This window comes from Schistocerca piceifrons, chromosome X, assembly GCF_021461385.2.
Source record: "Schistocerca piceifrons isolate TAMUIC-IGC-003096 chromosome X, iqSchPice1.1, whole genome shotgun sequence".
Classification (NCBI taxonomy): domain Eukaryota; kingdom Metazoa; phylum Arthropoda; class Insecta; order Orthoptera; family Acrididae; genus Schistocerca; species Schistocerca piceifrons.
In genome coordinates, this window is record NC_060149.1 from 348,231,105 (window position 1) to 348,375,283 (window position 144,179).

At 42.3% G+C, this 144,179-nt stretch overlaps 1 protein-coding gene across 1 annotated transcript; it reads left to right on the forward strand.

Annotated features, from left to right (window-relative positions):
- Window positions 1-8,330: 8,330 nt before the first annotated feature.
- Window positions 8,331-82,967, forward strand: LOC124722345 (putative uncharacterized protein DDB_G0291608). Its single transcript, XM_047247518.1, has 5 exons — window positions 8,331-9,459; window positions 45,883-45,993; window positions 60,787-61,038; window positions 82,667-82,729; window positions 82,899-82,967. The coding sequence occupies exons 1-5, from the start codon at window positions 8,539-8,541 to the stop codon at window positions 82,965-82,967; spliced, it is 1,416 nt and encodes a 471-aa protein (XP_047103474.1). The 5' UTR covers window positions 8,331-8,538.
- Window positions 82,968-144,179: the final 61,212 nt, after the last annotated feature.

The following is a 144,179-nucleotide window of genomic DNA, read 5'->3' on the forward strand; positions in this document are numbered from 1 at the left end:
GCTTCCTGCAAGCTGAAGTTACTGTCCTGCAAGCTGACTGCAGTGCGCCGTGACCATTTTCTAGACTGCAGTCATTGGAGTTCTGATAATTAAATTTCTGAATGAATTGGTAATTCTGTGTTGTTATTTATTTTTGTCCACACACTCAGCAATGACTATGATTTTCTTAAGGATGATCATTGCGAGGTTATGGAGAAAAATTGTTGAGCTTTAAATTAAATATGACGGTTATCATTCTCTCTTCCCTGGGGTGATAAATTGAGCTTCCCTATCCTGTGAGCATTAGTAATTGAAATAACGAAATAAAATTGCCACTGATGCTATTGCCCAGTAAGACAATTAATCACTATGCATTATCCAGGGGAAAATTTCCTGAAATGACGACCTGTAACTATAATGTTTCAATTTTCACTAATAAAACTTCGTTGTCTTCAAAATGTTCACATAAGCTTAAAGAATGGTGAAACCAGCTACATCAATAAGTGGGTAAAAGCGACTTGAGCAACCAATATGATGGCAAATAAGCTCGCTAAAACTGCTAGGAAACATTAACTATGTTCACCGCTAATCATTAAAGGAGAATAAATCACAGACAAACTCATACCTAATTAGAGTCAAACCAAAAAACAACACTAAATTCTAAGTAGTAAGGGTCATCAGAGACCCTCACAGGAAGTCTAACTTCATTCTTCAGAAACAGAGTCCAAAACGCAAACTATACAATTTCAGATGGTCACGCACACCTGGAATTATCACTTAGCCTGAGCTAGATGTTGCTTCAACTAGCTCACACATAACACTCTCCAACCAGCATGGGACCTATTCCGTGAGGTTATATTGGACTCTGTCCACAACATTATGACCCTCGCTCTTATCAGCCATGGTCCATCCACTTCACGAAATTTCTGTATCTGTTACATAACAGTGTGCGATTTGCAGGGGGGATGGGGGGATTCCCCCCTCTGCATCAGACCATCCCCTCCTCTGGTTTTAGTTTATGCATCCCAACCTGAGATGTTTATTTCCCATGTACTGGAGTAAAACCTTACATACAATTTAAATTTGTGGAGCCGAACACTGAAAGTTTTTAATACAGTCTTACTATTAATATGTTCGCTTATTAATTTTGAAAAAGTGTTACGTAGTAGGTAAGCATTTCAAAACATTTAGAACTAAATGACAAGACGATGCACGCCTCATTTCCGTAGCATGCCATAATGTTGCAAGACGTCGCCCCAGCGTAAACGAGGCTTTCTAAGCCAGGTCTGTATTTTATGGTGGATGTGATGTGTTGCGTACGAAACTAAAACCTGCAATCAGATCCAAATGTCGTGGAAAACTGTGAAGAGGTGTCATCCTGCAGCAAGATAACGCTCGCCCACATTCTGCCAAACGGACAACCGACGCAATAAAGGAGTTGAGATTCGAGGTGCTGGAACATCCACCATGCAGTCCAGACCTGGCTCCAAGCGATTGAATGTTTGGACCCTTAACGGAAGCACTACAGGGAACAAGATTTGAAAGTGATGAAGACGTCATTGCTGCAGTGCAAAATTGGTTACAGATGCAACCGATGAACGTATTTTCTGATGAAATAAAAAAACTCGTAAAACGTCGGGAAAACTGCATTGAAGTCCAGGGATGTTAGGTAGAAAAATAACGCACGTTTCAGCTTTCTATCATCAGAATAAGTACAGCTTTTCACAAATGTGCCTTTACTTTTTGAATTCCTCTCGTATACCTGTATGTAGATGATTTTGTAAATAAGCTTCACCTATAATGTACTTTTAAAGATATAACAAGGGATGGCTTTTCTGATAGTGCATACATGTGAATAGTGAGTTTCGGCATTAACATCTATTTATAAATAACTGTTTAACCATGGGTAACGCCACGGTCAAAGCTAGTAACATATATAATTGTACTAACCCCCTAAGACATCCCCCCCCCCCCCCTGGTAAAAGCACAAAATCGCACACTGTTACATAGTGAGGTTTGCAGTTTCACCAGCCTCACTTACATGATTTCATCTTTTGATACAGAGTACTTATAGATGATTTGACTGTGCCATTAACTGCACATTGAAATTCTAACCTAAAATGAAATATTATATTAAGTTGTACATAATTAAAGTTTAATAATTGTAAACCTTGTTGCAATGCTCAAATAGAGATCTTTCACTTTGTGTTATTAAATTTTATTACGGCTAATAATTTGGCACCACTTCCTTAAGGAATTTTGCTGCTCTTTTCGTTGCACTTCTCAAAATTTACATATCTTTAACAGTTCATTAGTTATGGACGAAACTAGCAAAATTATAAATGAACAAAAGAAACATACAATAAAAATTATAAATCTTAAGCACTAATGATTTTAGATTGTGTGTTATCACCTGTGCCAATACATACAGTCTTGGTGGGTGGGTATTTATTTTGCAGTACATTTTATATCAATTTTCAGTTAAAGTCCAATTAAAAGTGTTTAACTTGTGAATTAACTATACTATAAATCGTGTAAATGCATCAGTCCCAGCACTTTGCCAGAATTTACAAACTGATTTTCCAATCTTCACTGTACATTAATTAGTAAAGAAATTATTATAGTTTTGATGACTGGCACTTACAAGAAAACTTCTCGATTCTGTATCTTTTTATATATGATTACTACAAATAATGAAACTTCCTGGCAGATTAAAACTATGTGATGGACCGAGACTCGAACTCGGGACGTTTGCCTTTTGCGGGCAAGTACTCTACCAACTGAGCTACCCAAGCACGACTCACACCCCGTCCCCACAGCTTTACTTCTGCCAGTACCCCGTCTCCTACCTTTCAAACTTTACAGAAGCTTTCCCGCGAACCTTGCAGAACTAGCACTCCTGAAAGAAAGGTTATTGCGGAGACATGGCTTAGCCACAGTTTTAATCTGCCAGGAAGTTTCATATCAGTGCACACTCCGCTGCAGAGTGAAAATCTCATTCTGATTACAAATAATATCTGCACATTGGCAGAACTGTGGTGCTTCCCTATTTCATATGACGTTTCGTCCTTCATTGTGTAGTTAACCATTTGCTTTGTATGATCGTAAATGCAAACAACAGTTTGATATGATTGCGCACTCAATGGCTTACCTGATGTCACATCTGTATATTTCCAACTTTGAAAGAAATACTATACCGAGTCTGACGAAAAGTGTTCAGTGAGGAAATTGGGCCAACACATGTTAGCAGATAGATCCTACTCCAGTGCAGCAACCAACACACACATAAAACACACACACACACACACACACACACACACACACACACACACACACACACATACATACACACACACACACACACACATACACATACACAAAAGCCCAGCCCATACCATGGCCAACCTTTATGACATGGTGCGTGAGCCATTCAATGGTCAATCACCACTAAACCCTCTCTTTCACACATAAACACATTCTGTTGTGTCACAGTACCTCTGCTTGCATTATCTGCATCTACTGGAAAAGACATTTATAATCACTGCAGTATATAGTCCCCTCTGGGAAGTTTCCAATTATTCTTACCAAAATATGCATCTTTATTATGCCATCTTACAGACAAAATAATAAAAAAGATAGTCCATGAAGATTTTAATATTAATTTTCCGAAACATTTGGACCAAAGAAGCGACTTGTGAATGTTATGTAACACTTATTATCTGAGTTCTGATGTTAATTTTCGCGCAAGAAGTACACAGGAAAGCAGTTCATTAACAGACAACATATTTTTAGGTAAATACTTAATCAATGATATAAATGTTTATCCAGTAGTGGATGGTCTCTGATTTTGATTCGCCAACAGCCATACAATGAACTATACACATGCACAACAATTAAGAGTGATTAATGAACAGATGAAAAAATTTTAAGGTTTATCACGGAAGAAAGCTAAGAGTAATTAATGAATAGGCAATATACATTTTCAGCTTCACCTTATGGGAAGGTGACTGGGTGAGTGTGTGTGTGATGTGACACATATTATTTCAAAATTTAGAGCACTGGTACATGAATTTTTATCGCTTTCTAACAGTTGTTTTCCTAAGGAAAACAAAAAAAATTCTCTTACAAAACTAAAAAATAGTTTTGTGTAAGAAAATAATTTTATATGAAATAGTTAGGAGGACTTGGAAGCACGACTGAACATATTACAAGAACACTGCACGGTGTCCTAAGGAAAGTGACAAAAAATTTAAAAACCACTATCTAATGTCTGAAATCAATAATTCAGATAATAAAATTGAATTCAAATGGATAATAGATCAAAAAATGGGAATATCACAAGCAGACTACTACAATCTTGTCCTTCACATATATACAACATATACAGTTTTACATGTAATGCATCACTATCACTGGGAATATTTCCAGACAGATTGAAATATAATAATGTCAGGCACCTTTACAAAAAAGGTAGTGAAACAGACAATAACAGTTACTAACCAGCCTCACTATTTACCTCCTTCTTGAAGATTCCCAAGAAAAATATATAGGCAAGAACCATAACACATATCTCTCAAAATAAGATAGTTAGTCTCAGTTTTGAATTTAAAAAGGGTATCTGCAGAATATCCTATTTTTCAAATTATGAATCAAATTTTACAAAATTTAAACGACATAAATATTACCAACTGGGTTTTGCACAAATTTTCAAAAGTATGAAGCAGTTTTCTCCTATAGAAGCACAAATATTACGAAATCAGAGATGTTACTGGTAAGGTAGCTGGTTTTGATTTTATGTATCTGCTTCAAAGAATGCAGAGTGTTATATTATGAAAATCAATGAGTTTAGACAACAAAGCAGCGTATTTGGAAAGGTGAGAAGTCACTGCAAGTATTGCATATGGATCACCACTACCGTAATACATCTAAAAAGCAGAGATTTTCTCTTTGCTGATGATGTAAGTATTAGAATAAAGCATAATGGATAAACTTTATCACTTGAAAATGTAAATAACATTTTCTAGAAACTCAGTTGCAGATTCCCTGAAAAATGGACTGTCACTAAACTTAGATATATGGAATTCTTCACTGCACAAGGGCTGTCTACTACATTAGAATGCTAAGGCACTGGATTCGTATTACGGAGGAAGGCATTTCAAATATCCATAAAACCATCTGTAATAAGGTTTTTGTGGTTTCTGCAAGTAGCTAAAGCCCAAAGCTGAGTTGGTTCCTGTGAAAGGGCATGCCCGATTTCCTTCCCCAATTCATACTTGTACTCCTTCTCCATGGTCCTCGATGGTGACAGGATGTTAAAACCTGGGCTTTTTTTGCATTACAAATAATGCATGAGGATAAATCAATAAATGAAACAGAATATTCAAAATTCGCGAGCACTGATAAGAATCTGAACTGAAAGTCTCATATAACAAATCTTAAACACTTAAGTTTTGTACATTTTGCGTTACAAATTGTATTAGATTGTTTGGATGAAATCTTCAAGAAACTGTCTTCCTTTTGCTATCTTAATTCAGTAATGTCATATGGCATCATATTGTGAGATAGAACCTCCTGTAGATACCCCTGTAAACTGTTGGTTGACTGACAACAGCTCCAAAGTACATTTATTTCCTTGTAAAGTCTTTTGGTAACAATCACAGTTTGAAAACAATAGTAACATTCATGAACATAATTCTAGATCGAGAAATTATTTACACTGTCACGCAGCCTTAGCCTGTCACAGCAAGACAGTGAGGTATTCAGCCATCAAAATCTTTGACCAGTTACTCCGTGATGTACAGAATCTAAATTGATGGTAAAATTAATTTCAAACATAAACTGACAATAGATTTGCCTGACAACTCCATCTACTCTATACAGGAATTTGTATTGTATTGAATTTTATTGATCTAAATAATCATAATATCGCGCGATTTGCACATATAATATTTAGCAAGTAATTTTTATAAATAAGTTGTACAATTTTATTGTTACTGTTTTAATTGCTTCATGAAAGTTTGTTCATCATTACAAGAAGATAATAGGCATCATATTGTACTTTCACTTGTTCATACTTGAAGGAAACATGCACTATAATCAGGCTTAAGTGATCAGTTAGTAAGAAATTTCTTAACATTTATTAACTTTTTTTTAAAAAGTCATATACTGCGTGAAAGTGTTGCCCCTAAAGTTTAAAAAAATATGTATGTGAAAACTCTCGGTATTTCATTTTTTTAAATCTCAGTTGGTAAGTTACTATACATTTCTATCCCAACATGTAGGACACTTTTTTGGAAACAAGTTTTTCTGCACTGAATCCTATGTAGGTCAGACTGCTGTGTTCTGTCATAGCTGTGAATCTGTTCATTTAATATTAATTGGCTGTCTTCGCTTGACAGGCAGGTTTTAACAAATGATATAAAACTATAAATGTAAACAGATGGCAGTGTCATAATGTCAAGTTTCTACATGATTCATTACATCTCAGATTGCATATTACACTCATTGCCTTTTTTTGCATTTTAAAGCTATCTCTGCTGCAGGGTGAGTTCCCCCAGAATATGATACCATACTGTGGTATGGAGTGAAAGTAAGAATAATATACTTGTGTAAGGACAAATTTGGTGAATAATTTGCTGAGTGCCCTTAGAATATAGCACACAGTTGACAGCTTGTTTGGGATATGACTGACATGAATATTCCATTTAAGATTTTCCTTAAGGCATGTACCAAGAAACGTAACGGAGAGTTCTTGGTTGTTTAGGGGCAGGTCGGAGAATTCTCGTTTTTGAGATGGATGAGATTCAGAGGGCGCAAGATTGTACATAGTTATGCATAAATCTCTGTACGCATGTAAAAAAAGTAGTTGAAGACAATAATGTAAATAATCAAAGTGTTGCCATATTTCTCACTGAGAGGCTGCAGACCTACGACATTGTAAATACTGATTCGTTCTACAACATAGTGGGAGGTCGCAGTTATGTACCACGTTACAAATCATAATGTTTCAGAACCAAGAACAAGTGAGTGGCAATTTAATATATATTATATATTCCTACTTTCGTTTGGAAGTATTTTCTTATTCCTTAGATATTGCAGACTTCGCACAGGGAAGTGCAACAATCTACCAAAATTTTTGTAGTTCTTTCTTCCATTCGACTTCATTTTATATCTCTGCCTTAATTACCCGTAAATATCGCTGCTAGCGTCTAGCGTTAACAACCAGTTCCCCTTTGTGCGTAGCTAGATGAGCTAGTTATGAAGTTAATTTCAATACCCTTGACATTGGCCCAATCCGATGAATATCTTTTATGGGAATATATATGGTTCTTCTTTTTTCTTGTATTTACAACTCGAGTTGAAAAGATTCCAGTATCGCCGCTTGTAATATTTCCCATTGTAGAATGGAACAGTCTGTTGGGCATAAAAACAAAATTTATGTTCTTTAGAAGCAAGAAAGATCTCAAACCATTCATGCTCATTATTAGCTCAGTAATTTGCGAGTAATCTCATTGCGACGTACTCGGTAGCTACCGGAAGCAAAGCTTTACGTGCTGTAATTTTTGTGTAAATAACGACATTGTTATTTAATCTGGCACATACAACTAGGAGGCGAAGAATTAACATTGGCTCTTAACATGTTCGAGCTGAGATAGGCTTACTCATGTTTTTCTGCCACCCCCACTTTCTTTGCGGGTCTTTACACTGGATTACGATACTGCAGATAAACTACCAAGCTCCAAGAAAAGAAATGTTTACATAACATTAGTTCAGAATTTATGAAATACGTACATTAGATGAGGGCTTGATCTTCCTTCTTATTAGTATTACTTACACCGCAACGATAACTTTGGAGTAGTTATTAATTTTTTATCTATCGAATATAATCACTACACATCATATGTCAACATTTTTTGATATTCATGTTGCATGCAATTCACACGGAAATTCGTTTGGAACTGAACTGATTTCTCGATTGTGATAACATTTTAAAGCAGGAGAACTTCAGTTGTAAGTTTAGCATTTTCATGATGCTCAAACAACCACAATTATTTTGCTGGAAGCTATTGCCAATCGAAGTATACAACAAACTGACTTCAAGCTCGCGTGTGCTCGTTGTAATTTCAAAAAGTAGTCCCCACATATACTACCATCATATTAGAACCGATAACATTAAAAGACTCACAAAAGGTTTGAGAGTAATCATTTACTATCAAATAGGAACATGATAATATTTTAATCCTTGCACAGCAACGAAAACGTCTTGTAATTTTTGTTGTTATTGTTGCGGAGGGATATATACACGTTTTTCTCATAACCTCCTTTCGCGCTATTGCAGTGGATATGCGAAATAATGGTGAACGATATACGCGTTCTGATTTATATACGGCTATTTGCAGTGAAACGTAAACAATTCTTGAAGCTACATTGCCTAACGTAGGAATGGAACGACTTTGGTTCAGTTTGGATTGGCTTTCAACCAGTTTCGGGATAACGTAAGCGGTAGCTGTATGTGTTTGCAGTGGCGGGGTGTTGGCAGCAAGGAAGGTTTTGCCTAACATGGCTGCAACGCAAGCTGGAAGCCAACAAAATGAAGTAAAACGTGAGCAAGTGCAAAATGATCAACCTCCAGATTTAAGTAACAGTGTGCTCCAAAATGGTACAGAGAAGAATGGTGGACGCGGAATAACTGGAACTGATAGCTTAGTGAGTACGAAAACAAAAGCATCCGGTCAAAACAGTCTCACCGTTGAGATGAGTCAATATCGACAGGAGTCAGGTACAGGACCTCATATTCACAACAGTTCTGGTAATGGTGAACAAAATTCAGGCGTATCGTCTGTAGATAATAACAAAGTTAATACTGACAGTAAGTCTTTCCCATCGAGTGCAGAACAGTGTGTGATTAGTGATCCGACGTATGGCAAAGGTTCAGACAACAACAGCCAGAATTTGCAGAGTTTTGGTTTAGGTTTTAGTGCAAGAGGTAATTACCACCCTGAACAGCATGGTGCAAGTAATACGGTGCAAAACAGTAGTGATACTAGTAGTTTACAACAAAACCCATTTAGTCAGTTTAACACTCAAATAAGGCAAAGTTATCAAGGTTCCAAGCTAATGCAGACTGGACTAATGCATCCGTCAAGACCTGCAAGTGTTGGACCCATAATGACTGGACACAGTGGCAGTTATCAGCAACAACAGCAGCATCAACAGAGGTACCAGTCAGGACAAGGCATATCTCAGCCTACTGGACCAACACCTACTTTAAATCAGCTGCTGCAGTCGTCTAACCCAGTGCATCGGTATCAGAACAGTTTTGGCGATTATCGAATGTCAAAATCAAATGAACACGGAGCTGTCAACGTGCCATACAATCAGCCAGCAACACCAGCCTCTTCATGGTCTCCTAGTCGGCCAGCAGCGTCGTACAGCCCACACCCTCAGCAGTCAGCAACTCCCATACCTCCAGTGATAACTGTAAGTTCTTTTAATTCTTTGCTGGTGTTTGAACAACTTTTTTATTTTTTAAATCATTTGTTTTGTTTATCTGCCCTTTCACCAAGCATGCAGCAGTGTGTAAAAAATTTCCCTACTTTTACTGTTTCCAAGTGAATATTTATGTTCCATCTTATAGTAAAAGTAATATTCTAAACATTTAGACTTTTTAAGCTGACAATAACTTTTCTGCTGAAAGTTAAACTGTTTTAATGGATTCAAAACAATGTTGTTGACATTGTTTTGTTTGTTTTGTTAGAAGGTTTTGTTTTGATTTCAGAAATCATAAAACACATAAGATGTTACTTATGTATTTACTTAAATATCACGTCTTCCTGTTAGCTATTGAGAGTTCTGTTATAAATAATGTTATTCAGTTTACAGTGTGGTGTCAGCATTATTTGAGTTCATACTCTTGAAGACAGTAGTGATGAGAAGAGAGGTCAGCTTCAGTTCCCTAATACAAATTATAAGAGTGAAATTTTGAAGAATTTGCACAGTGGTATTTATTTCCCAAGGGTCAGAAACTGTCAGTATGAAAAATGTTAACATAAAAAATTACATACTGGTATCAGTTGTGCTGATTTTCAGCCTTTAACTGTATATTCATCCAGTGTACCATTCATGTTTCTCTGAAACTGAGTAATAAAATACCAATTGGTTCGTTACCAGTGATCTTGAAACAGTAATGTAATGATGTTGTGTTTACACACTTTCCCATCTAGATTTGAAGTTACTTATTTACAACATTCATTGTTAATGGTGGGTGTATTCAGTGTTGCACACAATGGGCAGCTGCTACTTTTTGTTTTCTTCATGTAACAGAGTAGCTTATACAGACTTAGCTGCATTACTTCCAGGATGCAGAGGCAAATTTGTTTATATTGGAGGTGAAAAATATGCAGATTGCTCTTATACTGTGTAATTATGTCATTTGGGTGTATTTATTTCCTTTACCATCTTTCTCCCTCTTGTTTATGATATACACTACAATAGTTCAGATATTTGTTTAGTTGACACAACCCCGTTTGCTGTTAGCATGGTGTTCTTGTACAATCACATTTTCTGTCAATAGGGAATTTGGTTACTGATCCTAGTTTCATCATCGTGTTTCCTAATATAATTATTTTGTGTGTGAGTAATTGCATATACAGTAAATTTCCGTAGTTACTCTGGGTAGGTGATATTAAATTCAGCTTTCCCATAATATGATATTAAAAAGTGAAGTGTGCATTTAATGTAAACAAAGGTCATGAATTCATTTGTATACAGACTACTTTTTGTGTGTTTTCATGCATATCACAAAAAGTGTTCCCAGATTATTTTAAATTATTATGAATATTTCTTACAATAATTTATTTATCCACTGGACTTTTAACATTTCCATAACATTAGGTCATAACACATGGATTACACACATTGGCACAGTACCAAAACACCAACGACATACATACTAATGAGAATTGTGCATTCACACAGCTTGTTGTCAGTTTTATTTCTTTGTTGAAATGAGTCTATGTAGTTTAGTAATGATATTGCAAACATAATCCTTAAACTTCTGGAAGTATACATTGCCGCTATGCAGTAGATATTTATTCAACAAAATTTAACATTTAATAACAAAACAATGAATTTTTGAGTAAATTGCCATCTAGGGACTAAATTATCACTTCCTCTACATGTACAGAGAATGAAAGTTCATACAGAGAGCTGTCTAATAATAAATATAAATTTCATTTGTTGCCGCAGATATGAATCGTGTTTTTTCCGAAATGATTGTCTTCGAAGAAAATTAATATATCACATCTAATCATAACAACAAGGTTTCTCCCTGCCTTCCCCCCACCTCCCTCAATTGTTTGTGGTCCTTTTCGGTACAAAATGTTCCTTCATCAGAAATGATCAACTACTGTTAATAATTTCAACTGCATTAAATTGCGTGACCTTCCTGATCAATATAATGATAAGAAAATAAGTAATTTCTGTTTATTTCATCACAGCTGAGTAAAATGTTAGCAGGACTGATGTGTGAGTAGCCTGAACGGTGACTGACTGGCTATGAGGTGGCGGAATGGTATTATGCACTTCAGTTAATCCTTTGTGTTTATAACTGTCTGTTCTGTTGGTCCAGTAGGCTGGACAGTTAGTTTTTTTAATCACAGCAAATCAATATTTGTGATGTTATAACTTTCAAGTACAAGTGCTATTGGGAACTTGAAAAAATGACATCACAAATATTCCAAAAGTGGAATACGTTAAATGGACCACTTATCTCGCCTCTCCTTAAGGTTTGTTTACTGAGCCATCATGACTTATTTGGAAAGGGGAAACATCTTTATTCCTTATTTTACGTTTTTGTTTTAAATACTGAATGTAATCACACTTCGGTGTTACATAGCGTATTTTACTGCATGAAAATCAGGACAGTGAGACATGAAAAAAAAAATTTAACTTGAAAATCTGTACAACACCTTGTTATATAATTACAATCAGATGTTCTTGTTGTGACAAAATTTGTGTTTACTATTTTGACTTATAAGGAGGCTTTGAGCATCAACTGTAAGTTATGTTTACTGACACATTACTCATTTCACAGATAGTTACAGGACGCTTAATATTGACTTACATATGTCATTCAGAGCCCTACATGTTAGATGTCAGCAATAGTTGTAGATAAGTGTACTTTCAATTCTTTTCCTATAATTTCCTCCTCCTCAAACACAAAGTTAGTGTAGGTATACTTGTATGGGGATCTTGCATTTAGGTTCTTAAAACAGCTTCTTGTCACTTACTGCCAGTTGTTTTATAATTATAATTTTTAGACTACAGAAAGCAACATTAAACATGTTTGAGAGATTTGTGAAGGTGTGAGTGCCATTTGTAATTGAGGCTATTTATAAAGAAGTGGTCCATTACATGAACAGTTGTTATGTTCAGGATATCTGTCACAAAACTAGTTCTCCACGCAGTGAATGATAGGTGACCATCCACATAAGCTAATGCAATTTGACTACATTGAGTGCAACTGCAGTGACAAATTATTAATCAATGTCATTCAAATACCACCTTATTTGACCATTCAAAACAACTGAAGCTGGGATAACCACTGAAATGTGTAGTGGGGAAAGGAGAGCCAGATTCTAAATCACTGGATAGATTCTGAGAATGTATGGATTCTGTATGATGTAAGATAGGGGACCAAGAAGCATGTGTAACCTGTCTTCTAGACTTCTCATAGTCGTGGAAACCATGTTATTTTCATACAACTACAGAAACTGCAAAAATAAAATAAATAAATAATTTTAAAAAGTAGACTTTTCATTTTTATGAGACTTTTATTGACAAGAGAGCTTTCCAGAGGTAGTCAGTGAATTCCAGGAGTGGTTCAACATTATATGGAGGGCTGGTTTTAAAATATCCCTCCGCCACATGGTGTAAGCTGGTTTGCGGAGTATAAATGTAAAACGGAAAGTGCCATCACACTTCAATCTAAGGATACATTATTCAAGCACAATGGCCACAGCAGTAAAATTACGAGTACAGAGTGAAGTAGACTGGTAGTACATTTTACTACACAAAAACTCTGAATAAGTTAAAATGGAAGGACATATAACAAGAAGAAAAATTGAATAGTCCGATACCACACCATTTGCTTTGATCCTGACATCATTGGTAACTCATTGAAGTACAATATGCATAAAATGTACATCATTATAAGAACTATAGCTATTCGCATGACATTACCTATGATGGCTTGTCTGACTCGCAACCAAACTGTCATGTTTCAGCTTAACCTAGACTTTGGCTTACACTACAAATCATTAAGTCAGTTCAGCTAAGGTTTTGTATTAATATGTGTTGGCTTAGATGACTCACTACCAAACTGCCACCCTCCAACTTAAACTATACCTCTAACAAACAAACATATCAGAAAAATAATAAACAAGCAAGATAAATATTGCCACTGTTCTGTTGTATCTCTGTTTACGTATGCCATCGCACATAACATCATTTCATCATGGTTTAAACAAACATGAGGTTTTGCCAGGTTCAACCCATCCCTAAAAATGATATAAGCTGTCATCCTCCACACATCATATGGTGGCTTGTTGGCTACGAATTAGGTCTTATTCCTACAAAAGTGTTCACATACCATTTTTGAACTGATGGAATATTTTTTTTTTCAATTATTGTTAATGAAAATTCAGAAAAGATAGTCATGTTTATTTTGTTGTGTTCAATTGCGTGCTGCCACTATGTTTTTCACATCACTGTCGCAAATTTTAATTGCAGAAAAGAAATAGTGAGTTACGCACTGAGGTGACAAGTCATGGGACGTTGATATGCACATATACAGATGGCGGTAGTATAGTGCACATGAGGTATAAAAAGGCACTGCTTTGGCAGAGCTGTCATTAGTACTCAAGTGTTTCATGTGAAAAAGTTTCTGCTGTGATTGTGGTCGCACAACAGGAGTTAATAGACTTTGAACGTAGAGTAGTAGTTGCAGCTAGATTTATGGGGCATTTCATTTCGGGAATTATAAGGCAATTCGGAAATACGGAAGCATCCGATCCTGCCCGTCTGCTTTGACCCATGACGTCACAAATATGGCGGAAACGACGATAAACCACGATTCCAATATGGCGCATATAAAGTCGTTATGTACACATTATGAGGACAAAAATACGTCAAAAAACAAACACACACACGTTCCACAAAATATATATAGCTCAACAGCAGCTCCCGATCTCATAAATTGGGATCAAACACTTCCTTTGACCTATATAGCTCAACAGTAGCTCCCGATCCCATAAATTAGGACCTAAAATTTCCCTTGACCTATATAGCTCAAAAACATCTCCCGATACCAGTACCAACATTCACAGCCACACATTGGGATCGAACACTTCCCCTGACCTGTTATCCTTATGACATCTCCACATACAGCCGTCCCTGGTTCGAGACGCTGGAACTTTAAGTAAGCCTCATTTCTTCACGACATACTGAACACTTCACGACTTCATCCAAAAACCCGAATAGTTGAAGAAATTTTATTAGAGACAACGCACTGTCCCCCATAGTAGCTGAAAACCGAAAACTGTTGACCCTGTCAGTCATATCCATATCTACCAAAGACATAAAAAAAAAAAAAATTACCAAAATTGACACACGACGCCACACTTGCAAACTAAACCAAAAACATCACCTAACACACCACCAGAGAGCACCACCGATCGCATCAAAACGACACCTACAAACATGCCACTCTCACAAACTAAACTCCGTGCTGTCGTGACGTCACACACCACAACAGCCTTACGTCACGGGTGTGATTGGATACTTCAGTCGACCCGGCAATTCAATATTCCAAGATCCACAGTGTCAGGAGTGTGTGAAGAATACCAAATTTCACTCATTTTCTTTCACCGCAGAAAATGCAGTGGCCAGTGGCCTTCTCATAACAACCAAGAACAGCAGTGTTTGTGTAGAGTTGTCAGTGCTAAAAGCCAAGCAACACTGCAAGAAAGAGCCACAGAAATCAGTGTGGGCTGTACGACAAACATATCCATTTGGACGGTGTGGTGAAATTTGGCAATAATGGGCTAGGGCAGAAGACACTAAAGTGAGTGCCTTTGCTAACAGCATGATATCCCGTGGAGCGCCTCTCCTGGGCTGATGACCATGTCAGTTCTACCCTAGACGACTGGAAAACCGTGGCCTAGTAGATGAGTCTCAATTGCTGTTGGTAAGAGCTAACATTACAATTTGAGTATGACACTGACTCTACAAAACCATGGATCCAGGTTGTCAACAAGGCACTTTGCAAGCTGGTTGTGGCTCTGTAATGGTTTGGGCTGTGTTTAAGTGGAATGGACTGGGTCCTCGTTATGCTCAGCTACTTGGAGATCATTTGCAGCCACTCATGGATTTCATGTTCTCAAACAACGATGACAATGTGTCATGTCACCGAGCCACAACTGTTTGCTATTGGTTTAAAGAACATTCTGGATAATTCGAGCAAATGATTTGGCCATCCCGATCACACGGCACAAATCCCGTCAAAATTCCTAGGTCATAATTGAGAGATCAGTTCGTGCACAAAATTCTGCACCGACAGCACGTCTGCGATTGCAGATGGCCATAGGGGCAGCGTGGCTCTATATTTCTGCAGTGGACTACTAATGTCTTGTTGAGTCCATGGCGCTTCAAGTTTCTGCTCTATGACATTATGAGGTACCCCACAACTTTTATCTCCTCAGTATATTTAAAATTCACATTCTGAGAATAGAATTTTCTGTGTGTTCTAGTGTATAATAGAATTTGACTTAGAGGTGGAGTAACTTGATACCAATTTTGTGCTGTGTCTTGTCTTGTTTTTCCCTCTCAAAGGAAGAACTGTTTTCGATTATGCCATTAATTTGTCCATCACTTCATTGAAATCCAGTGGCAGAAGGTTGTAATTGTAGAAGTTTAAACTGAAAATTAGCATAACAGTTCAATGGTAGCATGAAAAGGGTTTTATTTGTGTTTACAAAACCACCATGTTTTAGTTAATGTAACACTTCTCTAATATGAAACACCAACTACTTGTCACTTTACAAACTTTTACTAAGCATATGTTGTGAATTATTATTCATGTTCAAGTAATTTTTAATAAGGTGAGATTAGGTTTAGCAATGGCCATGTGAATTCCAAATGTTGGAAAGAGAAAGATGGCTATGGTCATTTAAAATACAGTACTGATGTGTATGTCATATTTTTAGACTTTTAGATTGTAGATGATGTCAGTAGGAATGAAAGACAAAATACACAAGGCAGGTGTGTTGTCATTGCATTTTCTAAGGGGACACCTAAACCCTGTGCAACTTTTAAGAGTGGTGGTGTCAAAAGTCTGTCGTGGGTACATCAGTTACAGTAAAAAAGGTACTGCTAGGTTCAGCTGCCATCGTAAATGATATTTACATTACTGGGACTGTTAGCTAGGACTGTGACAGTCAATGGAAGAGCAGTGAATCATAGCCAATTAGATTTGGAGAACAACAACACATGTGTATCAACACTACCTGGAAAGTCTCTCGCTGTGGACTACAGAAGTTACCCACCCACATGAGTAACTCTGCCAACCACATGTCACAAAAATTAGTGTCAGTATAGAAATACTGCTATTAGAATTTGGCACAGCAGGTACAATGGAATCTGCCCCCTAATGTGTTGGAGCTTATGTTGATGTGATTAAAATAGCCTTCAGCTCTTGATGTTTAGCTATTAGATGAGGAGGAGAGAGTCTGAGAAATCAGCTTCCCCTTCTGTGTCATCAATGGCAGAGCTGTTGTGTGCCCTGTTGCCATGCCATCGGTAAACATTATAATGTTTTGTTGAGTGTGAGTTGCATCGATATAGTGCAGACACCACGTGCTGTCGGCAATATCATTCTACACTTGCTCTTTGGTTAGCAATTGGAAGTTACTTCATCACACTATAATAGTAGAGGAAATGTGAATTGAAAAATTCATGAATTGATTTAACCCTTGAGCTAGATAGATACACACCTGAGGGAAACAAAATCTTCGTATCAGAGGTGTTTACGTGTTATCAGTTGGGGAGCATTCTACAGATATATTCTTCACTGACCAAAAATACAGTATCTCACTACGCCTGCGGAGTCTCAGATTGCTTCAAGAGGATTTTTACCCATGCTTTAGGTCAACTGTCCTTGAAAAATAAGTGAGCGTGTATGGGATAATATGAACTGGGATTTATGTGGCTTTACCCCTGCTATGTCCCAGTTTTCATAAGTTGCCTGGAGTGTGGTTATTATGCATAGTATACCCACAAACATATTTTTTTTTTTAATCCTCTGGTTCTCTTTACCACGCCAAGTCATCTTTGTCATGAGGGTAGCATACTTCCTGTTGTACATGTAGCATTTTGATGCACTACTCATGTGAGTTACAACATGAATGCTTCCACTGCTGTTTTTTGCCAGTTATATTGAATTAACTCCATGTAATAAAATTTATGTTAAACAAGATACTAAGTAATAAATTCATCACTCTTAAGGGTTATTTCAGCAATTTAAGTAATACAGCTAGTGAATGGTCTATCAGTGGTAGTCACATATGTTACTCTGAAAGTTTGTTTAGTTCTTATGGATTGATAACACATTTGATCTTTCTCATGGGAATGTTGTGCCGCTCCTTTGTATATTATTGAATACCGTACAGTATCTGTACATTAGTTTGTGGTGAGGTGCAACCCACAACTAGTTTTAGGAATTATAACAGTAGTATTATTTCCTGTGCCTGAAAATTCCTAATGGTAAAGCTACCCGTGCAATACTACGTGGGATGGCAACTCCACTATGCAGTATGGTGCATGTAGCAATTGTACCACATAGGAAACTGCTCTCATGTATCATTAGACTGAAAACTGGCTGACGGTGGTGTTGATTGATAATCCAGATCTTCTGAATGTAGTGCCTCTCACGAAAAATACCAATGAAACTTCATGACTACACCAATGTCATCTGAGTGTGTGTGGGGTAAATGTGTAATCTGGGTATCCTGTTAGCGAGTTTTTGTTCAATTTGTTTCTCAACCCATTGTTAAGCCTTTATTGATGCTAGTTGTCCACCTTACTATTGTATGTTGTTTTGATATTAATTTGCAGTCAGCAGCAAGAATAACAGAACAAAATTTCGGGTTTCTTTTAAGCTCTCCCTTATGTAAAACACAATGTATTTCTTTTTTATTTGCCCAGACATGTTTCAGTACCAATGTTCTGTACAGTGACATTAGTACTGCTTCAGTTTCAAGGATGATGAGAAGACTAAATTTAAGGATGTTGTTGTTATTGTCCCAGAATATGTCTTAACTGTTTCAGGTAAATAGAGAGATCTCACAGAGAACAGCCAGCTTATGCTTGATACCTCTCCTGTCACTTTGCTTGTTGCTACTCCAATGAAGTTCTGTCATACTTTCACCTCTTCCTTCCAGCTCACATTTCACTTCACCCTAATGCAAGTTTTTCCAAGCAGCTTCACATACATGCAGGCCATGAGATGCTCATGTTCTTGAAGAATTATAGAGCTTAATATTCAAGGGTAATGCCAAGTTGGAGTGAGGAAACATTGGTTTCATAATTTTAAGAAGTTGTCACTCTAGGGAGCTGAAAAATAGTGCACACTAAGTCTGACCAAAAAGTGTTTTGCATAGTGGACTGTTATTTCAGTGAAGCACATTGAAGTACCTTGCTCAGACATCCATATGCAGGTATCTGTTTATCACTCAAGTCAAATGCTGGGTGCTGGGGTGGTTCCATCAGTAAGGACACAGGTGATTCAGTGCCCTCTAGACCACTGCTTTGACTCGAGTTATTACTGTGACAGTGAAGTATTAAAACCTGATATTAAAATAAAGGAATAGTAACTAGACTATGTCACACTATGAAGATGCTGTTTTTTGAAAATCCAATGTTTCATTACTGTGGTGTATAAATTAGCACAATACAGAAGGAATGGTGTGCTCTCACCCCAATAAACCAGTTGCTATATGTCTGATGGAAAATTTAGCCAGTAAAGTAGTGTTTCCACCATCAAACGATAATTTAGATCTCTTTAATTCATCCTAAAACATACAACACAACAGATGGTTGTGCACCCCCCCCCCACCTCCTCCCCCCTCCCTCCCCACACACGAGACAGAGAGAGATATGCCAATTTCTTATGAGATTAAAATACTTAGGTCATAAGCACAATTTCTCTGTCAGGAATGTTTCAATTGGTTACTAGCTTCCTCGTGGTTTTAAAGGCTAATAGTCCAGCATACAGACCACTTGACTATGTTGAACATCTTGCACTGACTACACTTGATGGATGACAAATTGCGTTTGGTAATGCTTTCATAATTATTGTAGCTGTAACTTCAGGGTGGGTTCTCAAACTACCACATATGAAAGTTTTTTACTGGTGCATTCATCTGTCATTTTTGCATGAGCATTTACAATTAAGTGAGTCACTCAGAGACACAAAGAACAAAGCGTTTGTCACTGCTGCGACCAGTAATAAACAGCCTGCAGACTTTCCACTGAAAATGAGAATAATAATGAATCAACATGCAATGGTAGACATTTGAATTACACGGGATTTACTTCAAACAGTGTTAGTGCCAATATCAGCTAATGTATGTTCGCCTTTGTATTAAGTGGCAGCTTTACGTGAATGATTATGTGATTAAATCCATAAAATCCACGTAATTTTGCAGTGAGACTGAGTGTTTAACAGATTGTGTCTACGATAACATCAGATATGCAGATAATCCCTTGAAGAAGTGAACAATATTTGATAGCCTGGGATTTACTATACCACATAATAACATTTAATTGTTTAGGTAGTTTGACTGTTTCCCATAGCACACTGTGTGCTGCCTCGTGGGTTGAGGGGTATTGCTCATTTCATCACCACACAGACTGCATTTACAGGGTAACAGTTGTGTGGCTGGTGGCAAGTATTTGGGCACTGCCCCTGAACATATTTCACTGTGAGCAAGCTTGTCAGTTCAGGTGGTTGCCTGTCACTAATAATATTTTCCAGGTTAGCTCCTGACGAAAGACTGCCATGTCAGCTGTTAAGTAAAAGAATCGTATCATATCATTTGTGGTAACAGTTAAGTGACAGTAAAAACACATTATTAGAATTTGCACAGCTCTCCTCTTTTTCAGAAGACATGAGATTGTGGTATGTTAGTGTCTTTCACCAGACAGGCATGAATGTGGTATGCCCATTGTGCTTTATTGCAAAGTGCAGTGGAAACGAAAGGGAGATTAACTTTATTTTAGCTTCTTGCTGCTTAGTGAGCACCCACAATTTTCTGTCGCTGTCGAGTTAGTGGAGTGGAGATCCATCCAAACAGTAAAAGTGGAGGCATTCAGCACTCTCAAAAGAACCACGATGTAGTAGCGTCGGTAGTCTGTAATTTAGAGTGGACACACGGTGAAGTTGCACGAATAAATATTGCAGAGTCATCAGAAGTTTCTGGGAGTTGTGGAAGATTCTAGGGAGCATCGTAAGATCAAGAATTTATAGGACAAGATGGAAGACAGGTGACCGCGGAAATGATCTGGGGAAATGTTGAAGGAAACTGGAAGAAAGGGTTGCGGACAGTAAGGCAAGCTCCAGGCCGCGCCGCAGTTGCTCTTTTTTTTAATGTCATTTTGCCGATTCAGCGAATGCCACATGAGACACCACCACAGGGTTAATGGTCGTCTTTGGCGTTTTCAGTCAAATGCACACAGTGTCCTCTGCAGTGGACTGCATGCATTTTTAGCCTCAGAACTGATTGAAAATGTCAAAAAACAGCTGTCCACTGCAGTGGACACGGCGCACCACTATGTTAATGAGAACGGATTGCAGGTTCGTCTCAAATCTACAGTTACCGAAGACCGTAGTTGAGACGACGAAATCTCAAATGGTCTGCGTCCTTCTTGTTCAGACTGGGTTCATCACTACAAAAATACCACCTTTGATTGTGGTCTGAAGTAAACCTAAAATGGGACAGTTTTGTTTGCAACTGTGAGACTGCATCAATGAGTATGTAGAATTCATTTTTGTTGGTGTCATGACAGAGTGCGCTGACCTTGTAGCCGGAAAGAGTGCGATTCAAATACCCACCCGGACATCTTTAATTATCCTGCGGTTTCCCTGTCGCTTGGTCCGAATGCTGGGATATTTCCTTAAAGCCACGGCTGGTTTCCTTCATCTCTTCTCTGTTCACAGTCAGTGCTTTGTGTCGTCTGACGTCGACGGGGCGTTGAACCCTAGGCACCGTCCTTTCGAAGGAGCTGGAGACTTTTATGCGGAAATGACTGTACGATTTTGTTCTGTTTCAGTTTTAGAAGCCGCTAAACAAGATTACATTGTAAAAAATGTGACGCATTTACTCCTAGTGCACAGACGCTGTGACCGTTAGCATCGACGCTCGTAACAGTATGTGCGTTCCGTCGATAGCTTCGCGAACGCGCAGCTCGATTCGGGGCAGCCACAGCTGTTACTGCAGCACTCTCTCATTTTCGCTCCTCTCTTACGGAGATGCAGGTTCATTTTCGTACGCTACGCATGAAACGTCACCGTAGTGGCGCTGTTACTTGTGGCTCGCTCCCACATTTCTGCGTCTTGGGAGAATGTACATCAATTCCGAATATCTCTTACGGTAACATTGTGAATCTTGAGTAAATGTTTAATCCTATGGTGAAATGCCGTAAATGAAGCACGAGTCTGTGTGTGCAGAGGGTTTCATCTTCAAATCTCAACGAAACTACTTTCCATCATTTTTTCCCTATGGTGGAAAAACTGATTGGATGAAAACTGTCGTATATAAATGGCACAAATCTGCTTGGCCGTTATTGCCTAAATAAATATTGTCTATAAAACTGGCTGCTTGCAACTATGTTCTTTTCACTGCATACACAAGCATATAATTCCACCAAACTTAGCCCGTTGAATACCATAATATTATGTACTTTCTAACAGAGCTGCTGAAGTTCCGTGCGATTGACTCAAGAAGTATTTGAAGCCGGTTAATATGAGGATGTGTGACTGCGCCGCGTCACACTACGACTGAAAGAACCGAGCGAGGTGGCGCAGTGGTGATTGATTTTGCACTCGGATGCCAGCCCTAAAGTTCCACGTGGACCATAGAGATTTAGGGTTTCCCGCAGTTTCCATAAAACGTTTAAAGTAATGCCGGGACGCTTCGTTTGAAAAGAACACGACCGATTTGATTCCCAGATCCGTAACGTCATCGTCAACGGGACGTTAAGCCCCAACCTTCCTTTCTTTCTTCCAACTAAACGAATTTGTGTTTTGGTAGAGAGAGAGAGAGAGAGAGAGAGAGAGAGCACGAGCACGAAGATGATGATACGCGCTAACACTGGCCCGGATCCCATGTTAAGCTGTAGTTTCTCTGACAACTCGGGTGACCCGTTCGTACGTCTAAGGTAAAGGAATTCCAACTCTAATAGGAGGATCATATCGTGTAAGCAGTTTGGCGTGGATGGCTGGTTTACATGAGAGGCGGTGAAATATGCTGAAATTGATTTCAGCCGCCATTGGTTTACTCGTGTTATGCATGCTGGCAGCTCTTCTCTAGAAACAGTCATCGCTGGTTTAGTCGCAATAACGCCGTCTTTCACTAGCACAGGTGGAACAGGAACCTCTTACCTGGTGATGTTTCCCCGATTTCTTGTCACAACGCATGGGGTTTAACGCTTTATTAAGCGCACTTCTTTCACACACGTATATTTGCGAATATTCGTTACGTACGTTGGAGTATATTTTCGACAGGATGTTATTGTGAAAAATGCACCTCAAGCCGACAAGCGTTACGTGGGGCTGTAAAATATATCTTTTGTTTACCTTATGAAATTTTGGCCATAATAGATGTTTTTGAAATTTTGGGTTGGGTTTAGTCCGTAATCTTTATGAGGAACGGAGTGAAATGGGTATAGATTCAGGCCTTTTGTTTCAGTGGACAGCAGTTACCGGTTGCCGTAACCTAAAAAGAAGTGCTGTAAATGTGCAATGCTCGTTAGTGGTGCAAGGTGTGCCTTACACGTTACTTAAAAGTGCTGTTCTCAACCGCCACAGTATAATATTAAATACACAGATGCAAGCCCCATATTACAATGAATTAACGTAAGTAGCTTTAATCTCATTCATACTCTGTTGGACAGCCAAACCATTAACTTAGACTTTTCCTTACTTCATAATTTTGAAAAAAAAAATCTTTGGTCCCGTCCTACGAAATAGGTTACCATTTATTCGTCGCCAAAATCGTGTACTGATGGAAAAACTACCGCGTTAGTGAAGTCTCGTGAGATATATCAGGAATGTTACCTCAGAATATACTGTGCTACAAGGTACAGCACGAGGACTTATTGTGTTTTTGCTTTTATTGTCGACTGTAAACTCTTTAATGATGGAGTGATTGTAATCTGTATTCGTGGCTTTTTAGACAGTTTTTATTTTTATTGATCCATTACGTAGTTCCACTGCAACTACAGGCTTCTGTGGCAGACTTCCGCACCCTGCCCCATATTCCCAGATCCTTTAAGGGGGTAGGACGTCAAACTGGCCGACTTGGAGCAGGAGAGGCACCACACTACATTTTAATTTCCACTGTTTAAACTTTTACAAATAAATTCATAAAACTTTGTCAGCATGACCAGGAAGAATTCAGGATTCACACTAATAACAGTGGAAGTTCAAAACCATAACAAAATAAACTTTTTACATGTGATATTTCATTATTTTTTCGCTTACTATTGGATGCATTTCTTCATAAGTAAAGGGATTCGTCGATGAATTTTGCACAGCATACAAGCCATACGTACAGGTGTATGAAACTATAGAATTTACTTAATTTATGAATTAATTAATGAGCTGTTACGTTTTAAACTTCATGTTTAGAAAAAATCCAAATTTTATTGTTAATTATCTCCATTTTGACCACAGTTTTTAATAGATTTGGAAAACTCTAGAGTTTCATATACCCGTAAGTTTGGTTTGTATGCTGTGCAAAATTCATCAAAGAATTTCCCTTACTTATGAAGAAAAGTGTACCTATAGCAACAAATGAAGCCAATAGTAACTGAAAAAATGATGAAATTCCGCATGTAAAATTTTTTTTGTTATTTTTATGAACTTCCACCGCTGCGAGTGTGAATCCTGGATCCTTCCTGTTCATGCTGACAGTTTTATGAATTTATCTATAAAACTATAGACAGTGGAAATTAAAATGTTCTGTGGTGTCTCTCCTGCTCCAAGTCGGCCCTTTTGACGTCCTACACCCCTTAAGGATACCGATGTAATCTCCGTTATGCTAAAACTTTCTCCAATGAATACCGCGGTGAAACTAGTGTAAGACCAACACACATTTACGTTCTTCGAATCAGAATTACTTCAGCCGTCCACCTGTTGCTATCTGCTTGAACAAGACATAGCGTAGGGGGTTATGCCCTTTACCTTACATGGCTTACAATTTTCCTTTTTTTCCGAGATAATACTTTTTCTTTTATTGCAGTAAGAACGTTCGTTATTACGTAGTCAGGCAAACTGGACTTCTTTATATAGTAACAATTCATTCAGTGACAACAGGGAAAAGGTAGGTGAGAGGTAACCCATTTAAATTCCTTAGACGTTTTGATACTGCTTTCATTAGAATATTTATTTAGAGTGGTTTTGCAAGCACAAACAACGTCAACTACGTATACCATTAGTGACATATAAGGCATACGGTGGGTGCCATTCCAGTTCTGACGGTGCGAAAAATAACAAAATTCTGCCCAAAGTAATGAACGAAGCAATTCCATGGAATTTTTATTTGTTATACATCTCAATATATGTGATTAGTTGCTGCCATATCAATATAATCTGGATCAAAATATAGTTTTCATTTTGTTCCAGTGACATCCCTTGCGATAGGAGATAGAATTTTTCTCTTCATTGTAAGGACGACACCTTCTTAGTCTTGCCGCTTCCGAACTTGGGCGAGAAAGTCTCAAGTGATAGCCAGTATGCACATTTTTTTTAAAGTGCATTTTTTTCACATGTAAACAACGGAAAGGAAATCCATAGCACATACTGCGTCATCGCAAAACCGTTGACTGTTGCTTCAGAGATCTAGCCCGTTTCCGGCCCAACAATCCCATTTCACATTCCCCAAGTAACTCAAACATTTGGCGATGGCGATTCCTTGTAAAATTCTATCTACTTCAAATGGTTTGCCTTAGTCCGCTTTGTGTCGCACACGCTACAGCTACTACGACATTTACGGAAGTCCTGGCTCGGAGTCATGCCGATTTGGGAAAGGCGCCAGAAAGTCTCGAGTAGACGCAGTGTATTGCTTCCGTCTGAAGCGATCTCATAAGCTGGTGGCGAGCGCCGCGAGTTATGTACGTGTTGCGTAAGAGAACGCGAGTCAGCTGCAGCTAGCTGGGGGACGTAGCGCGCTTTTTTTTTGCCCGGGCCCAGTGTGCGCGCAGAGCGTCGCGCGCGCCGTCATTTCGCCGAATACGGCTGACCTTCACGCTCTGTCCAAGTTACGTTCTGGGTCTAGCTCGCGCGTTTATCGTTCTGGAAATCCATGCCGTTATTCTCGGAATCCTGTATTTGGAGGGCTTGTTTAAGAATGACGCGGAAAAATAGCTTTTCATTGTTCTTTGGTTAGGATGTCAATGGTGAACAGTTTCCTATGCCATTGATAAATTATATGAGGCTGTGCAGAAGAAAAGATATACTGTCAAAACAGTCATTTTCTTGCGACCATAAAGCTAATGTGTTTGTTCCTTCGCGTAGGGGGCTAAGAAAAAGTAGTCACCCTTGTTCCATTTGGTGAACTCACGCGCGCACATGGGCAAAAACTGAATGGAAATCTCCACACACTTCACTCAAATTTATTGTACTTTGTGTTTGTAAATGTTACAGCTCAGAATTATAAAATTAAATACACAATAATTTTTTATCCTAAAATCGATGTAGCAGGGTAAGGAGGCGGGTGCGTCACCTAACTGCTAGCTATTCTGGTCCCAACGCAGCCAGAATCGTGAATATTCGCCGGGTAAGTCCATTCGCTTGCAAGGGGAGGCCGGCAGTCCCACCGTTCACTCATAATCATTCGTACGGCGGTGCAAGCCGTACCATTAAATTTCGCAGGACTACGAGAAAACTTTGTTTTGTATAATTTGCTTTCAGTTCATTTTCGGATTACAACAACGCTCTTAAATGCGGAAAGTTTACAGGAAACGTTCGAGTGAGTAGCTAGCTACCCGTGTGCACCACCAGATGTCTCCGCTAGTATCGACCGAGGAACTGTGGCGGTGTTCTCACGTAGAATACTCGCTTTTCTCGTGTCAGCTACTTTTTGTGACATTCGAATATAGTAAACCAGTAGGCAGTTGGATTAGTGAAAAATACTTTTGTCTTTTAGTCAGTCGCACACCGAACTCTATCTTTTTTTTTTCATGCATTCGAAATACATCTTGAATTCGAAATAAATTCACAGCGAAGTTGAAAGCCCACCCATTTCATTTCTCGGTAGATTTTTTCCGAAAGCGAATATAATCAGTTTATGTCTGATGCATTACGCAATAAAGACCTGCTACGTATATGGAAGCATTGTTTCTCGATGAGATTATTATTTTTAATCTGTAAGGCACCGCAGGGACTGTTAAATGATTTAATTTAGTCTTATGCCTATAATAAACTTTACGGGTAACTTACTGAAAAATTCGGTCTTGAAGTGTCACTCACTATTGAAACGAACGCTGAAGTTGCTTTTAGGGTAGTCTTTGAGCTATATTCGTAGAACTGTATGTGGCTGTTATGTGTGAATAATTTAGCAGAAAAAGATTTCGCTACAAGTGACTCAATTAAACCAGCTTTGATCTTTCTGCCATCCTTCCTAATTTCCCTGCCGGGTACAGCATTATCAATTATTGTTCAAATGGTTCAAATGGCTCTGAGCACTATGGGACTTACCATCTATGGTCATCAGTCCCCTAGAACTTAGAACTACTTAAACCTAACTAACCTAAGGACAGCACACAACACCCAGTCATCACGAGGCAGAGAAAATCCCTGACCCCGCCGGGAATCGAACCCGGGCGCGGGAAGCGAGAACGCTACCGCACGACCACGAGCTGCAGACAATTATTGTTATTATTATTATTATTATTATTATTATTGTTATTGTGAGGAGACATACCGTTCGTAGCCGGTCAGCACAAAAAGTTTCGAGAGTAGTTACAACACACAGAACATTCGTGTAACGATGTTAATGTGTCAAAAAACTCCTTTTTGGGAAGTTATTCAACTCGCGCGTCACATTGGCATGATTGTCGATTATGTCGTCTAATTGTTGACCCGTCATGTGAATTTTTGCAGTTTGTTGGTTTGTGGTAGTTTCGTATTGATGACACCAAGTCTCGTCACCCGTGATGATATTATTCCAGGAAAGAATTGTCCGCGTTTTGCATTTCAATCAAGTCTCGGCTGGCGACCAGGCGCCTTTTTGTTCGAGAGTCAAGGTTTGCGGGACAAAATTTGCACCTACTTTTCTGTTCTTCAAAACGCTTTCGAGAATATTTTTAATACTGGATGTACAGATGACTCCAGTGCAGTTCGTAACACCAATGTTGACACAGTACGGCCGCACCTTCACTACTTAACACTGGCAGCTCACAGCAGACTGGTCGAATGCACATCTGTTGTTTACAGTTTCTAGTTAAAGCTGCCGCCGTATTTACTGCGCCGACATCGCTTATATGCCAGGAGTAAAATTCGTTTCGAATATTTCGGGACAGACGGTCTACTTGGAGGTATACTATTGTTTCGTTTGTGTGTGCTAAAACTGCCATTTGTTGGTCGTAGGAGTACCTTTCGTATTGCGATGATAAGCTAAATACTTGTTAGGGATCAGCTAGCTTGTTAACGACAGCTTCATTTTGTTAGGATGCCGGTTCACCAAACGGCACAACCTAGAGAGGAACTAAAGATTTCTCCGGATCACTACTTTGATGGATGTTGAATTTCTGTGCTCTGTCTCTGCCCGTGAATGGGAGCAATGATTTGCGAATGCATATGTTGAAACCACTTGCTCTTAAATTATAGCACGAATTAACTTTATTGACCACAGTTAGTTTACTGAATTACTACCCTGAGCAAACGCACAAGTTAATGCTGACTGGATTTACACTGTGTTGTTGTTTTACATTTTTCTTCGTACTACAAATCACTGTGATCGTAACTAAGAGCATGTGGATCGAATCCCATCCCACACAACGTTCCTTATTCTGACCTTAGTAGAAAATGAAGGTGTAATACTGTGTGATGAAACGCCATCACTGTTGACATTGTTAATGGATGAGTACTTCATACACTACTTCATAATTAGTCATTTCTGTAAATAAAATTATAATGAAATTGTAGCGTTAGAGCAAAATTGACTCCTGTTTTTACTTATTAATTACATGCATCTATGTTCCAATGAAACATCCACTTAAACGTGTCCGAGTCAGCATCAACATATTTTATAACTGGATAGTAACTGAAATGAGGCTTTCTTTAGCCAGTAGTATACTGAAATGGTTTACTGCGTCGTTATTATTTACAACGTATTTATCTGCTACGACTTTGAGGCAACTACGGTAAGTTACGGCAAAGATCTGAATTCTGCCCCTAGGCGGGCCAATCGGGCCCGACTGACCGCCGTGTCATCCTCTGCCAATGGCGTCATTGGAATGGAGGGCGTATGGTCAGCTCACCGCTCTCCCGATCGCTGTTAAGTTTCTTGACCTTGGAGTCTCCACTACTCGGTCAAGCAGCTCCTCAGTCCCCATCACGAGGCTGAGTGCACCCGTTCCAGTCTTCGCACCTAGGCAAAATCCCTTGCAATACCTGGAATCGAACCGGATCCTCCACATGGTAGTTAGCCGCGCTAATTACTCAGCTACGGAGGCAGACCGACTAGGATTAGAGCTGTATGTTATTAATAATATTTTGATATTATTATATATTTATAGTAATGGGTATGTACACCTGCAAAGAAGGTTGACTGTACAGATGGGTTTCACCTACACTGCCGGGACTCACGAACCAGTTGATGCTCGCCTTCCATTACCTTCACCATACTGAAAACATCTCATAGTCATTTTTGAAGAAAGTGTGATTATAAAATTTAAGGAGTATTTTATCCTATTACACCTTTCTTGAAACACTGTCAACGCATTTAATATAATTCCAGCAACTCCGCAGAAAATCGGGAAACCGAGTCGTCAAGACATCGAGACAACACTAACACACGCATCTTATTCACTTGTATCCCCCGAAACATGAAATATCGACGAGACGGGAACTTTGTACATGGAAGCGTACTTGGGTTCCTGAAATAACTTGCAGCTGATGAGCACTTGCGTGTGGGCACCACGGCGCTGATTGTTCCGCAGATTTTTTTTTTTTTCATTTAACACACTACTGTCTTTTTGCAGTTCCAGGACGAAAGAACCTACTCCGGCTCTAGTCTTCTATGCAAGGTTTTCGACCTGAGAACTATTTAAATGGAACTGTTCAGTTCATTCCAACATGGGGGGGGGGGGGGCGGGTGGGAGGGGGGGTCATACAGATGTTCGTCATAGTGAAGGGGCGGGGCGTAATTTACTTTCTCTCTTTTCGGCTCGGCTCCTTCTATCGTGGAAAAAGAAATAACGGATATAATCTTCACACCCGTGCATTAATAGTTATGCAGCCCCTGATTTACTGTAAACAAAAGATGGGTAATTTCGTAAGGGAAGACAGTGATTAATATCCTGCGGTCCCTGTAATGGGACCGGAGTCGCCTTTCTACTGGGTTGGTGTTGTTAACTGTTTCAGACAGCGGGACGTTATGCTTCAAGTGTCCTCAATATCTACACTATCGTAGAAAGACTGCGCGAAATGTTGTTTTGAGATATGCGACAGCGGGTAAGCATGTTTGCGTATTATCTCCGCGGCAGCGATAAGCCGAGTGACGAGAAGTGCACGTTTTGATGACGCCGCTTGCGTTATACTCGCGTTACGTAACCGCCGTACTTGTAGTGACCGCTTCATTCGGAAGTCTGTCGACGTCATTCAGGCGGCGCGTCAATTCTGGTTACATGCAGATACGAGCAAAACAGACATACGAAGAAGCGAGTTTCCGGAAGTTAGACGAAGAGAATAATCGGCTAAAGCTGCACGGCTGACATGCTATTGTCAAGTTGTTTTGCATAGTCACCATTGTCAGTGATTGGGTTCCTCATTTAACGAGTAATCCTTTGTTGAGTTGTGACGTCTGTAGGTAGGTAGATGCCTAAGTTATTAATTCTTAGCTGTTACCAGATAGTGCACAAGGGCATCGCATTCTTCAGTAGATTCCTTGCAGGAATCTTAATCTTTCAAACCACAGAGCGGGGCGTCAACATAAGCTTCTTCGCTCATCACACAAATATCGTTAAGCTGTCTGAAGTGTCAATGCTGAAAAGTCCTATAGGCTATAATAAAGAAATAACATGAGACTAATTTTGTCTCAGCTATTTCTTCAATGGCACAGGACAAACTAAAATATCTGTAATTTTACTTCCATCTGCACGCATAATGCGTCTCAACATTCTCTTGTTATAAATGTACCTCTCTCTCTCTCTCTCTCTCTCTCTCTCTCTCTCTCTCTCTCTCTCTCTCTCTCTCTCTCATTTGCAGCTCACTGTATACATTGATCCAATATTATTTTTATGAAGACGTTTCATTTCAGCTAGCTTCGATGTTGCATTTGGAATAATACATCATCTGCGTTAGTTTTATCTCGTGAATCAACGATTGGGTACGATTTTAGCCCATTCCCCCACCTGACCCCAGAACCGTTAGAATGCGGGCGAGGAGTTGCTGGATATAGTTATACACTACTGTTGACGAATTATGAGCAATACCGCACACTGTGCAAGAAACTAGTTCCACACGCTCCTACTTCTAGGTTGTTAACCCCAATCTTATCAATTCCTATAAAATGGTGTGCGCAAAATTCGTAATGTTTTAACGCAGACGTTTTGAAAACTTGCTCAGAGTTGATGGACATCAGTTCTAGGCATTCGCATACTCCTAGCGGATCTTTATCTCAATGGGAGGCGTGGCTAACCATTTTCACAATCTGTTACTCGGGTACTTGAATCATTCAGAAAGTGAGATTGTTTACTGATTCAGTTCACTAGAAGCGTGCTATAGTTAGCCAAAACCTAGCACATGACGCAAAGATTGTAACTCCCGGGTGATCACTTTATTTACATATGAATAGGAAGTTCTAGCAGAGTTGACTGCGTGAACGTTCCGCACATACAGGTTTATGTATCCTCTTGATAAGCTTTTTAAGATTCCCTTTTGAGTGACAAACATCCGTTCCCTAACCCTACCCTCTGGTCTTGGCTCTAATTATTTCCTGACTGACTGAATATCCAATCTTTACTGTCCATCATTCGTTTTCTGACGTAGCTTTGGAACCCACCTGAAGTGAAATTGGTCTCCAATAGATGTTCCGTACATCCATAATCTGACGAAGCCGCTACCACTTGGGACTCTTTTAGTTATCAAAGCCTGGTGTGTCAGTTAGATAAATATGCACTACTAAGTGCTAGATCCACTAGTCATTTCAGAATTCGACTTTGTGGTCACCAGTCCTTCAGTGCAGATATGTGATCCGAAATTGAGAAGTTTTTCGCCATGGCTGTTTGAAAAAGAGTAAAAAAGGAAGAAAAGGAGATGATGAATGTCAACCTCGATACATCTGCAACCCAAGTTTCCGGAACTTACTGTGCTAATAAAATATTAACTGACAGGACAAAGTGTAGCAAATTTCGTGCAACAACCTCTTCCGGCTTGACAAACAAGAGCAGCGACTTGTCCTCTCAGCATGGAAACAAGGAATCCACGAGAACGAAGCCCTTTCAGCAACATCCTTACGGTTTTTATCTGGCGACACATGAGTGCTGCCGGCTGGGGTGGCCGAGCGGTTCTAGACGCTTCAGTCTGGAACCGCGCGACCTCTACGGTCGCAGGTTCGAATCCTGCCTCGGGCATGGATGTGTGTGATGTCCTTAGGTTAGTTAGGTTTAAGTAGTTCTAAGTTCTAGGGGACTGATGACCTCAGAAGTTAAGTCCCATAGTGCTCATAGCCACATGAGCGCTATGGACGTCTTAATCGCGTCCAGTGACTCCCCAAGAAAATAATACCAAGCTGGCCGTAGATCCCAAGATACTCATCAAAGCAATTTTTTACGTTTCATGTCCGATGAGCAGTGCAATTCCTATTAGAATAGCTCATTAAAGTAAGCCGCGTTGTCTGAGGCGCCTTGTCACTGTTGGCGCGGCTACCCTCCCCCCCCCCCCCCACCCCCCTCCACCCTGTCGGAAGTTCGAGCCCTCCCTCGGGCATGGGTGTGTGTGTTTGTGTAGTTTAAGTTAGATCAAGTAGTGCGCAAGCTTAGGGCCCGACGACCTCAACAATTTGGTCCCATAGCATCTTACCACAAATTTCTTAAAATGAGACTAAGTTAATCAACAGAAGACACAAAGACTCTCCAAGGAGTGCTTGATGTCGACTGCCAGCGACTGACTTGTATAATAGGATGACTGGACATAACCAAAAGTACTGGACTCGTGTTCTGAAGAAGTAGAATTCTAATCCCCAACCGGTCTTTCTGATTTAGGGTTACGACTTCCCCAAATTACTTAAGTCGAATGCGTAGTTGTTCCTTTGATAAGGAAACAGTCACAAATCTGCATCCGTCAGACCAGATTTAGGTTTCGTGGCTTCCCTAAATCACTTATTGCGGACACCGAATATCTTTGAAATAGCCACTGCCAATTCTCTACCCTTATCTTTACCACTTCCGAGCTTGTACTAAGACTCTTAATGACCTCTTCCTAGCGAGGAGGTTTAAGGCTAATCTTCATTCCCTCCTTCCTTGATAGAGCTACGCCCTACTTTCCCGTCTATTCAACTGAGATTCGCAAACCCCGTACGTCACGCTTCCAATAAATGTCCCAAAACGTCCGTGACATTAAGGAAATAATTACTAGCTTGCAGAGTCCAATTGACAACCAAGATCCATAGCCCTATGTTGCCTGCATAATAGTCAGTACCTTGATTAATCGTTTTCTATTTTGCAGGGTAACAGTAAGAAGTTTTAAGGACTGAAAAGTGAGGCCCTGCATCCTGCATTGTGGTCTCAGCCTACGAATTTTGGTGGGTTTCTCCTCCCTCTCCCCTCCCCTCACCCTCTTTTACTGTCCCACTGAAAATGAAGATTGCTCCCAGGACAGATTTAGCGTGTTTATTTAAACTGATTTATTTTTTATTCAATTGGACATCAATGTCAGTGACACTTGTAGTATAATATGGTAAAACACAGTACTATGAAATGTAAGAATGAAAATAACACTGAGAACAACAACAGTTATAATAAAAAAAGTAAGAATTTTCGTAGTGTTACAATCAAAACTGTATGCGAAATGATTTGGGGAAACTAAAGAACAAGACGTGTGGGCCGGGTAGATAAATATTAAATTTTTTTCATGAACAGCTTTTGTACTTATCAGTGCAGTTTAGTAATTAGTAACTGTAATGACACACCAAGAAGTATCAAAATATTTCATGTGAACTACAGAGACTACTTTTGCATTCATTTCAGTGAATTACATGTCGACAGCAAATTGAAGTGAATGTAAAGTATTTCTGCAGAGAGTATTATCAGTTTGCTTTCAACTGTTGTGGAAGCCTATTAGAAGTGTACGTTCCTGAATTTTGCATACATTCTGAAACAATAAAAACGAATGTGGTCGTCATTTAAGCGTGGTTCCCTCTGTCTATCATTCACCGAATGGATGCTGCTGCTCCTCCTAACCTAGTTCATCTGGTCATTCACATTCCTGTGTCTCATAAGGGGGGTGATGTACTGATCGGTCAGCCTTACACGAGTTTCATGAATTGAGACTATATACGGCGCGAATAACTAGCTCTTGGGCTACAAATATTCTTTGTCCCTGAAATTAGTCACTCTAAAATTTTATTACATATGAAACTTCCTGGCAGGTTAAAACTGTGTGTGGACCGGAACTCGAATCCAGAACTTGGCCTTTCGTGAGCAGTGCTTGTACCGACATGCTATTCAGCCGCACTCACATACCCGCTGCTGCCAGCATTTGTTTCTTACTTTAAAAAATAGGAGAGACCTACAACAAGAAGTGTAGCTGTGAGGGCGGATAGCACAGGTGGTAAAAGTATTTCAAAGACAAGATACCGGATTCGAGTCTTGGTCCAGCACACGGTTTTAATATGTCACGAAATTTCTGTGGGATTTCGTAAATATGAGTCATAAAATGACTGCTGTTTACGTATGCCATGTGAATCGTAATTGCTTCAAGAATACATGACATCGTAGATGGAGGAGTATTGAATAGCTACAAATTTTAGGTCGTAGACGTTTCACCCGTATGGCAACCATTATCGTGCCTGTTTTCACTTCCTATATCTACTTTTTTTATCAAAGCAGATTTGTCCGTTTTCAGTGTATATAAACAGCAACAGAAATAAACTGTTGTTTTTGAATTATGAACACGCATTTATCACCAGTTACCCATGAAATTTTTGTCTCTCTGTGTCTGTGCACTCGGGATTCGCCATTAAGAGGGCTGTTGGGGCATGTCTCCGTCCGAGTGAGCCTGTTAAATGTATGGTCCTTCAAGTGAATTTTATCCATAATGGATGCAGTTGAACTCCGTGACTGCCCTTTTATAAGGTGGCAGAGTAATAACCGCTACCAATCACAACGGCTCTGGCTCTGAGCACTATGGGACTCAACATCTGTGGTCATCAGTCGACTAGAACTTAGAACTACTTAAACCTAACTAACCTAAGGACATCACACACATCCATGCCCGAGGCAGGATTCGAACCGGCGACCGCAGCGGTCACGCGGTTCCAGACTGAAGCGCCAGAACCGCACGGCCACACCGGCCGGCCACAACGGAAGGTGATGTTATTTAATGCACATGGTCTTTGTCCCGTATTTTTTATTTTTTCCTGTGAAAGTACATTCACTTTAATTCTCATTTGTCGTGCAATAATATAGAATTTTTCCATTTCCACTGACATGCCAAGTCTTCAAAGGCAAGAAAAATGATGATAAATTGTATAATACAGGATAGTAACATATTTGTATAAAATTACATACCCATGTTTCGTCGCATTGTGTGTTTGCTGGATTATATATTTTGTTTGGTGGTTCTTCATTAGGTCCACTTGCGTGTTCTTCACCAAAGGATGAAGAAATTAGCGCTTTTCGAATCATCTGTTGGAAAACCGCTGAAGTCTTCCACTTTTGATTCATCTAATAACGTTAGAATTTCCTCACCAGTAAGCCCTAAAAAGAAAACAAACTAACGCACTATGACAATAATGTGTAAAGCTAATGGTAATACGAAATATTATTAATTCCATGCTCAGAATTCTACTTCAGACGTTGACTAAAGTGAGCGTACTCCACTAGCATAGTCCCAAAACGCATAATTGTGCGTATGGAAGTTACATTCATCGTAGCTACAAAACAGATTAAAATTTTGTGGCGGACTAATTTTTAATTGCTTCTGTAGACCTTTCTGATTCAGTAACACATTTTTTTCGAATATCAAAACGCAGCATTGGCCAAGTTAAAACGCAATATCTCGCGTCTGTAACAAGGTATCGATATGCTTCGAATTGTATACGAAGCATCCTTAGCAATCGTTTCACCCAGACCTCAATGACATAGTGCGATAATCTGATACTACAATGCAGATAAACCACACCCACACATTTTGCTTGCTAGGTCTTTAAATATTCACGTGTGTGGTAAATTATTTTGTTATAAAATTGTGAAATCGGGAATGATTTGTTTATTTTCGTCGTTTGAAATAGAATATTATGCGATGGATAGCTCGAAATGATTGAAAGTAGTGAGAATAGTAATAAAAGTAAAACTTACATGTTTGAACGAATACCTAATGATGAATTAAAACTTAGTTTGGTATGTTTGTGAAGAAATAACTGTATACAGTTCTATGGATAACTATAGAGATCGGCATATCAGGCTCAGCACTGTTTTCTCTAAAAGAATGCTGGATTTGATGGTCATCATCATTAAGTAAGTATAGCGCATACAAGTATCCATCAGCTTCTGCACTGGTCTGAGTCTGTGGAGGGGATTAGGTGGCGAATCGTCGCATAAGGTAATCGTTCTCTAACATTTATGGAAGACGCTTTTAATAACTGCATTTAAACGATAGGAAGGAAGAAAGCTTATGAAATTCTATGTCCTGTCAGCGGCCTGAAAGATGGAGCACTAATTTAATTGGATAAGGAAGGGGAACACCCGCATTCGTCTCAAATGACTTCAAAACTCCACCAATGATAGGCATACTGCATAGGTCTGCTATTGTGTTGTAGCTACTAAGGCGCGCCTAGTGCCTCTACCTTCCCGCTGTCATTTGTTTTAGGCGAAGACTGGGAGTATGCGTATTTAGGTGATGATCATTGTCTTCAATAAACATTTCTGCCACATCGAATAACAGAAAAAATAAGCAGGAGAAAAACAGCCCCCCAAAGCAAAATATGTGCTGGAACTGAAAGAGCACGTAAAGCATGCGAAGAAGTTGTAATACGGTTCATGATATGTGTATATTTGATCCGCCCGCAAAAGAAACTTGCAGCGTTGGTTACAGCTCGAGATTGATTAAGAGTGACAGAAGCGATTCTGCTGTTGCTTCGTGTGTTCTTACAGCCTCGAGCGCGGCTCACTGAAAGCTACTGGTTAGAGTAGCGAAATGGACAGGTAATTGCTACATCTACCTTCCTCCAAGTTCGTACCAACCTTACCAAAGGTTTGTTAAGTCTCAGATGATTATCTCATCTACATTTAACAGCAGATATGGGACCGACACAGCACACTTCATCAGAGTAGTCGTAATCTGACTCCAGAAAACGCATATTGCTTTCTTACCATACCAGCGACCGTTGAACGTGAATAGTTGGGTGGATATTCGGGATCGTGGTATAGCGTATATACGGCCAACGGAGGAGAATAATACCAACCTAATTTTTCAGAAAGAAGTCCCAGAAACGGATCCTATATTGGGTATCACAGTTTGCGGACTAGGTGCAAGCGTACCCGGCTGACAGTGGCTACGCTGCGCAACTAGGCGTCTGCGACGAGTATGGTCTTTCTGTCTGAAACTGTAACACGACACGACTTATTGCAGGGTCACACCGAGGAAACTACTGTTTATAACCTCCATCTACGTTCGATTCTTAAAACATAACGATCACTTCTGTACTTCATCATCTTGCTATTCACGAAAAAAATAGTTTTTAAAAAACAAATGGGAGATATTGTGCTAAGGAGGGAAGCTTCTCTCCATGGCTGATGATGGCCGTAATATAGTTTTCGTTACACATCAGTTCACAAGTAGAGTAAGTGTATTTGGGTCGTTCCTTTTTTTCCACATTTACTGCTTGTATGAGGGATGAACACTAACATACAATTTCTTCTGTCACTTCTGTTCTAATCAGTCAACCTGTATCTCTTGGAAAACTTATTCCAATTTCTAGACAGTCGCCTCCTGGACCTCAAAAGTGCTTTAAGCATACGTTGTACTTATCACTGCCGCGGCTTTGGTATCGTAAACGTCGGCGCAATTGTTCAACACCGAAAACGAGAACGGTGAGACATTTGCAAAGATAAACTGTGGCATGCTTTGAGCAGATGGGTGACGAACTCCGGCAGAATAGTTCGGACAAGTCAAGCTATCAGGAGAGAAGCGTTTCACTCTGCCGCGTCATGTGTGTGGAAGCCTGCCGATTTTGTATGCGGTTAACAAACTCACTACAGCGGGAGACCACTGTCACGATAATGGCAGTAAACTCGCTATATACGTGATGTTTCTGGACCAAATAAATATATTCGTTGAGCTGCTAAAGTGAACAATTTAGGGTAAAAACGTTGAAATAGCAATCACTTTAACTTTATGAAGATACGTGGTTAAAGCTGTTTGTGTTAGGAAAAAAACAGTCACCAACACATACCAGAACACGTATTTGACTTACTGAGGCATCCGGGGATCCAACATAATCGAAATACTCTCAGCCGTTCAAATGGACTATTCAGAGATCTGAAAACCGACTTTTGTGCTCATCTTGGGTAATTATGTTCATAACTGAGCAGTCAGTTCGTCTCATTTGCCACTTTCATATTTTAGACTGCTTAGCCCATATTTCAAGCCGCAAAAATTTCATCCAGTGAACTCCGTTGATGTTTGCAGCCACTGGAAGTGCTGCTGCAGCAGATTTTGGACTTTGCTATGTATCACACCTCCCGGGACGCGCAGGAAATTTTGCTCCTGCTGAGAACAAACATCTCCAGGCTACTTGTCTGATAGTTAAAGTCTACGTACTTGATCCGTATGACAACATTCTCTAAGGTAACAGACCAGTCAACCAATTGTCTATTATATTGCGTTACATTTTTACAGAAAGCGCCGTTTAAAACGTCTCTCAGCAGTAACAGGATTTCCTAGAAGGTTGGTGTCATTAACTGGCGATTATCGGTAACTCGTTTACGAAATTGAAATTGTCTGTCTAGCATGTGCGTCAAGAAAATGCCACACACGCTAACATCAGCTGCCGACTGATGTTTATATGAATTTTTCTACAGAAGATTAACTATATGACTAATGGCTCAAATATTTTTGTTCCTCCCCTAACACACTGTTGTTCTTGCGTTGGTTTTATATGATATCTCCTTGCGTGATCAGCGTTAGGAAAATAGATGAAATATTTTACAATTCAGTTGTACGAGGGCGTGCTGAAAAGTAATACCTCCTAATTTTTATGTGGAAACTGTTAAGGCTTTTTAAGTAAAACATACGTTATTAAATTAATTATCAATATTCTACATCTTTATTATTCACATATACATATTGTCCTCAACATAGTCACCCTGGCGGCGAACACATTTCTCCCGGTGAGAGAACAGTTTGTTGATACAGTCACTGTAGAATGTTCAGCTTTGTTGACGGAACCACAACCTCACCTCTGCTTGACATCGCTTCATCACTATCAAGGCGAAGTCCTCGAAGATGTATTTTAAGTTTTGGAACACATGAAAATCGGAGGGGGTCTAGTTGGGACTGTATGAAGGATGGTCGATGACAGTGAACCCAAGGCGTCGCATTGTTGCAGACGCCGCAGCGCTCGCGTGCTGACATTGTCGTGCTGAAGGAGAGGATGCTCCACATACGGACGAAGTCTTCGAATTAGAAAGTCGATTACAGGACGCTGTTTCTCACGCACCGACATAGTTACGTTACACACTACCATGTTACACGCTACAATTCGTAGCCTTCTCGTGGCAGAGGGCTGCAGATATGCGCATTGAGAATAGAGATGTAGACTGTTAATAACATTTGTTTTATTTTTAAAGTTTTAAAGAGTTTTCACGTGAAGGATTTGTAGGTATTACTTTATAGCACGCCCTCGTAAAACGGGCATTCTGACTTCAGGGATTTGTTAACGTACGGTTAATTAGTTTTTTCGTCCGTCTGGAAGAACTACTTCAGCTTCTGCCCTCACTTTTACTAAGTAAAAATTAAATGACTAAAGTCAGGGCAAGGCAACATTAGTTGGGCCAGTGATGTTGGAGTGCCAATTTTTCTTTATTTTACTGCCACACATTTCGGAATTTCTCGGGCAGTGCGGGAACGAAGCTACTGGATACTCCAACCTTCCCGTATCACTGAAGGGCTGTATTGCTTATTGTAGCCTGATCATACTGAACTGTCTGTTTACATCTCTAGTGAAATTTCCCATCGTGTTCGGCTTTTGTCGTCGGTATTTAATACACTGCAGAGCCCATTTGTTGATGATAACTCAGTACCACGACTAATATCACTTTTTAATTATTGTGAAATGCAAAGGAAAACATTATCTGTCATTTCGGCATCGATAACAATGTTTGCGGAGTCGCACAGTGTGATAAGAGAGACTTTTTCTGGGGTTCAGATCTATCTTAGAACAGATGCAGGCTTTGTTCATTACGTGGCAGCTGGTAATTAAGGTAATAATGCTATTCTTTACAACGGAAGACACACAAATCTGATGAAAGTTTCACAACATTTCTATTGGGGTTGAAAATGCAGTGTTATTGTTCCTAAGCATGTATAATTATGCTGTAAACTGACCCATTCTACTTTGTTTTGATAAAAGTACCGTTCAAGTCGCCTATGGAAGATGTAACTAAGTAATTACGACCAAACATATTTTAGTATTTCGACTTCATAGGAGGTCGGCTGCACATACATAGACGACGAAAAACCAGCTATGCTTTGGCACACACCAACACTTCTTTTGAGATCACTGAATGCAAGTTTTTGTAGGGGAAGCTTCAATGTGTAAACAGTGATTTATGTTTGTCCGTCGTTCCATTCGTCTCATGTGACAGAACGGGTTTCTAATGTTGATCTGGCAATGTGCGATGTCAGTGGATAAATGGCATTTAGTGGAAGAGACAGTGATGATCCCGTTCAAAATGGGACTTTGTCTGCGTGTCCTTTGGTTTCCTCGAAGATGTCACAGAAGTGGGATCCTGAACATTTGGGTGTGTAAAATTACATTATTTGTAAACGGCGAAAAAGTTTTTGTTATTTCCACGGTTGAATATTAAAAGTATTTTTTAACTGGTCTCGGAATGAAACTCTTTGTTTCTCTGTTTCATTAATTCTAAGAACCATGCAATATTGCGAGAAGGTGAACTTAGCCAAGATAGCTTGAAAAACAACCTTTATTGTCGAGTCGATTACCTTTTTCGGTAAGCACGGTTACCATCGTCAGATCTCGATAAAAGACTGTTACATGCTTCCTATACCAGCTGTGTTAATACTCTTTCTAAGCCATTACCAGGTATGTGAGGGATGAGATCAACGACGCGTCGGCACGTCAAGGTTAAAATTAGAATTTAGAGAGTAATTCACCAGATGCGCGTGCCCGTATCACAGTTTACGTCATTGCAGCTAGGACACCGTTAGACTGTTTCCCGTGCTTATTGTTGTACGGTTTCACACGAATACAAGTAAAACAGCAGAATAACGAGAAAACATGTCTTTCAGTTCAGCGGTGCCCTGGCTGCAGTGAAGTACACACACTCTAGTGTGTGGTACGGGACACGAGCATTTGGCGAATTATTCTGTATATTGGGAGTTTAACCTTGACTTGCCGATGCCACATTCATCTCGTCCCTCACATACCTGGTAATGATTTAGAAAGAGTACTTGCGCAGCAGATACAGGATACATGTTATAACCTTTTATCGAGATCTGGAGATGGTAAGCGTGCTTACCGAAACCGGTAATCGACAACAAAGGTTGTTACAAGCGATCTTGGCTAACAAGTTCACATTCTCTCAAGTGATTATTAAAGATCGCCCTTTACTACTCGAGATGAGTAATTTAACCTTGTAATACTTTTTCAGTCTTTTGTTGTAACCCGAGGATCCTATCTAGTCTTTTTGAGCACATTGTTAATAAATAGCTGGTTCTCAAGGACGAGAAATACGCAACCGAAACGTGCTATTATTTGCGATATTCAGACGCGAATACATTATCCAGTAACCAGTAGTACAATTTGATAAGAAGAAACCCATCCCGAAGCGTATGTACTTGTATATTGCGTCCAAAGCGAGTTCTTTTGTGACAGCGTAGTATTTTTTTAGTTTATTTGAAAATTGCACTGCGCATGTAATTGGGATTACGAGTGTTACTTGTCGTATCTCATGTTTGTTTTCCGTGTGTGTTGGTGTACGATTTCACGCGAATACGAGGTTAAACTGCAGAATAGCGAGAAAACGCGTCTTCCAATTTCTGAGTCATTAAAGAACGACAGAAATTAAGAATACCTGTCATCTGCACGTGGTAGAATGTGAAAATGAGCAATACACATGGTCTAAAGAAGAGGTAAGCGTGGACAAAAAGCGGAGAAGGGCGCACGTTGCACAGATCAATCAAGGCTGTGCGTGGGCCACGCCCTAGCCCGCCGCTGGCGCGCAGCCATCCGGCCAATCGATGTGGCGCTGCGCCGCTGCTGCATCAATAATTAACGCCAACATGTCCACCCGGCCTACTTGGACACAATATTTCCCATATGTGAAGCCCTACGTTCTTCCATATGTCGCCATTACTTAGTTTCGCTGTTAGTACCATTGCGCACTTTCGTCAGGCAACATTACAATATTACGAAGTGAGATCTGGACTTCGTACAAGACCACTTCCACCGTCGGAAAGCTGAGCATTTTTCTCCCCAATCGGAAAGTTGTACGCATCATTTTGACTATCAGTTTATTTCTCCTGGCAGTGTTACAGCCATAGGCCCCCCTTCCATCTAACCAGACATTCCACTTAATAACGTATTTTACATTAAGTTCACATAACGAAACAGACGTTAAAGAAAGATGCTTATATTACATATGGGCTACAATGTTTAGAAGTAATTATAACATAAGTAGTGGAAAGCATCAGTAGCTATAATACCAAAAAGCATAGTTTCTATTAGTTCATGTAAAGCAAAACAAGAAACGCAAATTGGAATCGGGTAGATTTAAACTCAGGGCTCCGTCAGCAATGGGCGTGAAAGAAGGGGTGGGAGAGGCAGAGAACGACGAACGCAACATTGGCACTAGTTACGGACACGGCCAAACAAACGCTCTACACTCTGCTCCAAATATATTCTGCACAACGTGGAGACAGCCCCGTAACTGCAGTGGCAATTTCTTCCGTAAGCTTCTTCAAATCCGACATAATTTCCCGTTTCGGACATAACGATAAGATACCGAGCGCCTTTGCACAACACTGCGCATCATCGTCGCTGGGGGAAGGGGGAAAAGAAAGGGCAGCGCATGTGGCAGAAAATGTATCCTTCCACTTTCTTTGTGATCCCAGCAGGAGTAAAGCTGCTTATAAAGATGTACTGTTAAGTAAAGAGGGGAAAAAATCTGGTTTTGTTTGGATACATAAAAGGGCAATGCAGGAGATACGTTTTGCTGTGACTTTATGAATTCGCTGGAAATCTATGTTAAAAATATCGAGCACTCCCGATGCCTGTAGAAAAATCGAGACACAGAAACTTGACTGAAAAAACCGAAATCCGAGCCGACACCTAGAAATTGGGCAGAAGAAATGTGCCGGCAGGTGTAGCGGACTTCGCCTTCAGTCATTCACCTTTGACGGAACACGTGGCGACTGTTCCTGCACACACGGGCCACATTTCATCTTCGAGATAATTCCTTTCAAAATGGTTCAAATGGCTCTGAGCACTATGGGACTTAACTTCTGAGGCCATCAGTCCTCTAGAACTTAGAACTACTTAAACCTAACTAACCTAAGGACATCACACACATCCATGCCCGAGGCAGGATTCGAACCTGCGACCGTAGCGGTCGCACGGTTCCAGACTAGCGCCTAGAAGTGCTCAGCCACTCCGGCCGGCGATAATACCTTTCTTTTCTGACTTAGTATGCGTACGAAGGGTGAGGAATCCCTAAATCGATGCTTCGCACTCAAACTCGCGTTGATATAGTAATAAAAAAAAGCTGTCTGTCGGTAAAGTTTACAGTTCAACTGGGTGGGTGACAGCGAGTGACTGAAGTTTGTAGCACACGAGAGGACGCTGTTACATTCCTGACCGTGCAAACTCGTGAGTAGATCATATGGGAGGCAGCCGACCCACATATTTCTTACGAAGTGGGAAAATGAGGAGAACACATAAAGTCTCGAAATTTTCTTAGTGATACTTGTATTTACGCGATAACATTCCTTTTTTTCCGATTTCTCGACCTGGATATTTATTTGTTCTCATTAAATTCAGTGCTACGCAGTTATAAACACTACGAATACCGATTTGTTATCTAGTAAACAGTTTCGAATGTAGACTTTTGAAACTATGGACGCAAATAACTGCTTGGAGTGCTGGTAGTCTAACTGTGAGGTTTTCGTTTTGTTTTGAAGTTAACAGGCCATAATCTCGAAAGTTGATTCAAACACGGCACTGCTTTACTACCTCATTACCAATGGTGTTACGCTCCTGTCTGTTTCAAACTTACGACCCGGCTCACCTATTTACCAGTTTGCAGATCTGTAATGTAATGTGCAAACAGAACCACATGTAATGTGCAAACTGAACCACGTTAACAGCCATAAAAGCGAAATCCTAAGAATCACCGATGATTACTGGCCAAACTATCGAAGCGAGGTACCTGAGCTACTTAGAAGAGGAAAAAAATAAGAATAATGGGGACCATTACTTGGGTTGTACGCTTAGAGCCAGCTAAGAATACATGTTTGTTGACAGAACGTGGCAGTGGTTTCCGAGCCAGGGCCAGGTGTCAGTGTCCGCGGAACAGGGAAAGGTGGGGGAGGGGAAGGGGAAGGGCAGGCGGAGGCGCGTTGTTGGAAGTGGGTCGCCGGCTGGGAGGACACAAAGCAGCTGACGTCATCTGCCGCCTCTTACAGCATATGCTTCCCCGCACACACCTCTTGCTTATTGACCTTTCTTACGGTATGCGCCAGTGAACTAGCGACTACATCAACCGGTGCCTTCCGCTTGATCGGACCAAAGTGCATTCGTTTCAATATCCTTGTCACTAGTGACGGAACACTGTCTCTCTCTGAGAGAGGAACGTGTTAATGATGTGGGGGAGCCATGTGGATCCGTGTAGATAGATCAGGATTTGGTCGGGATATGTCATCCTGCACTGTAAGTGCACTTCTCACGCTGGAGGACCTCCGCCAGTAAACAAAATATGCACCATTAGCTTCAGAGAGTGTTCAACATCGGTGTGTGACGCTATAGTGTTAACATTTTTTTTTCAGTCTTTCCGTAGACTTTATTCGAACCTGCGATGCTGCCCATTGACAGTCGGAACGCTAGAGCATCCGCAGATAGCGTGTACGGCGTACGTGCTCCAGTGGCACAGTCTTTGATGAAAACCGAGCCAATTAGGTTCGTGGGTCTCGCGATCGGCACGCTAGTCGGCTATGCGTGTGCAGCTGTGACGTATGAGGCAGTAGTAATAGCAGAGCTGTGCACCCTACGTCGGGATCCTGCCAGCTCTCGCTAATGTGTAACCCTTCTCTTACCGTTTGGTGAGGTGCTACTGTCTGTGTAACACAATATGCTGCTTGCCCTCGTGTGCATTTTTCTGTTTGTGATGCACGTGGAACTTCCTCGAGATCCCAATACTGTCACCTGCATCATCAGTGACACAAATGCTTTTTAATGAATTTAATTTTCTACTTATATAGTATGACTTACTCAATGTCTCAAGAAGGATTAAAAAAACAAACTGCTTTTTATCTATAGAGATGCAGATGCGTATATTTACCTTATACCTTCCAATACAGCTTGCGTGATTATCCCGTGCGATAATTCACGCCTGCTATTACTTTACGAACTGTGAAACTGTCCTCAGCATATTGTTTTCGTTGCCAGAACTACCTATATAATAATTTAGTTATTAGTCATTTAAGTCACTACACGATATATTTCAGTGTATGAGCTGATAAACAGCTTTATCTAATAACTGGAAGGCTAGTATATCGACTTTGTATTAAAATCCCCCTGATATATAGTATTATTAGTCACTGAATCATAAAGTTTCCGAAAGGTGTGTATAATAATTAAATATTTGCTTGGATACCCAAAAAGTGAGGAGGAGCCATGTATGAGCAGCAGTGAGATTTATTCGCCTGTGGCGTGGTGCTTGTTGCAGACGCGCGGCTCCGACACCTACCTTAGTGCTCCAGCGGGCCTTTCGTGCCCCCCTTTCGCGGCCGCGAAATACAATAGCGACGCCCCAACGGCAGCCTATGCAGACGCACAGGTATTTGCCAAAATCATTTTACTTTCACCACGCACAAATACCTTAATTGTCCAAAATAAAGTACTATGGTTCCGGTATGCACAAGTGCTACTCTTCTCCTACCGATCGGGAGACTTCGTGGGCAAAGGGGAATTTCTCTCTCACACGAGCTTCGTATGTAGGGCGATTTTGGCCTCAGAGAAATGGAAACTCGCTTTTGTTAAAAAATGAGCTTAAACTTAGTATCCTGATGTCTACCATTTCCTCCAATATATATAACGTAAATGCTGTTTGCAAGAAGCATGGTGCCCAAGAAGAACAGTTAATATTCAGGGATAAGAGAGGAACACTCATTTGAAGCAAAAAAACTTCTTATGGACACATGCCTTATTCTAATGGTTTCCGAGACAGAACACACAAAAAGTGCATCGTTATTTATTTTCTGTGTTATTCAGTATATTGTCAGGTTTACGCATGTACAACAGTTAGTAAATATTTAACTTGTAGTTTACAAAGTATCAATTGAAAAAGACGTATTTTTAATATATTAACATGTAAGCATTATCGTACACGACACATAACTGCTGGTGTACAGTTCACAATAAATGTTCGAGTATCCCACCGTCAACTTCAGTACATTTGTGCACTCTTGCTAGAACATGTGTTGCTTGCCTGAGTGCCTCTTCACGTTCCCTAATGAAGGCAGCAATGTCCGTGATGCGACCAAGCAGTTCATCTCGCACATTCACCTTTCGTTTATACACCTCAGACTTCATCCAACCTCATAAACAAAAATCTGATGGTGTAAGGTCTGACGACATTGGTGGCCAGTTACTTGTACTACCGCTACCAATACAGCGATTTGGGTAAGTGCGCAACCAGCCCAAAAACAAATTTAGAGTACGTGTGTTCCATCTCGAAAACCATTCGGAACAGGGCATATGTCCGTATGAAATTGTTTGATTCAAATGAGGGTTCATGTGAGTATTGACCATTCGTCCTGGGACATCATCTGTAGCACTTCTCCGGAATGAGCAAGTGTTTATGTAGTGAAAACGTAACTGAATAGAAAAAAAGAAAACACGAGATAATGTGCTGACGCTTTCCAGAAAACGTAGTGAAGAAATGGCTATACTTCACAAATCGAAGTTACGAAGAATAGTTTTCCCACTTGTGACTGAGTTTTGGGCGTTTCATCCGCAAATTTTGAAATAAATACAATTTCTTTTGGAATTTGTAGTACTACACAGATTTTGGAGGACCATGTGCTGGCAAGCATTTCAATAAATTGAGCGGTTCGGAGAAATATAATGGTAAGAGCTACTACCATGTATTTTGAGTTACAGGGTAACCGGCGCTGTCTATGAGCGCTACCTATGAGCAGCAGGAAAAAGTTCTAATTTCACTCAACAGGAGTCAGGGCGGTGCTTCATGATAAACGCCAGTGGCTACCTGTCGCGGGAACATAATGGCAAGCGACAGGTAAAATGTCTGGTGCTTTACCCGTGTACGTTTTCCGAGATTATAGCCACATTTGACGAGGTACAAGAAAACGATGATGTTCTTAATGATCCTGATATCTCTGACTAGGATCCTGAGTACATTCCCAATGATTCAGAGGTATGTAAATTTGCAAATCTGTTGTACTTAGTATGTTTCACGAACATAATGGTTAGTGCATGTACATACCATTAGGTTCGTGAAATGCATGAAATATGAGGTTATTATTGGATATGTGTTGTTGAAAGCTTGATGGTGTGTGTATGCATATTTCTTCATTTACATTCGCGCAAGTAATAATAATAATAATAATAATAATAATAATTATAATAATAATAAATACCTGTCATGAAGGGGCAGAAGAATAGACAAAGAGGACTCTTCGGAAAAAGTTGAGATCCCACCCACAAGAGAAGTTTAAGCAGAAGAGGTGTAATACAGGCGAAGAATACACATCTCGTTCTGGGAAAACTGTAGATAAAAAGGAAATAGGACCTAACTGTCTGTCTCCTTAAATGTTATGAGGAAGTATATGAAAGCAGTGTGACGCAAACGTACAAATAATTCTAGGAATTGGTGACTTTGATGGTCAGAAGTCATCTGGCTGTCAACCTAAGGGATGAATGCAGGTGGAATGTCGCTGCACCCCCCCCCCCCCAATACCTATCATCTTTACTCGTCATCTTTGTCATGACATCCGGAACAAAGTAAGTTTCAGGAAACGAGAGAGGCAAGACAAGAAGAATGTTGTTGATTTTTTTGCCCCTCTGAGATTACGTCCCTCCCGTTCACCATGAATATTTTTTTTTTTTTGTCACTAAAACCAACACGTTTGGACAACGGACACATATTTTAAGACTGATAAGTGATTAAGTACTTTCAAGCAACGAGCTGTGTCAATGTGATTTGGATAACATAATGGTATATCCAATACAGTAATGGTTTTATTTTTATATAGTTTCTAGTTGTTTCTGTGCCTTTATCGAAGAATATTGATATTAAAAGCCATTTGAGACACAACTCTGTCTCCAAACTCCCCTTTTTGGAGCTTACCATTTTTTTCCCCCGAGGAGCTCAATTCTGCTTTGAAAAAGTGTCTAATTGCTGGCAGAATTCGAGCATGCATCTACAGTTCTCGTTTAGGTATAATTTCCAGATTCACCAAGTTTACTGTCGCAGCCTCTTCTATCATTTTGCTGTACTTGGTCGAGATATAGGACTACAAAAGAAACGAAATTCCAAGCAAAGTATGTTCGCCGAATAATATCGGTAAAACTCTAGAATAAAGGTTGGAGAATGTTTGTGATCTTTCGATTTGTTTCGGACATAACCCTAATTTATGGAGCAGGAAATTTAATGTGAGAAACTAGAAGCAGGGTAGAGTATGGCGTCAAAGCTCTGGTTTCACGCCCTTAATAACGTTTGTCTTGATTTAATGGGAAACCATCAGACGATTCGGTGCCATGGCGTTGTAAGTGATTTAGCTTTACCTAGCTGTGAGTGTAAAAATCGGCCGACTTCTACAATTGTATAATTTCCTGGGTTTCGGCTTTGGATGTATTTAGATTAAATTCTTCTGAACAGCATTTCGTAAATAAGCAATACCCACCTTCCTTTTAACCACTGAAACGTTCCGAATTTTTAACTACTAAATTTCCGTAACTCATTATCGCCAGGTCACATGATACATATGTCGAAAAACTTCTTGAACTATTTCCTGTAGCCTGATTCCGTTGCTGTTTCATTTCATTTTGCTGAAACAAATAGCATTGATTGGAATCATAATGGTAAGTGCAGTGACTTATATAATAATCCAACACCAAAAGGGGAGTGTGTACGTTTTTAGGGCATTTGATGTACGTGTAAGAGGCTGTATGACATAGGTTCATAAAAGTTTATTTAAACGAAACCAGCTAAGACTTGGACGTTTAGAAAGAGAGTATTTTCGAATCGTAATGTGTTTCTTAATTTCCTAAGTCCACTCATCCTTGCGTCCAGGACCACGATAGCGGCGGTACCATTACCTCACAACTGGGCCGTAAAATTTCGTGCTCTAGAACCATTTTGCATATAAGCACATTTAAAATAATACGCTATCTCGGAGCGTATCAGCAGTCGTCGCGGTACACAAATTTAAAATACAAGAAAACACCAAACTTTATTCATGATGACAAATGTATACGTATTTACTGTGTAACATTAGGAAATATCGATAAGTCACTTTGAGGAGCATACTCAATTATGTGGTGATCTACAGGAGTTCTTCCTATCGCTACTAAAAGCTGACACTTTTCTTCCAAGACAAGGCGGAACTGGGATTTCGTGTCGTAGGTTTATTTAATACAAGAGGCTCTACAGACCCGATATTTCACAAGAACATTCAGTTTCAACTGACCTTCCGTCATAACAAAAATCTTAAGTTGTCGCGGCTTTTTCGTTTAGACCATTAGAAAAGTCACATTACACATGATTTTGTGCAATAAACTATTGAAGAGTTCTTTTGTGTACCAAAAACGGGAATAACCTCGACGCATCATAGGATATTAAATAGTTGCAGCATCGGTTCTCGCGTAAAAAACACAAATTAGTTGTGCGAGAAATTACCGAGCATTGCAGTTCATTAGTATTTCCAGAGAGAAGTGTATTCCCAAACATTTTATATGTATTCGAATAATAATAATAATAATAATAATAATAATAAACAAAACCACTTAAAGCAGCTTTGATAGTCTATCCTTTCTTCTCTGGCTAGAAAACAAACAACTGCATATGTCGGTCTCGCGTATTTAATTCGTCGGTTCTGTGTATTATCAGGGAGACTGATTTCGAAGCTATCTTTTACCTGTTGCATACGCTTCTTAAAAAATTTTATAAGAATTTCCTTGGGAATGTACTGTTTGCCAGAAAAGTAAACATCACATAAAAAAGAGAAGACTCTTCGGATTACCTACATTACGTCGTGGGCGATTTGTTTACAGCCGGCGGTAATAATCGAATTGACTTACCGAGCTACTTGATTCTGTAATCACACGCGTTAAATCATTTCAGCGAGTGACTGCCTAAGTACGCTCAGTAGACATTGCTTTATAGCCGTCGGGCGATAACGGCCGGGGAATTGGTCGTAGTGTCTCGCTTATCTGCGGGAGCATTGCATTTACATTTGGCACGTGACTCCCTCGAACGTGACTGACACATTTATGTATCCCTGTGACATGTGGCAACACTGTTCACGCGTTCATTGAACTCGAGCTCTTCCCGGAAGGGCCCCAATCACACACACACAGGCACTATATCTCTATATATAGATAGACTATACCAAGTCTCCGCGTCGCCCAACCCCGGTGCAAGAAGCGGCCAAGTCCGCCTGGCTGCGCGGCTCTTGGGCGCTTTTTGCATTGTGTGGGGTTTCGCCTGCTCTTGACCGACTTTCTGTTTGGCAGGCAAGGGCACACAAGTGTGGCGCGACGCGCCACGCCCACGCTGCCTGCCTGCTTATACCCACGAGTTAATTTGCTAACTTCCGCCAGTCGTATTGAATGATAGAAGACGAGATTGTCTTTAAAGCTCCAAGCTTACCCGTAACTGTTCATCACACTGTTTCGCCAACTTATAGCCTCATAAATTTACTTATTTTACGAATTATGCACCGATTACGAATCTCTCGCAAAACTCTCTAACGTTCGTTGATTTTCATCGAGCAGTTTGTATTCATCGTCGAAAATATCATCTTCCTGAAATATTTCGCCGCTCGGATAGTGCGCGTCTGAGAGAGAGAGAGAGAGAGAAATTATCACTTGTGTGTTATTAGTGCTCGTTTGCATTTTGAGCTTGTTGTTAGTCGGGCAAAGATTTTTTGTTGTTGTCATTCGTATAGAAGATGTACACTACTTCTGGGAAAACTATTTTCGCTTGCACTTTTACAAAAATTACAATTGCTTCTGCCAGCGTTACTGTAGAACGTCGTGTGTATGTTTATCTTCATTTTTTAGCTCTTGTTTATTCTTCCGATGCTAACTTAAAATAGAAGAATTTTGCAGAACATGTAGCATCGAACAATTAAACTTTTAGATGTACTTTCGTAAACGTTTACAGGTAAGAATAACTCATATGGTATCTTTATTGCTAAACATACAGGTGAATTAGAAGGGATGTGTATTTGTGAACTCTTAATGGATAGAGATAGGAAATTATTGACGAGCATGTAAGCACATATACATTTCTCGCAAAGGCTAATTCTATTAAGGGTGCCTTTCGCCTAAGTTTTGTGTACTTTCTTTCTTTTAAGTATTTTTGCAGATGGCCGTAAGTCATATAGCTCCTCTGTCTTGGGCGATTGCGTCAATTTCCTTTGCAGAGTAATAGGTGTTAACTTTTGTGGGATTCCAGTATTCGAGGCGTGCATGTATAATTAAAGATTAAGATCACAAATAATTATTTTAGTTGTGGTAAAAGGTATTGAGAAGGAATGTGACGTGCCTGTCACTGACTAAGCACTGCCGAGTTTTTTTTTAACTTAGTTTGCCGTAGACTGTGTTGACGAGCAAGCTTTTGTTGCAGACCTCATGTTCTATCTCCTGAGGCGGTAATACGGACGCGACTTTGTTACGCCGACTGTTTCTGTGATGATAATACAAAATTTCAGGCATGATGGAAGAGCCAAAATGCATCCGTTTCAGATAAGGAACCATGATCGGAAAACGGTTAAGTCACAGTGTACCAAGACAAACTTGGTAGGCGACACTTCTGCCAGTGGAACAAGAGAACCTACGTATCGGTGGTTGTACGAAGTTATTAACTGATTTACTATGTACATAGTTGCTAACATTGCTAGTTTCTGTAAACCCGAAGCGTACATAACGAGTGGTGTGGACAGGAAACCAACACAAATGTACTTATGCTGGTCCAATATGATACAGCCTCATTTCAGTTCGCACGTCTTTCTCGTCAGACGTTCTCTAAAAGAAGTATAGGTAGGCGTGTTTCTGTTTTGTGGCCAGCTCGTTCACCTAATACGAACTCGCGTGTTTTTTTCTTGTACTTTCATATGAAAACTGTTGTATATGAGACACCTGTGGAGACTGAAGAGGATCTCATGGCAAGATTCTCGCGGCCTCTGACATTGTTCGAATAATCGTGATGGTATTTCAACAGGTACGATAGAACTTAGTGCGACGAGATCGAGCCTGCACTGGAGCTAGGGAACTCCACTTTGAAGAGCTATTACGACTGTAGGTCATTTTGAAGATAGATAAATTACAAAACTGTCTACGTGGATTTTTATTTTCATCAGCATACCAATGGTGAATTTGAAATTTTCCCATTTTCGTTTACAGCTTTCGAATCAGTCGTTTCCGTAGCAAAGTTGCCTCTACCTTTCCCCACATATTTGATAGTGTGTATTATTTACATCGGCGTCTATACCGTGAAACCTACCTTACGGTGTGTGGCGGGGGATACTTCGTGTACCAGTGTGACTTTCCCCTTTTCCTGTCCCAGTGGCGATTAGTTCGTGGGAAGAACGAGTGCATGTAAACCTCTGTGTGGACTTGGATCTCTTAGATTTTATGTTCATGATGTTTTCGCGAGATATACGTAGGAGGAAGCAATATATTGATTTACACTTTCAGACATGTACGTCCTCGGAACTTAGCAGTAATCCGCACCGTGATGCAGAACGTCTGCACTGGAGTTGACTGAGCATTTCCGTGGCGCTTGCGCGCTTACTAGATTGTAGATTTGTGGTAAAATCTTATGGGACTTAACTGCTTTGGTCATCGGTCCCTAAGCTTACACACTAGTTAATCTAACTTAAACTAACTTATGCAGTGGATAATACACACACCCATGCCCGAGGGTGGACTCGAACCTCCGACGGGGGAGCCGCGCGGACCGTGACAAGTTACTTCAGACCGCGCGTCGCGCGCTTACTAAATGAACCTGTAACGTAATATACTGCTCTCCTGTGGATTTTCTCTATTTCCTCTATCAATCCTAACTGGCACGAATCGCAGAATGCCGAGTAATATTCAAGTATCGGCCGAACGAGGGTTTTGTAAGCTACTTTCTTTGTTGATGGGTTACATTTCATAAGGATTCTTCCAATGAATCTGTGTGGTATCTGCCTTACCCACTATTAATTTTGTGTGGTTGTTCCACGTCTTATCATTCCGTGTGCATACTCAGAGATAATTTGTGGAAGTAACTGCTTGTAGTGATTATTCTACAACCCTGTAATCGTCCAATAATGGGTCTTTCTGACTATACGTATTACGTTTTTTATGTTGACGATCAATTGGCACTACCTGCACCAAGCGTCTATTCTGTTTTTCGCTACAATTTTCTAGCGTTGCGATTTCTCTGTATACAACAGCAGCATCATCCACGAAAAGCCTCGTGGAACTTCCTACGTTAGCTACTAGATCATTTATATGTACTGTGAAGAATAATGGTTGTCTAACATCCTCTTGGGTTACGCCTGACGTTGCTTTTACGTCTGAAGACTTCTCTCCGTTGAGAATGACAGGCTGTGTTCTGTTTACTAGAAACTCTTCCATTCAGTCACACAGTTGGTCAGACACTCTGTACGCTCGTATTTTGTTCATTAGGCGCCTGTGAAGCATCCCGTAGACATGCATTTACTTAAGTGGTTAACTGCAGTGTTGCCTCAACTCGAATAAAAATCCTTTTTTCACAGGCACGGCACTCTGGTTCAGGCCGGAGAGGAAGAATGGGTTTAACGTCCCTTCGGCAAGGAGATCATTAGAGGCGAAGAACAAGCTCGGAATGAGGGAGGAAATCGGCTGCGTCCCTCTCAAAGGAACCATCCTGGAACTTGCGTTAAACGATCTAGGGAAATAGCGGAAAACCTAAATTTAGATCTCCGGACGGGAACCTGAACCGCTGTGGTCATAAAAGCGAGTCCAGTTTTTCAACACTGTACAAATTTCCTCGGCGTATCAGAACGAAAATAACATGATGGATAGGAGAATTACGTTTAATGATTTTACTACAGTTTCTGGTTGTTGTATTCGTAGGCGAGACAGTTGTGTTTAAAAAAGAAATATTTAATATGTAATGTTCGATTTGCTAATTCTGATGCATTTGGACTATAAAAATTTCCCAGTTCTCACCTCAGTAGTGAGTTTAGAGTACCGTATCAACGGCAAATGTAATTTGTACGAACATTTGTGACAGTTTAAAACACTGAGTAACGCCGAGACACAAACCCGCACCCATGACATCTGCTGGCTATCCGTGCACGGACCACTCCGCGCTTCTACATGTCACTCTTCCCTGAATAATTCACAGAAGCCTACTTACGAGGCTGTTGGGGGACAGCGTCTAGCGCCGAGAGTTCAACTTACAAAATTTTCCTGCTTTAACTGAGTCGAACAGTGTTAATGGAGCTTGGGAACTGAAACCCTTTCTTCTCGCAAGCAGACACCTTGCAATTGCACTCTTGCTGCCATTTCCGTCACAAGCGCCGACAAAGGTGTACGCAGGACAGGATTGTTTTTTATAATTTTTTACAGACTGTCAGTAGGTGGCGCTATTGAGATGACAATTCAGAAATTAGTCTAATACTATGTGTACCGTGAGAGTTTGAAGAAACGGTGAACATTTCACTCGAAGGTTTTCGGTGGATGAGCTTTACGCTTATCGTAAAGGCCTAAAAACAATCCCTCGAATACCTTCGTCTTAGGTTTGGTAACAAGTCGCCTTTACTGAAGATTGTTGACAACTCATTTACAGAACTGCATCATTGTAATGCTTCTTCAGCGATGAATTTCGAGACCATCGACCAAAATCGTTTGTTTAAAAAGATAGTGAGCACAACATGACTAAATAGAATTGACATGTGGTATACCGCGAGATAGAGCCGTCCTTAGATATACCCAAGACTGCACAAAATTGCATGAACGTTTGTCTGTGAGAAAGATCTGTTCCCGTATAATTCCGGTGCAATTTGACCCAAACTCAAAAACAGTCTCGCGTCAGCTGGTGTAAAGAAATGCTCACAAATTCGACCTAGGAACTACAGAAACCGTATACAGGGGATGAAACTGTTCGGGTGTTCCAAAATGAACCGAAACCGACACCAACAAAAGTGGTTCAAAATGGTTCAAATGGATCTGAGCACTATGGGACGTAACATCTATGGTCATCAGTCCCCTAGAACTTAGAACTACTTAAACCTAACTAACCTAAGGACATCACAAACATCCATGCCCGAGGCAGGATTCGAACCTGCGACCGTAGCGGTCACGCGGTTCCAGACTGAAGCGCCTAGAACCGCACGGCCACACTGGCCGGCAACAAAAGTGGTTCGATTGAAAAGTACGTCCCAAAAGTGATCGCTTGTCTTTCATTGTTTTTGCAACACCTTAAACGGCGGTCCCCCACAATCTTCCTGCTACGTTCTGGGCACGACGAGTTTCAGTTGGAGAGACTGCTAATCAAGCAATAATGTGTTAAATAGGGCCATATTCTCAATAGAAGTGTGCCTCGAAGATAGAACATTCAAAATAAAGCTTTTGGAAGATAATGGCAATATAATAGAAGCAGAAGGTAGGAAGGAGAATTGTGGAAGCTTTGATATAGTTTGTGGGAGGCTCAAATTGCCCAGTTTGCTGTACAGTGTCACGAAAGTCAGTGGAAAAAAGGAAAAGTTTGCTTCAACACCCCGTGGACGACGTACTAGAACATGCATTGATACTATGAAATGGCGCATTGATAATGGATATGCACAGGCTGAAATCTAGATTTGCCGAATAAAACCTGCAAGAAAAGGACGACTAATTGCTGCGCTCTATCATTTGAAAGGACCTCAAGAAGTGTGTTTACTTCGCAAGAGTGATAATACTGCTGCTAGTTTGCAACACACCTGGCATCTGATGGAAGCCACGTGTTTGGTTTCGATTCAGCCACTAATTTTGGATGAAGCGAGAAACGATAAGTTTGCAGCGCTAACGCAGTTTGTTGGCTTGCTACTGGCTCGCCGCTTGGTACAGTTAATTCGTAGATTTAGTTGTGGGCGTATGCAGTTCGAGAAAAGAACCTGCTACTCTGCTCCAAACGCCATAGTTCGCCAATTTCATTACATAACTGCAGAATATGCGTGGACACACACACACACACACACACACACACACACACACACACACACACACACACACACACAGTCTCTGTAAAGTCGGGACAGTCCCATTTCTGCTTCAGCAGTTGTGCATAGCACCAAGCAGTATGTTTTCTTCCCGTGATGTTAGTCGGTTTAACTATAAATTAGGTCGTAAATTCGTACCATACGCGAATTAGTCCGAAAGCAGAAGTACAAAGTGTCAACCTTGACCAGTGAATTGTGACGTGTACATGATAATTTACAACGGTTGCTATTTCCGACAATTAACTTCCCCCTGCAATATGAGGTGAAACGACACACATTCGTGAAGCCAATACACCGTCTGATCAAAAGTACCAGTAGATCTCACGAGAGGCGAACCCTCCATTATAAAAGAAAACGGACTGTATTGTGTTGTCAGTAGGGAGGCTTTAACGACAGAACGGGTCGGTAGGGAGAGCTCAGTGACTTCGAAGGTGGACTAATCATTGGATGTGACCAGCTTAAGAAATCCATCAGACCATTTCAAACACTCTGAAGCTACACAAGTCTACTGTTGGTGATGTTACTGTGAAGTACTAACGCGAAGAAACAAACACAGCTAAACCAAGTCCAAGTGGAACTCATGTATTGCCAGACGGCGACCGTCGGGTAACGTGAAGGATGGTTGTAAAAAAAATCCCGCGAAATAAGCTGAAGGAATCACTCTTAATTTCCCAGGTGCCACCAACAGTCCAGCTAGCAGTGTGACTGTACGTAGGGAGTTAAAAAGAATGGGGTACAATAGACCAGCACCTTCTCATAAACCACACATTTCTGTAGTAAGTGCTAAGCAGCGCATGGGATGGTGCAAAGAGCGACGCAATTGGACTGTGGATGCCTGGAAACTAGTAATTCGAGGTGATGTATCACGCTGTATCCTGTGACAATCCGATGGTAGAGCTCGTGTTTGGAGAATGCCTGAAGGACGTTGCCTGCAATCATGTGTAGTGCCAGCAATGATGTATGGAGGACGTGCTGTTAAGGGATGGGTGTATTTTTCGTGGTTATGGTGTGGTTCCCTTCTTGCGCCTAAGAAAACTATAAATGCAGGAGGACATAAACACATTTTAAAGCTTGTGTGCTGAGTGCATTTTGGTGTCAGCGTGACACTGCACCCTGTCATGACGCATCTGTGAGGCTACAATTTGTGGACAATAACAGTCTTGAAATGGACTGGCCTGTCCTGAGTCCCGACCTGAACTCACAAGGGTAGCCGGCCGCGGTGGTCTCGCGGTTCTAGGCGCTCAGTCCGGAACCGCGCGACTGCTACGGTCGCAGGTTCGAATCCTGCCTCGGGCATGGATGTGTGTGATGTTCTTAGGTTAGTTAGGTTTAAGTAGTTCTAAGTTCTAGGGGACTGATGACCACAGATGTTAAGTCCCATAGTGCTCAAAGCCATCACAAGGGTATGGTCCAGTCCGACGTGTCGAAACTTACCCGACATTTTTCAAACAGGCAGAATGTACCGAAAGAAATGCATTCTCAAAAAGTTAGCTGCTAAGGCGCACTGCAAGTATTTTTTAAAGATTGTGGAAGTTACTAATTTTTGCCGCAGGAAGAACTGCTTATAGCAGCCCCTAGCGCGAGAATCGGCGAATAAAATGTAGCCGTGGCACGAGAACGTAGCGTACTTGCCATAATATTTGGCAAGAAGTAATTTTCACAATGCAACCAAAAGAAAAAAGTCTGAATACAGTTAATTTGTAATTATAAAAAATTTTCATTTGTTATCCGAATATCTGTCCTGTTAACACCACTTTTTCTCACTGTCGGACAGCCTATATCGATGTCGGTAACAGACAAAAATAGTCGATATTCTCGATTCCCGGGATGGATGAACCATCTGTATAAATAATTAAGTTTGTACGGAACCGGCGCGTGAGTCCTATTCGCTTATATACGGAATTAAAAAAAAAAAAAAAAAAAACACTTGCAGTATGCCTCAGAAGCTAAAATTTTGGCATTGTGTTTCTTTCGGTGTATTCTTCCTGCAGGTTTCGACTTGTCGGATCGGACCATTCCCTTGTCAGTGGAACACCTTTGGGGTAAGTTAGAATGTCGATTTCGCTACAGACCCCAGAGTCCAACATCACTACCTTATCTGGTTTCGACTCTGGAGGAGGAATGAGTAGCCATTCATACACCTATCTAAGCGCTTCGGTCTGGAACCGCGCGACTGCTACGGTCGCAGGTTCGAATCCTGCCTTGGGCATGGATGTGTGTGATGTCCTTAGGTTAGTTAGGTTTAAGTAGTTCTAAGTCTAGGGGACTGATGACTTCAGATGTTAAGTCCCATAGTGCTTAGCGCCATTTGAACCATTCTGCTCTCTCTTTGTTTCCCTACTCTCCTGAATTTCCCAACATGCGCCTTTCCATTGCTCGCTAAACACCCTACAGTTTTTGAATAGTTTACGCATTAAAAATTACTATCTGTTCAGTAATATACACTTGACCGTAAAATTTCCTTTCGGACATATGGGAATCTTAGTTTTTAAAACACCCCAGGAGTTTTATGCTCTTCTGTTTCATAGTTCTTTTGTTCTGCTGCTTTCTTTTCGTTGTGTTTGGTGTACGTTATTGTAGTCTGACTGTAATTTTTATTTCCAGGTATACTTTCAAACTTGCTATTCTCAGTTCTCCGATTCATTGATGAATTTTATCTGAATTAGAAACAAACGGTGTAACGCTGATTTACAAAAAGAAGTTCGATTGTTTATGTTCCGTTTACCCGCATTCCTCCCTCTCTTTTTCCCTGCTTAAGGATCCAAAAACTTCCTCTAGGACTGCAAAGAACAGATTTAATCTATTGAACCTCCTTTGGTGATCCCTTCACAGTTGTGAATTTCAAGTTATCCTGATGGAGTGTAATGGAAGCTGCAACGCTAATGTACACTGCCGGGAAAAAAATGCAATACCTTAGAGGACTGTGCTCGGTGTCACCAAGGTATAATACTTGGATACTGATGGGTTGTAGTGATAGTGTTTCATTCGCCACGGTTATCGGCGATCAGATGGCGCTCAGGTGACGTGGCTGTGAAGCCTCTGTTTTCATTCTACAGGCAGCAACTGTGCTGAGATTTGGAGGTGAACAGTGTTCGCAACATTCATTCTAGGGTACAGCCGTGCCGACGAGTCGTTCGGGCACGAAATTCTGGCGTATGTTGCAACTGCTGAGTCATCTCGGATGATTAGGAATCGTCTGCTTGCAGCAGGATTACAATCAAGTGTGCCTCTGGCCAGGCTACCACCGACACCACTCTGGTAGGTATCGTGAAAGAATTGTCTGAAGAGTGGAATTACGTTATCTGTTATCTTCAGTAGAGTAGGTTCTGCCTGCATGCGAGCGATGGACGTACACGTGTATGTTTTAGACTTGGTCAGCTGCCCGTTCCAGAGTGCTTTCGCCCACGACGCATAGGTTCCATCCCAGGCTTTATAGTGTGGGGGTCATACGTTGCAACTCGCGGCCACATTTGGTGTTCTGCAGGTTAAAGTGACCAGTGCTAGTTACATATCACCGGCTGTTACGTCGTGCTATTGCCGTTTGTTCGACAGGAAGGTGGTGAGCTTTTTCAGCGGAACCAGGGACAGCAAACAGCATTACCAAATTTTAACTGAAGGCTCAAGATCCTTGGGACAGTCTGTCGCGTGGTGCCTTTCGCCACGTTAATGATCTTTTGCATGCGCGAGCACTCGCCTGCGTTGCCACCCGGGTGCGGGTGGAGGGGAGGAGGGTGTGTGTGGGCGGGGGGAGCGTAAATCTGTATTCGCCCGACTGTTTGGTCCGAATTTGTCATCATCACACTCCTACCATGATGGACTACCGGTCACCTAAGTTGTCAATAAAGTGGCCTTGTCCTTCAGGCTGTTGAATTTTTTTCCCCGGCAGTGTATTTGCTCATCCGTATGCACAGGCAAGTCGAATCAATACCTTCTTTGTTAAATGTTGTAACTATAGGTTTTGTTAAAACTGAATATATTCCTGAAAGTCTATGCAGTCCTGAGAAAGTGGTCGTGCTCCGGTCTGAGTTTTGCGCGAGCAGTAGTGAAAGACAAACTCTGAGCATTCTGGTTGTGCTGTCAACTCGTTTGACTGTTAACGTGTGTGTCGAGGTGGAGGGCAGGTGTGTGAGGCGCGGCGCCGTGTGTTGCAGATGTACTCGTCGCAGGTGCGCGACTCGCTGGGCCAGCTGCACGTGGCGCACTACGCGGACGATCTGGGCGTGCTGGAGGAGCGGCGGACGCGCACGCCGCAGCCGCCGGGCCCCGGCCCCGGCGCCGCCCCCGGGCCCACGGCCGCCTGGCGCAAGGCGCGCCCGCCGCAGCCCCCGCAGCCGCCGCCCCCGCAGCCGCCCCCGCAGCAGCAGCGCTCCCCGCAGCCGCAGACGGCGCCCTCTCCGGGACAGGTAAACGCCGATTTCGTCATCGCGATCGTAATAGTCTTAACAGGGAGACTGAGTAAGACGTCAGTGAACCCTTAAGAAGGAAGTGGACGACGACCTTATTTTTCGAAGAAAAGACTAATTAAGACGTATGAAACTACACTGACAGAAAAAAATTGCAGCACCAAAAAAATAATTAATGTGGGGAATGAATACATTTGTCTAGCTAACATATTTAAGTGATTAACATTCTAAGGTCACAGGTTAATGTAAGCTGGTACATTAATAACTGGTGGAACCGCCAGCATGTTGGATGCACGCGTGCATGCATTGTATTACACAGGTGCCGGATGTCAGTTTGTAGTATGGAGTTCAATCCTTGTTGTTCTTGGTCGGTCAGTACAGGGAAGGTTAATGCTGGTTGTGGATGACGTTGTGAGTTGTCGCCCGATGATGTCCCGTATGTGCTAGATAGGAGACACATCTGGTGATCGAGCAGGTCAAGGCAACACGTCGACCCTGTGTAGAGCTTGTTGGGTTACAACAGCGGTATGCAGACTCACAACTTCCAGTCTCAAAGTTATGTAACGCTCACGACCGTTACAGCATATATTTAAAGCAAGCCTGAATTCCAGCCTCATAGTGACGCTGTTAGCGCCATTCTCATGCCACTGGCGCGAAATTTTAACTGAGATCATATTTCAGGTGTAAAAACACGCCTACCAACTTTCGTTTATGTCGCCCAAGTCCTCCTTGACGTCGCGATTTTTTTCCGTCACTGTTTTGATGAGTCAGTAAATAAGTCGCAAACTGGGATAGATAAGTCTGAGCTGCGTGTACAGGCCTAAAATTTCTTTTCCTTTTCAGCATACTCCACTTGTAAAATTACGCATTTGTCCCAACGTTCGGCAAGACGTTCGAAGCCCGTAGTATAGAATTCTTGTGGCAGCGTTCCCATCAAACGCGTGCCCCCTCTGAATATAACAAGCTTATTTGGTTCCTTAAATTGCTACAACCCGCAAGACCGATGTGTCCTGCTGGTAGCGAAATACCCCTAGGCGAGGAAACAAACTAGATAAGCAGGGCGGCCTGGACGCTCCTTGTTTGTGACTTTTTGTCTTTTGCTGAATTCCTGTATCCAATTGCAGGCAAATTTGTATGAAATACAGTTCTAATCATGTACGGAACGAATTTCTCTTTCGACGCCCTCTCTCGACAGTCCCTCGGCTGACAAAAAACCTCGTTCTAGTCGGGTACACACTCGTAGCACACGCGCCTTCTCGGTTTGACTGCAAATCGTTGTTAATCATTGGCCGCGGAGTACTGCATATCGGACTTCTTCCACCCCACATGTGCTGCCATCTTCTAGATACGTATAGGCGCGGAATTTGAAACGATACGCGGAATTCTAGCATTTACGACTTATTTATTGACTTACCCTCGTGTACTGAAGGCTTTCACGACTGGATGTCTTAGCTGTTGGTGAGTCTTCCAGGTTGGATAGGCATGGTCCACGGAACTTTTCCGTTCCTAACATTTCGTCCAGAGCTACACTGGAGATCTTGACAGTCTCCAACACTCAGCGGAAATCGGAGTACGTCTGTAAATGTCCAGCGCAACTCCGGACGAAACGTTAGGAACTGAAAAGTTTCACAAACCGCGACCATAAAGCTCTGAAGATTGACGATCGGCTGAGACTGTCGTAATGCACCACGCATAGTCCTCACGGCGAGAGAAGAGTCCTGAGAGTTCAAGAGGGCTAGGCGCGGCTGCTCGAGCCCCTGCCACTAACGCAACTTTTAAGTTTCTATGGTGACGCCTCACTTGTGCCGGCGACTATGACTTTTCTGTATACAGGGTGGTCCATTGATAGTGACCGGATCAAATATTTCACGAAATAAGCGTCAAACGAAAAAACTACAAAGACGAAACTTGTGTAGCTTGAGGGGGAAACCAGGTGGCGCTATGGTTGGCCCGCTAGATGGCGCTGTCATAGGTCAAACGTATATCAACTGCGTTTTTTTAAATAGGAAACCCCATTTTTATTACATATTCGTGTAGTACGTACAGAAATTTGAATGTTTTAGTTGGACCACTTTTTTCGCTTTGTGATAGATGGCGCTGTAATAGCCACAAACGTATACGTACGTGGTTATCACGTAACATTCCGCCAGTGCGGACGGCATTTGCTTCGTCATACATTACCCGTGTTAAAATGGACCGTTTACCAATTGCGGAAAAAGTCGATATCGTGTTGATGTAGGCTGTTGTGATCAAAGTGCCCAACGTGCGTGTGCGATGTATGCTGCTCGGTATCCTGGAGGACATCATCCAAGTGTCCGGACCGTTCGCAGGATAGTTACGTTATTTAAGGAAACAGGAAGTGTTCAGCCACATGTGAAACGTCAACCACAACCTGCAACAAATGATGATGCCCAAGTAGGTGTTTTAGCTGCTGTCGCGGCTAATCCGCACGTCAGTAGCAGACAAACTGCGCGAGAATCGGGAATCTCAAAAACTTCGGTGTTGAGAATGCTACATCAACATCGATTGCACCCGTACCATATTTCTATGCACCAGGAATTGCATGGCGACGACTTTGAACGTCGTGTACAGTTCTGCCACTGGGCACAAGAGAAATTACGGGACGATGACAGATTTTTTGCACGCGTTCTATTTAGCGACGAAGCGTCATTCACCAACAGCGGTAAAGTAAACCGGCATAATATGCACTATTGGGCAACGGAAAATCCACGATGGCTGCGACAAGTGGAACATCAGCGACCTTGGCGAGTTAATGTATGGTGCGTCATTATGGGAGGAAGGATAATTGGCCCCTGTTTTATGAATGGCATTCTAAATGGTGCAATGTATGATAATTTCCTACGTAATGTTCTACCGATGTTACTACAAGATGTTTCATTGCATGACAGAATGGCGATGTACTTCAACATGATGGATGTCCGGCACATAGCTCGCGTGCGGTTGAAGCGGTATTGAATAGCATATTTCATGACAGGTGGATTGGTCCTCGAAGCACCCTACCATGGCCCGCACGTTCACCGGATCTAACGTCCCCGGATTTCTTTCTGTGGGGAAAGTTGAAGGATAGTTGCCATCGTAATCCACCGACAACACCTGACAACATGCGTCAGCGCATTGTCAGTGCATGTGCGAACATTACGGAAGGCGATCTACTCGCTGTTGAGAGGAATGTCGTTACACGTATTGCCAAATGCATTGAGGTTGACGGACATTATTTTGAGCATTTATTGCATTAATGTGGTATTTACAGGCAATCACGCTGTAACAGCATACGTTCTCAGAAATGGCAAGTTCACAAAGATACATGTATCACATTGGAACAACCGAAATAAATTGTGAGCCATATGTTTGTTACTATTACAACGCCATCTATCACAAAGCGTAAAAAGTGGTCCAACTAAAACATTCATATTTCTTTACGTACTATACGAATATTTAATAAAAAATGGGGGTTCCTATTTCAAAAAACGCAGTTGATATCCGTTTGACCTATGGCAGCGCCATCTAGCGGGCCAACCATAGCGCCAACTGGTTTCCCCCTACAAGGTAGATAAGTTTCATTCTTTGTAGTTTTTTCGTTTGACACTTATTTCGTGAGATATTTGGCCCGGTCACGATCAATGGACCACCCTGTATTGATGGCAGCCTTTTGCACCACCTGCTTTAACCCTCGCAATACCAGGGGGCACGGTTACTTTATGCCCACCTTTTGAAAATCTTATAATCCAGTCATTTAAAATTTTGGAAAAATATTTAATGTTTTTAATGGATTCTTCTACCAGATTCCATAAATGTTTTAAATTTTTAGTTAAACTTAACCGAAAAATTTAAGTCTTACTAGTAGATGTCGCTTTCCCCAGTGAATGTAAGATTCAGTATTTTCAGGTTCGGGACCTTACTTACCAAAGGCATGTTGTGAGTAAAAGCCAACAACAATTAATGAAATTAGAATTTTTTAGATTAGGCAAAGTACTTCCCCCCCCCCCCCCGCCCCGTCCGGTTGGGAGTATACGTCACTGAAAGTATGTTGTTAATATAAATCAACAACAATTAACGAATTTTTTCGTTTTTTCGGGTGAGCATAAAATAGCCCCCCCTCCCCTTGGTAATGCGTTTTATGGAAAATGTATTGCGCGTTATGGAAAAGGCGTTGATATTGTTAGGGTTAAAGCTGGAAACTGTATTACTTGCACTGAGGGTTCTTATTTCGGCGTACAGAGTAAGATTACGTACCTTCTGGGGAAAAAATGCCAAGTGATTAAAGTGATTACTGGTGGAACATTTTGTACTGTAATGTGGATACCTGAACTGGGTAGAAAACTGCCAAATGAATAGGAACACATTCCTAGCTATGTGCACAGAATCAGCGAATGTTGTGTAACTGGCCTTTGGTTGTGTAAGACTGTTTTTGCCACTAAAAGAGAGAGTGGGTATAGCGGTTTACAAAATTAGCCAGCTATATACCTTATAGAGTTCCTTCCAAGAAGTTAGATTTAGCTAATTCATCAGATACGCCATGATTCGTGTACATTTTTCCCTCTAATAAACGTGAAATTTGTTTCTTTTGTATACTTCGCTTAAAATTTGTTGCGTATTCGACGTCTCAGCGAATCTAGTGGTACGGGCCAGCTGCAAGCCAATCGCACTTCCTTCTCGAGCGCCATGTGCTCGCTGTGCTGCGGGTACATGCAGAGCTTCTCCAAGTGTGGTTGCAAGCGCGCCTCCAACCTGACGTTAGCTACTGCAGTCTGGCAATGAATAATTTTCTGGTCGGTCCAGTATATATTTACCGTCACCTTTTTGTCAATTTATTGGCTTGTGGGCCGTGCCAATTCAGTCATCTCCATAGCAGTGTCAGTTATGACGATACGAAGGCAAGGACAACACAGAACCCAGTCTCTGAGCCGGGAAAATTTCCTACCCGACCGGGAATCGAACCCGGGCCCCTTCGCGTGGCAGCCGAGGTGGACTTTTCCGTCACTTCACACGAAATCAGTTCGTTCCTATTAACTACGTGTGAAGCAGCAAGTAGCAACATGTAAACCAATTCGTTACTCTAATGCGGTAAGCGTTTACATGGGAGCGAAAATAGATTGTGAAAGCTGAACTCCGTTATTGCCAGAATTGATATTTCGGTGACCAGACAGAAGCGATATTTCAAAATCAGTTTACGGGAAGCCGGATTGGATCTCGTGTAAAAGTATTGCGTGTCAGACATTACTGTCCAATATGACATCCATTGCCCGCGATTTTGCCTGTTTGAGCGTTAACGTCGTTTTTGGAACACAGCGCACGCCACGATGCTACGGACGCACCGTACCACAACAGACACGAATGTGATACATAGAAAGCATTTTGATTCGATCCCTCAATATCGGCGCTTAACAGCTTTGCGTTGTACTCATTTCGGGCGGGTAATTGGTACGCATACGTATAGCATGCGCTGTCTAATATGTTCCAAAATGCCGAGCATAAAAATGCGATTTTTGCAGTGCTCATAACGCGGGTTCTATTCGCGATAGAAAGGTAGGGTAAAATGTTTCGCACAGCCCTTGAGCTAGGGACCATTCGTGCACCCAACAGAAGGATCGTCTTACTGTAACCATCCTACCGTACAGGGTCAAAGTTTGAACATTATACCCTTCCTCCGGCTTAGGCAAATGGAGCAAGTCGGTTGGTTCTTTTTGCATTATATGGGGACTATGGTGCACCTGAAGGGACTAATGGAGGTACCATTTAGTACATAATTACGACTTAAAAATCATTTTGTTTTTAATGGGAAAAACCGACGTTTTCCGTCGACGCTGGACGTCGTATGTGAAACTGTATGAGCAGTATTTTTTGGACTGACTCTAGCTACACGTTCCAAAAGTGAAATTGCAAATATCGGCCGAAAAACCACAGAAAATACCCCTGACGACCCAAAGGAGAGACACCCGGTGTATACAGGGTGAATCGCGTAGCACTTGCACTGCAAATATTGCGAAAATGGAAAATGCAACTGCTGTGCGGTTTTCACAGAATGGACTAGTAATCAGGGACTCGTATTGTTAGCTAATGAACAGATAGTAATAATACTTACAAAGTGTATTTTTTGTGTATGAATACAATTTTTAAATGGTACAATGCCTATTGGCATTAACAAACTAAGCGTGTGGTAAATTAGAATGTCGCGGTCTCCTTTATAGATGAGTTACATATTCCTAGAATTCTCTCAGTTGACCGAATTGACCATTCGCCTTCCCTACAGCCGACCTTTAACATGCTTGTTCCATTTCGTGCCCATTGTAACGTACGGGCTCTATTATTCAAAGATTCCACCAGCCAGTCACTTATTCGAGAAGCTACTCCGTATCGCCGTTAGTAGATCAGTAGGCGACGTTGTGACACAGTGTGGAACGCCTTTTAGTAATTTAGGAAGACGGAATAGACCTATTCACCTGCAATTCTTATTCGAAGACGTCGTGCATGAATGAAGTAACCTGTTTTTCCCACGAGCGATTTTGTTTCTTCCCTGAATCGGTGCGGATTCTTTAAAGAAGCTTGTTTTCGTCCAGGAACCTCATAATATTTCAGTTTAGCGTATGCTGTGGGTTCCTGCAACATAGGAACGTTGGCGATATTGGCCTATAATTATGGGCATCCGAGCTTTTATCCTTTTGTAAACAGGACACACCTGCACTCTCTTCCAGTCATGTACGACTATTCACTGCGCAAAAGATTCTAAAAAAATACAAAGGAGCTAATACCGCAGCGTATTCAATGCAAATCTGACTGGAATTCCGCCAGGGCCTGGTGTCTTATTAGTGTGTTAATTGTTTTGTAGTACGAGAGATGGTAGTATTGTAATCTCACTTTTGTATCTGTACAGCGTTCAATAATTTATATGGAAATATTCTCATGAGTGAATACGTTTTTAAATGCGGAATTTTATATTTCTGCTTTCTCGTAGAGATAGTTTCAACACTAGAGTGATTCACGAGAGATTGAATGGAAGATTTGGACTCATTTATTGACGTCGCGTATGACCAGAAGTTCCTAGAATTTTCTGATTCGCTAGGATCTGACTGAAAATTATTATAACTTTCCTGCATTGCATGCAGGAGTTGCTGTTAACTTTACTCTGTCAGTTTCCTTGCAGTCTTTTGCAACGGGAGTGTAGTAGTCTCTATTTTTACAACATTCTCCGAATGGAACCATTAAATGAAAGTGGGTCTTGACCATATTATATTGATGTAAATGGCACGTATTTATCCAAACCACGATTCATGATTAGCGGGTAAGTAAATGATAAGAGTTGAAATTATCTGTGACAGCCGAACAGTCACCAGAATACATTAGTGGTGTTCGTGTTTAGTGTTGTTACCAGGCCTGGTAGTGTATATAATGGGCGTGAGCAGCGTCAGATGTTAAATGACCGCTGTGAAGAATACAGACATGCTGCTTGCCTGTGTGGGCCAGGGTGATCACCACCTGACACAATTTGAAAGGTGTCTCGTTGGGGTCTCCATTTCGCCGGGCGATCGAACTGTGCTATAACCAGATTTATGGATCATTTCGATGTGACAGTGGCCCAGTGTTGGACCACATGGAAATGCGAGGGTAGGCATATTTGTCGTCAAGGTTCCGGTCGAACACGTCTAACCACCACAAGGGTAAACTGCCATATTATGTACCAACCACATCGTAACCCATTCACAAGTAGTGGGCTCCCTGCAAAATTCTTTGTAATCCCGCACCATTGGTGGGAGACTAGCAGCACCTGGACTAGAGAATTACCGTCCCTTAGCGTAGGTTCCCGTTAATACCACAGCACAAACAAGCTGTGTTTGGACTTATGCCGTGACCAGGAAGCATGCACAGCTGGTGAATGGCGTCGTGCTGTGTTCAGTGATGAATCGCGGTTCTGCTATGCCTCGGACGAGCGTAGGCAAATATGTCTGCAATCTGGACAGAGGTCTCATTCCTACGATATTTTGGAGAGGCACAGTGGTGTTACTTCTGGCTTTGTCGCGCAGGGAGTCACAGGTATGACGAGGTCACAACTGGTAGCGATTGAGGCAGCGTTCGTCACGGATATCCTGTGTCCTCATGTGTTACGTCTAGTGCAACAGTATCGTGGTGCCATTTTGCAACAGGACAATGCTCGTTCACACATGGTACGTGTGGTTATGAACTGTCTGCGTGATGTTGATGTACTTACATGCCCACTCAGATCTCCAGATCTGTGCCCGATAGAAATTGCGTGGTAATAGCTCGGACGTCAATTCCGTACCAGTGCCAATATTCAGGATATCGAAGACCCGTTACAATAGTTGTGGGCCAGCTTGCCTCGTGAGGGGATACAAAGGCTGTATGACACACTTCCCAACCGAATCAGTAAATGGATACAGCACAAAGTGACTACAGCACCATATTGGTCATTGGGCTCATATTGCTAAGTTCTTTGTAAATTTGACCCGATTTTGTTATCATTGGAATAACGCCGCATTCCTAGTAAACCACTGAAGTTTCATTTCGTTTTCTTCTGACCTTCTGAATGTATAACTTCTTTTTCCAGGTAGTGTATACTGCTAGTGTCAGTTCTATGAAACAAAAATATTCTTCTAGCTGTCTAGATGATCTTTTGTGTTCGGTGACTATTACTTGCTGATCCCCCTCGTAGGTAACACTCTCCACGGGATTAGGTCTGTTTCTAATTAGGAGGTCTAAAATACTTTTTTCGCATGTGGTTTGCCGGGCTAGTTACTCGAGGCAGTTGTCAGTGTTTTCAGTGTTATAAGGGGTACACAGATGGAAAGAAGTAAGTAAACTGTTCATTATTTCAAAAGTAATCGCCGTAACTGTTGATACATTTATCCTCCTGTGAGACAAGACGGTCAGTGCTTTCATGGAGAAATATTTGGGGTTGCCTACTGAACCATGATTGTACCCAGCCGTGCACCTCTTCATCCGAAGCAAAACCGACGAACAAGAATATCTTTCTTCAGCGCTTCAAAAATATGTAAATCGCATGGGGAGACATCGGGACTGTATGGAGGATATGAAAGGGCTTCCCAGCGAAACTTATGCTGTGTACTCGAAATAACCTTAGCAACATGTGGGCGGGCTCTCACACCACACATTCTCCATACAGTCCCGATCTCTCCCCATGTGATTTCCAAATTCTTGGAGTCCTGAAGAAAGACTTTCGTGGTCGTCGGTCTTTCTGTGTATGGACCCAGTCACTTGGCAGTGACACATCATACTAAAGGTACTTTCGTCTTTAAGTATTGCACACCAGTGTAGTTCGCTGTCAAATTCCTCTTGTACCTCACTATTTTTAAGTCTTCTGCTTGTCGCTATAAACTCCTATCCTGGAGAATCTAATCTATCGTTACGTATGTTGCGCGCAGTGCTGAAAATTTTCTTATCTCTACTTACGATTTCAACCCACATTGAATCTGTAGTTTTAGGTGGAGCGACTGCTTCCTACAAGAGATGTGGGTTATGGGACTTTACTCTGAATCCTCCGGCAGTTAACAACTAGTGTTTTAAGACCCTCACTCTCTGGCTTTGGTCTTCAATAACTGGTTTATCTGATGCTGGTTTTTCTATTTGTTGGTCTCGGAATATTGTCTAATCTACAAAAGGAACCCACGTGCATCCCACGTAATCCTTCCACAAAAGCGGCCGTTTTTTGTGTGCAGTACACGCCTGACCCATAGAGGACGTCTTCAGAAGTGTCTACTGGTCAGCGTAGGCCGAGGCTAGCTACGTTCACCACGTCCGGCAGTGTCCTTTAAAAACTGAGAATCGACTCAGAATTCAGGACGCAGACGTCACTGGTGCGTATGTGAGCGACGCTCGGCAGCTGCTCCCATGGTGGCCTCTTCCATGTGGTAGACAATTCTTAAATTTTGTTGGTTTCCCTCACGTAACGCTATTTCCCTAAGAGGGAACATAGCCCTCTGACACTGTAGACAAGGCACGTTGTCTCGTTCACAACGCGCTCTGCTGAACTGCACCGAGAACGCAGCTTTATTTCTACCTCCAACACACAGGTGACTGTATATTGTATACAGGGTAGTCAGAAAAGCGCACCACACTGCTCAGCCTCTGGCTCGAATTTAGTCCTTACTATCGTCCCATATCCAATGCGGGTTTAGGAAACCAAACGAAGAAAAAGTTTGTGACACCATTTTTTCAGGGACCCTTGAATTTGCGCGCGCAACGGCCCCATTTTTTAAAACTTCAATGCTAATTAACTCGGAAACGGCGCACCGTAACGATTTTTTTCTTAACAGTTGTTACTCAGTACAACCTACCCTGCAACCCGCTTACAAATTTTTCAAACTGTTTCTGACCATCCTGTGTAACGATTTCCTGCGGTAGACAGAGTATTGAGAAAGAAGTCGCCGATAAAAAACAAGTTCCGTGCAAGTCATGGGGTGGTGCAGAACCTGTTTTTGAGCACTTAGCATAATGATACCAAAATGAACGATAGACAAAATGAAGAAGCGTTCAAAAAACTGGCGGTTACATGTGGTGAAGACTAGGAACGTCTATGTGAACCCCTTATCTCAATAAAATATACTGTCTCTCCTCTTGGCGCACATCTTAGCGCGAAGACGGATATCATTTACCTCAAAAACCAGCTATAAAAGTAAAACATAGCCCTACGCCTGTATCCTGATTAGAGAGGAACGGAATTTTGTGCGCCATCCAGCCGTCCAGATTTAGCTTTGCCATCGTTCCTGCAAATCCTGCAACGCGAATGCTGGGAAGGTTCCTTTGCAAGAGAAGTAGCCGATTTTCCTCCCTTACCCAGTCCGAGCTTCTGCTCCGTTCGTAGTGATTTCGTTGTTATTAATCTTCCCTCTTTTTTGTATCTGTGTTAAACGCTAAACACCATTTACCTTTCCTCATTACAGTTGCTTGTCTGTGTAATGTGGACAGTTCTTTCAGTATGACGAAGAATTGAATTCAGCCACTTTGCCGGATGCCTTGGGTGTTTTCTCATATGTGGGTGCTGTTACATTAGGTGTACTACAGAGCGTGCACCACATCCGAGACTAGAACACGTCACTACCGGAATAATCGGTGCACTCGATGAACAGGGAACTACAAATCACTAGTAGGAAGGAAAATACAGGGGTCAGAATAAATGTTACATATTGCTGAAAATTTAATACTGAACGCTGTGATCCAGCAGTACGTTATGATTTCAACTCATTTATTTGTTTGTAATGTAATTCTAGCGGAAACAGCTCACGTTTCTAATACGAAGGGGCAGTATGTGCAGTTTGTGGCAACTGTGTCATCTGTAAACATTGCAGTACTTCTACTGTGTGTCATTACGAGACTTGTGTTGCTGCAGGATGCTTTGGACAACAGTTAACATACGATCAGAGGCTCCGTATAGTCACACTAATGGAGCAGGGGACGAGACAGGTGGACATTGCAAGACTGGCGCTGCGGGTCAAAGTAATGTCTCTAGAATCTGGAATGTGTTTCTAGTGACAGGATCAGTTGGGGATTGTCACAGAAGTGGACACGGAAGAAAAATAACAGGTGTGTGGGATCAATATCTGCGTATAACAGCAAGCAGAAACCCTCAACAAAGTGCAGTACGTGTGCGTGGCAGTTTCAAACAGCTGCAGGAGTGCAGGTTCAACACGAACGATATCAAATGGCTCCATCAGTACGGATTACGTGCCAGATGACCTGTCAAGGCTCATCCTCTAAATTGGGTTCGGATAGGGGCTAATGTTGCATGAGTACGAAACCATTCTTTGTGGACTACACAGCAGTGGGACGCAGTGTTTTGTGTGTGTGATACCTGTATCAGTCTCCACGGTGAAAATACTGACATTTTTATGTGGAGGCAAAGAGGACAACTGTTACAACCAAACCTTCATGTAGACCGTCACCCTAATCAATGCTGTTCAGTCATGTTTTGGGATGGAGACGTGTATGGCTGCAGGACACCCCTTGTGTCAGTACATGGGAGGATGACTGAGGGTGAAATATCGCGACGACATCTTTGCATTAATCGTGACTCCACTTGAGTAGCCCACATACAAAAGTCGCTAACTGCATGAACTGAGATAATCGCGAAAAACTCATCTCATTCAAACTATTAAAGACTTCATTTCTTTTCGAAAGATAAGTAAAAAAATAATTACATTGTATTAATGTCTGAAATCTGCGATTATGTTTTATACAATAAAATCTTGAGTGAAGTATTGGCTTAGCGGTTTTTACACCCTTTTTACACAGTTACAGGGTTTTGCAAAACGTATGGATCCAATTACGAAGCAAACATTCGGTTGCAAAACCCGCCATTCGGTGATATGATATGTTAGGAATAACAAAAGGATGGAATTTAATTATTGCGAATATAAACAGAATACGTTTTATATTAAAGGATGGAATTTAATTATTGCGAATATAAACAGAATACGTTTTATATTAAAGACAAGTAAAAAAAATATACAAAATTGGCTTATAAAAATACGAAGTCGACATTATTCTTCCAGGAAAACCTGACTTATTTAACGTCAAAAAGAAGACAAAAATAAATGTTCAACGTTAGGTTTAAAAAAAAATACTGCATCGTGCTTTTCACATCACAAGATGTTGTAGAAAATGAAATAAGCTCCAAATTGCATCTTAGTAAAATATTGGCAAAATTTTAGAAAATAATAAATGTGGCGGAAAGTTACATCTCATTTAAAACAACAGCAAAAACTTTTAGTATATGAAATTGGCGGAAAATAGCTTTTAAGTGACATCGACCTCAACGCTGTCCATCAACTCAAAATCTCTTGCGGCTGCTTCCTCGTTCTGAGGATTGGCAGCGGCAGGAGTGACTTTGAGAGTGCCTTCCTGCCTGTCTAAGCCCTCGGTGTAGAATTTGAGTTTGTCATTGGCCTTCCAGTCTTCATCGAAGTGGAGCTTCAAAAGCCTTTTGACGTCACCGAGTTTGTTACTGAAAGTTCTACACCAGATGTGATTGGTGTTGCGCCATTTCCTTTGCTGAAATTTTTTTCCCCTCTACAGGATGCTTTTCCCATTTAAAGCTTCAAAATTGTAGAAAGGCTCTCCGCAAACTAGACAAATCTTCCTAGTTTTGCTTTTTGTGAACATGACTTTTTTGGCTTTTTGAATCTGGAAATGCCAGTTACCAGCAACTTTCACTAAGCCTTCCGCAAATGTCATAACAATTAGTGTCAACACAGTCTTCGTTGCATGACATTGCTTTAATAATACTTTTCATGTTCTTACCTTTCTGTTTTGGAAACATTTCTTTTCCACTGATCGGGACGCCTCTTCCTTTTCGGCGAGGGACCGTCGTCCTCGGCCTCCTGGTCATTTGGAACTACTACGATGGGTCCGACTTCTTGAAGAATTCCTACTATTTCAGTTATTCCGCTGGTCAGCTGAAGTGTGCTTACTGGCTTATATTTCGACATGCATCTGCAGAGAGAGCTTCATTGTTGCGTACGTATTCGCTACACCGCAGCCAACTTAGCACTGAATAAGAAAAATATCGCTTCTAATCATAACAGGGTGAAATGTAGCTTTGAATGTCTAGATTGGTAAGTTTGATGTCAGTTGGCGTTCTTCGCATCCAGACATGGCACGTCGACCACCATGCCTATTGGACTTGCCGGGTCTTGCAAAAGTTGCACATTTAGCAGGCTTTGTACCCGAAGACAAAGTGCAGTTACCGGCCTTTGCAACCGAACACTATTTTCTACAGCCATTTTCAACGATTTCTAGCGGGATTTTCTCCCTGTTCACCCTGAAACGTATACCGTCGAGTAGGCGCTGAAAAATTCATATGGTAATGTGCTCAATTCAAAATAGGCAAAAAATGCATTTAGCGGCTTTTGACTTTGGGCTGCTCATTTAGTGAATATATTGGAGTTGGATTCATGCTGATGAACGATATTACACACTTCATCGTCACAATCTTCTGAACATCTTCCTAGTGGAGCATAGAATCAGTGACATGGAATGGCCTCCATAATCTCCTGATCACAGCTGCGCTGAGAATGCATGGACCATGATAAAACGAGCGGTTTGCAATCGTCCTGTCCCACCAGAGATCTTACAGAGCATCATAGAGGCCACTGTGGAGGAATAGGATAATATCCCACAGGCTTATCTGGACAATTTGGTAAGGAGTATTCTTCACCACCTTCAGAAGTCTCTCCAATAAAGAGGAGGACCAGTTGATTCTTAAGCAATGTGTTACGCAAGATGAGAGTGAGAAGAAACTGTAGTGTTTGCAGTGTTCGTACAGTATTTTTGTTTATGTTTGCCAAGTGGAAATGTGTTTTATCTTTATTTTTGTGTTCTTATAACTGTACTTGACACAACAAAATCAGTTTTGTTTCCTATTATGCCCAGTATTGACACAGGCAACATTTATTTTGACCACTATATTTTTGGGGGAGGGGGAGACTGATTTACGATGTGGGTAATTCCGTGACAGCTATACTAGCGATCAGGTTCGGCGTTGTTTAACTTCCAAAGTAATCGCAAACCGCATACGGAATTGGTAAACATGCACAGCCTAACAAGAAACATCCAGAAGAGATGTAGGAAACTAAATTATACTCTACAGCTTGAGAGGGTATGGGATGTTATTCCAGTGATTACAATGTTTTTGGTAGTAGGTGCCCACTAATCATATGACGTTGCACCATCGCTCCCTTGTATGGATGCATGCACAGATTCGGTTGGGAAGTGTGTCAAGCCGTTGTATCTTCTCCTGAGGCAACCTGCCCCACAACTATTATAAATGGTCTTCGATATTCTGAATACTGGCTCTGGTGCGGAGTTAGCCTCTGAGCTGGTCCCACACAAGTTCTGTCGGGGGCGGATCTGGAGATCGTGTTGGCCACAGAAGTACCTCAACATCATACAGGCAGTTCATAGGCACATGTGGTATGTGTGAACGAGCACTGTCCTATTGAAAAATGGCACCACAATACTGTTGCATGAGAGGTAACACACTAGGACACAGTATGTCCGTGACGAATCGTTGTCCTGTCAGAGTTCCCTCAATCACTACCAACCGTGACCTCAACGCGTAATCGGTGGCCCCCCACACCATGACGTCAGGAAAGACACTGCTGTGCCCGTCCAAAACACTGGAAGAATGGAAGCTCTCCCTATGTTGCCGACAAACGCAGACGATGGACATCCGGGTAGCGCAGAACTACGATTTATCACTGAACACAATGCGATGCCATTAATCAGCAGGTCATGCTAGTCTCCGACCAATGGTGCAAGATGACACAAAACGTTGCAGGGAGTCCATTAGTTGTTCTCGGATGGCAGGCATAGATGTGAAGGGGTTACGATGTGCTTGGCGATCCTCCCTTGTAGTGGTCGACCGGAAGCTTGGCGACAAGTATGCCTAGTCTCACATTACCACGTGGTCCGACACCAGGCCACTGTTACATCCGAATGCCCCATAAATCTGGTTCTTGCGCAGTTCGATCACCCGGACGAATGGAGACCCACAGTGAGGCCCGTTTCAAATCCTATCAGGCGGTGATAATGCTGTCTGTCGAGAACGCGGCTTCCATGTGTCCTTGACACTTACCACATGGTATCTAATGCTATTCTCGCCCCTTATATGCCCTACAGGCCTAGTGAAAACACTAAACATGAACGACACTAATGCACTCTGGTGGCCTTTTTACATGTCACGAGAATTGCAGTTCTAATCTACGCACCCTTTGATGGTGTGTACGTCCTCGAACTTTTATTGAAGTCCGACCATGTCTTCTGTATGCTTCACTTTTTTGTCAGGCAGTGTCTATCGGTAGGTGAACTAAAATTTTCTGTTACTTACAATTATGATAAAAAGCAATGAGCAGCTCGAAATTTCTAGTGACTATCGATCGAGGGAACCTCATAATAAAAAATGTTCGATGAAAATTTCAAGAGAAGAGTGATATCGTTCTTTAGTGAAAGGAATATAACATATCGTTTTGCAGAATATGCTATATTATATTTTTCCCTCAAGAAAAACGACTCACAGAGGACACACACAGCAATCATTATGTGAAACTGACCGCAGAAAGATACGAATGTGTGCTGGAAAGTAATGCCTGTGAATTTTGTATGTGAAAACACTTAAAGCTTTTTAAGTAAAATAAACGTCACTAACATTCTACATATATATTATTCGTCCCCCCCCCCTCCCCCCCGCCATGAACCATGGACCTTGCCGTTGGTGGGGAGGCTTGCGTGCCTCAGCGATACAGATAACCGTACCGTAGGTGCAACCACAACGGAGGGGTATCTGTTGAGAGGCCAGACAAACGTGTGGTTCCTGAAAACGGGCAGCAGCCTTTTCAGTAGTTGCAGGGGCAACAGACTCGATGATTGACTGATCTGGCCTTGTAACACTCACCAAAACGGCCTTGCTGTGCTGGTACTGCGAACGGCTGAAATCAAGGGAAAACTACAGCCGTAATTTTTCCCGCGGGCATGCAGGTTTACTGTTTGGTTACATGATGATGGCGTCCTCTTGGGTAAAATATTCCGGAGGTAAAATAGTCCCCCATTCGGATCTCCGGGCGGAGACTACTCAGGAGGACGTCGTTATGAGGAGAAAAGCAGATTCAGAAGGATGTAGGTTGCAGTACGTACTGGGAGATGATGAAGCTTGCACAGGATAGAGTAGCATGGAGAGCTGCATCAAACCAGTGTCTGGACTGAAGACCACCACCACAACGATAGCAAAATTATTCGTGTCTACGTATTTATTTCTCTACGTAGTTACCCTGACGACCAACACATTTCTCCCAACGAGAGATCAGTTCGTTGATACGGTCACTGTAGAATCTTTGACTTTGTTGACGGAGCTACCACCTCACCTTTGCTTGCACCGCTTCATCAATGTCAAAATGAAGTCGAAGGTTTTCTTTAAGTTTTGAAAACAGATGAACATCGGATGGAGCCTAGTCGGGACTGTAGGAGGATGATAGATGACAGTGAATCCAAGCCGTCGGATTATTGCAGCGCTCATGTGTGGTCTGGCATTATCATGCTGCAGGGGGGGTGCTCCATGTGTGGGCTAACTCCTCGAATTCTAAAGTCGATTACAGCACCTTGTTTCTCGCGCACCGACATGTTTACGTTACGCACCGCCATGTTACACGCTACACTTATCTAGCGGCAGAGGGCTGCAAGTATGTAGACATGAAGAATAAAGATTTGGAATGTTAATAACGTTTTCGTACACTGGTGTAAGATGAAATATCGCAACAAATGTACACACCCACAGAACGTTCCGGGTGGTTGTAATTAAACTGCAGCTACTCACACGGAGGTCCGGGGCGGACTGTAATTATGCGAAACTGGATAGATATTCTGATGTGTCAATGCGGAATAGATTTGCGTTGAAAAGAAAATTCCATTTTCGGTCACCAGGTGCAAATCTGGCTCTGTGAAGTAATATAAATGTTTTCGTATGTCATGGATTAAGAACAGAACGTGAGCAGGAAAGATCAAACGGGCGAGAAAGGCATGATTTTGCTTTTACTGTAAATGTCCACTTATACAGTTTATTCAGTTTGAGCACCGGCGTCGTCGAGAAGATACCTGTATCCGTAAAATGGTTCAAATGGCTCTGAGCACTATGGGACTTAACATCTATGGTCATCAGTCCCCTATAACTTAGAACTACTTAAACCTAACTAACCTAAGGACATCACACACATCCATGCCCGAGGCAGGATTCGAACCTGCGACCGTAGCAGTCGCGTGGCTCCGGACTGAACGCCTAGAACCGCTAGACCACTGCGGCCGGCTATCCGTAAAACGACGCGGTCAGCAGTTGCTCGCAGCAGCTCCGGTAGGATCTGAACAACGTGTTCCTGTATACTGGCCTTCAGATCAGATAGAGACCGAACGTGTTCTTTTAAATATGCCAGAGCCAAAAGTCACATGGATACATATCAGGTGATCTTGCAGGCTTGGTTTCCACACAGTTGCACTCTCCCAAAGCACACCTGCTATACAAGGAGGTCTCGATAACTCGCAGATCTTAACACACCTGACAGTCCCTCTGGGTGTATTCTCTTCAAAGAAGAACAGACTGAGAATAAAGGTGCTTATGAATCCACACCACAGAGTCATGCGACGAAAGCAATGGCTAGTCGTGCACAACATGCGGTTTAACAGTTCCCCAAATTCGGCAGTTCTGTGTATTCACTGCACTGTGTATCCCACAGAATAATTCCCGGCCACATGTCATGAACTTCGATCCGTGCCAGAAACCGAATAGCAAATTCAGAAAGTTACTGCCGATAATGAGGAGGTCCTATGTAAAACCGCTATGCGGGTCTAAGGCTTACATCCAGTCTATCGTTGATCAGTCTGGTTTGGCAGTAGAAGATGGCAAAAGGAAGGTCGAAGTTGTAAATTCCACGTTTAAGAAATTGTTCACCCAGAAGAATTGTACAAACGTACCGTCGTTTGACCATCGCACATATGGATGACATAGGAATAAGCATCCCTACCGTACAGAAATAACTGAAAGAATTGAAAGCAAATAAGTCGCCAGGTCAGGGTGGAATCCCAATTCGGTTTTATGAAGAGTCCTCTACGTCATTGGCCCCTTACTTTACTTGCACTTACCGCGAATCTCTCCACCAGCGCAAAGCGCCAAGCGACTGGAAAAAAGCGCAGGTGACTCCTGAATATAAGAAGGGTAAGAGGACCGACCCGCAAAATTACAAGGCAATATCCTCAACATGGATTTGCTGCGGAATCCTAGAGCATATTCCGAGTTCGAATAAAACAGTCCTAGAGACTGGAAAGCTCATATCAGCGGATCAGCACGGCATTAGAAAGTGTCGCTCGTGCGAAACCCAACTTGCTCTGTTCTCACGTGATACACTGCGAACTATGGATGAAAGGCAACATTCAGATTCCATATTTCTAGAGCCCCGAAAACCATTAGACTGCAGACCGTTAACGATGGTACGATCATACGGAATAGGTTCCCAGATATTGACTGGCTCCAAGACTTCTTAAGTAGTAGAACCAAGTATGTTGTTCTCGACGACGAGTGTTCGTCAGAGACAGGGATAACATCAGGGTCACCTCAGGGAAGTGTGGCAGGATTGTTGCTATTTTCTATACATATAATTGATGTGGCGGACAAGGTGCGCAGCAATCTGCTATTGTTCGCTGATGATGCTGTGGTGTACAGGAAGATGTCTGAAGATCAGTGACTGTAGGATGATACAAGATGCCCTAGACAAAATATGTAGTTGGTATGATGAATGGGAGCTGGCTCTAAATGTACAAAAATCTAAGTTAATGCGGATGCGCAGAAAAAACAAACCCGTAATGTTGGGATACAGTATTAGTAGTGTCCTACGGGACACAGTCACGTCGTTTAAATATCTGGGCGTGACGTTTCGAAGCGACATGAAATGGAAAGAACGTGTGAGGATTGTAGTAGGGAAGGCGAATGGTCGACTTCGGTTTATTGGGAGAATTTTAGGAAAGTGTTGTTCATCTGTAAAGGAGACCGCATATAGGACGCTAATGCGATCTATTCGTGAGTTCTGCTCAAGTGTGTGGGATCCACACCAGGTCGGATTGAAAGAAGATATGGAACAGTTCAGAGGCGAGCTGCTAGATATGTTACCGACAGGTTCGATCAGCATGCAGGTGTTACGGATATGCTTCGGGAACTCAAGTGTGAATCCCTAGAGGGAGGAAGGCCTTCATTTCGGAGAACACTACTGAGAAAATTTAGAGAACCGGCATTTGAAGCTGACTGCAGGAAGATCCCACTGCCGGCAATATACATTTCGCGTAGAGACTCTAAGATAAAATACGAGAAGTTAGGGCTCATACGGAGGCACATAGACAGTCGTTTTTCTCTCACTCTGTCTGCGAGTGGAACAGGAAAGGACACCACTAGTAGTAGCACAGTGTGCCATCCGCCACTCACCGTGCTGTGGCTTGCGGAATGTGTATATAGACATAGATGTACTTATTTATTTTCGGCAACCGATTTCGACAGGCTGTGCTGTCATCTTCTGGTCTTCAAAAATTTTTATTACTAAATGTGTTCATTCTGGGTTGGAACCTCATGCCAAGTTGACATATTAGTGGATAAAAATAGCACATTATGCGAAGGTTTGTCAGAAATAAAACGTACTGAGTTACAAAGCACCTTGTGCACATAGCCATGTTTGTATATGTAGCGTTCACATATGCGTCTTAAGTGTTAAAAGACACGCTATATATTAAAATGTACAATTGTACATCTGTTTACGTTAGCTTGACATGTTCCATTCATTGATGAACCGCTTAAGACGGTGTATATGATCCCTCTGGACCAGCTTATCTATAATGTTCTCACGCGGACGAAACGCTCCCGTGACGAAACGTGCCGCTCTTCCGTGGATCTTCTCTATCTCTTCTATCGGTCCTACCTGGTAAGGATCCCAGATTGATGAACAGTAGTCAATAATCGGTCGAAAAAGCGCTTTATAAGCCACTTTTTAGTGTATGTATTACATTTCCTTAAGACTCTTCTTATGAATCTTAGTCTGTCATCTGCTTTTCATGCCATTTGCTTTATTTGGTCGTTCCACTTAAGGTGGCTCCGGATAAATACTCTTAGATATTTTATTGTGGCTGCTGTTTCAAGCAGTTTGTCATCAGTAGTGTAGTTGAAGTGGATTTTTTCCCCCTATTTATTCCCTGTATGTTACATTTATTTGCGTTCGGGATCAACTCTCAGTCCCTCCACAATTCATCAGTCCTCTATGGGCCCTTCTGCAAATCGTTTTGTGTGTGGTGTGTGTGTGTGTGTGTGTGTGTGTGTGTGTGTGAACGAGAGAGACAGAGACAGATTCTACTCGTGTCACTGAGTCCACAGATGATACTTGTACTGAACGCTAGCGAATTATGAAACGCCGATGGCATGCCCGTCTGAAATTGCGATTCGACGCAGTGTGTTTTGAGGGGCGCTTTGCGCATGTTCATCGCACATTGATCCTGTAAGTTGACCCGGCCCGTGGTCGCTTCTTACGTAATACCACACGCAAAATTTTTGTAAGTGATAGGACAAAAATAAGGGCTTAGTCAGCGTAAATAAATGAGTACGCTTTCGCAACAAGTCTGCGGAATCTCCCAAGTAAAATTTACCATTGTAAAACTCATGCTCGTCGCTATTGATTTCCGCTGTTTTTCCCGTGAAAAGTAAATACCAGGATAGTAATCTACTGAGTATTTGCATCTGTTAAGACTTGAGCCATTTTACCACATTCTACTGTTCGGTGATAATTACAGTGCCTAGACCGCCAACTCAAAAGTGTATGCACCGAGTGGTTGTATTTAATGGAGTTGTCAGTTCTCTCTCTCTCTCTCTCTCTCTCTCTCACACACACACACGCACACACGCACACACGCACACGCACACGCGCGCGCACGCTCATTCCCATTGTTGCTTTGCGTACGTAAATGAATTTTCAGTTCCACAATTGTAGTAAAGGTTTGGAAACTGCAAATAATAAGAATAAATTTGATTTATAAGGAACAGGGATTGCTGATCTGTCATTTGTTGCAGGCGAACTGTCCGTACCGGCCGCAGCCGCCCTCTACGCCGAACGCGCACGCTCCGGATGCTGCGGTAAGTGGATGCGATGCCCCTTGTTGGTAGGGACTGGTGCTTGGGACGGACGCCTGTGTCACATGGAAAGCATCACAGTTTGTTAGCGGCTACTACGTTCGACGCCCAAACCTCTACAACTGCAATAATAACTGCTAACATCTTTTCACAATTAATTTATCATTGTCAGACACTTGATATTGGTTCTCGAAGAGAAGAAGAAGAAAATGATGATGATGATGGAGATATCTCTTTGTAGGATATATGATCAAGGGAGCGTCAGTTGCACGCGAAAGCAATGCACTTTGTGGAGTGTAAACCTTTTTAAGGTGATTCTCCATGTCAACATATCTTTAGTATGGATGGAACGTAACTCTGAAAGAGGACATACAAATTATATCATCTACGACTCAAAGAAAGACAGAAAAGCGTAAAACCAGGTGTTCTTTGGTGTGTTATCTGCATCGCAACATGTACATGCACATTTTAACAACGGAGTTACTACTTTGTTAAACGAAGTGTTTCAAACGTCGACAACTTTGCAACAATCACAGTTTCGCTTCTACATTGAGGATGAATACATTGGACTGGGACTAGAAAGTGATGAGCAAAGTACACTTGTGGAAAATAAACAAGAAAATGAATAGCTGCAAAGACACGACGTGGAAACAGGTATGCTTGTGGCATTGACCGAGAACAGTGTACACCGTCCGTCGAAAACGTCCCGAGACTGATTTTATTCCTGGCCTATAAGCAATGTCAGTGTAGAAACAACGGTATCAGCTTGAACTGAAAACTGTAAACAACAGATGTGCATTTGACCAGTCAGTTGTGAGCCGGTAGTGTTAAGTAATGGACGTGTAGCCATAGTGTGTCAGCGTTGTTGTGTCGGAAATTGCAATGGGATAACGAACCGAAAATCCATAAATCAAGTCTTCAAGTCATTTTCCAGAATGTTTTGAGGAAAAGAAAAGTGTGCGAAGTTTGTCCCGTCCTCCTTGACGTCTGAACAAAAACGGAGACACGTGGACGCCTGCCGCGACTTGAGTGAAATGAAACGTGAACGTGGGGAGTTCATTTCTGGGAAAAATCATCACGGGTGTCGAAACTTTGTGTTATCAGTACGAACGTACCACAAAACGATAAAGTGCAGATTGGATCTCTGAAGTTTCGCCAAGGCCGAAGGAAGTGCGAATGTGACACGTGAGTTGAACATCAACCCAAAGAGGATTTCTCTGACAGTTTCATATGGTTGGATGAACGTTCTGTGCGTTGTACCCAAGTGACGAAAGACTTTTAGAACACCAAAGCACCTACTTTAATGTTTCTTTATTTTTTATTAATCAAATCTCGAAACTTTTTGGACTGACGGAGTAGTGGATGAAGGACCCGCGTACTAAATATGGAAATTCGGAGTCCGCACAACAGTATGGGATTTACTGAAAATGTGGTCTGTTCTCGTGTGAGGATCTTACATTTCAGAAAACACTGTAGACGTGTCAAGTCATTCACAAGAACACATTTTGTGGAATTAACTGAAAATCAGTGAGGTGATATTGTGGACCTGAAGGAAACTCTGTAGCGGACCCGAAGACCCGGCAAGATGTTGGACGCGAAATGTCAGCTAAGGGTCACTGTTGGAACCGACAGTCGAAGGAAGGAGGGCATCCTCGTAGCAATGGTTCCATAAGAGTCACCTGAGCTACAAGCATGGGTAGGGTCACCTCACAGTTCATCAACCTGCAGCTGGTTTAGCAAAAGACGTGGATAGAGGAATGAATGACGGAAAGTAGTGTTTAGTGACTAGAGCCATTATGCCTCTACGTCGGTGACGTTCGTTTGCGAACAGCAGAGCTGCGACTACCTGAGTGCTTCAGGCAATGAAGAAGCTCGATCATAGTTGTGTGGATAGACGCGGCGTATAATGACTATGTCTGTGGCGTGTGTTGAAGGAACATTGAACAGTGCAGTCGAATTTGTTGCCGTTCCTACAAAACTCTTCTCGCGCTCCCGTTGCACTCTCCAAGGTGTCCGGGTCCGCGTGTCAGTTATAGAACCAAACCTACAAATATTTCCAACTGAGCGTGGGCACAGTAACAGTGTGTGGTTAAATACACAGTACTAACAACATCCCTTGACCAACTACGACGACAGTTGGAAGTCTGTGGAACACTGTCTCTCTATAAATGACATCTGACGCCTCTGTGTCGCTACATGAATCCAGGACTGCATTTTCACTAAAGGATTTAAGAACCAGTTCTTTTTTTTTCCTCTGCAAGACATGTCCTGTTTCCAGTATACAATATGCCCATTGCTTTCGCAGCTTCCTTGAGTTGCCTGCGACCTGTGAAGTCCCTTTCTGTTCTCAACAGCATCAGTGATTTCGAGGATCTATGTAAGTACCCAAGAATTTTTCGTAATGGAGTCATTCGAGAAAGTTGTTGATATTCTGACAATAGCCGAAAATAAACAAGGAATCCTTGATAGCCATGTCACATTTCCTTCCCATGTGATACGTATATGAAAAATAAAATAATTATAAAAGACGCATTTTTATATTTGGATTCATTTTGTGATTACCCAGCTGAACTCCGAAGTCACGTTTCACTCCTATCTTAGCCAGGCAATAAAGGTGAAATTTACAGTCAACGAGGATCGTAATCATAATCATCATCATAATCATCATCATCATCATAGGCTATAATTTTTCCAATTAGTGTCATTGGCGTCGATTGGTAGTTATGCAGTACTGACGTAGCCTAGCTGTTGTGGACTGTATCTTTTCTAATAACCGAGGCTACGCTTGTCGATATCGCGTCGTCCCCGTTGTATTTCAAATTTAAGTGGTCCATTATCCAGGGTATCCGAAACCTTTGGTGTCAAAATTACACAGAGGCTAGAGAATCATAAACCGAAGATGTAAAGATAAAGAACCATTTACTGGAAATTAATGTTTCTAGGTGTACGAGATTTTGAACGAGAAGTGCGTATGAGCCACTTTTTTGTAAACTGCCTATATTTCATCACAAGCAACTGCTGCATGTTCATCACTGTTTGCAGTTCGTGATTTGTCGAAGATCGAGTATGACTCATTATATATACTTGCAGTCGAGTATTCACGGTACGTTGCGACAGGATGTAGTCTCCGGAAAGCCGAATGAATATACACAGCGAGGTTTCGCCACAAGTGTCACCTTCATTGGATTGAAATTTTTGAAAAATTGGGGTCGTGCAAGCTAAGGTTCTCGACAAAGAATTATTCCCAGAACAGAATTTGTGAATATAGTGTTGGATTGAGTGGTTTAAGATTCACCAATAGGCACTAGTCAACTTATCACTGAACTGTACACTTCGAAGACTATCGTGTAGAGAGTACTGGTGGAGCAGCAGTTACAATGTGTAAAAGAAACAGTTTTTGTTGTAATGCATGCACCGAAGCTTGCGGTCAGCTCTGTGAGCTTAAGTTGTTGCTGTAGGATGAAAGGTGTTCGTATCAATAAAGAAAACTAAATATTCATTTCCGACCATTAGTTCGTTATGCGAAAGTAGAGTTTAGGATTGTATTACATCTGCATAAATATGACCTTAAAAAGATATGGGACTCGTTATGCGAGGGTGGGAGCTTTAATAGAGGCAACTATTTATTTACAGCTCGTACAAAATAGATACGTGTTTCAAAGCTTTACTGACCTTCAAAGTAGTCACCAGCATTGTGCATAACCCGTAGCCACCGATGTGGAAGTGGCAGGATACTCTTAGCAGTGCCAGTTGTGTTGACAGTTCGAGCGGCGCGGTCCATTGCCCGACGAATTTGTAGCAGGTCTGAAGCGAATGCCGTGAAGTGTTTCCTTTAGTTTAGAAATCGAGTTGAACTTCCAAGGGCTTAAGTCAGGGGAGTGCAGTAGGTGGTATAGCACTTACAAGGGAACCTCCCCATCGCACCCCCCTCAGATTTAGTTATAAGTTGGTACAGTGGATAGGCCTTCAAAAACTGAACACAGATCAATTGAGAAAACAGGAAGAAGTTGTGTGGAACTGTGAAAAAATAAGCAAAATATACAAACTGAGTAGTTCATGGGAAGATATGAAACATCTAGGACACTGTAAACGCAGGAGCGCCGTGGTCTCGTGGTAACGTGAGCAGCTGCAGAACGAAAGGTCCTTGGTTCAAATCTTCCATCGAGTGAAAATTTTAATTTTTTATTTTCAGTTTATGTGACAAACTCTTATGTTTTCATCACTTTTTTGGGAGTGATTACCACATTCACAAGAAAACCTAAATCGGGCAAGGTAGAAGAATCTTTTTACCCATTCGCCAAGTGTACAAGTTAGCTGGGTCGACAACATATTCCTGTCATGTGACGCACATGCCGTCACCAGTGTCGTATAGAATATATCAGACGTGTTTTCCTGTGGAGGAATCGGTTGAGCTATGACCTTGCGATCAAATGTTTTCGGTTCCCATTGGAGAGGCACGTCCTTTCGTCTACTAATCTCACGGTTTTGCGGTGCGGTCGCAAAACACAGACACTAAACTTATTACAGTGAACAGAGACGTCAATGAACGAACGGACAGATAATAACTATGCAAAAATAAAGAAAGTAAAATTTTCACTCGAGGGAAGACTTGAACCATGGACCTCACCTTCTGCAACTGCTCATGCTACCACGGGACCACGGCGCCCGTGAGCTAATGGTCTCCATCATATTGCCTATGTCGCCCACGGACTACTCAGTTTGTATATTTTGCTTATTTTTTCACAGTTCCACACAACTTCTTCCTGTTTTCTCAATTGATCTGTGTTCAGTTTATCAAGGTCTATCCACTGTGCCACTTATAACTAAATCTGAGGGGGGTGCGATGGGAAGGTTCCCTTGTTAGCAGCCCCATCAGTCAAACAAATCGGTAACAGCTTGCACTGTACGTGCTTGAGCATTGTCCTGCAAAATGATGGTCATGTCCTGCAGAACGTGCCATCACTTCTGTCTCTATGCAGTTAATTTTTGGAACACAACCTACGACCAGCTTACAGACAGAAGTGATGACACTTTCTGCATTACCTGACCATCATTTTGCAGGACAATGTTGAAGCACTTAGTACAGTGCAAGCTGTTACTGATTTCTTTGACTGATGGGGCTGCTAAGTGCTATATACCACCTACTGCACTCCCCTGACTTCAGCCCTCGTGAGTTCAACTCGATATCTAAAGTAAAGGAAACACTTCATGGCATTCGCTTCAGAAGTGCTACAAATTCGTCAGGCGATAGACCGCACCGCTCGAACCGTCAACACAACTGGCGCTGCTAAGAGTATCCTACAACTTCCACATCGCTGGCAACGGGTTATACACAATGCTGGTAACTACTTTGAAGGTCAGTAAAACTTTGAAACACGTATCTATTTTGTACGAGCTGTAAATAAATAGTTGCCACTATTAAAGTTCCAACGTAGATTAAGCTACTCCATGATGATCTGTTATGCAGTTTTGCTAAAAAGCTATTTGTTTCTTTTCTGCGTGCCAAAATGTAAGATGCTATTTTAATTTTTATTGAGCCCTCCATTGCTCCAGAGGCCGGTCTTCAACTGGAAAAACTGAATACTTTTTTGCACGTGAGATCATCACACCGTGTTTGATCCACCATAACTGACATTTAATGGTCATAGCTTTGAGACTAATGTGACACGGTTTAAATAACATTTATGTCGGTAGCTGATGTTACGATTGTGGAGTAATAATCTAGAGACGACGATGAACTTCAGACATGTTTTTTTTTTATTTATTGAAAAACTACTTCGAAGATATTCAGACGTTCGACAGACTCGAGGACCTTATTTCCGATCATAATGAAGGAATCTCGTTGTTGGAGTCTTCCTCTCATTTGATCTCTTTCATAAATACATCATAAAACGCGGCCAGTCGAAACTAGAGTTCTTAAAACCAACACTCAGGATTCATTTGTCCGCTCTAAAACCCTGATTTAATTTTTCTGTAATGATACTAAATCTGTGTTACCGTACGGAGTGAGAACACTTCCCCGTAGAATTCTATTTCTGTTTGTTAACCTCTGCGCCAACTCGAGGGAATCTCACTGGTTATAACCAAGCACTAATCCAACTCAGTTGCAGCAACTGCAGGCCCTGTTTTCTCGCTCGCAGAAGAGAAATGTGGTGGAGCCTCGGCGCAAGCTACTCGTGTTTCTGTGCCTTTGCAAACAGGCATAACTCACAAAATATACTCAAACAGTAGAACAAGAGAATGACAGTTTGTTATCAATGCTTAAGCTCTGGTTTCAGTTATAGAAAGGAGCATGTTCAGTTGGTAATGTAAAATATAGTGGCATATATTTTGTATCTGGCTATAATTTAATTTCGGCAGCACACTTGATGTCTGGTATGTGGCCACAACTTTGGAGAGGAAATTATTCTGCTCGTTTGCCTTAGCGAATTCCACGTGCAACTTTCCCAGTACCAGACTTGCGGATTGTGAAAATAATTATTAAGGTAATGGAAGCACCTGAACCACCTTCGGTCCTTCGTATGGCTGCTATTCGTAGCGGAATGGATTTTTTGTAGTCATAGTTTTGTTGTCAGTGGTAATTACGAAGGGCAATATTAACAGATAGTTTTCTCTGAAATCGTCCACACATGCTTGACAACATTCATATCGGTATGGGACCAAACTGAGAAATGAAGTTCATGGGTTTGTTCGTCAAGTGATGTTTGAACTCTAAAGAGTGTGGATCGCTGCATCGCATCGTTGTTGTCGCAGAAGGCGATGCGTTAGTTACCGAACAGTATTTGCAGTTCCATACCCACTTCGTCGCCAGGCACATCACTATCCGCGACAATATTATTTCCTTGCGTAATACGGTTAATATAGACGAAATATCCTCAAATTGCGGCTCACACAATCACCGATTAGCTTCCACAGTAAACTATGTGAAGTAGGCAGTCTGATGTATTAACTTATTTGAGCATCAACCGTACATGAAAACTGTCCATTGACTCATATGAGGGGAACGCTGACTAATCAGACCACATAACATCCTTTCATTCATTACTGATCCATCTTGTTTACTGTTGTCATAATAACGCTTCTTGGTAGCCCAGGTATGTAGATAGCCAAGCGGCTGTTGGCGTGCTATTTACGGAGCTCATGAAAGCCTGCAGAAACATGATCAACAATAATTTATTCCACTGTTGTGTCACGGCTCGTATATGCCGCCACAAGGGTACTCACTGTTGCCCTGTACGCATTTAATACGTTAGCACCCTTCGATACATTTAAACAAAGTAACTACTATCCTATAATTATTGAAATTCCTTATGTATGTTTCATGTTGCTTCACCTGCGTCTAACTAATTGAACAGTTGAAGATGTGGTACACAGACTGAATGAAGTGGCATGACTGGTAGACTTCCTGCACTACCAAAACGAACGCCAATTGCAGTGCACGAATGTCAGTGTTGTCACCTTACAAACATGCAGTTTATCGGAATATACACTGTAGCGCCAAAGAAACTGGTTCAGGCATACGTATTCAAATACAGAGAGATGTAAACAGGCAGAATACGGCGCTACGGGTGCAACGCCTATATAACACAACTGTCTGGCGCAGTTGTTAGATCGGTTACTACTGTTACAATGGCAGGTTATCATGATTTAAGTGAGTTATGAATGTGGTGTTATAGTCGGCACACGAGCGATGGTACACAGCACCTGCGAGGTAGCGACGAAGAGAGAGGTATTTCCCTTACGACCATTTCACGAGTGTACCGTGAATATCAGGAATCCCGTAAAACATCAAATCTCCGAGATCGCTGCGGCCGGAAAAAGATTCTGCAAGAACGGGATCAACGATGACTGAAGAGAATCGTTCAGAGTGACAGAAGTGCAACCCTTCCGCAAATTGCTGCAGATTTCAATGCTGGACCATCAACAAGTGTCAGCATTCTATCCATTCAACGAAACACCATCGATTTGGGCTTTCGGAGCCGAAGGCCAACTTTTGTACCCTTGACGACTGGACAACACAAAGCTTTACGCCTCGCCTGTGCCCGTCAACACCGACATTGGACTTTGGACGACTGGAAACATGTTGCCTGGTCGTACGAGTCTTGTTTCAACGGGCATATGGACGAGCACGGGTATGGAGACAACCTCATGAATCCATGGTTCCTGCATGTCAGCTGGTGCAGGCTCAGTAATGGTGTGGGGCGTGTGCAGTTGGAGTGATATGGGACATTTGATACGTCTAGATACGACTCAGACAGGTGACACGTACGTAAGCATTCTGTCTGATCACCTGCATCCATTCATGTCCATTGTGCATTCCGACGGACTTGGGCGATTCCAGCAGGGCAATGTGACACCCCACACGTCCGGAATCGCTACAGAACTTCTGGGTTTAAAGACTTCCGCTGGCCACCAAACTCCCCAAACATGAACATTATTGAGCATATCTGGGATGTGTTCAGAAGAGATTTCCACCCCTTCGTGCTCTTACGGATTTATGGACAGCCTTGCAGGATTCACGGTGTCAATTCCCTCCAGCACTACTTCAGACATTAGTCGAGTCCATGTCACGTGTGTTGCGGCACTTCTGCGTGGGCTTCTGCAGGGGCTCTACACAATATTAGGCAGGTGTACCAGTTTATTTGTCTTTCCTTTGTATGTACACTATGTGGTCAAAAGTATCTGGACAACTGGCTCAAAATGACTTACAAGTTCGGGGCGCCCTCCATCGGTAATGCTAGAGTTTAATATGGTGTTGGCCCACCCTTAACCTTGATGACAGCTTCCACTCTCGCAAGCATCAGTTCAATCAGGTGCTGGAAGGTTTCTTGGGGAATGGCAGCCCATTCTTCACAGAGTACTGCACTGAGGAAAGGTATCGATGTCGGTCGGTGAGGCCTGGCACGAAGTCGGCGTTCCAAAACACCCCAAAGGTGTTCTGTAGGATTCAGGTCATAACTTTGTGCAAGCGAGTCCATTACGGGATGTTATTGTCGTGTAACCACTCCGCCAAAAGCCATGCATTATGAACGGGTGCTCGACCGTGTTGAAAGATGCAGTCGCCATCCTCGAATTGCTTTTCAAAAGTGGGAAGCAAGAAGGTGCTTAAAACATCAATGTAGGCATGTGCTGTGATCGTGCCACGCAAACCAACAAGTGGTGCAAGCCCCCTCCGTGAAGAACACGACCACACCATAACACCACCGCCTCCGAATTTTACTGTTGGCACTACACACGCTAACAGATGTCATTCACCGGGCATTCGCTATACCCAAACCCAGGCATCGGATCGCCACATTGTGTACCGTGATTCGTCACTCCACACAACGTTTTTCCAATGTTCAAATGGCTCTAAGCACCATGGGACTTAACATCTAAGGTCATCAGTCCCCTAGACTTAGAACTACTTAAACCTAACTAAGGACATCACACACATCCATGCCCGAGGCAGTATTCGAACCTGCGACCGTAGCAGCAGCGCGGTTTCGGACTGAAGCGCCTAGAACCGCTCAGTCACAACGACCGGCTCCAATGTTCAATCGTCCAATGTTTACGCTTATTACACCAAGCGAGGCGTCGTTTGGCATTTACCCGCGTGATGTGTGGCTTATGAGCAGCCGCTCGATTAGGAAATCCAAGTTTTCTCACCTCTCGCCTAACTGTCATAGTAATTGCTGTGGATCCTGATGCAGTCTGAAATTCCTGTGTGATGGTCTGGACAGATGTTTGCCTATTACACAACGACCCTCTTCAACTGTCGGCGGTCTCTGTCAGTCAACAGACAAGGTCGGCCTGTACGCTTTTGTGATGTACGTGACCCTTCACGTTTCCACTTCACTATCACATCGGAAACAGTGGACCTAGGGATGTTTAGGACTGAGGAAATCTCATATACAGACGTGTGGCACAAGTGACACCCACTCACCTGACCACGTTCGAAGTCCGTGAGTTCTGGGGAGCGCCCCATTCTGCTCTCTCACGATGTATAATGGCTACTGAGTTCGCTGATATGGAGTACCTGGCAGTAGGTGGCAGCACAATGCACCTAATATGAAAAACGTATGTTTCTAGTGGATTGGGTTCAAATGGCTCTGTGCACTATGGGACTTCTGAGGTCATCAGTCCCATAGAACTTAGAACTACTTAAACCTAACTAACCTAAGGACGTCACACACATCCATGCCCGAGGCAGGATTCGAACCTGCGACCGTAGCGGTCGCGTAGTTCCATACTGTAGCGCCTAGAATCGCTTGGCCACTCCGGCCGGCTTCTGGTGGTTTCCGGATACGTTTGATCACATAGTGTATCTTCATTATTTTAAGAACCGACAGTGTGCAACGAATTGCTCCTTTGTTTGGAAGTCGCTGCGGCAAATGAGACGTTGTGAGTTGAAGTATCCCATTCGTATTGACTCCATGATATCATTTTAATTACCCACGAGGATGTATCAAACATATTGCAGCCTAGAATGTCCTGAGCAATCGGCAATGAGGCTACCGCACCCTGATAATCTTTCCTTGGAACTTGGATAATTGCGAAGAACTCAGAATGATCACTGCCACATAACCCTCAAGTCTCTCTTTAACGACCAAAATAGTCGCCTGCGCATCTAGTCAATTACTCATGACAGCGGCGAATGTTACATCGACAAGATTTTTTGTTATACTGTTTTCTGCTAGAGTTGTTTGAAGATTGAATGTGTGTGTGGAGCGGCCATTCTGTTTATTAGTAACAATGCTTTATTTACAGTTATTATTTTTATTAGGATTAATGATAATCATCATTTACGAGCTGAAAACTGCAAAATCTAGACAGTAACGAGCAAATGTTTGGTTGCTTTCATGGAGTTTCCAGCACATTTAACTACCAGTAATTCTTTACCAAACATAACATATAAAATGGAATAACTTCAACGGCTTGTGGTTTGGTCCCACGTAGTCAAACACTCTTTGTCGTTTCTGGAATGCTCAATCTATAAAGAACGTGAGCTCGCGACACACTCAATACATGCCACGTAATCCACTTGTTGCCCCTAAAATGTTGCGCTTTGCATATACCTCCCCTAATGTAAACTTATCACAATTACCGTCGCCGGCCGAAGTGGCCGTGCGGTTAAAGGCGCTGCAGTCTGGAACCGCAAGACCGCTACGGTCGCAGGTTCGAATCCTGCCTCGGGCATGGATGTTTGTGATGTCCTTAGGTTAGTTAGGTTTAACTAGTTCTAAGTTCTAGGGGACTAATGACCTCAGCAGTTGAGTCCCATAGTGCTCAGAGCCATTTGAACAATTACCGTCGTTCGGATTTCACGTTGAACTAATGTAGCCCCCTTCCCCTATCCGAAACTGGCTGGATGATCGGGTCTATTGGTCCGAGGATGGCAACAATAAACCACTACCACTAGGACCATCCCAGTAAAGCATTGCATGGTCTTGAAGCTTATTATCGTGGTTTCAGGTAACGTTGTGATGGAGCTCTGTACTTGTAATATGTGACACGAATTTTGTCTAACTAAAAGCCAAGAGATCGTCTTAGTCATAAAGCAAGCTGCGTAAACCCTGGACGTACGACTAAATACTCCTGCAATACGTATTCCTCAACCAGTTTTCGTGCATTTCTGGACTCTGGTTGCAGAAATTCTTGTAGAGGACTGTTTAAACAGTTTTCCTGTGGCCATTCTCTACTTAAAAACTTTTAATAACGGTTCTTGCAGTTCAAAATACTGTAACTCTGACCGATTTCTGTTCTGCATTCCATACAGCTTGTGCGAAGCAGCGTAGTAGACTCGGTCGCTGATCAAGAGAGTCGACGGCATTCCGCACCGTTACGATAGCATGCCGGTCATTCTTACAACAGAACCAAGGAACAGACTGTTGCTTCTTCGTCTGCCTGTAGTTCCGCAAGAGATATTCATGTCTCGACTTGCAGTCTCGCAGAAGAAAGAGGAAATAAATTGATACAGCTCCACCGTCTCCCCGCCTGTTAGCGTCTGAGAAGTTCAGTTAAGCTGCAGTGGAGAGCTGCTTTTATAAACTTATCTTTAGCTTGTTACGAGTTTGACATCTATTTTCGGTACAGCGGCATTATATCTGCATTTACAGACACCTGCTATCTCTCTAATATTCGCGAGGGCAGTTATAAATCCTTTCGTAGTAACAACACAGTTCTGCTAGCCATTGTTAAACGTGCAAGCTGTGGCATTGCGAATTCAAACTGCAAATAGGTCCTCTGACACACAATAGAGGCGTGCCACCTGTTACGTTAACATTCCGTTAAGGATCCATCGAAAGAAACGTCAGTGGTTTCCAAACTTTTGTGGTTCGCGGAGCTCTATATCAAACTTTTTCCGCAGCGCGCCATGTAGCGCCTGTGGCTAGCGAACGTATCAGTGGATTATATTCGTACTGCTTCTGTCCGTTACTATTGCAAAAGAACATTTTCGTGACGGTCCAGTAGCCATCGCGCTGCGTATGCAGGCGACTGAGCAGCTTCAATTTTCCATCTACGGCAGTGAGAATATGTCACATAATAGACACCTTTTGGTCATCAAAAAACCAAAACACAGATACAGAGCCCAGTTATTTCCAAATTGTTTCGAAATAACTTGAATATTTTTTAATATAATGTGTCGATTGTATGACGAACAAATTATTCGCGCTGCTGTAGATGAACAATTGAAGCTGCTCAGTCGCCGCCGTTGGATAAGCAGCTGCAGCAGCAAGTCGTATACTCTTAGCTCACTTATTTGTTACAAAGTTTAATTCCTTTGCGTGTTTTTGGTACTTGCATTGTTTAATTCATAAATTTCGGGCGTATTATAGTATTTGAGAGTGTAGCATCGCGTTTTAGTACCTGAATAGTGTAAAATCGCGTAGCGGTCTGTCTTTTGTTTTTGCTTTGAACGGCCAGTGTCGGTTGGTCACAGCCAGTGTGCTCCCTGCCGCCGTTGGATAAGCAGCTGCAGCAGCAAGTCGTATACTCTTAGCTCACTTATTTGTTACATAGTTTAATTCTTAATTCCTTTGCGTGTTTTTGGTACTTGCATTGTTTAATTCATAAATTTCGGGCGTATTATAGTATTTGAGAGTGTAGCATCGCGTTTTAGTACCTGAATAGTGTAAAATCGCTTAGTCTCCTTCCGCCGCCGAGCAGTGTGTCAGCAGTGCGCAAGTAGCAGCATTACTGCATCTATTAGGCAATCTTGTATTTTAATAACCGTTTAAATTTTGTGTCGAATTGTTTGTGCTCTCTGTAGATTAGTTCAGACGTTCTTTGCACAACAGTTTTTAGCATGGATAGGGACTGCAACTGCTGTGTTCGGATGCAGGCTGAGTTGGCATCCCTTCGCTCCCAGCTTCAGGCAGTGTTGGCTTCGGTCACACAGCTTGAGGCTGTTGCCAATGGACATCACTGTGAGGGTCCGGATGGGGGTTTGTCGGGGACGACCAGCTCGTCCCACGCATCCCCCGATCGGACTACGACTGTGGCTGCCCGGGATACTGCCCACATTGAGGCTGATCCCTCACATGTGGTAGAGTGGGAGGTCGTCCCGAGGTGTGGCAGGGGGCGAAAGACATTCCGGAGGGCTGAACGGAAAGCCTCTCCAGTTTGTCTGACGAACCGGTTTCAGGCTCTGTCTCAGGCTGATACTGATCTTCGGCCGGACATGGCTGCATGTCCTGTTCCAGAGGTTGCCCCTCTGCAAGATCTGGGCGGTCGCAGAGGGTGGGCTTGCTGGTAGTTGGGAGCTCCAACGTCAGGCGCGTAATGGGGCCCCTTAGGGATATGGCAGCAAGAGAGGGAAAGAAAACCAATGTGCACTCCGTGTGCATACCGGGGGGAGTCATTCCAGATGTGGAAAGGGTCCTTCCGGATGCCATGAAGGGTACAGGGTGCACCCATCTGCAGGTGGTCGCTCATGTCGGCACCAATGATATGTGTCGCTATGGATCGGAGGAAATCCTCTCTGGCTTCCGGCGGCTATCTGATTTGGTGAAGACTGCCAGTCTCGCTAGCGGGATGAAAGCAGAGCTCACCATCTGCAGCATCGTCGACAGGACTGACTGCGGACCTTTGGTACAGAGCCGAGTGGAGGGTCTGAATCAGAGGCTGAGACGGTTCTGCGACCGTGTGGGCTGCAGATTTCTCGACTTGCGCCATAGGGTGGTGGGGTTTCGGGTTCCGCTGGATAGGTCAGGAGTCCACTACACGCAGCAAGCGGCTACACGGGTAGCAGGGGTTGTGTGGCGTGGACTGAGCGGTTTTTTTGGTTAGCTGGCCTCGGGCAAGTACAGAAAGGGCAACAGCCTCAAAGGGTGCGGGGCAAAGTCAGGACATGCGGGGACCAAGCAGCAATCGGTATTGTAATTGTAAACTGTCGAAGCTGCATTGGTAAAGTACCGGAACTTCAAGCGCTGATAGAAAGCACCGAAGCTGAAATCGTTATAGGTACTGAAAGCTAGCTGAAGCCAGAGATACATTCTGCCGAAATTTTTACAAAGGCACAGACGGTGTTTAGAAAGGATAGATTGCATGCAACCGGTGGTGGCGTGTTTGTCGCTGTTAGTAGTAGTTTATCCTGTAGTGAGGTAGAAGTTCCTGTGAATTATTATGGATGGAGGTTACACTCTACAACCGAGCTAGGTTAATAGTTGGCTCCTTTTACCGACCTCCCGACTCAGCAGCATTAGTGGCAGAACAACTGAGAGAAAATCTGGAATACATTTCACATAAATTTTCTCAGCATGTTATAGTCTTAGGTGGAGATTTCAATTTACCAGATATAGACTGGGACACTCAGATGTTTAGGACGGGTGGTGGGGACAGAGCATCGAATGACATTATACTGAGTGCACTATCCGAAAATTACCTCGAGCAATTAAACAGAGAACCGACTCGTGGAGATAACATCTTGGACCTACTGATAACAAACAGACCCGAACTTTTCAACTCTGTAAGTGTAGAACAGGGAATCAGTGGTCATAAGGCCGTTGCAGCATCCCTGAATATGGAAGTTAATAGGAATATAAAAAAAGGGAGGAAGATTTATCTGTTTAGCAAGAGTAATAGAAGGCAGATTTCAGACTACCTAACAGATCAAAACGAAAATTTCTGTTCCGATACTGACAATGTTTAGTGTTTATGGAAAAAGTTCAAGGCAATCGTAAAATGCGTTTTAGACAGGTACGTGCAGAGTAAAACTGTGAGGGACGGGAAAAACCCACCGTGGTTCAACAACAAAGTTAGGAAACTACTGCGAAAGCAAAGAGAGCTTCACTCCAAGTTTAAACGCAGCCAAAGCCTCTCAGACAAACAGTTAAACGATGTCAAAGTTAGCGTAAGGAGGGCTATGCGTGAAGCGTTCAGTGAATTCGAAAGTAAAATTTATGTACCGACTTGACAGAAAATCCTAGGAAGTTCTGGTCTTACGTTAAATCAGTAGCTGGCTCGAAACAGCATATCCAGACACTCTGGGATGATGATGGCATTGAAACAGAGGATGACACGCGTAAAGCTGAAATACTAAACACATTTTTCCAAAGCTGTTTCACAAAGGAAGACCGCACTGCAGTTCCTTCTCTAAATCCTCGCACAAACGAAAAAATGGCTGACATCGAAATAAGTGTCCAAGGAATAGAAAAGCAACTGGAATCACTCAACAGAGGAAAGTCCACTGGACCTGAAGGAATACCAATTCGATTCTACACAGAGTACGCGAAAGAACTTGCCCCCCTTCTAACAGCCGTGTACCTCAAGTCTCTATAGGAACGGAAGGTTCCAAATGATTGGAAAAGAGCACAGGTAGTCCCAGTCTTCACGAAGGGTCGTCGAGCAGATGTGCAAAACTATAGACCTATATCTCTGTTGTAGAATTTTAGAACATGTTTTTTGCTCACGTATCATGTCGTTTCTGGAAACCCAGAATCTACTCTGTGGGAATCAACATGGATTCCGGAAACAGCGATCGTGTGAGAACCAACTCGCTTTATTTGTTCATGAGACCCAGTAAATATTAGATACAGACTCCCAGGTAGATGCTGTTTTCCTTGACTTCCGGAAGCGTTCGATACAGTTCCGCATTGTCGCCTGGAACAAAGTAAGAGCCTACGGAATATCAGACCAGCTGTGTGGTTGGATTGAAGAGTTTTTAGCAAACAGAACACAGCATGTTGTTATCAATGGAGAGACGTCTACAGACGTTAAAGTAACCTCTGGTGTGGCACAGGGGAGTGTTATGGGACCATTGCTTTCCACAATATATATAAATGACCTAGTAGATAGATAGTATCGGAAGTTCCATGCGGCTTTTCGCGGATGATGCTGTAGTATACAGAGAAGTTGCAGCATTAGAAAATTGTAGCGAAATGCAGGAAGATCTGCAGCGGATAGGCACTTTGTGCAGGGAGTGGCAACTGACCCTTAACATAGACAAATGTAATGTATTGCGAATACATAGAAAGAAGGATCATTTATTGTATGATTATATGATAGCGGAACAAACACTGGTAGCAGTTACTTCTGTAAAATATCTGGGAGTATGCGTGCGGAACGATTTGAAGTGGAGGGTTGTTGGTAAGGCGGGTACCAGATTGAGATTCATTGGCAGACCCCTTAGAAAATGTAGTCCATCAACAAAGGAGGTGGCTTACAAAACACTCGTTCGACCTATACTTGAGTATTGCTCATCAGTGTGGGATCCGTACCTGATCGGGTTGACGGAGGAGATAGAGAAGATCCAAAGAAGAGCGGCGCGTTTCGTCACAGGGTTATTTGGTAACCGTGATAGCGTTACGGAGATGTTTAGCAAACTCAAGTGGCAGCCTCTGCAAGAGAGGCGCTCTGCATCGCGGTGTAGCTTGCTCGCCAGGTTTCGAGAGGGTGCGTTTCTGGATGAGGTATCGAATATATTGCTTCCCCTGAACTTATACCTCCCGAGGAGATCACGAATGTAAAATTAGAGAGATTCGAGCGCGCACGGAGGCTTTCAGACAGTCGTTCTTCCCGCGAACCATACGCGACTGGAACAGAAAAGGGAGGTAATGACAGTGGCACGTAAAGTGCCCTCCGCCACACACCGTTGGGTGGCTTGCGGAGTATAAATGTAGATGTAGATGTTCAGTGCAGTGGCTCAGATTTCCTATTAATTGCTATTAAGCATTCCTAAAGTGTTCGATTCAGATATTTCCATTCTGTTTTCAAGTTCCTTTGCAAAGAAAAACCAAGGAGTATTGCCCGGATTTAGTTCTCGTGCCACTGAAAGGAAACATTGAAAACAGTTGAAATCGCTAAAATTGAACGAAGCTCCAGGGTCCAATGGAATTTCTAGTAGATTCTATACCGAATCGGCGGCTGACGTATCCCCTTTGTAACTATAATCCATTGCATACAGTTCAGTCACATGAATGTGAGCGTTTTTTTTTTTTTTTTTTTTACTCTCGAACAAATAATCGTGCTCAGTAGTTGGAGGAAAGTACACGTCACACACGTATACAACAAGAGTATCAGAAGTCATCCACAAAACTACCGTCCAATATCGTTGACATCAATTTGTTGTAGAGTATTAGAACATAGTCTCAGCCAAACATAATGAGGTATCTGAACAGAATGACTTCCTCCACGCCAGCCAGCACGGATTTCTAAAACATCGATAATGTGAAACCCAAGTAGCACTTTTCTCAAATGTCATACTGAAAGCCATGGTAGTCGGGTAGATGCAATAGTTCTCGGTTTCCGAAAAGCAGTTGACTCAGTAGCGCACGTATATGATCCCATGACGTCTTAAGCGAAATTTGTGGCTGAACCAAAGATTTTGTTGATAGCGAGGACGCAGCAAATTATCTTAAATGAAGAGTCATTCAAAATGTAGGCCTAACTACCACAGGGAAGTGTTTTGCGTCCCTTGCTGATCATTTTGTATATTACTGACCTCGCGGATAATATTAATACGGGTGGTGTTTTTTTCTATGTCCGACCAATAACCTCGTCAAGTCATCATAGAATGCAGGTGATATGTTCACACCCACGAGAATCATCTCATTTATTGGGTCTATGAAACTAAAACCGAATCTAATATAATCTAATCCAGTTCTTTACGCTGGTCGACAGCTCGTTGTCTCTCATATCCAGTGGTTCATGTGAGCTAAGACATGAGGATGCCAAGCTGTACGATAGGTGATCAAACACTTCACACTGGAAACCCTGCAGGAGCGTTTGTGTTGCAACTTCTGTATCCTGCACCATTGCCGCACTTCCCTATCACGCATGACAGTTACGTTATGTGGGCTGCGTAGTATCAGGCGGAACCCCTCGGTTGAAGAAATTTGATGACCGCCCGCACTTCACACTCTGTGGGAACTTCTATTGTTCTACACACTTTTAAGTGCTCACTGTGCGCTCAGAACTGAAAAGTTCAACGTGATGTGATCGTTGGTCATACTAGAGACACTGCGCAACGTATCTGCGCAAAGTTTCATCAAATTTTCGCTGTGGTTTTAATTTCGCAACCGATCGGACCTTGAAGAAACAAAGAAAAGTCTTTATAGTAACGTCAGACTTTTCGCTGACGATGCAGGTATGTGCAGCGAAGTACAGTCGGAACGGAGCTGTACAAATATTCGGTCAACCCTTGATAAAATTACAAAGTGGTGCAAAGTTTGGCGAGTTGCATTAAATGTTCAGGAATGTAAAATTGTGCACTTCACAAAACGAAAAAAAAACAACATAGTATCCTATTAATATAATACTAATGAGGCACGATTGGAATCTGTAAACTCATACAAATACCTGGGTGTTACACACAAATCGAACGATCACTGGACTCGCATTCGGGAGGACCACGGTTCAATCCCGTCTCCAGCCATCCTGATTTAGGTTTTCCGTGATTTCCCTAAATCGTTTCAGGCAAATGCCGGGATGGTTCCTTTGAAAGGGCACGGCCGATTTCCTTCCCAATCCTTCCCTAACCCGAGCTTGCGCTCCGTCTCTAATGACCTCGTTGTCGACGGGACGTTAAACACTAACCACCACCACCTCGAACGATCACATGGTGTCAGTCGTGGGTAAAGCAGGTAGAAACTCCGGTTCAGTAGTAGAATACGAGGGAAATGAAATCAGTCTACAAAGGAGATTGTTTACAAGTCACTCGTGCGACTCATACTAGAATGTTGCTCAAGTGTGTACTTGACCTACCACTTAGGACTAACTGGGAATATTGAACGTCAGCACGAATGATCACAGGTTTGTTTGACCCTCAGGAGAGTGTCAAAGAGATGCCGAAAGAACTGAAAGGGCACACATTTGAAGGTAGACGTAGACCATCGTGAGAAAGCCTAGCTCCCATAGGGATCGTGAGGACAAGATCAAATTAATTATAGCATGCGCAGAGGCATTTAAAAAATCATTTTCCCGCTCTCCGTACGTGAATGGAACGCGAGAAAAATCCTGTAATTTGTACAATGGGAAAAACCATCTCCCAAGCACTTCACAGTGGTTTGCAGAGTATAGATGTATATGTATATAAAGTTATTTTCAGCAAGATGCCGATTTCCAACCATACCAATCGTATACAGCGTGTTTCATTTGCATTTACTCAATAATCTTTAAAGAAAGAAGTCAGATAAAACAAAAATACTTACAACGTTGGTTAGAAAATGTAAGAACTTATGTGAAATTATACGCGAGTGAAAAGAAGAGCCTCCTTTGGTACACTGGAAACTGTATACACGAGTAGAAATGAAATGGAGTTGGCGTGGCCGCCGACGCTTCCAGCGGACACACTGTTCCGTTACAACCGTCACCGTCGCATATTGCAGTGAGTCATTCGCACACTCCAGTCTCCACTCTAAATCTGTTTGCTCACACAATGATTCATGACGTTCTTGCCTAGCTTACCGTTGGTGTATTGAAGGCAATTCTCATAGCCCATGCAAACACACCACTAATTAACCTACGCTGCCCCTGTTCACGATCGCGGAAATTCGCAGGAATTCCCATATTCCACGGCGTGTGTTCTACTTTGGAGTACCAGTTTTTTTTATTTGTTGTCTGTGTTTTGACAGCCCCCTTTTTCATCCACCCATTCATTTTAACGGTTGTGCTGTCCTACCGGTGGTTCAGGGGGATTTGCAACAAACATTTGCACGAATTTTCTTCATTCTGACCCAGTGGCTCTTTTGCTTCGTTAGCTGTCACTATTGTGTCATATTTGAAGGGGTCAGCGGAATAAAGTGCTAACCTAAAAGGCCGTATTCTGCGTTGCGGTGTGTTATCTGTTTGGCTAAATTCAAAAACAAGATCAAAAATGCAACAGTACCAAGCAATTTATATAGTAGACAGTATTTTCTAGCAGTGTTCGAAATCAACACATAACTTCATGAGATTAATCCTTACTAAATTGAGAGTTAGAACTTCTCCGACCGCTTCATTTGTAAGCGTTTAATTCATATTAAAAAGTCTAGTGTAGCGTTACGTTTGTTGTTGGTGACGGCGAGAGAAGGGAGAAGGTGACATTCTGTGTCGATACTACGCAGTCCTGTCATTCCCTGTAGTTTCAAACCTGGCCCCGATCTTAACGTCCACATGAGAGGGATGTGTCGCATTTGTCGTCGATGTATTATGCCTCCACGTCCGTAAGATACTGCGTCGAGGTTTTAAATATCAGCGCAGATCAGGGACCCACGATGAAGCTGTTTAGCATCATTTTGACCTTATTTCAGCGTTTGGAACCAGAGGGCTATGGGTAACACAGCCGTATTCTTCCTTTCAGAATGTTTTTTGACTTTCTGAACAAATTCGGAAACAAGTTTGTGGAGTGTCACATGTCACAGTTACGAATTCCTCAATACAAGATTAAGTTCACAAATACTTATACGGGGCGATTCAAAATGAATATAGCGATTATAAACGGATATAACTATTAAATGCATAGCGACACATCGATAAGAATCACAGAGAACGTGTAAGTTCGCCGTTTCGATCGTTGCCCAAGGGCAGTGCATCGGAAACCGCACATTTTTAAATAAACATCTCCCAGACCGTTGGATCGATCGTTCTGAACATGGCGACGCTGTCTTCTGCTCTTGGCCACATACATTTCCGGACCTGATTCCCATGGATTTCTTTGTGAAAGACCTTATGTATGTGCCTGCTTTACCGAAAACAATTTCAGAACTCGAAATTCGCATTTATAATACCCTCGCGTGTGTTACTGCACAAGTTCTTAACGACAAAAGGCGTATATTTATTATGACGTGCGTGTTGTCCGTGTGATCAAGGGGAAATATATAGAACGCTTGTAAGTACGTAAAAAAATTGAACTTCGTTTTACATTATCCATAATTCTTATCGATGTTTTAATAAATGGTTTATTCATGTTAGCTGTCTTGAGTTAATTATTCTTTCGTTCTATCAGCTTATTTCGGCGTTATTGACATTTTCTAGTACAATCTGCAATCATAATATGCAATATAGATGTCGTCAATTAGATGTTAGTTTACGTAGAATACGTAAACAGCTATACTTATGATACGTGGTTCATAACGTATGTACATACTGCATTTGTGCCTGGTCACTATTTTCTTCGTGTCTGACATTATAAACAAACATGTCTTAATCCAGGTTTATTTACGTTGTTATAACGTATTTATGTACTGGATTTGTGTATGGTCGTAGTTTTCTTGCTGTCTGTTACTGTAAATAATTGCGTGCTTTTCGTAAGATTTGATGATAGCTTTATAGATCGATCCAGAGATGCTGTATGCTTACATTTGTTTTTATCAAAAATATTGTAGTTTGAATTGTCGTTTGTGTAATCTTTGGTGCATATTTTTATTTGGTTTAGCATTTCAAAACGCCAATAAAGTTTTCTGAATAGTGTTTATGTTTTAGGTCTGTGTTGTCGTCTAGAATATCTTTCCGATTGTTTTTTGTGTGTAGGCGAATTTATATTTATTCTAAAATATTCATACTGATTCCTTTTGGAATTTTGTGTAGTATCTGAATTGCTGTTTTGATGTTTTCCGTTTTATGATTGTGGGTTTTTAGCTGTAGAAAGAAAGTGGATGGGTTAGTGTCTCTGTGTGATCTCTATATCTGATGTAGAAGTTACGTTCCGTTTGTCTTATGTAATGTTTTTTGTAGTTCACACAGTTAATTGTATATATTCCAAGATGTGAGTATTCTGGGTTTTGCTGAATGGATTTCTGTGCTTGGGTTGCTAGATGTCTCGAAAGCTAGTTTTATAGATATGTTTTTTAACGTGGAATTTAGTTTATTTGAGATATTATGAAAGTGACAGATATGTATGCATTTTTTAATTGAATTTCTCATACGAGTGTTATTTTTTGGTTTATGGGTTGCTTTTTTCGCCGTATGATCGTTGTACTACGCCTGGATCGGAATCACTTTTATATGCTATGTTTGTAGTGTTTATTTAATTTTGCATGGCTTCTGGTTCGAATGGTAGGTGTAAAATTCTGTTCATCGTAGAGTGTGTGGCAGGAATTGTAATTTATTTTGGTGTCACTTGTGGTCGGTTTTCTATAAACTTCGAAGGTGTGCTTGTTGTTAGTGTTGCTTATTTTTAGGCCTAGAAAGCAATGGATTTACGCTGCAGGCCCTATAATTCGGAAATGGTGTCGATGTATCACTATGGATTAAACAGTAATAGCCGTTTGTAATCGCTATATTCCTTTTGAATTGCCCAGTAGGCCTATTTTAGCCTCCCAACATTCAAAGGTAGGAGTGTTGCAGGTTTGTTCCCTCCCGCCTGGTTTGCCGAACTGACCGGTCACCCCCATACCAGGCTGAAAACAACTCGCGTCTTAATGGCATAGCATGAAACGGTTACTTAGTCTTAAAGCACTACCTGATCAAAAGCATCCAGACGCTTATGTGGAGGTTTGGCAGCGAAACAATTGACGTTTATAAGTGTTGAAATGTCCATGATGGACTTTTTTACTCCGGTGACATCCAGTGACTAGTGACTGAGCTCTCCTGACCAAGCCATTCTGCTGTTACTGCTTCGCTGCTTACAACACAAAAGCCGCCTGCCTCCTTTTATACTGTCGGGTCCGCCTCTCGTGACATGTGGTCAGTTCTGCATTACGTAGGGGAGTGCTGATACTTTTGATCGGGTAATGTACTTTTGCGCTTGTGCTTACTGATTCGCAGATACTATCTACAGGTGCAACATACTGGAACCTTCCTTTTAGTTTGAATTCGTCAGTCCGTGTCCCGTTGATTAAGGGGAGAGATCGTGCGTTGGTAACAGCACTGAAAAGCTCTGTTATTTCATCGAGCCACCATGATAAAAGACGTCTGCCACTTAGGTGGCGCTCGCAGAGAATGTACGTCTGCCGAATCGGCGTCTCCCGTGTGTTGGGGAACATCGTACAGCTGCTCAGAACTGCTCTGTGGAGTAGATTAGGCAGTGCGTCTTCTATTTGCAAGTAGTTTTCCACGTATTGTGGACTTATGAGCGTGATTGTTCTCTATAGAAACATACTTAATAGAACTGAAGTTTCAGTGACAGTACGTGTTCGATGGGCAGATCTTCTGTATCTTTTGCTTTGGGTCTTTTTAGACTGTGTCATGTTTCCTTCGTGTCCGAAAGAAGTTGAATCCCCAGAAAAAAAGAATAGTATGGGGAAATAGTTCCCTTGGGTCTGACGCTTTTTGTTTCCGCCTCTGTAGTAAGTTTTGGAATACGCATGCATAAAATTGTGCGACACTGGAAAGAGAGTTTAGTTGCTATGTCGAGGCAGTGGAAGTAGACGCACCGTGGGAACTTGGTATGAAATGAAGCTTTTAAGACAGACACAGCGTCCTCGGTAGCGGAGTGCCAACGCTCTTAAGAACAGAGGTCTGTGAACCCTAAGTTTTTCGGGATGACCTTACGCTAAGAGTTAAAACAGTGTTGCATACCAATCATAACTGCAAAATTCTACAGACATAATCTCGATCAGGGCAGCTAACATCTCACTCAGCATTTACTTGTGTTGAACGCGAGCAGTTTTCTTCCTTTCAGAGTCAGAGAATTCCCATAACAGTAACTTCATACCTCCGCTTTTGGTACCGGTGGCTTTTGTCGTATTACTTCGAAGCTGGCGCCTTCTGCAGTGGTAACGGCCTCTTGTTGTATTAACTGCGGGTTGTTTCTGCACATATTAAAAAAATGGAAGCGAGAAGGTTCTTTTGACGACGTCCATTCGAACTCAGTTGCCATTTGTTTTTGTTTAGTTGCTTGCTTAAGGCAGATCAACAGTGGCAACGCCAATAATTATTCTTTTAGTTTGTAACTGAAATTTCATGCAGAATCATCTGTTTGAAATTTATATAGATTTACACGGTAGAGAAACTTAAAGAAGTTTTTTCGGTCACCCATCTGCATTACATTTCAGACTGCGTTTGGCTTTTGTCTTCGGCTGATTGAATTCGGAAAGAAAAATGGCCCTTCATTTAATTGGGTCGCTACTAACAATTTTCAAGGTGCAATAGGCTCATTAGTTATTTTGTTGCATATCGAGGTTCTTCAGAAATGGTGTCCGTTTCTGCTTCCAGGACACGGTAATCACACGACTTATTGCATTCCGTGCTGCTATTTTATAAGGGGCGATCAAAAGGTTTCCGTTCGAAGGCCGTACAGTCCATAATCTGGGTGCCAATGTGACAAAATAGTCGTGAGCATTGAGGCAATCATAATACTGACGCACCAGGTTGAATGCACCCGTTCGGTAAAACACTGTGTCCTACTCCACATCCCGGTCCAACTGGAATTGTCGACCCTTCAAAGCGTTTTCAAAGGGACCGATGGCGTGATAATCGCATGGGAGAGATCAGGACAATAGGGCCGGTGCTAGAGTGTTTTCTATTTGGGTTGGCGTAGATTCTGCGTTACGACATTTGCGATATAGGGACGTGGGTTATCATGAAGCAACAGCACCCCATGTCGCGGTTTCCCGGACGTCTCGCCTTAATTGCACGTCGTAGTTTGTCCAGCCCTGCAGTGCCGTTCCCCAGTGAAGGAGACACTAGGTTCCTGAAACTTACTGTGAGGCTGACCTCTCAGACCTAGGCGTCTTGTGAAGAATTCTACCAGCACGGGACTTGATGCACCGTTCCACAACGCTGATTCTCGAAAGACATGTGCCTCATAAACATTCTACGTTCTCCGATGGATGCCTACCGGCGTTTGTCCTTCGGCAGCCAGGAAAATAATAACAGTACGTTGGTCCTGTTTGGACGCTATTGGTAATAACGTCTCCGTAATTCACTTTTCCACATCTGCCGCAAGCACTTCGGAAAAGACACGAATGCCACGCTAATCCCGAGCCTACATGTCGGTGCCTATATAGCAGCACCAGAGTCGCGCTACGTTGCATTTACGCTGCAGAAACACCCTCAAACGGAAACTTTTTGATCGCCCGTTATATATTGGGGCTGGTTCACATTATCATAGGTTCTGAGTCTTCTCGTTCATGCCAGGGATTTACTTGAATTGGATCCTCTCTGCACAAAGCTTGCTGCTGTAAACGATATGTTGGAACGTTATCATCCAAATCTGTTTGAAATGCGCTCCATTTCGTCTTTTTGAAACTAAACTAATCTTTAAGTGGTTTGACTAGAGTTTCGAAGAAAACAGTGCCTGGTATCGTGTTTTTGAGATTGGCTGGAATATTTTCATTTTTATAGGGCATCAACATTCCTGTAGGTCCAGTTTCCAAAATTGTAATCATTTATTAGTATCATGTTTTGGAAACCCACGAACTCCTTCCATTCATGGAAATTGATCTACATATTCCATGTTTTGGGAAGAATGACGGCTTATTAGCTTCTGTGAGAGCTGTCATTCGTCTCAATTTTTTCCACACCATCTCTACGGAGGCTGAAGTATATTTCTAGTACTGCCTAGAAAGCCATCAGATTCTCGCGAGGCCGTCCGCTGTGGCCGAGCGGTTCTAGGCACTTCATTCCGGAACCGCGCTGCTCCTACGGTCGCAGGTTCGAATCCTGCCTCGGTCATGGATGTGTGTGACGTCCTTAGGTTAGTTAGGTCTAAGTAGTTCTAAGTCTAGGGGACTGATGACCTCAGATGTTAATTCCCATAGTGCTTAGAGCCATTTGAACCATTTTGATTCTCGCGAGATGTTAGGAGTCGTTCGTAGGGCGTCTGCTAGTTATGATTTTGAACATCTCTATTACACCCTGTCACCACTAAAACAAGCCTCTGGCCGTTTGAATCACTATTATTTGTATACGCTAGATGTCTTCTGTTACTTATATGGGCCGTAAAAGAGTCTTGTACACAACATATTTTGTAGACGAACTGCAGCTTCCAAGGTTATACCAGCGAATCTAAACCTGCCATTTGCTAGAACATAATGAACCTTTGCGGTCGTCCCATTTCATATATCTACACATTTTCATTCCAATATATTTGTATGACATCACTCACTCTAGTTGTGACTCAGTAATGCTGTAGTTAAGACGATAAAATGTTTTTATGTTTCGTCATGTGCACAGCTATGGCTTTCTCTCCGTTAACAACTAGAAACCAGCGTTTGAGCTACGCTGATATTTCGTTGAGATCTAAATCGATATTACAACAGTTATCTTCGTAACTTCTGAGTTTGCAGCTAATGCCATCCACAATGTCAGTAACGTATAAAATGACCAATAATGGTGGTATTAGGGGAAGGTGGGATAAAGTGGCCACTCTAAGGGAAATTGAATTTTCACCTAACTATGGTTATCGATAGAAGCTTACCGCCCACGCTTTTTGAACTTATATATTATCGATATGACACCAAATATTTGAAAGTGAAAACGAAAATAACATACAGGAGCTACATGCATTTTTCTGAACACTTACGAAGTGGCCACTTTTCCCTGCCTAGTGGTGTTAAAGTGGTCAGTTCCATCGCAATAGGATCTCATGTTTGCTATTTTCATTTTCGGACATAACTTTCTTATCATCTTGCTGTCCTAGTATCTCAAACAATTCCAAACGCTTTGGCCAGATCGTTTCCAGTGGGATTTTTGTATTAGGCCACATATAATAGAATGGAAACGGTTTAAAATAATGTAAATTAATTCAGGAGACAGAATGCCAGGTGATAGCTTTTTTTATAAAAGGTGTTGGAACTAAATATGACCAGAAGTATTAGGAGTGATATTTGGAAGTAACTAACCATTACCAGAGTAAACAACTTGGCCACTTTTCCCGACGAGTAATGTGGCCACTTTCCCGGTCGGACACCATACCAGCATTAGTGGTTCACAGATGAAAGTATGAAACAAACAAACAACGATGAACTACATTTGTAGTCTAAAAGACTTTGTTGAAACATTGATATGCTAAAAAAGTATTACTCTAAGTATAAGTGAGGTAACCAAATTAGTGTAACTAACTTACATTACTTCATACGTCTGAAAATGAGAAAAGTTTAAATTAAAATATAACGGAACAAACTTCCTGTGTCAAACTCACTGACAACGGCGTTGACGCATATTAGAGCTAGTGTGACCACTTCTCGGTAGGCAACAGCAATATTCGGGGCAAAGAATATGCAGTGGCCTCTTTTACTGTCCTGGTCACTTTACCCGACCTTCCCCTACATTTCTCTGGGATACGTCTGATGCAGATAGCTATCCATCCAGGATAACGTGCTGCGCCCAATCTGACAGGAAATTTTCGATCCAGTCGGAAACTTAGATATGTCACATAGGTATATACTTTTTTTAGGCATCTATGAGTTAAACAAAAGATTCCCGAAAAGGTAGAATCATCGAATCACCTTTTATTTACGGCACTAAGCGTATCGTGTGTGAACAGCGCGAGTTGGGTTTTGCATAATCTGTGTTTTCTAAACTCCTACTGATGTACATTAAGTAGGTTATTTTGGCCTAGGAGTTAGACACTTGGTAAAATAGCATGGTTGGTTGGTTTGTGAAGGTTGAAGGACCAGTAAAATAGCATGCCTACAGTTCGTGGCACGCTATGAGTTATGAGTTTCCGACAGCTATCAGATATTTCCCTTTAAGCATATAGACGAATAATCGCGATGTCAGTCTCAGTAAGTCCCAGAAATTTTCCATCGGCAAATATTTCGTGACAGCACGACTTTGATTTTAGTTTCCGCGAGCTTCTTCGTGCTCCAAGAGTCTTCAGTACGATGTGACAAAGAAATATTCCCAGCGAAACTGAAAATATGCTTTAACATAATTAGCTATGTTTGTAAACTTCGATCCATTCAGTTCCATTCTCAAACTATGAGTTGTGGACTGAGTTCAGTTATAAACTGTCTCATGATTTGATAATGACACAAGCCAGTTTAATGTAACAATATATAAAACATTCTCTGTTTTCTTACCGCGTCAGATCTTAGTAAAACCTCAGACTTGAAGACGATGAAGATGACCGTCGAAAGCTTGAGGTTTTACCCAGATTTCAGTGGTAGGAAAACAGAGAATGTTTTATACTAAAATGTCGTCACGAAAAACTTCGTTCTCGTATAACAGTGACCTATTCTCTGCATCTCTCTTGTGTGCAACAGTAGCGTGTCCTATGTGCATAGACTGTATCTCGAAACACAGCCGTTTGTGTTGTGGTGTTGACGGCAGCCTAAGGATGGGGCGGTAATTGCCAGTCTGGCTGTTGCATGTCTCCAACCAATGGTGCGGGAAAACACAGAAGGTTGAAGGAAGTCCATTACTTGTTCTCGGATGGTAGCTGCAGATGTACAGCGGTTACGTTGTGCTTGGTGCACAATACTACGAACCTCCCTTGTAGTGGTCGGAAGTGGTCTACCGAAACCTTGAGAAGTATGCCTGCCACCACATTCCCGAGCAGTCCAATATTGGGCCACTGTCATATATCCAAATGCCCTACAAATCGGGATGTTGCACCATTCGACCAGCTGACTAAATGTAGACCCACAGTGAAGCCATTTCAAACTCTGCCAGGTACTTATAACGCTGTCTCACACGAGTACGGACGTCTACATGTCCTCGTCAGTGATCACTCAACATATGACACTGTTCACGCCCTCTTATATATCTTCTGACGTCTGGTAATAACACGACCATGTTTTTAGGTGATTCACTTTTTTGGTCGGCAGTATATATGTAGATATATACTGAAGAGCCAAAGAAACTGGTACACCTGCGTAATATTGTGGAGGGCCCCCGCGAGCACGCAGAAGTGCTGCAACACGACATGACCTAGACTCGACTCACGTCTGAAGTAGTGCTGGAGAGACACCATGAATCCTGGAGGTCTGGCCATAAATTCGTAAGGGTACGAGGGGGTGGAGATTTCTTCTGAACAGCACGTTGCAAGGCATCCCAGATATGCTGAATAATGTTCATGACTGGGGAGTTTAGTGGCTAGCGGAAGTCTTTAAACTCAGAAGAGTGTTCCTCGAGCCACACTGTTGCAATTCTGGGCGCACGGGGTGTCGCATTGTCCTGCTGGAATTGCCCAAGTCCGTCAGAATGCACAATGGACATGAATGGATGCACGTGATCAGACACGATGCTTGTGTACGTGTCACCTGTCAGAGTCGTATCTACACGTATAAGGGGTCCCATATCACTCCAACTGCACGCGCCCCACGCCATTACAGACCCTCCACTAGCTTGAAATTGGAAATGTGTGGTAAGTTCCTGTGCACTACTTAATCTAACTTAAACTAACTTACGCTAAGGGCAACACACACACCCATGCCCGAGGGAGGACCCGAACCTCCGACGGGGGATCCGCAAGGCGCCTAAGACCGCGCGGCTAACCTGTGTGGCTCCACCAGCTTGAACAGTCCCCTGCTGACATACAGGGTCCATGGATTCATGAGGTTGTCTCCATACCCGTACACGTTCATCCGTTCGATACAATCTGAAACGAGACTCGTCCGACCAGGCAACATGTTTCCAGTCATCAACAGTCCAATGTCGGGGTTGACGGGCCCAGGCCTGTGTCGTGCAGTCATCGAGGGTACAAGAGTGGACCTTTAGCTCCTAAAGCCCATATGAATTATATTTCGTTGTATGGTTTGTTTTACACATTGACACTTGTTGACAGCCCAGCATTGAAATCTGCAGCAATTTGCGGAAGGGTTGCATTTTTGTCACGTTGAACTATACTCTTCAGTCGTCGTTGGTCCCGTTCTTGAAGGATCTTACTCCGGCCGCAGTGATGTCGGAGAATTGATGTTTTACCGGACTCCTGATATTCACGGTATACTCATGAACTGGTCGTACGGGAAAATACCCCCACTTCATCGCTACCTCAGAGATGCTGAGTCTCATCGCTCATGCGCCGACTATAACATCACATTCATAACTCACTTAATTCTTGAGAACCTGCCGTTGTAGTAGCAGTAACCGATCTAACAACTGCGCTAGACACTTGTTGTCTTACATAGGCATTGCCGACCGCAGCGCCGTATTCTGCCTGTTTACATATCTCTGTATTTGAATACACATGCCTATACCAGTTTCTTTGGCACTACAGTGTATAATAAATTTGCGTGGACTGCAAGAACGTACACAAAATTACGAAGTACTGCGTAAAGTAACATGTTTAAAGAAGCTACATCCTCAAATACTTACACCATAAGTGCACTGATTCATTTTTTATGCTTATGAAAAACCTTACTGTGAAATCTAGGAGTGATATGGAGCTGAACGCTCTGTAAGGCAGACGACCGGTAAGGTAAGTGGTGAATTTGATTTCGTCTTGAAGCCACAAATTAAATAAAAAAGTATTGGACTTAGCCGTCCGCCGATGTCGACGTCGTTATATACGGAACACAAGCGTGGACTAGAAGCCGCCCGTGCAATTTTCCAAGGAACCATCGCGCCATTATCCTTAATCATACAAGGGAAATAGCGTGCGGACAAGGACTTGAATCTGCTCCTCCTAAGTGAGAGTCTATTGCCTTAACCGTTGTACCACATGGCCCGGTCTCTGACGTTGTGGTCACGCTGAATTATATTTCGTTGTATGGTTTACACATTGACACTTGTCAATGGCGAGCTGCATGGTTCGACAAGCGCTTTACGAGAATAACGTATGGTTTTAGATGATACATTATCAGTGTAAGAAAATCACCCAATTACCAATAAAAACACACTCCGGCCGAACAGACCTCGGAAGGTCTAACGGTCCCGACCGACCACCGTGTCATTCTCAGACCATAGGCGTCACTGGATGTGAATATGGTGGAGCATGTGGTCAGCACACCGCTCTCCCGGCTGTTGTCAGCTTTCGTGACCGGAGCCGCTACTTCTCAATCAAGCAGCTTTTCAGTTGGCCTCACAAGGGTTCAGCTCAGGGCACCCAGCTTGCCAACAGCGGTCGGCAGACCCAGACGGTCACCCGTCCAAATTTTAGCCTACCTCGACGGTGCTTAACTTCGGTTATCTGACGGGAACCGGTGTTACCACTGCGGTAAGGACATTAGCGACATAAAAAAAAACTTCAAAATTCTGAGAGCTTCTCTCTAGTCCCCACTAGAGAGAAGCTCTCAGAATTTATGAGATGGCTGTTCACACTATCCAGGGCGTATTCACGTGCCGCCGTGACGAAATCGAAAGAAAATGATGAGTGATGCAGGCGCTCACTTTTTTTCGCTTACGCTGTTGAGAAACGTTTGCATTTTACGTTGCTTATCTGAATCGTTGATGAAAAAATATGTCGGTAGCCTGTAACATGAAGCCATCAGTCTGCATTACTGCGCGAGGTGTCGAACTGATTCAGAAGGCGTGGATTCAGATTTCCATCCCACCACACTGTGTTTCCGCGGTTTCTCAAAATCTCTGGGGGAAAAATGCCCTTGTTGCCTCAACAAGGTCACGGCTTATATGCTCTCATCCTTGTCAGATGGAGCAAGTGCGCTTTCTCTAATGACCTTGACGTCAACGGAACGTTAGAACTTAACTTGCTGCAGAACAGAAGTTTCCTTGCTGAGATCCAAGGGCAAATAAACGTACGGCGAAAGCAGAAGAAGAACCTGTCCCAGGGAAGCGTGTTTATCCTCCATAATGTTGAGCATCTGTGCTGATGCTCATGTCGTCACTGCCCAAGCAGAGAGAACGTTGAAACCGTTGAAAAGAAGATCGTTGAAGACGTAGATATTCTACTACAGGAAGATCCCCCTGACACTCAAATCCCTCTAAAGCACATATTCATGCTTGCCAACTTAACAATAGAACTGCATCCCAAGTTTTGAAGTTCTCATGGAAATTAATGGAACTGGAAGACTCTAGCACACACTTAAAATCACACCTGTTGTGCAAGAAGTACTGGACAAAGATTAAGTTAAAAGTGTTCGCTGGAACATACATTGTACGAGAGCTGACTGATTCAGCGTAAGGATCCAAGCCAGATACAGTTAATAGATCTGTTTTCGCTGTGTGCTATTATTGGGTGGAATACGCTTGACCACTGTGGACTACATACCATCAAGCAAAAACAATGCACGGGGCTCTCAACGAGACGTGACGTAGTGTCACAGGCTGCATCACTAGTGAAACTGTACAGATTAGCTGACATAGCGCCACTTGATACGCGTTGGAAAATCGCAGCGTTTAAAGAAGGGATAAAGAAACTAACAGCCTCCTCATCATGTGTTCGGATATCTGCCAGCACGTCAACTTGTCAAATTAGGGGAAAGTGGCTAAGAGCACCTCGAGAGAGACAGGGAAAATCACCATAGCGAGTTTTAGTTGCAGTCACGAACGACGGCGGTCAAGTTTAGGCTTGTTACGTGCACCTACGTCACGCATCCTCCGTCAGCCAGTGTGCGTTGAGTAGTGTTCTGAGCGCTCTGCTGTGAATATCGTAGCGAATGCGAACATTAAACGTGATCGTAGTGAATTATGTAATGAAATTTCATTTCATATGTTTCGAGATGTCATCGCTGATGGTGCTGATATGTGACATTCTACGCAAGCAAGCGAAAGACATAATTTGTAAAATACACGCTTTCCTTAAAGGTTTGGAACCGGCAAAAATGCGATCCACGTCCATGCCTCGCCTACACGAGCCACCATCATTCGTGAATCGGCCTATGAGAGTCCAAGAGAGGCAGTTAAGACGCAGAGCCTTAATCAGTGACTGATTGTGTTTACTGGACCTTTCATTCTTTGGTCCATACTACCACCTCTCAAAATATGGAATACCTTTTTTAACACCCTGCATAATTAAACTTGGAAATTCGAAAGCTGCAGTTCGTTAATTATATATTTTACCACGAGTAGACGTCGGTATAAGAAACTGTCAATGTATGTGTTTCTCCCAGCACGAGTGATATTACCTTTGAGCTAAATTTTGTGGCCATTAACATCGCTCTCGTCATTCTCGAACGGCCTGTCAATGTCGGTGCCCGTAACCAATCAAAGCGTGATCGGAATGCGCGTGACTGAGTATGGATTTGCCTGTTTTGTAGAGACAAAATTCTAAGAAAGCAGTTACTAATTATGGAAGATCGTTTAATATATCTGTATACTAACTCTTCCAATACGAACGATCCCCTTACAGCAGAGTAGTTTTTCGAAGGGTCCAAGTGCAGTTTGGCCGAGTCTTCACACACAGCTTTTGACGGTCCCCGTTTTCTTCTTTGCCCACGAGCTCCCGGCCTTGGCGGCGCTTACTATCCCGCTACACGATGTACTTGCATCACTGCCAGCGAAGGAATTGCTTCTCGGCGAGTCCGGGTCAACAGTCTGCACTACCATATGAATCAGTTAGGTTTTGATAACAGCTAAACAGAGCTAGAGTCGTAACACTGACGCTACTAATTACAGCCGTGGAATAGTCCAATTGCACTTGGCTAACTTCCAAAATCTCACCCCTGGTTTAGGAATATACAGCGCTAGAAGTCTCTACATTGCCTCCAATTGGATCCTTGCAACGTCCTCGGCAATTTCGGCAAAGAAAAGGGCTTTTGATAGCAGTTCAAAGATATGAAGGTCGAAAAGGTCACACCGAGATCAAACAGTTCAGTTTCTATGTCGTCAGTTCTATTTACTCCCGCTTTAAACAAAACCGCCAACCTCGGTTCATTAACTTTTAGCTCCCCGATATAACACAGAGCAACCGCCGAGTAACACCACCCTCATGAGCTAACCACCGTACTTTTGTCAGCTACAACCACAGAAATGTACAGACGTAGAAAAACATGCAGCAGGACCTGGCTCTTCCCTCTCAAGGGAGTCCACGACCGACACTTCGATTTGTTTGAACTCAGAACAATCCCGAAATTTGTTCAACGTTTGTGTTGTGGCTTGTTTATTGTTTATTAGCCTCAGACATTCTTATTGGTTCAGCCTCTACGTCTAAAATCAATCTTGTATTCGGTGGTGCCACGTGACAGAACCCCTTTTAACTTAATTTACAAACTAATCAGAAAAATTTCCCTGACTGTAAACATTGGCCGGTCCAAGAGCTAGCACCGAAATTCTAGCAAAGTAATCACCGTACGTTGAGAGCCACGCTGTACTTTGGTTTGGGGAAAATTCAACTCCACCAGTCCAAGAGACAACCGAAAAAGAGGTACTCCTGACTGCTCGGGAAACCGTCGAGGATCCAACGGATTATCAAGTTCCTCTCTCTTGCCGCAGTTAATGCACGTAAAATCACTCTCCAGGTAGAAATTCGTATCGAATAATTACTCCGACATCCAGGTTTACGGACTTGGAAACTATACACAATATAAACTCCAAGGCAAAAAAGACGTACCACGAAGTAATTACCCGAATGGGACGGAAATCGGTAGATGTGATGGGTATGGTGAGACAAACAAATGATTACACTTTCAGAAAAAATGGATGATTTGTTCAAGATAAAGAGCTTCACAAACTGAGCAAATCAGTAACGTGTTGGTCCACCTTTGGCCCATATGTACACTGCTGGCCACCGTAAATGCAACACCCTGAAGGAAGCATCCGAATCAAGTGAAATTTACACCGTGGGTTTGCAGCGATGAGATATGCAACTGATTAGAATTTCAGCGCAGACGCACATCACGCGCACCTGTGGCGCCACCTCATAGCGCCATTTAAGGCTTGGCGATTTCGACGAGTGTACTTTCGGCACTTGTGTTTACCTTGTGGTTGTTTCACAAGACGATCAGTTATGCCTCGTAGACAACAGCGAACATCGTTTGATCAAGTATCCGAGTTCGACAGAGGAAGGATAGTGGCTTACCGAGATTGTGGATTATCATATAGAGAAATCGCTAGTCGTGTTGGACGAAACCAAACAACTGCAATGCGAATATGTGACCGTTGGATGCAGGAGGGTACGACGGACCGACGTGGTCGATCGCATTCACCTCGGTGCACCACTGCACGTGCTGATAGGCAAATTGTGCGCATGGCAGTGTCGGATCGCTCAGTGACATCCCGAACCATAGCACAGCACATTGCGTCTGTAACGCATCATCCAGTGTCTGCGCGCACCATTCGACGCCGTTTACAGCAGAGTGGTCTGTCCGCAAGACGTCCATTGCTTCGTCTACCATTGACGCAGAACCACAGACGTCTCCGTCGCCAATGGTGTGATGACAGACGGATGTGGACGGCAGAATGGAATGACGTTGTCTTTACTGACGAGGCACGCTTCTGTCTGCAGCACCACGATGGTCGGATTCGAGTGTGGAGACACCGTGGAGAGAGGATGCTGGACAGCTGCATTATGCACCGCCACACTGGTCTTGCACCGGGTATTATGGTATGGGGCGGTATTGGATATTACTCTCGCACGCCTGTAGTACGCATTGCCGGTACTTAAAATAGCCGGCGCTACATATCCGAGGTGCTGGAGCCAGTTGTCCTTCCCTATCTTCAGAGCTCGGCCACAGCCATATTTCAACAGGATAATGCGCGACCACACGTGGCACGCATTGTACAAAGGTTCTTCGTCAATAACCAGATTTAAGTGCTTCCCTGGCCGGCTCGCTCTCCGGATCTTTCGCCGATAGAAAACATGTGCTCAACGAGTGACCCAGATTACATCCCCAGGTGCCACACCAGATGATCTTTGGCAACGTGTGGAAGCTGCTTGGGCTGCCGTACCCCAGGAACACATCCAACGTCTCTTTGACTCAATGCCGAGACGTGTGGCAGCGGTGATCTCCAACAATGGCGGCTACTCTGGCTACTGATTCTGGCAGGAACCACATGTCACAGACGTCTGTAAACGCAATCATTTGATACTAGGTCAACATGTTATCTACAAAATAAATTTTGTTGTGCTACCTCTTGTCATTCTTGGTGTTGCATTTACGGTGGCCAGCAGTGTAGTTAGTTATCCAGCGTAGCACTGATTGATAGAGTTCCTGGATCACCTTCTGAGGGATATCGTGCCAAATTCTGTCCAATTGGCGCGTCAAAATCCCAAGCTGGTTAGCCTACCCTGCCCATAATGCTTCAAACGTTCTCAATTGGCGATAGATCCAGCGACCTTACTGGCTAAAGTAGAATTTGGCAACCACGAAGACAAGCAGTAGAAACTCTTGCCGTGTGCAGGCGGGCATTATCTTGCTGAAATGTAAACTCAGGATGGCTTACCCTGAAGGGAAACAAAATGGGGCGTAGAATAACGTCGACGTATCGTTGTGCTGTAAGCAGGCGCGAATGGCAAGCGAAGGAGTGCAGTTATGAAAAGAAATGGCACCCCTGATCATCACTACTACTTGTCGGGCCGTGAGCCGGACGACCGGTTGGTATGCCTACCACTGCCCGCGACGTGTCCAGACACGTCTTCGGCCTAGAATTGTCTTCAGTGATGAGTCCCGCTTCGAACTGAGGCCGAATGATCAGCGAAGACGCCCCGGGCAGCTGTGGGGATATCAAGCTGACTGTCACCCGCCATATGGCTCGACAACCAGGAGTAATGGTCTAGGGTGCCGTTTCCTTTCATAGCATAACCCCGTTGTTTGTCATCCGCGGCAGCCTTACAGCACAGCGGTACGTCGACGATATTCTACGCCCCGTTTGTTGCCCTTCATGGCAAGCCTTCCTTGAGTTAGATTTCAGCAAGGTAATGACCGCCCGCACACAGTGAGGGTGTCTACTGCTTGTCTTCGTTCTTGCCAAACTCTACCGTGGCCGGCAAGGTCGCCGGATCGCTCCCCAGTTGAGAACGTTTGGAGCGTTCGGAGGAGGAGCAGATCAGTGTTTAACGTCCCGTCAAATGGTTCAAATGGCTCTGAGCACTATGCGACTCAACTTCTGAGGTCATCAGTCGCCTAGAACTTAGAACTAATTAAACCTAACTAACCTAAGAACATCACACACATCCATGCCCGAGGCAGGATTCGAACCTGCGACCGTAGCGGTCGCTCGGTTCCAGACTGCAGCGCCTAGAACCGCACGGCTACTCCGGCCGGCAACGTCCCGTCGACAACGAGTCATTGGAGACTGAGCGCAAGATCGGATTAGGGAAGGATGGAAATGGAAAGCAGCCGTGCTGTTTCGAAGGAACCACCCCGCCATTTGTTTAAGCGAATTTTGGAAATCACAGAAAACCTAGATTAGTATGGCGGGGTCATCCTCCCGAATGCGAGTTTATTGTGCTAACCACTGCGCTACCCCGCTCGGTGGAGCTTTATGGGCAGGATCGCCCAGCCATCTAGGGATTTTGACGATCTTTTTAACGCGCCAGTTGGACAGAATTTTGTACGATATCTCTCAGGAGAACATTCAACTACTTTATCAGTTAATGCCAATCCGAATAACTGCGTGCATTTGGGGCCTGAGGTGGATCAACGCATTACTAACTTGCTCAATTTGTGAAGCTCTTTCTCTTAATTAAATCATCCATTTTTTCTCAAATTGTACTCATTTGTTTATTTTTACATCTACCGATTTCCATCCCATTTTGATAATTCCTCCTGGTGCGTCCTTTTTTTTCTGAGTGAGTATATTATCCAATTACAACCTGAAGACCCGTTTTGACTTAACGACAACACGCATTCAGTGAAAAGAATCAGAATCAGTATCAGTGAACGGGCATGTTAGGGGCGGCAGGGAAGTTTTAATTACTGTTACAGGTTAGTCTCACGTTCGTTGAGTTGAATAGGTGACGAATTGACATGAGGGAGAGACTCATGCCTCACTGCGGCGGTCTTTAGGAAACGTGTAATCTAACTCCTTTGCTATCTGTCCCATCAGTTTCTTGAACACGTCGTACAAAAAGCTCCCAACTGGTTTAGATTCGGTCGCTTGTAGTTATCAGCTCGCAGTTCTCTCGGCATCGAAACAGCTACACGAGTTGGCTTGGAGGGTGGTCGCCCGAAGATACACCGACCTATTGCAGAGAACGTTCTCATCCACACCTACAGCAGTAGTCCTGTTCATTATCTGTTGTGTGAGAACAGTGTTGGCGTATGGGCAGTATGAAGGACTGAAATGGAGAACATAGCCTGTTTTAAGCAGGGTAGCGTACTGGCTTTTCGTGGACAACAGTACTCAGAATTCATCACTGAGCCTTGCGGAGGGTGATTAACATGCAGAGCGTTTAGCAAGAAATCGAGTGCACCAGGGGTCGTTGTAAAATCATAATTATCATCTCGAAAAAATCAAGCTACTACTATTAAACTTGGTGATGATGTAACCCGCTCTACGTATTCACCGTTCCGTGTGACACATTATACTCAACGCTGGATGAGATCTTGGTTGTAGAAGTCCGCAGTTGGATTGGTAATGAAGAGTTCTGACTCGAAAATCACTTTTTCGCAATCCTGAAAATGCCTGCCACGCAATGGTTCCTTCTACTAAGGAGAGAAGAAGAAGTCATCGGATGCCACGCTGGGAGAATACTGACGGGTGAGGCAAAATTTGATAGCATAAAGAAGTGGCATGTGTGTTTGTGTCCACTGCAGAGTAAGCACAAACACCCGACGCACAGCTTCCTGCGATATTTTGTCTCAATAGCGACCCGTAGCCTCGTCGGAAATTTTGGAAGTTTGTTCCTGTGAAGATTTCCCCCTTACGAGCTAATCTGTTACACCGCCATAACGTGGTAGTGCAGAAAAACACCAAGTATCAAAATGCTCGATGTTGTTAGGTCTTGGCCTTTTTAGGTGGTGGTGAATCCACATGTTTCCATTGCTTACGTCGATCCTCTGCCTCGGAATCATTGTGCAATCGTCTGTGGTGATCAGGTACATGTCTGCACTGCTGCACCCGAACAAATCACCTTCATTGATCTGACACAGTTGCAACATTTCCGCTGCTGTCTTGCTGCGGCGGATTTTTTCAGTGTGTGAGCAGTCGCGGAATCCAGCGAGCAGCGACCTTTGTCATGTTCGAGATGTGAAATATTTAGACAACAGGAGCATGACTGATTTTTACTGTTTCCAATACCGCCTCGATTGTGATAGGTCGGTCTTTCATTAACAGGGCCTCCATTTCCTTTCAAATTCCTGGTTATTCACAGGGGGCAGACTGCCACTTCCTTCTTCGTCATTCAGACTTGTATGAGCGCCTTTTAAGCGTTTGCGCCTCCTAAACACTGCGACATGTGGTGCTGCATAGTTGCCGTTCGTTTCCACCAAATCAGCGCCCTTGTTCCTCTTCAAAAGCTGAAAATGAATGTGCACGTACTCCACTTTATCGGTGGGCTTCGCCGTTGTGTTTTGTCTGCTCTACAGTCGTGCTGTATACTAAGGTTGGGATATTTGAATGTTTACAGGAGTGCATCTGCTTGCAAACGAATAAATAACCAAATACCTTTATTTTTTCGAGGTGACTCGGTAAGACAGTCATTGATAGGAGGAAGGGAAGAGTATACGCCATCCAGTACGACCATGTTTAGTTTAGCACTGCCATTTTCAACCGAACCTCCGCAATGATGAGAGCCTTACTTTTCTATTTCTTCGAAGGATAACAAAAGTTGCTGGAAGAAAGGATAACGGAGATTAGAGTTTAAAGATCTTCGAATACGGAGTCATTCGGAACTGAGCACAATCTCGAATTAAAAAAGGCTAGAGTAGGAAATCAGCCGCGTATTCGTACGTTTGATGTAGTTTCGCACTGCCGCTTCTCTATTCAACAGGAACTCATCACCTCTGTTACATAAATTCGCTAGATAAACGCAGGTGCGTGGCAGATGTTAAGTTATAACACAATTATTTTGCTTTTCTTCTTCCGTGTCTTGTTAACTTCTGAGTGCAAAGATGAGACGATTTTAAGTAAACCACGAGAGACTTGGGCTGTAAGCGTGTACAGTGTGTAGTAACGTCCAGCTTGTAAACACGCACAAGCCTCGTCAGGTGCTCCCTTCATACAAGTCATTGACGAGAGCTAGTTAAGTTGCCTAATTGCGAAGCTTTTCATTTGCCACGCACTATGGCACTTTCCCGTCACGACGTGTGTTGTGTTTCAAATGTATCAGTCAGGTGTAGTGACTGTGGCGAGTACGTGTAGCGTGTAGTGAGATGTTCGTGTCGTCGCGAGAAGGGCGAGGATGAAACCCGGTCGCAGCACATAGCCTACTCGTCCGGGCACCGGAGGGGGCCGCCGAGTTTATTGCCCTCATCCGGCGGACGGATCACCATCAACTGTGTCACACGCCCCTGCTCCAAGAGAGACTGCAGAGAGGTTAGGAATTTAACCCAAGACATTGGCACCAAGTCTGGCGATCTGGAACTGTCCGCCTTGTGGCCAAACACTAGCGATGCAAATTTATTCCACGGCCAGGATTCGAACTGTCTATTGTTGCCCTAACAAGCGCTATCGGATAACGTGGTGGTTAGCACTCACACGCTACGTACACGGCGCTGTAATTTGTGGTCACAGTGGTAGTCGTCGGCAACACCTAGTGCGTCAACTGCGTACGTTTTACTTTGGAAAACGGCCCGTGAAGCAGCTGAGTTATATTTGTTAGCTACTGGCGAAGATAGACGGAGGAAATACTAAAGTACGTTTAAGGTGGCAATATATTCAAAGTCGTTTAGCGTTGTGAAAAGAGAGCTTTCAAAATACTCCATCTCCTAATAGGCAAAATATCGCTGACAATACATTTGATCATGCGAACAAAGTTTATCATTTGCCAGGAGTTATAAATTATAGCTCAGAATTTTCTAAAACTAATATGCTGGCAAGTATGCATGATTTTGTGAGTGCAAGTTGTGTCATTATCGTTGTTTGTGTTTCAAACATCTTTGTCTCCATACCTTCCAAGTTCATCTCAAATGATCGGTGAAGATACATACATACACTGAGTAAAACACCTGTAGAGAATTATATTCCCATTCACACCTTTGCACTAAGAAAAATGGTAGCTCTCTTAGCCATTCATGTACCATTCTCAAACATTTTATTATAATATATGGTAGCAAAAAGACTTTATTTACGTATCATGCATCACTGTCTTGAAACAGCAATTTACTGATACGAAAATACTAATAAGAAAACCATCATCTTCAGAAAATCTGTATTTCAACATAGTGCTCGGGTCAGTGCCTGAATTAGTAAGCCATCTTGCATCGTATTGGTTCATATTTGGAATCACTTTGCGAAAATCCAACATGATTATTCTGTTCGTCACCCTCATAAATGTTCCAGAACTTGAAAATTGCACGCAGCGGCGTTACAAACCTTGCTCTTTGTAGAGATAGCTTTGGAATGTGCACCCTGGCAGCTGTTAGGTGATGTCAGACCACTGGACAATTTATTATAGTCAATTCTCGGTACAGTTTCCCAAATCATTTTCTCAGCGGAACTAAATATGCCTGCCTATCTGTCGCTAGTGTTTACAACTACGCATGTCTTCTGAATGTCACATTACAACTGCCACTGAAAATAAAGCGTATAGTTCGTGTATACGTTGGGTTTTAGATAAATGGGCTACAACCAGGCGACATTGTGAGCCACAAATACTAACACTTAACTGCACGTTTGTTGCGAGGCATCACTATGTTGCGGATCGACGAACACGCGCTGCATTATAAATCGTAGCGTGCTGGCCGCTGCGCCCAAAACAGAAGTGACAGTTACATTTGACGTAAAGTGTAATGTTTTAAATTGTCAATGCGGCTCAGTGTGAGGTACGAAAGTCTATTAAAATAAACTGCATGTTTTGTTAACTGACATAAGACTACCTCATTGGATACATTGCAGCTGTCCTTTTTTACTCATTAAGTACAGTTTTGAATTTTGCAATTGAAGAAGGAAGTGATCGGTAGTAAAATACCTGCTCCAGTTTTGTGTCCACACTTACGTGATAGGAATCAGCAATAACTCACACAAAACTGTTGAACATAAATTGATGTTAAATGGCAATTATGGAATATTTAACCTTTGGTTATATTGTTAACAACCAGAAAACGCGATCTCGGAACGACACTGCGAAGCTACAAAATCCAGTTACTTGAATAAAGCTACGCTGTTGACTGGGCATACCAGTTACCAGCAGATTTGAAGCTGCCGGTATAGAGACACCTTTCGGCGTCGTAGTCCATGTGTTAAAACATCAACACGTGGCCCACCAGTTTCATTAGCCGAGGATCCAAATTGTAGATCTGGCTCTGAGAAACTATTAATAGAAGAATGCAATGCACGTCAAGCATCGCCATAGTTAGTGTTAGAGTTTAAAAATATCCTCGGGAAATCATTTGGTTGATCATAACGAAAGCCTATCTAAACGAGAACTTAAGCTCTCGAGAAACAGCTGCCAGGAACTGTAGAAGGCTTGTGGTTATTTCCCCGTTATCGTGGAATCAACCAGCGCCGATGGTACCTGGAGGGTTGCTAAAGTCTCTTTATGGCAAAGGGCGTGTGGTTCGCCGAATGAGATCCAGTCTGTGTCAAACGAAACAAGTGAGGCAGGAACTGCGGCGGAGCATGTCGGTAATCATTAGGCAACTGTAAAACTCAATTCTGCGTCGGTTGTGCCGATAAAGCAGCAACCCAGCCGAACAAAGGTTGCTAAAACAGCTTGACACATGAGAGAGGAACACAGTTCACAGACAGTTGTTGGTAAGATATGCTGAGATACTCGAAAAACGACAGAAGTAGATGCTGAATTATTATTGAGCACACACCAACATATAAAAGACTACTGCGTGGAAAAATAGTATTTTCAGACAACTCGGAAACAGACAGTAATCGGACGAGTGATTCAACTGTCACGAGTCAGGCAAATTGTCCAGTTTACACACGTTAGAGATGCGGTAATTCCTATCAGCACCAGGGAAATAATAACGCCTTGCTGGTATTCACATGTCTGGACTTTCGTCACATTCGCTTCCAATTGCGCCTAAACAGTAATTGCAATAATGTTCTCTTACTTACAGTACGGGCACCTGTAGCACAGAACTGAAGCACTTTTAAATAATATATTATGCACAGTAAAGACATTCACTACAGATGAGAAGCATTTCTACGTTCTCTTTGTTGATTGACGTCGTACGCAGGCAAGCCTTCAGCCGAAGGCAGTGGACTTAATTATTAGTGTGTATTCTAACTGAATGACCGGTGTGATTTTTCCTCATGTTTACATTTGTTTACTGTCAACTCCTGCAAGTGGTCGAGTTACGTAATCCCGTGCACCAGCTCTGTTAGCTGGTACAAAAGAGTTAAAGTTAATTTCATGTTGACGTGGATGGTACACTGTGATATGTTTTTGAACAGACCGTGAGAAAAGGAAGTGGATTACCGGGTAAACAATATAGGGTGCTGCTTTTTCAAAAATGGTTCAAATGGCTCTGAGCACTATGGGACTTAACTTCTAAGGTCATCAGTCTCCTAGAACTTAGAACTACTTAAACCTAACTAACCTAAGGACATAACACACATCCATGCCCGAGGCAGGATTCGAACCTGTGACCGTAGCGGTCGCGCGGTTCCAGACTGTAGCGCCTAGAACCGCTCGGCCACCCCGGCCGGCGCTGCTTTTTCTTAAAAGACGTACTGCTGTTCATAGATTTGTAACGAACAAAGTGACAAGGAAGCCAGTCGTGCTGGTTAATGTCCCCGTGGTAGCTAAACATCATTTGATCGGTAGATTTTTTTATTTTGCTTCTGGCCAAAAAGTTATTTAGAGTGGTCAAAGTAAAGGGTACACCCTGTATATCCAAGCTGCTACAGGAACATCTCTCACTTACACTGTTCTTATCCGGAAGTCATACAACTATATTGTAGCCTTTGGAAGTGGTAGGTCGATTTCTGCGCAAATTCCAATACTACTACAATTTTACGTAGTAGAGCTTATGGGTCTCGTTTCCTGGATTATAGTTAGCGCCTTACACCAGTAACTGCGTCTGTAGCACAAATAACAGCTAGCACGGAGGCAGTTATCGGTATACCATGTCAGTAAAGAACTTCCATAAGAAATAAATGATGGAGGTATGTGGCCCAGTGAGGGAGGATGGTATTCAGATCCACGTTCGGCCATCTAGATTTAGATTTTCAGTGGTTTTCCCAAATCGCTTGTAGCAAATGCCAAGATGGTTCGTTTGAAAAGGACATGATCTACATCCTGCCTTTCTTTCTCGAAAAAATACAAAATGTAGACAGTGGCACAATAGACATCATTCTTACCGTTTTATCTGCTACTTTATTACTGACAGCACATTTTTAATTGACGCTAAGAGCCAGAGAACGGTTTATTGAAAGATTTTTAGGAAAGTGTGGTTCACCTGTAAAGGAGACCGCATGTAGGACGCTAGGGCGACCCATTGTTGAGTACTGTTCGAGTGTTTGGGCTCTGCACCAGGTCGGATTAAAGGAATACATCGAAGCCATTCAGAGGCAGGCTGTGGGATTTGTTACCAGTAGGCTCCAACGGGAACTCAAGTGGGAATCACTGGAGAGAAGCCGACGTTCCTTTCGAGGAGTACTATTGAGAAAATTTAGTGAACTGACATTTGAGGCAGACTGCAAAAGATTCTACTGCCGACACACAACATTACCCCTAAGGACGATGAAAATAAGATGAGAGAGGTTAGGACTCGTTCGGAGGCATATAGATGGTTGTTTTTCCCTCCAATTTGCGATTGGAACAGAAAAGGAAATGACTAACAGTGGTACAAGGTACCAACCGACACACACCGTACGGTGGCTTGCGGAGTAACTGTGTTGATGTAGAAAAGGTCTGCTGTAAGATCCACGGCCAGTACTTGGGATCTTTCGCTTGTCACTTCTGACAATGTCTGGTAATGTGAAAAATGCCATGTTTCACTGTTGTTCGGAGTCAACGTCAAACTGTAGATTCCCGTATCACTAGCTGGGTGAGAGAGTTCGTAGGTCAGAGGAAGGCAATTGGACCATGTCTGGTAAAGCACTGTGCTGTTCAAATCAAACTTCTGGTTGATTATGGCGCATTGCATTTCTGCAAAACAACCTACTTTTACCGCGGAACTTCCTGTTCTCTTTGCCATCAAACTGCACGTATCTTTACCGCAAAACATTATAAATAAATACCGCAAATAAAAAGTGTACAACAGCTTAACTTTAGAACTAGCAGCGCAACACACTGTTTGTACCAATGAAAAACACTTACCCTAGAGTGAGAAGGGCTGGAACCGATGTGCAATTCTTTTTACGTACTCCAGTAATGATAATTCACTGCGCTGATACTTGTGCCTTAATTCAGTTGCAACATGGTGATTTTCACGGTCACGTCTGTTTTCTTTTATAGTGCACTGTGCTAAAGCATAGATAAGTTTCACTTTGAATTTGCTTTAAAACTTCCGTCAGTTCGTCGATAGAAGGATGGAGTTTGTAAAATTGTTTTTTTAAATGTCGATGAAACTATTCCGATCGATTTGTAGTTCTGATTTCATCTCTAGATATTCTGGCCCATAAATTGTTTTTACTTATGTACAAGGGACAATCAGTAAGTAATTTAATACTTCTTTCTCAGTCATTTTCGGTTGAAAAAAATACAGAATTTGTTGTAGGACGTTGTGATATATTCCCGCTTCAGTCCTCATAATTTTATAAAATTTCGATAGGTGGCGGCGTCAGTAAGGGAGGTGGGTTCCAAGCAGAGAGCTGTCACTAAGTTTCTGTTGGCGGAAAACCAGAGCATCGCAGGTATTCATAGGCGCTTGCGGAATGTCTAAAATGTGAACAAAAGCACGGTGAGACGTTGGGGGAGGCGTCTGTCATCGGAACAAAGTCGCGCAAACCTGTCCGATCTTCCCCATCTACCCTACAGCTCGGATCTCGCACCTTCCGACTTCCATATGTTTGGCCCAATGAACGATGCACCCCGCGGCAAGCAGTACGTGAATGATGGGGAGGTTATTGATGCAGCATGACTTTCGCTCCGACGTCGACCAGTAGAATGGTACAGGCCCTCCCAATATAGTGGCGTGAGGCCGTCACAGTGAACGGAGATTATGTTTAAAAATAGGGTTTTGTAGCGGAAAGAGAGGGGAATAATATGGTGGATTGGAATCATGACTAAAACCAACATGCTTTCATTAAAAATGTGTTGCATTACTTATTGAACGCCTCTCGTAGTTTTCAAGTACATGGTCTAGAGAAAACATTAACTGATTGTGATTGGGAGCAATACTATGCAAGTCTACGAACGCATCCCCTACTGTACTTGGACGTAGAAATATTAAACCAAATATATATATTTCAGAAACATTACGACTTCTGATTGAGGATTGGTATACTCAGAACGAAATCCAAGTTCGACTTGGACCTGAGTGAAAGCTGAAGCGTTTCATCTACATCTACATGGTTACTCCGCAATTCACACTCGAGTGCCTGGCAGAGGGTTCATCGAACTATTTTCATACTACTTCTCCACCATTACACTCTCGAAAGGCACGTGGGAAAAAGGAACACCTAAATCTTTCCGTTCGAGTTGTGATATCTCTTATTTTATTATGATGATCATTTCTCCCTACATAGGTGGGTGTCAACAAAATATTTTCGCATTCGGAAGAGAAAGTTGGTGATTGAAATTTTCATAAATTGATCTCGTCGCAAAGAAAACCGCCTTTGTTTCAGTGACTGCCATCCGAAATCGCGTATCATATCAGTGGCACTCTCACCCCTATTGTGCGATAACACGAAACGAGCTGCCCTTCTTTGCACTTTTTCGATGTCCTCCGTCTCCCCTACGTGGTAAGGATCCCATACCGCGCAGCAATATTCCAGCAGGGGACGGACAAGTGTAATGTAGGCTGTCTCATTAGTGCGTTTGTCGCATCTTCTAAGTGTTCTGCCAACAAAGCGCAGTCTTTGTTTCGCCTTCCCCACAATATTATCTATGTGGTCTTTCCAATTTAAGTTGCTCGTAATTGTAGTTCCTAGGTATTTAGTCGAATTGACAGCCCTTATATTTGTGCGATTTATCGTATACCCTAAATTTATGAGATTTCTTTTAGTACACATGTGGATAACCTCGCACTTTTCTTTGTTTAGTGCCAATTGCCACTTTTCGCACCATACAGAACTTCTCTCTAGATTATTTTGTAATTGAAATTGATCGTCTGATGATTTTACAAGACGGTAAATTACAGCGTCATCAGCAAACAATCTAAGGGGGCTGATCAGATTATCACCTAGATCATTTATGTAAATCAGGAACAGCAGAGGGCCTATGACACTATCTTGCGGAACGCCAGATATCACATCTGTTCTACTCAATGATTTACCGTCTGTCACTACGAACTGTGGCCTCTCGATTAATAGTCGCTTGTGAGGAACGGTATCAAAAGCCTTCTGGAAATGTAGGAATATGGAATCGCTCTGGGATCCTTTGTCGACAGCACTCATTACTTTTTAGGTTGGTTCAAATGGCTCTGAGCACTATGCGACTTGACTTCTAAGGTCATCAGTCGCCTAGAACTTAGAACTAATTAAACCTAACTAACCTAAGGTCATCACACACATCCATGCCCGAGGCAGGATTCGAACCTGCGACCGTAGCGGTCACACGGTTCCAGACTGAAGCGCCTTTAACCGCACGGCCACACCGGCCGGCTGTATTTCAATGGGTTACTCCTGTTTCCTTTCTTGAATATTGGTGTGACCTGTGCTACTTTCCGGTCTTCTGGAACAGACCTTTCGTCAAGTGAGCGGTTGTATATAATTGCTAAGAAGCGCTATTGTGTCTGCATACTCTGAAAGGAACCTGATTGGTATACCATCTGGACCGGAAGACTTGCCTTTCTTAAGTGATTTGAGTTGTTTCGCAACACCTGTCACTCATGCTAACAGCTGTTTTGGTTTCAAATTCTGGGATATTTAATCTTTCGTTAAAGAATTACGGAAAACTGTATGTAGTAACTCCGCTTTAGTGGCACCATCATCGGCAACATTTCCATCGCTATCGCGCAGTGAAGGTATTGACTGTTTTATGCTACTGGTGTACTTTACATACGACCAGAATCTCTTTAGGTTTTTTACTATATTTTGAGACAATGTTTAATTGTGAAAAATATTAAAAGTATCTCGCATTGACGTCCGCACTAAATGTCGAGCTTGCGTGAAACTTAGCCAGTCTTGGGGATTTTGCGTTCTTCTGAATTTGGCATGCTTTTTTCGTTGCTTCTGCAACAGCGTTCTGACATGTTTTGTGTACCATGGTGGATCAGTCCCGTCTCATATTAACTTATGCGATATGAATCTATCTATTGCTGTCGATACTGCATCTTTAAATTTGAGCCATATCTGGTCTACACCTACATAATTAGCTTGGAAGGAATGGAGACTCTCTCTTAGGAAGGCATCACTCGAATTTTTATCAGCTGTTTTAAATAGATATATTTTGCGTTTATTTTTAATGATTTTGGTTGATATGGTTTTGGTTGATATGGTTTTTTGGTTGATATGGTTGTGTTCACTAATCCCTATATCCCTCATGACGCTCTCTATTAGATCCGGATTATTTGTGGCTAAGAGGGCAAGTGTATTTTCGCAACCATTTACAATTCGTGTGGGCTCATGAACTAATCGTTCAAAGTAATTCTCAGAGAAAGCATTTAGCACAATTTCGGAAGATGTTTTCTGTCTTCCACCGACTTTGAACATGTATTTTCGCCAACAAATGGTTTCAAATGGCTCTAAGCACTACGTGACTTAACATTTGAGGTCATCAGCCCCCTAGACTTCTTAAACCTAACCAACCTAAGGACATTACACACATCCATGCCCGAGGCAGGATTCCAACCTGCGACCGCAACAGGAGCAGCAGCAGCACTGTTCCAGACTGAAGCGCCTAGAACCTCTTGGCAACAGCGGCCGGCTTTCGCCAACAAATCAGGGGCTGATTGAAGTTTCCATCAATTATAACTGTATGAGTGGGGTTCTTATTTGTAATGAGATTCAAGTTTCCTTTGAATCGTTCAGCTATTATAGCATCCGAGTCGGGGGGTCGGTAGAAGGAGCCAATTATTATTTTGGCACGGATGTTGAGTTAACCTCTCCCCGTATTAGTTCGCAGGAACTAACTATTTCAACTTAACTACAAGATGAACTACTACCAACAGACACAAACACACAACCACCACCTACTTTATTTAATCTATCCTTTCTGAACACGGTTTGCGCCTCTGTAAAAATTTCGGCTTGAAAACACTTTCTTTGCCGCCTCATTAACTGCAATTTCAAAATGCACAAACTACGAATACCGTTCCACATGCATTCGTACACTGATACAGATTTTGATAACATTAAACAAAAGGCAACTTGGACATACCCCAAAATGATATATGGATGTAACGTGTAAAGCTGATTAAAGTGTTTTGGTGTCACGTAAAATGTCTTATTCGCTAATACACTACGCACTACAGAGAAATTGCAGATTTTGTTGGTGAAAAATACTATATTATTTTCCAGGTTTACGAAGCAGAACCTTTCCTCTCTATTTGTCAAAATATTTGAACTGTTTAACCGCTCTAATGCTTGCTTTACAGTATGAGGATGAGTGTACATCTGTTTCCTTCGAGCTCTGTGCAGTGTAAAACTTCCTTAGTATGTAATTAGGAATATAATTTAGCGACATTTAAAATTTGTCTGTTGCAGTACTGAAAAAGTATTTTTTGCGGTAATGAAAATTAATTTTTGCAGATTTTTTTTGCCGTTGTGCCCATTTGCTGCCTAACCGTTCATGCCAGATGGAGGCGGTGGTTTTCTTTTTTGATGAATACAAGGACAGGACTCTGAAGAAAGATAATTCTCGCCAGACTTAATACTTTGATATCATACGGACAGGACTCTCTTCAGAAAATAGGAATGAAGTAAGGTTTTGTACGGTAGTCGGGCTTTGTTGTTTTACGTTTTGGCATAAATCGCACTTTTGTGTCGTCTCACTGGGGCCCCAAGGGAGGTGTTTTTTTTTTTACGGAAATTACTTAGAGAATCTGAAATGCGACGATCATACTTTACACTTGTTGGGTCATTCGTCTGTAAGCTATTAACCGCACGATTTGTCACTTTTTGTAACATAACTATAAAACTTCCGGTGTCTCAGTTATAAGAATACACCTAACCAGGGTACATATGTCGTTAACACAGAACATGTCTGAAAAATTTTTATTGGTATTCATACAAGTGACAGTCTCAGTGTTAGAGTTGTCTGCAGCTTCCTGCTTCTGCATGAAGTCAAGTTCCCTAATTCACCAGTAACAGGTTACTTCGAGTCAAGTTGTCTCGATGTCCCAGTAGGCCTTCTTCTCCCAAACATTTGTACAGTCGACTGTAAATAGTGGAATGGTAAGCGCGAGAATCTCAGCGCTACTTTAATGAAAGGCTCGAAATAAAAGAATGCCAAAAAATTAGGGAAAAACACTATTAGGGCGAGTCTAACGACGATGGTCGAACATAAGTTCTAATCTTCAGTTATCGAGGACCATTGCAAGTTCTTAAAATTATTTCCACACGACATTAATAACCGTTCGAACTTCGCGAATTCGCATATAAAAGTTTTCCCGCGCACTTCTAATTCACTAAATCACTTTCGCGTGAAAACATATTCACATACGTGGTGGCTTCCCAGAAACTAGTCCAAGACTGTCTAGTGATCTAGCTTCAGTGTTTCGTGCTGGCCTGCACAGGGTGCGTTTCTGATTGACCAGTATAATCGACCAATGAGAGAGAATATTACATGAAACTGTAATTAAAAGGTGGGCTAGATTTTGAAGTTCATGAAATCATGGTCGAGAAGCTGTCAATGTGGATTATGTCGACAGTTTAGTTTGAGCCGTACGTAAACATTTAAAAAGTTAATTAAACAAAGTGACCATCTGTTATTTTATGTGATGGGTATTGCTACCGATACTAGTCTGCATGCTAGTGTACAGCAGCGTAAAGCCGTCCTCACACGGGACGAGGCAGCAGATGAGGACACGGACGGGACATCCGTCCTGAGAGAGCGCCGTTGGCACGCGGGACGAGCTAGTTAACGTGATCTGCGGTGTCAGCGCTCTCTAGCGGCCGTTAACGGCTCTATTTGGCTCGCAGAAAACACAATTTCTTAAAGAAAATGGACGCGCGTCAAATACCTGTGTTAACTGTGTTTAGCGATTGTCGAAGGAGAGCGGAGAAAATCGCGAAGAAAATCTTGGACTCGTCGATGGCTTGAACAGCGAATTGCTGGTGGAGGAACACTACACAATGCTGTACAACAATCTCAGATACATAGAAGTTATTCGTTAACTCTATGGAATTTTCATCCCAGATTCACTTCTAAATTGAATATAGTTAAGGTATAGAGTCTAATGTCAGTTTGTGCATGCATATTTCCATATTCTCGATGTTGCTTTGACTACTATCACGCTGAAATAACGTACTTCATCACATAGATTCCAAGTTCATTCGAATGGAACGGGAGATTTTTTCGAAGCTGCTCACCATCATTGAAAAAGATATTTACCGGCAATATACAAACATGAGCCATTCCATAAACTAAGATTATTATTTTATATTTTACAGAAAGTTTAATAATGGCAAAAACTTCCAGTGTGTAACTTGTGTCTACATTCAGAAATGGAGGCAGTTACGTTAAGACTTCTAGCCAATGGGGAAAATAGCTTAGTCGTTGGCTTTTGAAACAAAAATTGCAGCAAATACATTATTAATCATAAATAACGTCGACTTTCGAGATACTTCTATTAGCAATGGGACAGACCCAGAAAAGTTTAGAAAAGAAAGAGTGAAAAAAAGTATGAAACAAAATGCGAAAGGAGCGAAAGCAATTTGGTACTAGGTGGTCACGAACCTGGTACCATTCTTCTTCCAGCTCGAGAACTCACGTCGCTATCAACACAGCTACTGCTTCAACGCAGCACTTAGGCATACACTATTTAAAGACTATATCTCCACATGTCATTATTTGATATTTAAGAAGTACATTGTACCAAAAAGACGCGCTTTTGATAGATCATCGTTGTGCCTTATGACTGAAACGGTATATTTTCGTACACAAGTTATGACACTAAAAACATCAACCGCAGGAAACCTTTATCAATCGGTATGTAATATCCTATTTTTTATTACAACGAATCGTATCAATTTCCCGATACTTTTAAAAAGTACTCTATGAGTAAGAAAACCCACCAAATACGATGTTTAACGCCATACACTATGACGGTTCCTATATTCTGCTTGCTGCGTAAAACCATGTCGCATCTCATTGGCCACATTATCCCGCCACGGCGCCAGATTCTTTATTCCACGCTCCGCAGTATAGTGGAACGTGGAATTCCACGCTATGACGTCAGGAACTCCTCGTTCACGTGCGTTTTCACGTCCCGTCGGACGACTTAGCCTTTCTATACTTTATGATGAAATCTAATAAAATGTGGGTAGACATGGGGCATAAATGCCACATAGTGTTGGCAGCAGCTGTGCGTCCGCCTGCAATAGCGGATTTGGGAGGGGCACTGTTCTTGAGGTATGGTATCCAAATAAGCAGACAGTGCCGAGGGGCGCCAGATGCGGTTAAGGGAGGAAAAAGATCTGTTTCGTGCTGTGCACATTCCTTCCATACAGTTAGACTCTGTCAACAATTTCGGCAGGCCTTTTCCGAATTGTCTTTAATACTTTGGCGAAATAGTCCAAAAATTCTTTTCAGCTCGTTTAACATCATATGGAACTTAATTTTCTTGGTAAGTTTACCGGACACGGGATACGAATTTTGACGAGGCATTTGTGCTTACCATAACGAAGTATCAGAAACATATAAGTGAACCACGGCGCTACCAGATGTGTAAATGAGACGAAGGAAATGGTGGAATGTGCAATAATGTAGAAGATTTGACTTTGTTGACAGACCCATAGCTTCACCTTTGCGTGGCGCCGCTTCATCATTATGAAAGTGAAGTCCTCGAAGATGTTCTTTTAAGTTTTGGAAACAGATGAAAATCAGAATGGACCAAGTCGGGACTGTATGGAGGATGATCTACGACAGTGCACCCAAGGCGTCGGATTGTTGCAGATGTCGCAGCGCTCGTGTGTGATCTGACACTGTCATGATGAAAAGGAGAGGGAGCTCCTTGTGTGCGAATCTTTGAATGAAACTCGTTTACAGCACGCTGTTCCTCACGCATCGACATAATTACGTTACATATCGTCTTGTTACACGGTATAATTCGAAGCCCTCTAGCGACAGAAGGCTGCAAATATGTAGAAATGAAGAATAAAGATGAAAAGTCTTAATACCGTTTGTTTTATTTTAGAAAGTTTAAAGAGTTTTCACATAAAAATTTGGAGGCGTTAATTTTCGGCTCGTTCTCGTACTTCCACAGAGAAGAAAGCTCATGGTATCTTGTGGTGCAAAAAATCTTTAAAATTTTCTAAAGTGGCGCATTTCTGTTTTCCTCACCATAAGGAGGAGGTTGAAACATACGGCATGCAACTTTCGAAGATAGGTACCGATACTGAGAAGGGGGCCGCATAACAGAATTTGCCTCAAGTCTCAGGGGCACTTAAAAAGATACATCTCAGTCCGAGAATCCACAGTTTTCGGCGCGACAGCGCTCCATAATATTGTTCAAAAAATCTTCCCATTTAGAGTCAGTGGACTTGATTTTAGTTTGGTAGATTCTCTAAAGCCCTGATCATACCCCATGTCGCCGTTCCACATGTGAAAAGGCGACAACAAGCTAATTTTCTAAGAATGAAGAAATCCATAGGCGTTTCATTATAAATGCGCCCAAAAGCAAGGGGGGGGGGGTGAATGTTTGACGAATAGCTTTGAAGGATGAAGAGAAGGCTCAGGTGCAGCTATACTATGATGGTACATGTTGTGTAGAAAAGGAAATCAAGTACCAACATGGCATGTGGAAGGAATGGCTCTGTTTCAGCAGCTGTCTTTAAAAAATTGGATACTGCACTATTGCACTTTTTTAAATAGAAAATCTTGCGAAGTTGTTGAACGTTTGTAAGACACAGGCACCGCCATATTGTGCAATGAAGAAATGAGCAGCTGGTTGAGACTTTGTCGTGCTGAAACATATCTTCAAGATTTTCCCCTTGAAGAGCATCCCAAACTGGCAAAACATTAATAAACTGCACAATGTGAAATTGGTCGACTGAATATTAAAGATATCTGGAACAACTAACATCTTGGACACGTTAAAAATAAAAGAATTAACTATGAGAAAGTTTTATATAAAATGAGTGTTGACTAAAGGCCAACGCAGAAAATAATTTCGCACCAATGTCAATATCTATATAATCTGTTACGTCAAGCCAGAAACGAAACAAAAATCAATGTTGTGGTTAAAAATCAGTGGCACGGCGCGAAAAAAGACGAAGTCGGTTTCGTTAACGCATTGTCTGTTGGATTCTGTGTCGGGATCTTCGGATGACGTATGTGTACTGAATTTCCTGGCGTTAAACAAATATCGGCCGAAGATGCCGAGACACAAGCCAGCGGGTAATACCTCAGCAAATGGCCTCGAAAGTCACAACAATGTCAGCCTCATTAGGTGCAAGTTTGAGGCCTGTGTTTTCTGTGCAAACTGATTACCTCTATCTTGCGAAGAGGGTAAGAGTATTTGGCAAATCCTACGGAGATCTGCTATACCAAGTAAGGTTTTTGCGATGTATTAGTGAATTTTAAGGAAAAGGCACCAGTGTACGTTCTTCGAAAGTTTTAATATTCCCGCCATTGTTGTACTTAGGCGGCGGGTATCATAGTGGTTATTTAAACTGTGATAGCCTACCGTGCTGTATCTACTGTTTCGTTAGTTGCGAGCCGTCCGGAGATCCGACAAATATTCTTCATTCCTTTGGCTTTTCAGGATTTAACGGGCGTCTTATAAGCGGAGTTAATACAGCTTATAAACTGAAATCACTCGATCATCCCCTGCGACTTATATTGCGAGAATGGCAAAACGCGTAGAAGTGAGACTTTGTGACTACCAAATATTTGCTGAAATATATACCAGGTTTCTGATTGATGTACAGGTCGTGTAGTCAGAAACACAAAGAGAGATCTCATTTGAGCATTTAATAAACTATTGACAAAGAAGTGCTTAATAACGGGGCACCATTTCTCTTTTGATAGGTATCACGATGGAAGCTATAGCAAAAGAAACCGTCTCGGTAGTCTCATCTTTTCTTTGATAGAAGCAGTGTCTCCTAGACAGATAAAAATGAACCCAACGTTTATAAACGCCCATTTAAGTCCCAGTAACTTCTTATTTTCTTCTTGTGAATTTCTCTCTGTATTTCGTGAAGAGGTCCCTACAAATTTTCTTTAATAATCTTTTCCTTTTGTGTGCGCTTCGTGGCAAATTACGTAGATTGCGTACTCGCCATCTCTGCAGTTTTGGAGCACAGTGCGTAAATGCATTTTTTACTGACTGGCGTGACTGATATGAAGTAGATTCTTGCATTGATTGACTCTTCCGTCGGTTCTTGGTAGAATATTTTATACAATATGAATGAAACACACACGACACTGGTGTATTACTCTACAGCATTTATTATTTGTAACACGAATCGGTTTTCGGCTGTTACGCCATCATCAGGCACAAAGATAAGTACGCGATGTAGTGAAATTATGTTAGATCAAAGATTTAAAACTAGTGCATGTACAGACTAATTTAACTTCATTTACAGAGATGAAAAATGTTTAAATCAGAATTAGGAATAAAACAAGTGGGATTATTTCAGTGTAAATGCGAACTAAGATTATTTAACTAAGATAAAATATGTGACACATTAAGTAATAAATTACAGACAAATTACAACAGTTGTACATAGAGTAACCTAATTAAACACTAAAATTTCGTGACATATTCCAAAGATGCGGCTGAACAAAATGATATTGTCTTTAATAAAGCCTAAATTACAAACAGATAAGATATAACAGATTGATCAACTAAATAACATCAAATAATGGCTATCCTCCTGTTCCATAAACAGAGATCATTCTTCTTAGCTGACCAGTGCATTGTTCTGTTTTTCCGACTCTTCTTGTATATTGATGCTGACACTTTTATTCATGTTTGCATAATCGTCACTGTCAAAAGGTTTATGTGCCATGTTATGTTTTGTAAGTTTCCAACTATTTTTAATACATGTTAGACTAGTAATTGGTACAGCAGAGTGATAAAAGCCAAAAACACCCTCAGTCCAATTCCATGCAATCATTAAAATGAAATGATGCAAATATAAAGGCTACTGAAGATGATAATATAAGCCTATATTAATTACCATATTAGATGTGTTAAAGAGCTTACTTTGAAAGTCTCGGTAACTAGTATTTGAGAGGAACGGAGTTCATATCCCATCAGGCCATCCAAATTTAAATTTTCTGTAGTTTGCCGAAGTCGTTAAGCCAAATGCGATGGTGCCTCTGAATAAACCAAAGCCATTTTGCTCTCTCAACCGAGTCATACCCGAATTTCTACTGGACGTCTGCAGAACTCGTAGTCTGCGGAACTTTGACCGCTATTCTTCGTTTTTCGAAAAAAGACACCTTCGCGACGAGATTCACTGTTATGTACAAATAAGACGAGTAACTGAGTCCAATAGATGTCCGAATACTAATTGCTTGCCAGGAACGCATCACCCAACGCATTTTAATTTTTGTACTTCTCGGGGGGGGGGGGGGGGGGGGGGGGGGAATGCTAGAGCAACTACGAGGGTTGGAACTTTAATAGTGGCAACTATTTATTTACAGCTCGTACAAAATAGATAGTGTTTCAAAGTTTTACTGACCTTCAAAGTAGTCACCAGCATTGTGTATAACAGTCTGCCAGCGATGTGGAAGTTGTAGGATACTCTTAGCAGTGCCAGTTGTGTTGACAGTTCGAGCGGCGCGGTCTCCTGCCCGACGAATTTGTAATAGTTCTGAAGCTAATGCCGTGAAGTGTTTCCTTCGGTTTAGAAATCGAGTTGAACTTCCAAGGGCTTAAGTCAGGGGACTGCAGTAGGTGGTATAGCACTTAGCAGCCCCATCAGTCAAACAGCTTGCACTGTACGTGCTTGGCACTATCCTGCAAAATGATGGTCAGGTCCTGCAGAAAGTGTGGTCATTTCTGTCTCTAAGCTGTTCGTAGGTTGTGTTCCGAAAGTTAAAAGCATAGAGACAGAAGTGATGACACTTTCTGCAGCACCTGAGCATCGTTTTGCAGGACAGTGCTCAAGCACGTACAGTGCAAGCTGTTACCGATTTGTTTGACTGATGGGGCTACTAAAGTGCTATACCACCTACTGAATTCCCCTGACGTAAGCCCTCGTGAGTTGAACTCGATTTCTAAACCGAAGGAAACACTTAACGGCATTCGCTTCAGAACTACTACAAATTCGTCGTGCAAATAGACCGCGCCGCTCGAACTGTCAACACAACTGGCACTGTTAAGAGGATCCTATGGGTTCCACATCGCTGGCAACGGGTTATACACAATGCTGGGGACTACTTTGGAGGTCAGTAAAGCTTTGAAACACGTATCTATTTTGTACGAGCTGTAAATAAATAGTTGCCTCTATTAAAGTTCCAACCCTCGTATAATTTGCACTATACACTCTTGTTATCAGAGTGGTGCATTATAAGGAATTACAAAATCGAATTACCTAAGTGTCCGACTACTTTTTACTGTTTCTTCTACTGAGTAAGGAAGAAACAACTGGTGCATTCATTCCAGTCGGCTAAATAATCTCCTACTCCTTGACGGTTGTTTCTCGTGGCGCGTTAAAATTCACGACAAAAAGGTAGTACCATATTATTGGAATCGTTTATGCTCGGCAACAACACGAAACCACTTCTACGTTGTTAATAACGCAGTATCTCATTTCTTTCTAATTTTTGTCATTTCTTTTTATAATATCCATGAAAACAGTGGTTATTTGTAGATGCAGACACTTTGAATTTTCTTATATCATGTGGCATAGGTGTTTGTTACTCGCTTTTTTTGTAAGTAACAGTGAGTCACGCCTGTTAACTTCTAGTACGTAATGAAAATGTTATTGAGATTTGCATCTTACGAGAAGCCGCATCTCTCCGCATGTCTAAGCTGTCTATCGACGTTGCAGATAGAGGATAGGACGTTTAGTTGAAAAAAGTTTGCTCGACTTGTAACGAAGCAGATAGGCAGAATCTGAATGGGGCTCGCTTTGTTGGCTGATGCGTTACCATAGCTACAGCAAGCGGCGCAGGCGCGCGCTGCCGGGCCTAGCCGTCTTCACCCGCCGTAATAAATTCCCCTGGCACACTGCGCGGTGGTGGGGGTCACCGGCGGTGGTGGGGACGGGTCATTTATAACTGCCCCTCCCATCACTGTGCCCCCACCAGCGTGTTGCCTGGAAATCAATAGCACGGTAGCGAACGTTGCCATGCCGACTGGATGGCAAGCCCGCTGGTCAGTCCGAATGCGGCACTAAGTGCATGGCTGGCTTACACCTCGGTTGGTTAGGCTATCTCCCTATTCTGAATTCCCCTCTCTTGGCCACCGCCTGTCTCTAGTTTGAAAGTGCTTAGGAAACAACGGTTTCCTCTTAAGCTTCGTACCCGTTCATCAGACTATAGTGAGTAGACTTATGGGCCATGCGTGGAATGCTATCGTTTTCGTAAGCGTTCTGCCATGGGATAGTTGTATCTAACGTCGATAGCATTAATAGCGAGATTCGTTATTGACGTAGATCAGTAGTCCTGCAGCGCAGATGGAGTAATTTTACAATATCTTGACCAAAGCACTGCGACCTGTGTAGGTTTTGTTACTTTTTCTTTTTGGCTACAAGACCCTTGGCGCCTCACGTTCCGTATAATTTGGAAGCTACTTCATTCATCAGTGTTGGTATCTTAAAGAACTCGACATACCCAGCGAATCATTGAAACAGCCGCGTACGCGAGCCATTACCGTCGGCAGATCTCTATATGCTTATCGGTGTTCGTTAAAATCAAGTGTGCTCATTTTTCCGCAACAGAAACTGTGGGTTCTAGTATGACATGCATTCGTATTGTTAATTTACTCAAGGATGAGGATGAAAGAAAAAGAGGGAAAAAATTGTTTTCTGGCAGAGAGACAAGCTGCAAAAGCTCTCTGTGGTAACGGATGCTTGAGTTTGAACATGACTGTACTCAGTTTCTTTCCTGGCTGCCCTAGAAAACTCAAGAGGCTTCTTAAATATAGAGAGAATGAAAATTATCTTTTGCACGCAAAATGTTTTAAACCAACTTTATAGACAAAGGTTGTGATAGTGAATCGTAAATTAATTGTAAGTTTAATTCATATTCAACAACGTGAAAGTCATTCCGTTAGCTGGATGGTGGCAAAGATGCCCGTGGCGCTAGTGTGCGGGTATGTTCGAAAGTGCTGCGCTCTGGAGTCGCGCGGGAACTAAGCGTCTTTTCATATGCCCGATAGATGGCGCGCGAGGTGGAAACTGAAAAGTTCCTCGCAATTGAAAAGTGGCAAAAGGGTTTAGATGAGAGGGGGCGAAGAGGAGAAAGAAAGAAGGTTGCAAGAATAAGTGTCCTATTAGAGCTGAGCAGATGGCGTGACTTGTGCAGTTAGTCAGTCTGCAGAAGCATTTCGAAGCTGTAAGGAAGGCCAGCAAGCACTTCCTTTGCGCGTCGCGTTCACCTTGTGAAAAACTCTTTAACTTAACCTTGAACAAAATTGCTGCGTTTCTTGGCCAAACAAAAACCTGTTGTGCAGGAAGTGTGCAAGCGGCGAGGCAGGGGGCTGTAGCTATGCTACACGTGCTTCACCTTTACTTGGAACGTGGGAGCCCCATTAAAAATTATTAATACATTGCAGATGCTCGTTCTCCCGCATGTTTCAAGGGACAGCCATTGTGTAATATTTCTGTATCCCCATAGAATGAACTCATCATCTCTCTAATCCCATTCAGCGCTCGATGTAAAGTTATGGGAGTAAAATAACAGAAAAAGAAAACTATGACGTTTTTAATACTCGGAAATCACAAAGAAATAAAAGAGACTATGTAAGAACATCGTATAATAACATTTTTGTAACTGTTCACCATGTGCATCTTGGGTACAAACTGTAGAATTAATTACATACAATTCAGTTTTGGCGAAGTGTGGCAGCAGGGGAAACGGTGGAGTTCGGAATGGCGTTAGTATTTAGTTCCTGGACTATCCATATCTGTAGAATCTCTGCAGACCTTTCACAGGCGATGCTTTAACAAATTTCACCATCTGTTCACTTCCTTGATTACACCGAGGAAAAATGTTACGCCTGCAATGACCTCAATTTCACTGAGACGCTAGCAATCTTATCTGTTAAGTCTTCCGCGTAGCTTTTTTCTGCTTTAAGTGTGTATTGGCATTTGCTTCTTTTAGCTCCCGCACTCTCGCTGCAGTTCCATTGTTCTCTCTCCCTGTTCGTACTGCAGTACGCCCTTTACGTGCAGCATGGTATCCCCATGTATATACCTGTATTTTCGACCAAATGAAGATGGATGTGCGTATGTCCGGGAATTATCCCTGAATCCCGGACACCCATCTGTATTGACGCGGACACACGCGCTGACGGTCCTGTCTGTTGCGGGTGACCTCTACTCAGGGTGTGTTGTAAAATTAAGTGGTCAGCAGGAGTTATGGTTCCATATTGGTTCTTCAAGCTTTCCTATAGCTTTTCATTATGAAATTAACTGCAGCACTGACTCGTAATAGGCTGAGAGATTCAGAAATGATTAAGAAATAAAAAAGGCGTAATTTCTGTAACAGCCCATATATACCATCCACGTCTAAAGCCATTTTGGAAACAGACTCATTAATGGCTGAACACGCCTCTGTTTGGATTGGCGTTTAACGCTGTGCCCTACGTGGTCACCACAATGAAGAGATTTGCGCAGCAGGTCGGAAATGTCGCAAAGCACCCGCGAACATAGTTTTGGCATCACTAGAGCTTGTAAATGTTTAACAGTACTTAACTGCATTCTCTGTTTCTTCGTAAATACACTATATCAGTCCGTTCCGATGTAAACGTTATCGAATGAATTTCAACTCCTTTAGCTTTCTGGCAGAAATTAAACAAATAACACTAATTTTGATAGATTG

Excerpts from the sequence above, each read along its gene's own strand:
- LOC124722345 (XM_047247518.1), top strand. The coding sequence starts at position 8,539 with ATGGCTGCAACGCAAGCTGGAAGCCAACAAAATGAAGTAAAACGTGAG. Across the intron at positions 45,994-60,786 it reads CAGCCTATGCAGACGCACAG|ATGTACTCGTCGCAGGTGCG; the intron begins GTATTTGCCAAA and ends CGTGTGTTGCAG. Across the intron at positions 82,730-82,898 it reads CGCACGCTCCGGATGCTGCG|ACACTTGATATTGGTTCTCG; the intron begins GTAAGTGGATGC and ends TATCATTGTCAG.